The sequence below is a fragment of the Harpia harpyja genome, chromosome Z, assembly GCF_026419915.1.
Source record: "Harpia harpyja isolate bHarHar1 chromosome Z, bHarHar1 primary haplotype, whole genome shotgun sequence".
Lineage (NCBI taxonomy): Eukaryota > Metazoa > Chordata > Aves > Accipitriformes > Accipitridae > Harpia > Harpia harpyja.
Window position 1 is genome coordinate 96408019 of NC_068969.1, and position 144179 is coordinate 96552197.

A 144179-nucleotide genomic window follows, 5' to 3' on the forward strand; every position below is an offset into this window, starting at 1 on the left:
TTGGCATTAAGGATAAAAAGATTTTTACATCAGGAGTAACAGAAGATTACGTAGACAGAACAAAATTTTTAAAATAATTATCATTCATGTTAGTTCATCCTTTGATTCTCTTCTAGATGATCATTCATATAATAACAACCTACTAGATTTATTTGTGAAATATTAGATGCTTACTGTATCTCTTTGTCACACAAAGAGTATTTACCTGCATGTAGATATTTTGGCAAATTTTCTTACACAGATAATTCTCTGAGATTTGACAAATCTGTATATAAATTTGGAATTTAGTATTGTGCTTAGGGACTTATGCATCTTTTTATCTTATAAGTGTCTCTGCATTTTTTAATTCAAGTCTTCTGTGCTATGGAAAAAGGCTGACATAATATGAGAAGTAGGGGTATTATGTTAGCAGATGAAAGCAGATGTGAAAGTGATAAATCTCTTAATTTTATAAAATGTGTGTTCAGCCTTTTTTTGGACAAGGCATCACTTTGTGTACATGCTTTCTTAATAGTAGTTAATGATGGAAAGAGTCCAGAAGTTAATGTTGTAAGACTTAGGGATGTTAATTTTCTCGGAGCAAGGTTAAATAAATTTTTGAAATTTTCAAAATTGTTTTCAGTACTATCAAACTGTTAAGCACTGTTTCTTCTTGTTTTAGCTTTTACCTGTAATGCTATGCCTATTTCAGGAATGTCTTTCATTAAAAAAAAAGATACTTTCCCGTTAAAAGGACAAAAAAAAGTCCTGTCTGAAGACACCTGTCCCTTGCTATTAAGAGGTTAGATCTTTAGCTGTTCCAGGGCTTGATGCACTTTTGCAAAAAAGGAATGGGAGAACAAGAAGTCTGGAAAAAACTCTTGTTTTGTGAAAAACACTGAGGCTTTGCTCTTTTCATCATGATTCCGTCACCCAAATTCGGAAGCGTACCATGGATGAATCATTTCCTGGCAGAAGCTACGATAGCCGGGAGGATGCATTTACTTGAATTGGCTAAAATTTTTCTTCTAGATGAAGTTCCCAGATTGCTCACCTCCCTTCAGTCAGGAAGAGGTGTTCGCCCAAAACACCTCTTCCTGTCCTAGAATGCCCACTGTCTTCCTTGATTTACATGTCTGTGCAATGAGGTCCTCATCAGGTGGCACATGTATATGCTGAAGCACATGGATGGATAGAATAGATCACCCTCTATTGCTAGGAACTTTAGTCTGAGTAAGATTGCCAGACATATGTCTGTATTGAATTGATGAGGTATTTTGCTCTTACAGCTAAGAAATTTTCACTGAAGGTATCCTAAACTTGACTTATTTGAAAGGAAATAGAAAGCAGGAAATGTTTTTCCAAAATAATTAACTTACACATACCCCTTCTGTGTAGTCTAAAAATAAATTGCTGTTGCAGGGGTGCTGTACTGTATAAGCCTACGTGTACTACTGTCATGCAGGTAAATCTAGGAAAGTTCTTGTAATACTCTTGAGCATCATGTGAGCATTACACGTTACTGAGATCCCTCAATATGGGAGGAACATTGTGAGGAACCCGCAGCCCTGGTCCACACACATGCCATGAGGTGTTCAGATCTGGAGTGGGTATCCACAATACTTTGCAAGGCAACATGATTTACTTCCCTGGGGGCCACATTCCAGGGTGGTGGCCAGGGAAACTCTCTTTCCTTCCCTGTTTTTTCAGTTTCTTCCTGTGTAAAATAGGAATATTAATCCTCACTTCCCTTGTGGAATGTATTGACAGTGTGATGAAAAAATGTTATGTATTACTGTGTCTGCTGAGGAGGCTGTGACTGTGCATTAGAAGTGGAAACCTCCTGGCATTTGCAAGTCATGAAGTTTCATTCCATTGCATAATCACGAAGCAGGTAAATCCTAAAGCTACAGAAAAGTATTCTGGAAATCTGTATATTGTCTTGCAAAGGTGTCATGATCATTCATGATTAAAAGAAAATTGTTACAAACATTGCAAATTTTAAGGTGGCAATTCACAAATTATTTTGTTGAACCTATCTAGGGAAGTCAAACTGATCACAAAGTCATAAGACTTGCACCTATTATTAATAGAAATTTGTGAATAGGGAGTATTTTGATCCAGTTACTGTAATCTGTTAGACAACTTAAATTTGGTGAAATAATTTTTTTTTGCTTTTAAACTTTGTCTTGTTACATTTGATTGTTTTGAAGCAGATTTATATAACTCACTTTGGAAATTTTTTTTTATTTCAACTAAATTTATTAACCAAATTTGATCTGAATAATTTTAACAGTTTCAACACCTCTTGAACTATGTGATTCATTAAACTTGCTGCCCATGAGAAAAACAAACTAAATAAAAAAATATCATCAAGCTTTGCTTATAGACAATTGCTGTATATTGCACAATATTGCTTATTGTGCTGTGGTCTGGGAATTGCAGAGTCCCGACTGCAGAATATTTATGGCTTCTGCACCAGAACTGTAATTTTGTGGTAGGGCATATATCAGGAGGAAGAGGATGAAGACTTCTGTGAGAGATGGGGAGAGAGCTGCCTGCAGACATTTACATACTAATAAAATAATGAGGGTTTTTTTCAAACAGCATTTGCCAGTACAAAAATATAGTTGCCCCTGTTCATCACTGCTGTGTGCTCATAAAAATCTTTTTCAGTTCCTGTGCAGTAGCTACATGGTTCAAATACAACTAAAAAGTCAAGGAATACAATAAAATAATGTCTCTAAGAGCACTATTACATGACACAGCCTCTGGCAAGCTCTTCTCATCATGCAGGGGTAGAGACTTATCATCATAATTCTCATTATGCCACATCTTATCCTCACTGCTGACAGAAACTTTTGCATACATGAGAATGAGGACAGCTTGGGCCTTAAATTGGTCCTTTTGAAGAAAGGAACAAGAGTTTGTCAGCACTGTAACATTTAGCCTCCAATATAAAAGGAATGGCAACTAAGGGACTTTAATCTCAGCCCTGCCACGTTTGATTTTATTCATGCAGAAAACTGAGCAGACTCAGCAGACCAAATGCTCAGTAGTGATGCAGCTGCTTTCCGCCAGTGGGACATCTGAGTATCACAGAGCTGTCACAGGGATGCGTGCCATAGATCTTCCTTTGTCAGAGAGGAAAATGTCTGTAATAGGAACTGGCAGATCTGTGCCAGGACTGCCCTTTAGCTTCACACAACCACACAAGGCTGGTGTAAAGATAAGAAGTGCTTGCCACAACACAGAGGCAGTGTTTGTGCACAGGGCAGGAGAATGCACTAAGCATGTTTGTTCTCTGCTTTGGAACTCTTAAGCACCTCCAAGATCCGCAGTTGGACATGCTTGAAACAAGTAATAGAATGACTTATTCTTTTGGCTAGGAAGGTTTTTCTGGATGCTTATTTCCTTTGTGAATAAATCAAAAAAGGTTTTGTCTTACCCTAATTTCCAAAGACAGTTTTAGCAAAGCCAGGAAGAGAAAAAACAGTCTGATTCTGCCTGGGAACAACAAGTAGAATTTTTTCAACTTGCCACTTTCCTATCTCTCTATGTTGTGATGCTTGTAATTGTGTTAGCATCATGTCAGAACATGTCAGAACAGTTCTTTTTGCAAGTCTGCATTTTATGAGCTCAGAGCCAAAACTACCAAGCTATTCCCATTCTATTCCCATGGTATTATGAGGCTTTGTTCAGCTTTAATGAGTACAACTGATATAAAATGTGTTTCAAAGGATCTTAGCTGCACAAGTTGTTCTCCAGTCTAAGTAATAGTACTGTATGCTATGTGATAGACTTTATTGCAGATGTTTATGCCCTATGAGTGAAATAACAGTAAAGAGGGGTATTCTGTTGAAATGGTAGTCACATAGTGTAGGACATTTAAACAACTGCAAACCCATGTAGCATTATCCTGCTGTCACACTGTAAAATACTTATGATTTGCAAAAGTATTAAAGTCATCCTAAGGATGAAAATATTCTGAGTTAAAGCTGACTACCTGTTTTGGGTTTCTGAATTACCAATAGTACAGAGATAATTTATAAGTACCTAGGTATATTTGGGCTAATTAAGAACAGGTTTACAGCTGTAAATGGTCATTAACAGTTTTCTGAAAAGAGTTGTGTGAGCTGTCATCATTGTTAAAAATGTAATTTATTTTTCCCCCAAACAAATGTGAAGTGTTTTTTATTAATAAAGCAAAAGCAAAGCCCATCAAATAATCCATATGAGGAAAAATTAATAATTGGCTTGTATAATTGCTTTAGAATTAGTCCAAAGAATAGTTCTCAGTCTAGGATGTTTTCAAAGGCAAATTTTCCAAACTTATTACATAATTGTCACCAAAGCCGCTCAACAGAGCAGCTGAAATTTGTGCTGCCTTCCTCCCACAACCAGTTGTTGCACAGCTGAGATGTGTTCTGTATATATACCTTCTTGTTTGCACTTGCAAGTGTTAGGCTAGCCACAGAGGTGCTGATTAAATGTTATTTCACGGAAGTCACAATGTGAGATGGTCACTTTACTTCAAATAATAACATTTTGACTTTTTCCACTGTATTGTATGTCAGAAAATGACATCTGTATATACAACACTACAACATTCAGTGTGATTATGAATTATTTGTTTTACCAGTTGCAAGCTGGATTCCATTGGGATTGTGTAAGGCTCTTGGCAGTGTTTACTGCCTTGTCATCTGTAAGCAGACCAACAACATAGCAATTAGGAAAAAAAATGCGGAAGTTCCTTCCAGATAAACCCCATGTCTTATCAAACCTTTAAGGTTTTGCTCATCGTTCTGCTTTTCAGTCCTCCCCCTAGCTCTCAAGTATCTAAGTTCAGGTTTGAAAAGTCATTCATTAGCTCAGTCGATATCTAAGGGCTGGACTTACCAGGACAGAGTAAGCACTGACTATGGGAAATCCTGGTTTTCACGTACCAGACAGCTACATGGGACAGCTGAAGTAGTTACCACCCTACATGGCCATTACCTGTCCCAGAGGCTAATGCCCTCCTACTAAACACGGACATTTAGGTGTGCAAACAAGCACAGTTAAAAACTTGGCAAATTTAGAATTTCAGTTCACATTAAACACCACAGTTACAGTGTTTACGTAAACACAAAGAACTGCGGCATTGCATGCAGAGGTATGCCCTGTTCATTGTCCCTGTCAGGAATGAGGCATGATAGGTGCTGAGGGGAGGGTCATAATCCTTCCAGACATCTAACTTTCATCTGTTGCTGAGTGTCAATCAGTATCTAGTTTTTTACATCACCTTCCTGCCAAGGATTTAATGGAGTTTGCAAAGTCCAAGCGGTTTCTTTGACTTATTGTGAAACATATAGAGCAAGTTAGGACATGTCTACCTGGGGTGCAATGAAATGCAGTGCAGCAATTTCCTAACCTGGTAAGTGGCATGGTCTTGCTGCCTAGGGACTAGAAGCACTATCACAGGATTTGCATGGTGCTGTGCCAGAGGTAACTGATCCTGCATGCACATAGCCCTTGTGATGTCTCTGTAAAATATTCCTCAACAGTACTGTTAACGGAGCTGATGATAACATGGGTGCATCTATCTGAAAGCTACTGATATGGACTTAGGTGCTCAGGAATGGGGTCTGCAAAAGGCAGACCTCCAACAGGGAAGCCACCTTGTTTACCTGTGGGTGAAAGGCTGAGGAGAGGGATGAGTCTCATAGACTGAATGCTGGGACTTTGGCATCGCAGCTGGTGTGCAAGGGACAAGTTTCATCTGCTCAGTATTCACAACTGCAAGCATGTTTCTGAAGTATGACCACCAACTCTTTCAAAAAGATTAAGCAATGGTAAAGGAATCATGTTTCCTTCTGAAACCATCATTGTCGATAATGGTGGGTTCTAGTTCTTGTTCTGCTGCATATTTAGCATAAAACAGGAAGTTCTTCAGTGGAAAAGTTTCTGGGCACCAGTCTTTTCTGTTATTAAGCTCCCAGTGTCATGCTCACACTTACACTTTCTCTGCCTCTGCTGTCATTTTTCCATAAAAAATTGACAACTGCTCCAGGAAGAAATGTGAAGTACTCTGGAAAGAGTATCTTACTGCCTAGCAGCTAAGGCAGTGTCTTTAAGGAGGTTACAAAGGAATTGAATCCTAATTGCCATAGGTGAGGGCTCTAGCCATTCAGATACTAGATAGAAGAGAAACAAGACCATTATTTGCATGGAGCTCTGTCTCTTGCACATGCTAAGAAGACACCTGCTAGCTGAAGCCTGGAGGCAAGACAAGAAGAACAGCTAGCTTGTGAATCCTGATAAAGCTTAGGTTTGGTTTAGTTGCTGAACTGCCCCAAACCATCAAGGCTGAAACATTTCTGAGCAGAGCCAGAAGGACAGCTTTAGGCAGATAAAGAGCTTTACAGTTAAAAAGTACGGTGATGAAGGACTTTGTGTATCTCCAGGACTAGGTGGCAGCTGAGATAAGTGCAGTCTTTCTTGCAAGAAGAGCTATGTCCACAGAGGTGAAGACTGGGGTTAAGGCCAATTGGAGTTATTGGCTGAGAAGAGCAGGGGACTTCTTGGGCCTGGCAAAAGACAACTTTGAGCAATTTAGATCTGGCAAAGAAAAGACAGAGGTTAAAGCCAATTCATTCTTAAACAAGCTTAATTACATTTGTGATCAAAAGGTTTCTAGGTCAGCTGATGCCTGTGTGAGACTCTAGAGAGAAATTAAGGTGTTATGAATAACTGGGCAGAAATGAGGGTTAGGTATGACGTTTTGGGTTATCTTTTAATTTAATAACAAGCATTTATCTTCCTCTTCTGTCCCGTCTTCCTTATTTCCCCAAAGAAGCTAGCCTCTTGACAATGATTGATAGCACAGGAAACCTAATTTTCTATTCTGATAACACAATCCAGTTTAGGTAGGATTCATGATTAAAATTTAGCCATTCAGAGAGGTGCTGAGCATGAATCATTTAAAGATGCCACAACAATGCTGGGGTTTTTTAGATATTTCTATTATATCATTCAGTCTGTTGTTTTCTAGTAAAGGTCTAATTTATGTTCACTTGTGAATTCAAAAAAAAGACTTATGTGCTACAAGGATAAGGCATTTACAGAAGGACCTCATGGTTTCATCTTGTCCCACTTATTTGGAGTTAACACTGTGTTAGGTATCTCACTGCTCACTGCCCCTGCTAAGATGCAGTGAGCACTTTTAGTTGCTCACAGGGAACTGGCTCCTGACTTACCAGTGAAAGGTGGTGGTAGAGTCTGCCTTGCATTCTGCAGCTGCTTGAGGTAGCAACTTGCTCACATTCAATGTGATTTTTGAGCAATGTTGACGTCATACCTTCTGTTTCAGGTCTATACAAAGATATTTCTGCATGTATATTTATGTAAAGTCTTTGGTTTGGGTGGGGTTTTTTTGAATTGTGCCCAGAACTGAAGGCATGTGTGATATCTGTGTGCCTTAACTAGCCAGGCCAGGTAACTTAATCTCTTACAGTCCTGCAGGGAAACTGGGGCTCATCAGAAGGTAAGGGATAGTACATGTGTGGGCTAAAGACCATGGATATTACCCGCTGCAAGGAAAAGAAAACCAAGGAGATGTTCAGGTGAGGGTTCTTCGGCTGACTCTGTGCAATGGACCTGGACACTGCTCAGCAAGAACAGGCACCAGACAGCCATGCTGTTCCTGGGCACCCATGCCTGGTTCATAGAGATATTCCTGGGGATAGAAAAAACCCCTCAGTCAAACCAAGTCCAATTCCATCCCACCACCTGCAGGTATCAATAGCTATTGAAGTATCAAAGCAAAATTAAATTTTAAAATTAACCACTCCTCCCAAGACTTACATTCAATATCTTTTGTCATGTGTCTTTTATACAACCCTGTTGACTTCAGTGAAGCCCTGACAGACAATCACCTTGAGTCAACGAAGCAAGTTCTGCCTTGGAGCAGAACTATTTTGTCAGTGTTTGTATCTTTCTTAAGTTGTGAGGGTGGATTTAGCTCAGTGAGTTCTCAGCAAGACCTGTAGCTAGAATGTCTCACATGTAAAAAAGAATTACACAACATTATTCTAGGAAGGAGTGTTTTCTTTGGTTAGCCTAATGCTCCATAATCTCAGTAACACGGACAAAATACTGGGTTTTTTGTTCTTGTGCAGAGCTGCCAGCAGTTGTTGACAAGTTACAATTTTCTATCAGGCTTCAGTGTATGTACGCTTTCTCATTCTGAAGAGCAGAATGTATACACAAGACATCCCCACATCTAGTTTGTGCATTTTGTCCATTTCTCTTCCCTGCCCCCCGCAGCGTGTGATGTCAGTCCCATTTTGCTGCTGTAATCTGTCATTTTCAGCATTCTTCCTGCTCTTTGCAATTCAATTGATGACTGTTTCTTTCATGTAGTCTTATTGTCACACTTCATTTAACTTATGCAGCAGTTAAAATTCTGATTATTGCATTATCCATGTTGTGCTGTGATATGAAGGTAGTCCAGCTTTGTCTGTCACAGCTTGGGGCTGATGTAGATGTCAGCTGAATGACCATATATTGGCTGGAATAGCTCTTTTCATGTTGCATAAAAGACTAACTTGCAGTGGACAATTCCATTGTCCTAATTTTTCCCATCATTTTTAATATTCTAATTAAAGTTTTTAATTTTGAATACACTATATCCTTCATATATGTACATGAGAGAACATTATATTTTAAAAGACATACTTAAATGTCATATTTATAGAATGTTTGTGCTAAGAAAATGCTGAATAAAGCATTCTTGCACATAAATGCACTCCAATTCTTCCAAATTCTTAAATACAGCCCTGACTTTAAGAATGCGTATAGTCTCATTCACTCTTTGACATCGCTTTTGTTCACTGTGCTTTTGATGAGTCTGTGCTTTAGAAAGTAAACTCTGATTATCTTTAAAAGTGTGTGTGAGAGAGAGAAGGACAGAAAGAAAGAGAAAACAAAAAACAAAAGAGAAGAGCAAAAGAAAATAAAGAGAAAAAGAGAAAGTAAGAAAGAATACCTTTAATTTAAATTTTTGAATGTTTATAGATTGTTGAGAATTCTGGTGACATGTATGGGCCAATTGCAGCAATAAAAAATCCTCTTCTACTCTGCTGCAATTTTCTAATCACCACTGCCCCCTCTGTGCTTTCTGTGGGTGAACCACAAAAGCTTTCTCCATTAAAGCCTGTCGAATTGTACCCTCTTACATTTTTGTTTATGTTAGAGGGATCCAGGCTGAAAAGACACTGAGATAAGAATCTGTATTTTCCTAATATCTGAAGTCATCTGGAAACAGAACAGTCGTTCTTCAATGTGCTGTATACTTTGTGTAAAGTGTTAGACCTGACACACTGTTCCCATTTCTGTGTTAGTGCTATGAAGATTCACTGAGGTATGCTGAAGCACAGGGAACAGTGGCCCAGCTGAAAATGTCATCTGAAAACTGAGGCAAGGGCACTGTACATTGAATGAAAAATTGCTTTGCTTCTTGTTGTTTCTTAAAAATAAAAAATCAATAGAAGGAAGCAAAAGAGAGTTTTGCTGAGAAGACTGTTCCTTTCAGTTCTGTAAGGAAGCCTGAGGCATACTGATTATGTCTTTGTGCTTCTGTGTTGGATTGTAAAAATGAGTATTATTCTAGTAGCAAAACTTGGTGAAAGCATAGAGCACAGTAAGGATGATGCATATGTGCCCATTTCTGGAAATGCCTGTGTCTTTTTAGTCACATGAAATTACTCACAGAAGTAAGGATTGGTACCTATACTGTTGTAGGTCTGGAAAATATTAGGTCAAATATTAGGTCTAGATCAGTAATCAGCTACTAGCTCTTTTCTGTCTGATGTTTTTGCTCTAGCTTTTTTTGGACTCCTGTATTGGATGTACTAATTGAACTCTGCTATTGTAAGAATCATCTATAAAGCAAAGCTGTTTAAACTTCTTTCCTTCCTGTCACAAATGGAGTGGTTTGGACCACTTAAAGAATCACCTTCAAAGGTACTAGCAAAAATGATTTAATAGGAAATTATAAAAGCATGACTTCACAGAATTTGATGGCAAAGTTCACTCTATTACTTAATCCATGCATGAAACATACACAAGACAATTAAGTTAGAAATAAACTAAAATTATGTATACAGAGACTGAAGATGCAATAGGCTAAAAGAGAGACATACAAAGGAAAATCAAGTTAGAATTGATTTCTTGTGATTTGTACATAGATCGGGAATGTGAAAAGGTTGGGGAGACCCTCCTGTTGAGTCACATGGTTCAGAGAAGACCCCCTTGCTTTCTAAACTCCTGTCAGAGCTTAGGTGCAGCTGGATCAAATCCTAGTCCCAGACTTGGTCAACTGTTTATGTCTAAAGGGATTATAATAGCAGCCTGAGATTCATTCACAGTTGAATAAAATTCACAACAATGACTTATGTATAGATCAATGTACTTGCTATAGAATATTCAGGTTAGTACACACACACATGCACAAAGACGCTAAGACACATACATATAAGCAAATAAAAGAGGTATATCTATTAAAAATTCCCCTCAAGTTCAGCGAAACTATTCACATCAAATGCTTCAGCATTTTTCTCAACAGCTGAAGGGTTGAGTCTAAAGGAGTGAAGAGTATCAGCCCAGGTCCCATCAGCTTTTGGCAACAGAAGTCCAATCTTTGCAAACTGAAGAGTTTGCGAGCTCTGAGAAGCATCCCACTCAGAGGGAGATGCTGGTCGCAGACCACTGCGGTGCAGGACAGCTCAGAGGGTCTCACTTAGGTCAGGACATGACTGGCTTTAGTCATCAGCAAATTACTGGGATTCCTGTAGGTACTGTTTCACATGAGTTACGATTCAGATAAGGAAAGGCTCCAAGACTGTCAGAGAATGACTTAAGACTCAGATACGGGATGCTCCAAAGCTGACAGGAGAGGACTGAGATATGTCCCAAGGTTGTCAGGAAATGACTGATTATCCCTACTCCTGTCTCCAGCCTCCGCCAGGTAGCAGGAGTCCTTGGTACAGTTAGTGCAGCTGCCCATCTTGGCCATGCAAGAGTTCCTAGCACGGTCAAGGGACACTTAACTGCCCAAATCATTACACTTAGGCTAAGGCCTAGCAAGACTTTCTGAATTCATAGATCAGCCTAGAGAGGGGGGGAATGCACCCCCACACTTTCCTTCCACTCCAACACTTTCTCATAAAAGCATTTCCCTCAAAGTTGAAGGGAACAACCACCATGATCAAGTAGTTTGGATAAAAACCCACAGCTTAAGCTATGCAGCTGACATGATCATTTACCTTATGTGATCTATTAGCCTGTAATAAAGACACAGTTAAAATTTCAGAAATTAATGTTTGGTGGAAGAAAATTAATCACATCTCCAGTTAATGTTTGTGTTTGTCATTTAGTTTATGAAGCCTAGAAGTGGATTTAGCAGCACCCACTTGAGGAACTGGGGTGTTTCACAAGGAAACTGTGCTTCTTTCTCAGCTCTTTCTGGCATTCCCATAAGACTTTGTAAACCCATTCCTTCATTCTGGGGGGTACTTGCTCCTCTCCTGACTATTACCTCTTGGGGTTATGGTTATCTGCCAGCTTGCACTGTGGGCAGAACCTGCTTGCAACTGTCTGTGCTTAGCTATGCAGAAAACCCCAAAGGTAGACAGGCACTGCTGGTAGCATGCAGGGCACACAGGCCTGAGGATAGCTAGCTCTCCCACTTCAGAGGTAGCTGAACATTTCCCGTGGATTGATTTCTTTGCTGTTCCCCCTTCTTTCCCCACTTCTAAGGTCCTTCAAGGGTCCTTGCACCTTAAGTTTGCCTACTGGAGTTCAGAGATAGATGGGTCTGAGAGTGAAATGTTTAAACACAACTGGCACTTGACTTGTGACAAGTGACACATTGCAAGAAATGCTCATTTTCTCTAGTACTGCCTCTGTTTTCTTCATCTCTGCTTTCACTGTCTCTACCTCTTTATCCCTCCTTTATTCATAACGTGTAATAAGGCAGCAAAGAGCCCTAGGTTGGCTTGATTTGGTGTGATGGGAGGTTTCATATGAAACCAAGCTTTGTCATAACTGCCTGTGGAAGTGAAGCTTACTGCTTACAGTTCATGAACCTTTTCCTTTGGTCTCTAACAGTTAGCCTTGCTGTGACGGTCTGACAAATTATAGCCAATGTCTCAAACATTCGTTAAAGAACTTTGGTGGAGAAAACAGCCTCTGTAAAAATGCTGGAGTTTTGTGAACAGGACAATGTGGCTGGAGGAAAGGGCCCCACGGAGGGTGGGACCACACTTCTCCAAAGCCACAATCCTTATCTTAAGTGACCAGGAAAAGGAGCACAGCATATGCACCTGGAGGAGGAGGCCCCATGGAAGATGGGACTGTGCTTCTATCTTAGGTGGTCATGACAGCAGGAAAAGAGAGGCAACTCCGCAATGAACCCCCCCCCCCAAAGCTCACTGACCGATTCCAGAGAACTCTGGAAATGGGAACGGCACATGTCGAGATCATCAACTAACACACTATAAAAGAAGGGAGAATGAGCTCTCAGTGCATGCCCTCCGGAACTGGATCTCTACACTGGCTGGACCAACGCTGGACCCAGGACTGGTGAAACCCTTTTCTTCTCTCTTTCTTTCTCTTTTTCTTTCTCTCTCTCTCTCTTTTCCTTCTCTTTTCCACAGTCCCTACACCTCATTCTTTTAAACATAAACTGTTGACCAAGTCTGAGACTAGGAGTGGATCTAGCTGCCCCTGGGCTCCTCTTTGAGAAGGAGTCCAGAAAGCAAGGCGGTCTGCTCTGAACCTTGTGACTCAACGGGAGGGCTCTCCTTCTGACACAGTTTCATGCTCCTTTTTCCATTTCTTTTTCTACACCTCCCTTCTCTTTTCAAACAGCGGCTTAATGACGTGTTGCAAGGTTCATATTGATAAGTTCACTTGTACTTGGGCAAGGTTAGCTAGGTTGAATAAATGTTGATTGTTGTTTGAACTCCCTTGGTGTCTTTTCACCTTAATTCTGACAAAGGAAATCCACGAACCTGAGTCACTCCAGCTTTGGGATGCAACACTTGCATCATCAGCCTCATAATTTTTAATGGCTATTCAACTGCTGGAATGTATGTCAAAAACAACTTGACTTTTGTTGTTGCACAAGGGAGCTGAAAATCCATGCCAAATGGTGGGATTCAGAGAAGAGTTTCCATATGTAGAGAAAGGGAAATGAAATTTGACAAAAAGCGCAAACATGATAATGTGATTTTGCTCTTGTTTTGGTTTTGTGTCCATTTGTCCCATTCCCATGTCCCTCCCTTCTCATGAGGCTGAATGCAGCTCCAGCTGCTTCTGGTATGTTTCCTACAGCATCTCCAGCCTCTATCTAACCAGGAAACACTCTCCCCAGGCCTAAAATAGCTTTACATTGTTATTTTGCAGTTGTATTTTTTGTCTCAGTCACTCAGCCACTGTGGGAGATGTAACTTAACCTTCAGAGAGGACCTCTGAGCATTACATGTTAACGAGAACAGCTGATATGCATTCATGCTTCAGTCTGCAGTGTAATGAGTTCAGCAGTTGTACATTTTTAAAGCACTGTGACACAGAGGTCGGGGATGATATCCAGGGAAGAGCAGAGTTATGGAAGAGGATTAGGATCAGCTAGGTTTTAAAACTGCTGATCACATTTGGGGGACTAAATGTAATTTGTCTAGCTCTGATAAAATTAAAACCCAAGCAAAATATGACCCTCTTTCACTTGAGATAAAACATCCAATTTAAAAATATTTAAAATCTGAAAGAGATTGTATTGTAATGTTGCAGTCCTCTTACCAGATATGTGATGCAATGTAGTCGCCCTGCATATGAAATATACTTTGTGTAGTCCCATGGATTTCCTTTATGTCATGTACTAGTCTTACACTTAGGCATTTATTTCTATATTTTGCTAAGTGGCTTTGCCACGTGGAGCAGGTCTGAGAGAAGTGTTTCCTCTGGGTCAGACTTCAGCCTCTCTCACAGCTGATACAGAAGATCTACTGGTCCTCCTGATAGGACTTCATGCACTTGCACATCAGCAGCTGCTCTGCCTCTCGGCACAAAGGTCTGGCAGGGTGGCTGCCATGTGCTAGAGAATTTAGCCTGGCTGATGACAGTCCATAGGGGGATTTGCAGAGTGCCAGAGATGACAGCAAACTGTTTGTTGCTCTTTTTCTTTTAAAGACTAGATGGAATTCTATGAATCATTCTTCACTTATTTTACCGAGGACTGTCATAAGTGTGTTTCCACGTTTTGTGCAAACCTGTAATTCTGTTGAGTTTGAAATGATGTGTTGGACAAGGGAAGAGGATGCAGGTGAATCATACCACTACATCAGGTTCAGACCCCTAACTCCAGGCAGTGTGAGCAGCCTGCTGGGAGCTCTGTGAGAGGAAGTCCAGCTTTCCAAGCTAGGCATATAAGGTAAGCGGTCTCTGCTGCAGGGCAATTCGCCAAGCTTAGGTAAGAGCTGGGTTTCAGGTGTACTTGACCACACTTGTGTCTTACCATGCAGAGCCTATTATTCCACCTGGGTTTCATGGCTTGTAGCCCAGGGCATATCTAGCTGGATGGGTGCTGACTGTTGCCTAAGCCAAAGCCATCTGACCAAGCTGATAAGCCCAGCTGAGAGGCAATTTTTAACTGCTCAGGCTCAGTGCCCTGCCAAGGCAGGTACACAGGACATAGACAGACAGACATGTCTTCAGTAGTGTAAGACTAGCTTAGTCCTGCTGTAACACTTGCTTAGAGCTGGACTGATGAGGTGGCTGAGGAGAAAACTCAATTTGATTTAAAAAATGTACACAGCCATTGAAGACTTCCACCTCACTGATATGAATCATGTGTAGGGAAGAGGGCGTTCTAAGTCATATTCCACATTGTTCTACTATAAAGGGGCTGCCTGCACTTCTCTACCTAATTCACAGAAGTCTATGTGCAACTTGGTGGGGTCAGGAGGTGACCGTTGAAAGGAATACCATGTCCCTCATGGTCTCCATTTTCAAAGGGAAGTGTAAAACCTATTTATGTATTCTTTCAATTCTATCAAACATCTTAGAAAGGTTTAGGATGCCAACAAACTGGTGATAAGCAGTATGAACTAACAGTAGTACAGGCTCAAGTTTTCCTGTGGAGTGAAAATTTTGCCTTGAGTATTTGTTCCCCACCATCCCATGAAATGGACTTCCCCATGATTCTAAAAATGCTCCGCCAGTCCAGGGGTGCTTTAATCCTCTGATTTGGTTTCTTGGTATTCTAAGCCAATAAAATATGAGAGGGCTGTATACAGATACATAAGGTGTATATACAGATCATAGAATCATAGAATCATGTCGGTTGGAAAAGACCTTCAAGATCATCGAGTCCAGCCATTAACCATGCCCCCTAAACCATGTCCTGGAGTACCTTGTCCACTCGCTTTTTGAATACCTCCAGGGATGGTGACTCAACCACTTCCCTGGGCAGCCCATTCCAATGTTTGACAACCCTCTCAGTAAAAAAATTTTTCCTAATATCTAACCTAAATCTCCCTTGCCTCAACTTGAGGCCATTTCCTCTTGTCCTATCTCCAGACACCTGACAGAAGAGACCAGCACCCACCTCACTACAACCCCCTTTCAGGTAGTTGTAGAGAGTGATAAGGTCTCCCCTCAACCTCCTCTTTTCTAGACTGAACAGCCCCAGATCCCTCAGCCGCTCCTCATAAGACTTGTGCTCAAGGCCCCTCACCAACTTGGTTGCTCTCCTCTGGACACGCTCAAGCAGCTCAATGTCTTTCCTGTAGTGAGGGGCCCAAAACTGAACACAGTACTCGAGGTGCAGCCTCACCAGTGCTGAATACAGGGGAATGATCACCTCCCTTCTCCTGCTGGCCACACTGTTCCTGATACAGGCCAGGATGCCGTTGGCCTTCTTGGCCACCTGGGCACACTGCTGGCTCATATTCAGCCGGCTGTCAACCAGCACCCCCAGGTCCTTTTCTGCCGGGCAGCTTTCCAGCCACTCTTCCCCAAGCCTGTAGCGCTGCATGGGGTTGCTGTGACCGAAGTGCAGGACCCGGCACTTGGCCTTGTTAAACTTCATACGATTGGCCTCGGCCCATCGATCCAGCCTGTCCAGATCTCTTTGTAGAGCCTCCCTACCCTCAAGCAGATCGACCCTGCCTCCCAACTTGGTGTCGTCTGCAAACTTGCTGAGGGTGCACTCAATCCCCTCATCCAAAACATCAATAAAGATATTAAACAGAACAGGGCCCAACACCGAGCCCTGGGGAGCACCACTCGTGACCCGCCGCCAACTGGATTTCACCCCATTCACCACAACCCTCTGGGCTCGGCCATCCAGCCAGTTTTTCACCCAGTGAAGAGTGCACTTATCCAGGCCACGAGACGCCAGCTTCTCAAGGAGTATGCCATGAGAGACAGTGTCAAAGGCCTTGCTGAAGTCTGGGAAAATAACATTGACAGCCTTTCCCTCATCCACTAGGCGGGTCACCTGGTCATAGAAGGAGATCAGGTTGGTCAAGCAGGACCTGCCTTTCGTAAACCCATGCTGACTGCGCCTGATTCCCCTCTTATCCTGGACTTGCTTTCAAAACAAACCGTTCCATAATCTTTCCCGGTACCGAGGTCAGGCTGACAGGCCTGTAGTTCCCCGGATCCTCCCTCCGACCCTTCTTGTAAATGGGCGTCACATTGGCAAGCCTCCAGTCCTCTGGGACCTCCCCTGTTGACCAGGAACGCTGATAGATGATAGAGAGTGGCTTGGCAAGGACCTCTGCCAGTTCCAGATAATTTGAGGATAATTAAAACACTTAAATTCATGGTAGGTTTTAAAAAGATGGGCTAAAATCTACTCTGTCAAGAGGATATTCGTACAGCTCTGGAGCTATGTGCCATGTCCACTCACACCTCCTTGGCCAACAGCTGCTCCTGCTACTCAGTGAACTATCTGAATACCTCATCTTTCCACTCAGAGGGTTAAAACTGTATCATTCTGCAAATGAAGTTCAGCATTAAACTAAGAAAACAGACTACATCTTTTGTTTTGGTTTGATTTTTTTGTTTTGTTTTGTATTGTTTTGTTCGAGTAGTCTGCTTTGCCCTTTCTGTGAAAAATACATTTTCTTCATTATAATCTATTAAAATTGTAACAATATATTGTATTTTCCAGCTGGCAAAGGTGATTAAGTTGTCATTTATCTTCAGTGCAAGCTTCTTGGGGTCGTTGGCTGTTTCATTACTTGTGTCTATCTCAGTGAGGTGTCCAAGTACATAAACAGGGCTCCAAGATGTGCTGCAATACAAATAGTACCATAAAATTTATTACAAAGTTTGATATTTATGCTGAAACTTTTCAGAGGAGCTGGACTTTATCTACATCACAACTATTGAAAGAGACAGGAATGGCTGTAGGCCTTGTATTTTCAGAAATTAATCTCAAATTCAACTGACTTAGCTTCCGCTCAGTTCTTGCAGGAGGGCACACTCCATCAGCCATAAGAAACCTACAAGGATCATATGGGTATTCCTTTCCTAGGAAAAAATAGCTTTCCTCAAAATATACTGATAAAGATTTTTCAAAGTTTGCTATGTTTACAAATGCTAAAATCCTTAGGGAAATTTGATTTTAATTCCTCCTGATCTTTGAGATCCTGACTTCAATTAATTGAAAATATAGGAACTTTCACATTTGCTGGCGATTTGAAGAAAAAATGTCTCTCCTGTGAGGTGGATGTCTCAGGATAGCCCCGGCCTGTACTGGGAACACTTGTACAGTTTAGTACCTTCAGCTGAAGTAGGACCAACATTTAGTATTACATAAATCCATAACCCTTTCTGGAAAGTGTGACTGAGGCCAGGTGGAAAGCAGTTGTAAAATTCTTTGGAAACAGGCTTTTGTCTTTCCTGTGTTTAAAGCTGTTTGTAGGACTAGTTACCTAAAGTTAACACTCTGTGCAAACCTGTCTCTTAGAAGTCGTGTTCACATGACTGATTAAAATGTCACTTTAGTCCCCTGTAAGGTCTCAGGAATCTGGGACTGTGGGACTACCATTACCCATTTGGAAACACCAAGCAAGGGGCAGTATCTTGCTGCTGGTGCTCTTTGAAACAGAGGAGAGAGTAACTGAATGCTGTAGCCTCTCCAGGACTGAATGAGCAGATCCCATTCATTATGTGCCATAAGGGGAAAGATAATTTTGAGGTAATACTTAATCTTCCTGACATATCACATGCCACACACAGGCTTTTAGTGTCCTCTGCTCTGAAACACAGAGAAATGAGCCCTGCTTTCCAGAGTAAAACTGAATATCACCCCCCCCCCCCCCAAAACAAACCCCAAACAGCAAAACAGGAAGAAATGAAACAGACAGCAGAACTTACTCAATTATGAAATGCATGCTGTGAACCAGGTTCTTCCTAAGCTGCTGTTGGAAAGAGCTGACTGCCCCTGCCATGCTGGTCCCAGCACCAGCCCAGGCGGCTGCCAGGGCGGCGCTGCCCCACTTGCCCCAGTGCTGCAGGGGCTAAGCAGCCGCCCCAGCCCCGAGCAGCTGCCCTGCCGGGGTTAGGTAAGACGAGACAAGGAGCAGGCAGCGGATCCACACAGAGGACCTGGCCTTAATGGTGCTCTGTGTTTAACAGCAGCTTCTCGGCATAAGAGAGGAATTTGAGGGAGGCACGATCTGCCTCTGTGCTGTTGTGCTGCCAGTGATGCTGGCAGGAGGAAGCTGCCCATTACGGCACTCCGGGCCAGCAATTCAGCAGGAAGAGCCTTGTATCTGCTAAAATTGCCTGGCATGGCATAGTCTGTACAAATGAAACCGCTTCCTTCATCACAGCGAAATTATCACTGAGAATGAATACCTTCTGCTAATGATAAAAGAATTTAAAATTTCCTGACAATGTCATTCTTATCACCCAAGATACCCTTATGAAATGCATATTTCAGGTATATTATCTGCCTTAAATAGACACCCAAACAGTACATAGCTCTAGGAGGAAGACACCATCGCCTTGTAAAATTCAATGTATACTAGCAACAGATATTTCATTGTAGGTAGTGTGAGTGGGGGATGAATTTTGTATTTCAGACTGTGACTATACAACACAAACATGAGAGACAAATGGGATAAAGGCAAATGGCTTGTGACCTAAATATCATATGATATTTTCTATGCAGATTGAGACCCACATTTACAGAATCCTGTATAGCTACATAAATACCACGGGGAATAATTTCTGAGAATTGCTGCAGGCTCATAATATTCTCATTCCTGTTTATGCTTTCTTAAATCTGTTCTCATTCCAGCATTACTTTTCTCCTCCAAAGGGTTACCTTTCCTTGCTGCTTCTTCTTTTGGTTTGTGACTTCTCTGTTAGATCATTTCTTTAGTATTAGTATTTTTCATCCTCAGCCCTTTTGTGGAGCATGTTTTTCCCTCATCTAACCTCATAGTCCTAATTCCCCCCCTGCTATTCTGCTTGCCTTCTGTTGCTTCCCTTCGTTTCCCTAATATTTTGTCTCCTAGAGTGCGAACCGCATTTCCTTATAATCCTCCCTCCTCCACTCTCCACTTCCGACACTCATACTCACCCCCACACAGATGCCTGCTCTACTACTGCCTGACACCTACTCACAGAAACTCCTGTTGCCACGTTTCATCCTTCCCCCCTCAAAAGTGAGCCTCTCAGACATGATGTCATCCTGAGAGACACTTATGTTCCCAGGTCCTCTCACAGACACCTTGTGTTTTATCTGCAGAGACACAGTGCCATATTCTTGCCTTCCCTGGCTGTCAAAAACTCACTGTCAACTTTTCATGTGCCCCATGTTCTCTCAGTCATGCTGTTTTTACTCTGACTGTCCCAAATACTTCCATTCTCTGCCCTCATCTGCCCAGATGTGTCAGCCTGGATGAGCTCTTTGAGCTGCAGTCTGGTCTCTGCCACAAAACTACTAACCAGCTTTAAGCAGGTCACAGAGGCTTCATTTTCTTTTTGCTTTTGTTTTTCCTCTTTTGTTTTCTTGCCTTTTCCCCTTCCCTTCCCTTCCCTTCCCTTCCCTTCCCTTCCCTTCCCTTCCCTTCCCTTCCCTTCCCTTCCCTTCCCTTCCCTTCCCTTCCCTTCCCTTCCCTTCCCTTCCCTTCCCTTCCCTTCCCTTCCCTTCCCTTCCCTTCCCTTCCCTTCCCTTCCCTTCCCTTCCTCTTCCCTTCCTCTTCCCTTCCCTTCTCACTGAGGATTATGAAAATCCTCAGATTGAAAGCACAAAGGAATTGTCTTGTTCTTTTATTCCCCAGCACCTTGTGCTCACCTCGGGTTGGGACAGGCTGCTGGGAAATTCCCTGGTTACACAGCAGAGACTCCTGGAGTCTCCACATCAGTGATCTGCCCCAACATGACTTCTCTATGAGTTTTTTTTTAATTAATGCAATTCTCTCTTTTATGGGCCTGCTTCTCACAACATCTTGCCTCCTTCTTAAATGCACTTCACAAATGAAAAGGGAAATTGATTCAGCAGTAGTTACAATAATGTTCCACTTGTGCAATTTGTTTCATATGTACTATGTGTGGTGGTGTTTTGAATAGTTGTAAAGATACTCAAAACATTTTTAATTCCCCCAGTTGGGAGTGGAAAGTGCAGGGGTGCAATGAACAGAGAGAAAACTTAACATTAGCATTTAAATATTTGCCTGTGCTTCTTTCAGTGCTTTGGGTTGGGAGGAATGGAAATCTGCAAGCATTTGCATTGGAAATTGCATTTGGAAATCCAAAGGTTTACCCAGCTTGTGAAAGTGTCAACTTTTAACATTTGGTAATGTTCTTGAACCCTGCAAGGACTGGAACAATCAGGATTTGCTCTGTGATTGTGAGATGCACCTCTGTATTTTTTCAGCAGCACTGTGGGACTGCTTGGGTGTAGGCAGTAGAAGAGCCTGAAGCTCTGGATTGGGTGTGTGTTGCATCCCTAGCCTGTGCAGTGGCAAGGCCTGGGCACTGTGCAGCCCCTTTCCATCCCTCTTTCTTTCTAATCCCACAGTTCCACAGAAAGGATACACAGTCCCACGGCCTTATGGGAGTGAGGTGTATTCCCACAGGCGCATTGCTTGGGTGGCAGTGGACAAACAACACTTCAGTATTTTAAAGCAGTGTACTCCAGATAGATAATGCAATTTAGGCTGCTACACTGGAGTCATAAAGAAGGCACAAATTCCTTTTCCATAAAATATCTCCATTTTTGCAGAAACATCTCTTAGCTGTGGGTTGCTCCTATACCTGTGCCTGTGAGTGTGGAAAGAAAGTAAGGGACAGTGATAGGGAAGGTTTGTATTCTCATAAACTGTTTGTCCCATTGGGGCCTCTTGAGGAAGAGAGCTGAATTATCACTGGAAACCAATTTTCTTTCCAGGCAGCCCCTGAATGTGGACCAAGCTTTGTCTTCTAAGTGCAAACTTGAGGCCTTTCTTTCTGCATCTTCTACACCATGTTTATTGCACATCTTTATTTAGAAGCTTTACATATGGCATGTTGTCTCATGAATATGATTTCTTTCATTTAAAAGCCATTTTTATTTTTTAGAAAATTGAAATATGGCTCACCAACTGAATCTTATAATTTTCTCCGGACAGGCAATGCTATCTTAGGAGCCACCTTCATAATTTGGGATAGTGTGAAAACTGAAATACCAGTTTCAGATCATACAAGGACTGCCAGATTTTGTTCTCACTGATATCATGACTGTTGTACTAGCAAAAAAATGATGCAATATAACCTGATTGCATAATAATTCTTTTGAAGAAGATTATACTAAAAGGGATTTAATAATATGTGAAATCAAGCACTATGTGAAATAGCCATAGAGAAATCACATGAAACTGTAGCATTGCCTAGAATATTTCTGTAAGGTCAAAGCAAAGGTTGAATTTATGTGCCATGGAAACAGTGTCAAATGAACTTTGAGGTTTTAAAGTTGTTTGAACTGTAAACTCAGTGAAACTAAGAAGAGAGGAGAGAGCAGCATGCTCACACCCTATGCTACTCACATGACAGGGTATGGAATGACCTCCTGGATTTTAGGACTGAGTCTGAGGAAAAAAAAAAATTAAATCTACTTGTAACCACAAATCGCAGGATTAACTCCAAATTAAATACTGTAAACCTATAAAATCAATATGGATGCAAAACAGAAGACTCAAACTGATTACATTACAATAATTTATTTAGGGTAACTTCTCTTTACTGTTCCTTCCACATAAAAGCTGCTGATTTTATATTCCTTATAAGCAGACCTTTCATCTTAATGGATGTATTATTTTATTAAGGAATGTACCTTTTTTTTTATTTTAATATGCAAGCTTGTCCATCAAGCATATTTTTATTGTGCAGGGTGCAGAATATTTGACTTACAGGCATTTCGATATGTGTGGTATTTAATTTTAGTTTCATTATGAAATGTAATAACCACTGTCAGTGTAAGAACTTGACACTTCACGCTGGATATCCTACTGCTCCTAAATGAAGATTTATTATTATGTGTAATTAAGCCGGTAAATAAAAACATGTGGTCTTTCATTTTCTGATGTATGCTATAGAAGGGTGAAAGTCTTAAGTTGCCCAAAGACAAATGTTGGTACAAAAGATCAAAACCACCACTGCTAAATACAGGATTTATGATGCCATTGATAAATAAAGTGTACATCAAAAGAATTAGCAAAAATAATTAAAAAAGAAATCCCCTTCCCTCAACTCATAAGTGGAAGGAAGAGGGAATGGCTTCAAAAGAAAACTATAGCGTACCATTAGGGATTCTAATTGCTACATCAAATTACAAAGGCAAGTACCTCATTAAAAATTCTTTTAAAAATTCATTTATTTCTATACTATAAAAAAATACATGTATAGCAATTATATAGAAAGTTATGATCCTGATAGTGTTTTGGTGAATCACTTAGACTTAAGCTGGATGATAGTGTAACATAAAATGTAATAACAATGACTAACACAGGTCCTTTTTCAAGTGTAAACCCTCAAATTATTGTAAACCCAGTTGTATTATTGTTTGGATTTTTTTTTTCTCACTGACACTCATTCTGCAGTAATTATGAGAACCTTGATATTTTACAGACAATCCAGTACAATTTGCTTTATTGAACTGAATAAGATTGATGGGGGCATGATTCTTCCACCTATACATAAATCAATGAATTTTAAAACTTTGTAAATCTTGTAAGAAGGCCAGGGTTTTTCATGCTAAGCTCCCATTTTGCAGATGAATGACCATGGACAGTATAGCATGACAGAGTAATTCATGTTGGAGACCTCTGGAGGCCACCAGGTGCAATCCCCTGCCAAAAGCAGGGTCAGGTAGCAGGTTACTCAGCATGGTGTGGAGCAGGGTTTTGATTGTCTTCAAGCATGGAAACTCCATGGACTGTCTCTTCTTTCATATACTGTAAGAGTACTTCCCCTTCCCCCCCTTCCCCCCCCCCCTCCCCCCAGCTGGAATTTCCATCATTCCATCTTGTGTTTGTTGCCTCTCATCCTGTCCTGGTGCATGTCTGAGAAAAGTCTGTCCTCTGCACCTTATCTTTCTGTAGCTACAGGCAGCAATGAGGTGTCCACTTACCTTTCTCTTCTTAATGCTGAATAAAAACAGTTCCCTCAGCCTTTTTGCGTGTGTTAAGTTTTCCAGTCTCCTGACTATGCTGGCTGTTAGCTGGATTTGCCTCTGTATGTCATTGTCTGTTTTACACTGAGGAGCCCAAAACCTGATATCCATCAAGACTCCACACGTGCAGGTCTCTGGTGCAGAGACAGTTAAATAACAAACTGAATTCCAATAGCAGTTTAAAAATCTGGTTTAATATGTGATAACAATTTTCATGTTTTTATTTAATCCTGTAAATGTGCCATACAGAATTCTTTTCTATCTAATGCATGATGGATCCCACAGTGCTGTCTGGTCACTGGTGTCCTCAGACGAACATGCCTGTCCTTGTGGAGTCTGTTAGGCCATGGACATTGCAACAGATGGAGGAAGGAAGCAACTCCCTAGCTCACTATGATCTTGCTTCAAAGATGAATATTTGTACAATCGCATTGACACTGACGGAACTATGGCAAAGCAATAACGTAAAAATTGTCATAGTAGTTGGACAAAACCCATCTTGACAAGAATCCTGTTTCTAAAAGTGGCTAATAGTGTCTACACAGGGAAAGAGCACAGAAAAGACCCAGGGTATATCTCCCACCAAAATGTCCACCTAATACACAAAAAGGGGGAAATATTGCATTAACTCCTTGTAAAACTGTTGAAATAATTTCTCTAAGAAAAAAAGGTTTCTTTATAGTCAGAATTGGAACTCTACTGAAGACCTTTCAGTAGATTTGTCTGGCAATTTATCTCCATAACTCTTCATCACGAAATGCCAGTTCATCTGGAATGAAGAATGTTACAGAAACACACCTTTTTCAACTTTTTTTTTTTTAAACTCAGGCTGGATTTTTGGAGAACACTAGAATGAGGTGGGTCATCTTCAATTTACGCACACAAGATATTTTTAGCTAAGGATGCAATTCATCTACCCTAACTTTCGATGTCTAAAAGTTAAATATCAAAGTCTAGGCTACTTACCCTAGAAACTGCCTCTAGAAGGAAGTTCATTTTATACTAGAATTGGTATACAGCATCAGTCAGATGAATTGGCATGTCTCTACTTTTCTCCATTGATTATATAAACAGCCAAGGTCACTAGATCAGACTCACAAGTAAAATTTTAGATGTCTGAAATTAAGAAAAGTGAATATCAGTCTAAGTGTCCCAAATTCCAGTCACTACTGCAGAGTACATGTTTATTTCCACCAAAAAGAGAGATCTTTGGGAGATCTGTCTTTCTAATTAAAAATAAAATATGCTGGAATTGGTTTTGTCTAGCACTAAAAAAAAATATTTTTGGAATCTCAGGGTGTGTGGAATGAAAAAGTTATTTTTATATTAATCTGTCACACACTTAGGCTTTGGGCCAGTAAATTTAACAGAGCATCTTCTAATTTTTAAAAATACAGAAGCATTGAGACACTAAGATCACCTAGATCTCTATATTAGTAATACAATGTTATGAAAATAAAGTTCCTTTCTTTTTATGCATTAGCACATTATCATATGAGCTTACTGACTACAAGGCAGTGCCAGTAAAACACGATTTTATCATTTACAATAACTTTTTTACTATATAAATATGATACAGTGCTAATAAAATGTAATGGAAAATTTTGATGATGATACATTCCTCATTCCTAATATCAGGATAAAATCTCTGCAAATGGAGCTCTTAGAAGATGCATGGAAAGAATATTCTATCTGTGGCTGCAATGTAGACTGCAGAAGTAAAGTGAGGTTGCTAAAGCAAGTGTTCAGCATTGACAGGTGAAGCATCAGTCTGATGGTTGATTGTTTCTTTTGCATGCAGCCACCATAACTTGTTAGGAAAATGTTTTAGCTAACTCTGAGTGCAGCAGCTGTTGTTGCCAAAGATCAGCAGCTATACTAAAGTAATGCCAGTTGCCTACCTTGTGGCCTATAATTCAACTGATTTATTTAAACTACTGTCAAAAATAGGTATGTATTTTTTCCTGATAATTTTAAATCCTCAGTTTCTCATTAACTGTTTACTGTGATTTAAAAACAAAAACCAGTGATGGAAACAGTGAGAATGAACACTCATGCAAAAATTAAAAAATATTTTGCAATTGATAGCTCCCAGGAGAATCTCAGGTTACTTGCACTATCCATTGTATCTTTTAAAAGTAAGTAAGAAGCACAATTTGCAGCAAAGGCAGGTTTGCCCAAGTTACACTCCTGGACACTGCTGTCCAGCAATAGGCTTAGAAATGTGCAACAGGAATAAGAAATTATTCCATGTACCTGTACAGTAATTTGCACAATAAAGGCCTTTGAATTCTAGCCTACGCTAGAATTGAGAGCCACACAGTGAGGTAGATAAGTGTTGTGCTGACTTTATAGATGGTGGAACTTAAGTACAGAAAGTCCAAGTGGCTTTGCAGAAACCCATGCAAGAAGTCAAAACAAACCAGAAACAGAGCCTTTGTTTTTCTGGGGCCCAGTCCCATGCTTTAAATAGAAAATGTTCAATCCTGTGACAACATCTTCAGTCTGAGCACAAAACAGACCCCAAAGATTTTCTAAGCCCAAAATGGGTGTCTTGTTTTGAAAGATGTGTCCCTGAAGGGCGGCAGCAGATTGTGAACGTTTCAATGAGGTCACTTGCCTCTCAGGAACACAAGGGCAAGCTGTCTTTGTGACTGATTTAGGTTTAGGCTAGGAAAGCAGCTTGAGCTAATCACAAGGCTCCCAATGTGCACAACTGCTGCATCTGCAACATTTGCTCTCACTCATTTAACTTCCAGTTCAGAGGAGGCCTATCTGCATCAGGAGTTTGTAAAGGCATCTGCAACCCAAAGCAAACTGCTACTGTTCAGATCAAAGTTTTCCTCCTGTTTCAAGCTGAGTAGCCTTGATTACTGACTGTGGGTGCTGTCAAGTTTAGTGCTCTGTGTATCTGATCACTTGATATGACTATCTAATTCCAGAAATGTTGTCAACCCACAGAAGAAATCTCTTGCTTTGGAGAAAAAGGGGTGATCATTAGTTTCAAGTTTGGGGATCTTTCTCATTATTTACTGACTCGGGGAAGATTTTTATCAGTAGGTCAGAGAAATACTGGTGCAGGGCCTTGCACTGCATATTAATGTGTGTGGACATGTTCTTCCAGAATGCATCCATTTTGCTAATTGTGGCAGCTTGAATAAGATTTTCAGAAATTTTTGCTTTACTAATGAGATCAGGCTTTATTTAGGTAAAAAAGAAATCCATCTTTCACTATTAGTCTTTTTATAACTTTATTTTTTAATTCTTTTTATAACTTTCTCAGCTTCTAAATGTACTGAAAATCCAGAACATACAAATTATATGCAGCAACAATTTTTTTCTGTTTCAATGCTCACAAACATTGTGTAATTACAGGATTCCTACTATTAATATGGCCCATGACGTTTAAATGATTTGTGAACTGTGAGCAAACTTCTTACCAATATTACAATGTGTTTTAGAAGTACTTCTCATGGTGGATACTATTTTATAAATTAACTAAAGGTTTTATTTTCTGTTTTCCCATGCTGCTAGTGGTGTCTTCAACATTGTGCCTTCTCTCCTACATGGTGCAAACCATGTATTATTTAAAAGATATTTCAGCTGTTTATTTTGAGCTCCTTTAGAAATACTAATGTTGGGAAGCAACATAGAAAGAGGTGTAAACCACAATATCTTGAAATGACCCAGACTGCAGCCAGCCTTGCTCACATATATGCTACCTTAACCTTGTGTATATTTCTGTGTAACTTTCCAGTCTTAACTTAGCTTTATCTGAAGATGTATGTTGATACATCCTTCATTTAGCTCATTTGTCTTTCCAGTTGTAATATGTATTTAAGAATAAAAACACTGTCAAACACTCTTTGCCTCTGTGAGAGACTGAAAGAGTTAATGTCTCAAACATTGTGGTGGGGCAAGTTCTGCTTAAAGACGAACCCTGCACAGCAAGGAACGCAGGTGAAAAGCCCATCAGCTCAGACATCAGCAGCAGGAGGGGGAGGGCGTGCTGGAGGGTGCGCAGCTCCCTGCTCTGATAAGCTGTTCTGATACAAAGATCAAACAATGGCCGTGTCTGCAGGGAAGGAGAAGTTACTCCACAAACGGCCCCCAAGCCCAAAGGCTCCAAAACTGCTCATTAACCCGAAGGAGGGGCAAGGAAGATAAAAGGACACAAACTGAAGCCCCAGGCGCGCAAGCCCACCAGGACTGGACCCCTCGGCTGACTGAACCAACGCTGGACCCAGGACCGGTGAAATCTTTCTGTCTTCCTTTTTCTCTCTCTGTCTTCTTCTCTCTTTCCTTTTCCACAGTCCCTACACCTCATCTGTTTCAAGACATAAACCGCTGACCAAGTCTGAGACTGAGAGTAGATCCAGCTGCCCCTAGACCCTTCTCTGAGGAGGAGTCTGGAAAGCAAGGGGGTCTGCTCTGAACCTCGTGACTCAACGGGAGGGATCTCCTTATTCTCTGAATTGATGTATACGGTTACAATGTTTACAGAAGTATGGCCAATTCTTATGCCAATTCCTGTTGTGAGAAACCCTGTCACCTACTACCATGCCTCCCCAGTTTTGTTTGCTTCTGTCATGCATTAAATCTTTAACTGATCGTTTGGTGTCCTTTCACCTTAATTTAGCCCGAGGGAATTTCGAATTAAACAGGACTCGCTGGTCTGTGCAGTCTGGGTCCTGACAGCCTCTACACAGTAGGTTTGTCACAGTCTATTCACAGGTTCCTTTGGGAAGCTGTGACCTCACAGCTAAAATTCATGTTTCCATTAGTATCTCACATAAGATAAGCTAAAGCAGCTGGAAATTCCTATGCCATTCCTAAAGTAAAATTTTCTTTTTGCACTCAGTGAGCAGAAAGCCAATTAATCCTAAATGAACTGTAAGCCACTTCCATCTTTGTAGCACAAAACTGTCTGAATTTTAAAATAAATTAAGAAAGGGAAAACAGCAAAGTGTCCCTTTTTCTCATTTGATGTTACTTAGTAGACATTCAGAAATGTATTTTGATTGACTCATTTTCCTTGTACTTTTCCTCACTTACGGTTTCAGTGTCATTGTTCTGTAGCTAATCCACTACTTCAAATCATTTAAACATGAGCTGTGGTAAGAAAGTCCTTAAAAGGAAAGGTTGTCATAAAATTTTTCATTGAAAGATATCCTGCATTTCCCACAAAATATACAAACTCAGATGTGGAAAGGAGGTGCAATGAGATTTAGTGAAAGGAATACCCCGTACTGCCAAACATCCCTGTATCGAAAACCAGGTGGGATTAGGCTTTCTCAGAAAATCTCTGCTACTAATTTACAAGCCAGAAAAATACCAGGGTGAATGTGTAGGTACCCTGCGTGCCAGTACTGGGTTATAGTGAAGCCTGCAAAAACCAGAGCAAACTACTTGAGACTTTAAAAAATTAAAATCTATTCAAAGCTCAGAGGAACTGTTTGTTGACTGTTGTTTGTTTGAGCAGATTCAATATCCACACCTTCAAACGAAAGACCTTTTTTCCCAAGAGGCAGACAGCTATTGCCAGCCTAGTTGTGGCTACCTTACTCTGCATGTTTGGGGAAAGAAAATGTAATGTTTTCAAAGAGTTTTCTATTGAATATTTTAAAGATTTAGGAAGAACACCACTAATGCAGAAGAGATTTGGCTTTTTTTTTTTTTTTAAGTGTTTGAGAAGATCAGCAAAGGCTATCATTTTATTTTCCATGAGCCCCTACAACTCACTACTCCAAAGATGCATGGTCAGTAGAAAAAGAAGAAAAATCTCCACTAGTTAAACTTTCTATTGAAAAAAAGGTTTTGTTTCCTTTCTGAAAAGGAAATCAGAAAAAAACCCTGTCCAGCTTTGTACAACTTGATGGATAGATTAGATTCAAAGGGAAGATAAAAGATTACTGATAACAGACAGCAAACAGATGCATCTTTACATTGCTGGGATTTTAGCTGTGACCCTAAGGTTTAAGTTCATGTTGCCAAATATATCTCTTTTAATGACAGTAGTAGAAGATATATAATTTATCTACCATTCTTACTCCCTTTCTCATGTAACAATACATCAAGTATTTCGTATTTTCTGAGTTGCATTTCCTAAAACAGTGATTTTGATCCAAATGAATTTACATAGGAATTCAGTACCTAACTTCTGTAGGTTTATTTAGAAACCATGGCATAGAACAACTCCTCTTGGCTTGCTGGTGGTCTGCACTTAATCTCTAGATACATCAATAAAATGCTTATGTGATTTGTATGGGTTCATTGCTGTCTAGGAGAAGGAAGGTAATTGCAGTACTTTGAAAGGAAACATGGACAAGTAGTTTTCCAGAGGGATATTGTCCAGATCCAGGCCTGCAAGAAAGACAAGAGAAATACCCCTTTCTTTCTTCCACTTTTGCGCTAAGGCAATAAACATGGTTGACTATAAAAAAGTCATGAAACATGCCACCTGATTCTCATTTGCCATTTGTTTCAATTTCCATATTATTCCTTTCAGTTCATTATCTTTCAGTCTTTCCCTTTATTCTTGCTTTCTAGTGCAATGCTCTCACCTTCTGTCTTTAGATTCTTCTTCCTCCCATTTGCATGCTTTCTTACACAAGGTCCCTTTTTCATTCCTTCTCTTTCTGTCATACTTCATTTCCATACCTTGCTTCTTGTTGCATGGCCCGAGAGTTTCTCCTTAATTTTCAGCTGTGGCCCATGATCAACATCAATCCATTTCCTCAGAATCCTTTCCTTACGTTTGTCCCAAATTTCAGTGTGTTTTACCCCTTTGCTGTTCCTCTAGACTAATTTCTAGACAAAGCCATCGTATTGTGTCAGAGCTTCCTTTTCTGTTACCCCTTAGGGTACATAAGAAGGCTACAAGAACATCACAGAAAGGATGGGCTTTCACATGAGCTTGTGTGATCTCAAGCCTATAAATCTGGCAGCAGTTCTAAACTAATTTTTTTCTGGGGATCAAGCTGACTTTGGCATTATGGACTTCAAGCCACTTTTAGGGTCAGTTCTGTCTATTACCCAGGGCTTAGTTGCTTCTTTCAGCTGATACAGCCACCAATGTGGGTAGGAGGAGGCAATCAGTCGTACAGATCGACAGCCTAATATGAAGAAAACCACTGCCAAGAGTAAAACTTTATGTGCATTATCTGCAGTAGACGTCAAGATCATAGAAATGCAATAGTAACTCTTTAGGAGAAATTTGGGCAAGTCATGGCAATGTCTACTGTTCCAGCACAGCTGCATTTGAAAGCTCAGAGGCAGAGGATTCATAGTTTCCTGTACAACAAGGAACGCTTTGCATAGATGCAAGTAGACTCAAAGCTGCAAATACCAGAGTTCTGTTTGGATGGAAGTTCCCTGATAGTTCAGACTGCAGAAAAGTGGTCCAGGTGTGCCTCTAGACAGCAGGTTTGGGGACAGTAATGAATAGCTCAAAGTGGTTATACCAAAGCCCTTGGTAATTTTCAGAAGTGACACTTGACCCTGTGCAGACAGCAAATATGTATCTTGTGTATCTCTAACACCCTCTGTAAATCTTGAGGTGGTTAATTGGGTCTTCTGCTTTTTGTAGTGTTCTGAATTTTATTCAGCATGAATATGGTTCAAAAAGACACCAAGAAAATCCTTATAACAAGATCTCCAAACCCTCCATTTATTGCTTTTCAAACACAGCCAGTATTATCCTAGCACTGATACTTCACTGCTCCAGTTAGAAGTCTTTGAAGTGCCACCTAAACTGGGGCCAAAGGTAAACATAATGAGAGAGATTACTCTGCATGTTGAATAGAATTTGCATTTGATAATTTTGCTGTCATTTCCTGTGTTTTGTACTTTGTACTAAAGCTGCTGTGATGTAGTGCCCCATCTACACACTGTGCTTCAGTGTATGGACTCCTGCCTTCAGTACTACGATTTCAGTGCTGCACTCAACCTAAACTCACTGGGTGAGAAGGCAGCCTGATTCAGACTATTGTGACTCTCTTTGGACAGTGAATATATGATTTTGAATTTGGTTTAGAACTTTTCTTTGAATGTAATTGTTACTCCAGTTCTTCTTTCCCTTTTTATTTTTCTCTTATCAGTTACATGGAAAAATATTTCAACCTGCTAAATTTTCCACCATTTTTTAAATGGACTTTGGGTTCTCTGGTTACTATTCTCTCTGACACTTCTTTACTAGCTGCTTTTGTTGCTATGGACTTAGGATAAATTAAATGTTATCTGGTCATATGGGCTACTTCATGCTGTTGATGAAACATTTGATAAGCTTATAGAGACAAATCCAGGGAAAGATGTGGAAGCCTGTAAGGCAATGTGACATACAGCTTTTAGCTATTTGATCCCCAGACTGGATCTGTAAAACCAAAGTTAGAAACTTAGGTTCCTGATAAAATTATGAGAAGAGGTAGGCATTTAAGAATCACCTCAGCAATTCAAGCTGAATGAGGAGATGATAAATAGGACATGCTGAACACAGACATGCCCCTGACCTCCCACCACTCCCATGGAGTTTAAGCACTTGGCTCAGATCTCTTCAGTGCATTTGATTTCCTTCTCTGTGTGGTGAGAAGGCATAGCCGTGGTGTTCCCTCTCGGGCCCTACAACAAAACCAGCATATGTTGACGCCTGGGATAACACCCCTCATCTTGTTAGCATATGAGTCTCCTGTCCACCTCTATTGTCAGACCTAGGCCTTTTGAAGAAAGGAATGCAAAGTTCATGGAGCCAAGGCAGGAGAGCTGAAGGAGCATCTATCAGCAGAACAGTCATTCGTGTACTCATTTAAGAATGGGAGTCCTGGATTTTAGTCTTGACTTCCTTTGCTGCTTATACATTTAATGTTAAAGTGAATCTTGGAAATTAAAAGGTACCATATCCCTTTCTGGCCCTGTTTCAGCGAAGGGTGTGATAGGTAAACCTCTCCTCCACTTCTGTATCCATCTGTCCGTATTGTAAAGAGGTCCTTATCTTGATCAGTGGAAGAGATGGATCCTTGAACCTCAAGTCAAGGAATTTTTTCCTGGATGAGTGCATTAACGCCTATCTGTTCTTTAAAGACTGTAGGCTACTCTACCTCTTCCTGGTATTCTGGTGCATTTTATAGAGAAAGCAGCTAGCACTACCTTTTACAAAGAGTCTGAAAGGCTAGAATTCATCTGGCTTAATATGGACAGTAGATATCAAAGTCTGAACTAATTGTCTAAGATCCCTTTACAGTCAATGGAGAGAATTGGGAATTTACAGGGTTTTGTGGACACTAAGGCAGAAAATAAGGCAGATGAACAACATCCTGCAAATGTTTCATTGGCCACAAGTGGAGCCGAGTGTGAATATCTCAGCCACAGACATCTAAAGTAAAAAGCCTGCGGCTAAGTGAGATAAATCCCATCCAGAGGATCAAGCATGCCTGCTGGATTATGCCCGTGGAGAAGCAAAATTACAGGCCTTTCTGGATTGCTGTAGAGTAAGAGTGAAGTACCTAGAAATCTCTAGGTGGTTGCTGAAGTCAGGAAAGTAAGCAGCAGATGAATCTCATTTTTTGACTGAAACTTCTGAAGTCTGGTTGTTCAAGGTGTCTAAATCCCATTTTGGATCTGGCCTTTGATTACAGTGATAAACCTGGCTATTGCTGAAGTTTAAATGATGGGCTTAGTCTTTTTTTTTTCCCTGTAAAGGACTTGGTCCGTAACCTCCCCATTCATTTATTGTTACTGTATAATGCTGTAACTGAATTGCCCTCATACACCTCTCAGTTCATATATTTTTCTGTGCTTTGTTGTGTCAAAATTAAATGGAGCAAAAGGAAAGAAAACCATCTGAACAAACAAATGCACTGCTATGCTTTGGAAATAGTTTCCCTGCACATTACAGATATTCAGAGTTATGATCCTTAAATAGGCAAAGAACACAGCTAGAGATGTTTCTGTAACTAATAGGTCATTTTATATCTTCAGTATGAGAATAAATAGCTTAATGGAAAAAGGAAGAATTCCATTCAAAGTAAATTGTGGAAAGATATTTTCACAAATATGAACCAAAGTTGATATGAAAGAACAGTATTACACTAAGATTAACACAATTTATTATGCTTGCAGAACAGTACATCATCTGTCGGAAGCTTGTTTCAGTGTACTTTAAATTAAAAGCATAGAAAAAGTACAATGCACACCATCTATCTGTGCAACGTGATCATCAGCATAAGAAAACTGTTTCTCCTTTTGGGATAGTCTGATGCATGTAAATTCTTTTAAAGATTCTTAAAAAAAAAAAAATCTTGACATTATCCTTACTAAATTAATAAAGACTAGCATTTCCAAGAAGCATAAAGGAGTGGGGACTTCAATCTTTCTGAAACTGGACAAGCAGCTCTTGGATTCTTTTGACAATCCAATCCAAACAGCTAAATCAGCAGGCACTTACAAGTGGTTATAGTGTTTTTCACTTGGAGTAGTGAAGGCAGATTAATTTGCTGGAATCATGATTGCTGGCCTAACCATTTAAAAATTTAAAACTAAATATAAAGATTGGATAAAATTCAGTTTAAAAGGAATTAATTAGCCTCTCTGGTCTTCTCCCCAATGTTATTAATTAATCCTTATATTTGATCAGAATTAGTGTCCTGTATATAATTTTTGGAAGAGAAAGACAAACATGAATCCAATAGTTCACTTTGTAACTAAAAGTAATTGGTCATTCTTCTTCTGTTCACTGAAGTGTTCCTCACATCATGATGCTATTTGATGACTGGAGTTTCATGGTGGGAAAGAAAGAAAATGAAGGCCAGGACAGGCAGATGGATTTTTTCTGTCTGTATAAATTCTTAGGGAACCACTATCTGCATGCAGCTGGATGTGAAAACAGAGAAAGCTTCCCCAGTTTTGCTATCAAGTCAAACCCCGAGCTCAGGTTGTTAAATATTAGTAACCCCTGGGAGTGCATTCTGGACCCATGCTAAAGGAAAGCTGCTGACAGGGTTTCATGCAGGATTCGACTGTGTGTTGCTCTGTGTGCTCCCTGATCTGTGTGCCTCCTGAGGTGTGTGCTGATACTGCTGGTAGGGGGATTATAAGGAAATAATTTCCTTCTCTTTCTCTGAACTCCAGCAGATTGTATATACAGGGCTTACTAGTCTGTTTGCATGTGTTCCCCTGTGTGCTTTGAAGTATTATTCCAGGGATAATAATAAAGGAAAACAGATATTGTCTTCCCATTTCAGAATGGTGGCTCTTTACTAGCACTGGTGCAGAAGTGCAGAAGCCTTTTGAATCAAAAGGAAATCAAATGTAAGTGTTCACTTTTTCTTTCTTTTTTAATGGGTTGATTTGTTCTCTTATGAGTAGTTTGGAGAGAATATCATTGGAGAGGGTGTGAAAAATTGACAGTATTAAATATACCAGATACTTACAGAAATTCACCAGAATTTTTTTTCTTTTACTTTGTTATGGGATACCTGTCATCCATCTTTGAAGGTTAGTGAGTAGGGTAGTTCATACACATAATCCACCATTTATAAGGAATGTTTGCTTTAGATGGGAATTTATTATTCAAGTTAGATTACATTTCTTTTAGCCACAAAAGAAAAGTAAAATTATGATATGAGCTTAATAAAAACTGAGGTAGCCAAGACAACTTCCCATAAACAATTATTTTTAAGGTTTACATATCTGGTTCATAAGAGTGTGAGCTGGACTGAAAACAGTAGAAAAATTTGTGTTTGCCTTTTACAGTAGTAAAGATAACAGACATGAGGTGTGATCTCAATTTATCTTTTCCCCTTTTAATGAAAAACATCCTGTTATTGGAGATAAGTGTCATCTCATCAGAAGGAATTTATGGATAGAAGAAGTGAGACTGTTCCCTGTAACTCTGAGTCAGATGTGATAAAGGATTTACTGTAAAGTGTTATATATATGTAATGATAATGCTCTTAGTTTCACTGCTTTATGTGCAAGCTTTATATACTTTGAAGATACCTCTGATTTAAAAACAATTTAATTTAAAATACATTTTCATACTTTTGGTACCAATATTGCTTTAGAACTGTATTTTCTAGACAGGGTAAGAAACTTGCTTACTTTTCACCACGCTTGCATTTTATCTAGTTTGGAGCATGTAGACTGTGCAACTTGGTGAGAAAAGGGTTTCAAAAGCTGAGTCTGAGCCACTTGTATGTTTCTCTAGTCTATTCCCATAGACTATTATACTATTGAGAGCTTCAACACACATCAGTGTTCTTAGAATAATTTAAGCTACCTGCCCAAAGCCCCAAGATATTCTCCCCATCCTTCCACCTCCAGAAGATCTTCTAGATGCTTCATCTTCCCTGGTCAAGGCCACTCTCCATGGGGGCGTCTACAAGATCTGTGGAGGTTCTGCCATGGCTAACAGATCCACATCACTAGATGATTCCCATATGAAAGAAATCCTTGAAAGACGGCTATAGATCAGGTTCTCTGGGTCTTTGGTTAGATAGTAGCTAGACTTCAGATAAGTCACAGAGCAAATCTCAAACACAAAAGTGGCCCCCACACACAGAAAGGACTTGTGGGCTTCTCTTCCATTGCCATGGCCACCTAATGTCCTCCTGCAAACTGCATGCACTGCTTACAGGGCAGAATAACATCAGGCAGATAGTCAGATATTTGTTAACTGCCTCTAATACAGTTCAGCAGCTGCCAACAAGAGGGCCTAGGGCTGTGCCATTCACCACTGAATACAAAGGGGATGAAATGGGTGATGATGTGATTAGATGCAGTAGTGTCATGCTTGTAAATTCATTCGATAGCAGCAAGATTGAAATTATTAGAAGGTAACATTACCATGCTACTTGGGTCTATACTGCCCTGTGTAGTGCAGGCCAATCCTGCTGAGTTGTCCAGAACCGCTTGCCTCTCCCCTTCCCCTTTCCCTGAGGTGTAATAGGAGAAGGTAGGGCACAGCTTGCCAGCCTCAGCAGTGATGGGCAAAGGAGTGAACGCTCACTCTTCTCTCTGCAAGGAAGCTGCAACACACCCCTCTTTTACCAGCACAGATGAGGTGCTGTGCTTATGGTCCTGTGCTCATGGTCCTGTGCTCTGCAGGTACCTAATTAAAAAGCAGCCAGAGTTGGACAGATGAATCCCACTGATGTAACTTAAGATGTGTGTTACAGTTTTCCCTCTGTATATGGACTCACAGAGGATGCGGGCTCTGTACAGCCCCGAGGTGCAGAACCGAGGCTTTTTGGCTCATATTGTAGAAATACTGTTTTGAAGTCCCAGTGTTAGCAAAGAAGTTTTTATAAGTTGTGTACAACATTTGTGTTTATATTCATAAACACCAGAGAGTCTATTCAAATACAACTACTTTAAAAATACATTTCTGAACATATTGCTGTTGAGGTCAGGAGTTAAAACCAAATATAAATTTGAACCCTACACTGCCTGAGTGAGTCATTTCATTAAACTTCATGAACTGTATGAGTATCAGAAACATTTCTATCAGTTGAGCTAAAACCCAGAAAAGGTCACAAGTAATTTAGGTTACAGTTGTATCTAAGTGAGAAACAATTTTTATATGAGACTCTTCTACCCCTCCCCTTTGATAGATGAGTACTGGTAACTCTGACCAGCAATAGCTATCCCCTGCTCCACAAGTGCTGGAGTGCAGCCTAGCCTTTCTTATGACACAGCAGGGAGTTCAGACTTGAAGCAAAATATTCTGTAAATTTTCACGCAGTTTCCTTTTTTATTGTACAGCTACCATAGCCAGAGAAGCTCAGAAGCCAGCAGTATATTAGCTTGGCTTGACTAAATTACAGGGAAAGATAAAAATTTTGCCCAGTGAATTTGCTTACAGTGTAAACCAGCACAAAATTTGTCTCAATATTTGCCTCTATACTAGTAAACAAAATGTAGTCACACCATAAGCCTGACACAGACATGTAATCGTCGATACTGTGGCCATGGTCTCTGGCATGCTTTTGATTTGGGTCAGCTAGTGTATTTGCAGGCGAAGCCTATTCTGGTATTCAGGATGGACCAGGACCCATTCCCGATATGCAGTTTGGATGAGCTACCCTACAAACAGGGGATCAGGGGAGGCTAACTGCATGAAAGTGATATTTTGCTGTTGCAGCTGCAACTTAAGGAATAAAAACACTCTCTGGACTTTTTTTATTTTAGAATTAAGCAATTTGTCTAGCAGTTTTACTCCCCAGCAGGAGAGGTAGAGGAACAGGGGTTCCTCTTGTGTCTTGAATGGCAGTGTCTCCAGAGGGAAATCCTCCAAACTCCACCCAGACTCTCTATAACAGTTCAAGCCAAGCTTTTCCTAGGCAAATGGAGGTTTTCCAACTTTGAATGGCAAATCACTTTCCTTGAGTCATGCTGCATGTTCCGGTGCTCTATGGGGAAATGGGCAAAGGTGCCATCTGTTTGTAGCCAGGCATGACAAGTCCCAGTCCAGGGCCAGGGACCCCTGTGAGCCAGCTAGCTCTGACCCATCTCTCCAGCCTGAGTGATGGAAGAGCTCCCGTTCCCCCTGCCTGCATTCACCTGGAGCTAACCCAGTGTTCGTGCTGTTCCTCTCCCCATCGCACACAGGGGCCCCATGCCAGGGAAGGTGTTTTGGAAGCACTCACCAAGGCTGTGGTGGAACGGGGACCATTGGCCTCAGACCCAACATTGGGCTGTAGGTAATACATGGTGCTTTCTTCTTCTCTCCCTTCTATTTCTCCAGATTGTATTGGTAGCTGACATTTTTTTTTTTAACGCGTAATGGTCTCATTTGTATTTCATGCCTATTGGATTTCCTCCATATGTTGGTCACAAATCAAAATTAACAAACTAACTGGTGCATTCCAAATAGGAGATGAACACATACCTACCCCAAGATAAGTATCTCAGGAACAGCAACATTGCAACACTGGGTACAGCAGCAAACCCACTTTTACCAGTCATGCTACTACACTCAGAATATTGTTTATGGGCAAAGAGGAAGCACACCCTGCATATATGCATATACAGTCAAGAATTTATTACTAGTATAACTGAAATCTTAAGAATCTAATCATTACATAATTAGTCCATGTCTAATTGTTACAGAAAAAGAAACAATAATAATAAAGTTAGAATACTTCTATATAGAAAAGATCTCAATAATATAGTTGAAATAATTTTATACACACTTCTTAGTTTCTACCCCTTCTCCTGGTGGTATGTTCACCCTCCCACTGCTCTTCTGATCCTAAGGTAGGTAGTTTCATGCTGGTTGAGGTGGTGGTGATGGTGATGTTACAGTGAGTTACCAGCATCTGGTGTCTTTTGCCAAATGGATTATTATGTTCATGTTGCTGGTTTTTTCTCATTACTCCAGGATCCACCTAGGGTCACATTTATGTATTTGCTAACACACTTTTACACCTTGTCGTTCATTGGCCTGCAGCTCTGTATTACATCCAAGTACAGTGTGTATTGTGGCTTTTATGTATGTTAGATACTATTTCTTTGTTTTCTTTGTTACTCATAAAACTAGTTTTGTCCAGCTCCAAGTCTGCATTTGTTTAACTGCCCATGGGGGAGTTGTTTGTAGCCGAGGGGTCTCCAGTGTCAAGCTTGTGCCCCATCTCTAATCATCCCATGCCTGTACTGCTTTACGCTGTACCCGGTGTCTCTGCTTCTAAGGCCTCTGCTATCATACTGGACTTGTGTTTCTTTACACTACATCATTTTGTTAGAGCTATAAAAATTGCATTCTCTACAGAATAATTGTTTGTTGCTGCTAGCTATATAAAACTGTGGTTGTACCACACAAAGATAAACAAGAGAAAAACAAATTAGCCATAAACACCTGGTCAATTAGAGAAATTACTGTCACAGCTAAAGCAAGTAAAACAAAGCTGTAGGCAGGTCAAGAAAAATTTGGACTGAGCAAGCCTGACAAGCCTTACTCATGAGGCTTTGCAAATTCAGTACAATGCTTATGGCCTGTTACTCGCCGGGGCAATACCATATTACAGGCGTACATGGGTATCATCCTGTGTTTGCATTGTTTGCAAGAGTGCTGATAGCCTATATATCAAAGCACTTAAGGTGTACTAATCTTTTCTCTGGCATGTTCTGATGCCTGTATACATAAGTACAAATTGGAAATGTTATCTGAAGTATGACATTGGCAACCGAAGCATGATGACCTGCAGGATGGGCAGGAGTGGAAGCATATTTTGCTACCATGCTGGTGGAATGACACAGGTGATATCACATTATAATGTAACTACTTTTGGGACGTGGGAAGAGTAGAAGTGGCATTATTTGAACAGTTAAAACGTTTCTTAATCTTTTCTGCAATAGTTGCTGTTACTGATTTTATGGTCAAATAAGTGCTAGGAAAGTGTAACAAAATATTAATCTGTCAAAAAAAAATCTGTCACCCTTGGAAGTCATGGCAAAAAGTGGTGTCTGGACTGTGCTTTCTCTTTGGTTTCTGTCTATTCATCTCTTTATAACTATGGATATCAACTGGAAGCTAAATAAGGGTCTGACACCCATGACTGCCTGACATATTGTACATGATACAAGACACAGATAGGAGCAGCCAGTATTTCTCAGCCTCAGGGATTCTGGGGCCTTTAGGAAGGGAGAATATAGTAAAATTTTCTTGTACTGCAATAAGAAACATTTTTTGATCACTAAGACTGAGAAGGGATTTCTGTTCTGTGCAGTTCCACCCTTCCTCACCTGGAGGATGTGTAGAAGAGCAAGGTTCTTTCTGTGTGCATCAGACAGAAGGATCAGAAGAACTATTTTCAGTTGCTGGTGATTTTTGCAAGTGACAAAACAATTGGATTCACCTGGGTCAGTCTTGGTTTTAGTGAAAGTTGAATTCTGTAAGTTTACCTGTCCATACTCTAAATATAAAGCAAAATCTCTCCATGAGGATGTCCCCATCCTCCAGGACTCTTCCACTGGTTGTACTCCAGTATGATAGGTCAGGACAAGAAGACCAATGGTGGTACCCAAATCAGTTAAATTTAGAAATCCTGGTCCGAGAGAGAATGGTTGTGAATCCCATCACACAGCTAAAGCAGTCATCCTGACAGAAAGGTCTAGAAAGCCTAAAGAGCCTACTGTCTTTCCTGCTTCATCTCCTGACCAGTGAAACAGCTACGATGAATGGCTGACTAACACAGAAGGTGAGGGCATCCCTGGAGACTGAATACCAAATAACACCTGGGACAAATGTCCAGAGTCTGATCTCATCTTTGTCTGTTGGGCATGCAACCTGATTGCAAAATACAGTGCAATTTGAAGCCTCTGTTCAAGAGACAGTCGGGATTGGAATAACAAAGGCGTGGTAGAATAGGAATTAGCTGCATTGTTTGAGTAATGTTGAGTAATTTTCACAGTACCTTCCTAGGCTGTGCCTTATTCAGCCAACTACTTGGTACAGGGTTTCTCCCACGATCTGCAACTTCATTCACTAAGAAAAAATAATGCATGCAAATAAGAAAGTGGTACCAGCACCATAGCAGTTTGGTTACATTGGTATGACCTCAGAAATCAAAAGTCATCTGAAAAATTTTCTAAACCATTTTGTTTTTTTTAAAATCTGCAGGTTACTAATTGCAGAAATGGTTGCCTGAGAACAATTAGGTGGAAAATACAAAATATATCTCTTAGATAAATTAATTGTTCTACTTGTAAACATCCGCTGGGGTATCACATCTTGCAAAAGTCACTCAGTTTCACTACATATGGAGGTTAAGGTTTGCTAGTTCCCATGCACTGGCAGGCCATAGTTGCTTTGCGGGCACATACAAGAAACACACCTTCCTCTGTATTCAGGTGTGTAAATAATAAACATGCAGCCAGAGTCAGGAAATTATTTTTCTCATGTTATTAATTAGAGTCATTAACCATGAATTTTCTGCAACATAATGAGAAATGAAAACAATTAGTAAGCAGATTACCATATTTGCATTCAGGTAGGTATTCCAAAACTACTGAATTAGGTCTTGCTCCTCTCACAATGAGTTTCCTTTAAAATATTTTCACAAGAACAGCTTTAAGGGGAGAAAAAACATTTATATTATCTAGGTTTGCCCTCTCTTCTCCTGTTGTCTTCTCAGCACATCTCTTTCTCCAAGTCACCAGTAGACTAGTAATCCTTCATTTAGAAAAATGCAGATCTGTAAGTCTCCTATTTCCTGCTTCTTTCTCATTATTCTAAAGAGGCTGACTTTGCTGAGAAGGTAATAACATTCCCTATGCCCACCACAGGTGTTGAGTTATTTAGATTCTTTAAAAGAAATGCTCAGACCTAATACAGTTAAGCCTAAATTCAACCCATCTAGACAATTAGACAGTTTTACAATTTTCAGAGTCAGGAGAACCGTGCCAGCAGGGCCTGGAATATGACAAAGGAAAGAGAGAGAAAAGAAAGCTGCTGTAAAAAAAAAAAAAAAAAAAGTGGTTTTTTTTTAATTCTATACTTATGTGTGTATCTATATTATTTATATATACTTAATATTTTATTTTATATATATGCTGTGAAAAGCTGCTCATAGAAAAGGAAGGTGATTATAACATGCAAATTCACAAACAAAAGTTGGACATTCAGATGGAGAGACTTACCTTGTCTCAGATGTTGTTCTGATGTTTACAGACTGATTCTTAGACTTCGATTTTCCTGTCTTTGGTCAGCTTGTATTGCATCAGAATAGTCATTCCTTTGTTTAAACACTGTCACAGAGAATGCTGTGAAATCTGTCATTGGCATATATACTTCAGTTAAATATTTAGCATTATCTGCATGTGTATTTGACTAACAGATGCAGTGGCTTGTGCTCAGCACAAGGCCAAATTTTACCCAGAGCATTTCCACACATCATGAAATATGCACTTCCAGTGCTTTAATTAATATTACTTTTGAAGATCAGAATACTTTTAATTTCTTAGATAAAGCTGCTTGAAATACAATTTTAAAAATCCTTTCTGTATTTTCTTAACAAGTCATGCAAATTCAGAGAATATCTGCAGAATTAAGATAAAAATCCCTAAAAGCTAAGGAATGATCAGACTGTCTAAAATATCTCTTAAGCGTTCATTTGGTGCTTTAACCTAGAAAAAACTTTATTGTTCTTTCTGTAGGGTCTGTTCTTAAATAATTACTGGTTAGCTAGAAAATTCCGAGCTCTCCTTTTCAGCTACGACAGCCAAGAAACACTTTCTCTCATTTGTTTCTCCTTTACATTCTTCCCATCTCTTACATACTTGTTACAGTATCTTCAGACTACAACTTCAGATGACATTTTAATTGTAATTGCCAACTAATTTAAAGCATTCTTATAAAGAAAATTCAAGGGGAATTTCATGCAAATGAGGTTGACATTTTCATGGATCATCATCAGAGCTGCTTAATAAACTGTGCTGATCGACAGGAAAAAACCTGCATTTTTCATAAGCAGCATCTCCATTGTAGTGAGTGTTATACCCACTCTTGCATATATAGAACCATGTCAAATGATGAAGACCAAAAATTATCATTTGGTTTCTGAATTTGCAGCATACATAAGTCATTCACTGCATCCCAGTGCTCAGGCAATGGAGGTGTCTTTTAAAGGCTCACAGCTTTGCAGCCTCCACTTCCTGACAGATGTCAAGTTTACCTTGATGTCCCATTCAGACACCTTTACAGAATTTGGTGATTCCTGTAAGAAATAATATTTTTAAAATTTGTCCTATAATCCAGCAGTTTGTTTATAGCCCCAGTCTCACTGCAGTGTTTCCTGATGGGCTTGTCCACTGCATGCTTTCAACATCTGCTCATAATTTCTTAGCCCTTTATACTCTGTTATGGAATAGACCATGTATAGCAATTTTAGTAGACTGATTTCAAAGTTACAATTACTTTGGCTGACATTAAAAAAGCCTGTGCCAGTTTAAGATCAATCAGTGACTCAGAAAAAAGACCCTCTCTTTCCTTTTAATTGAAAACTAAGATGTGTTGGAGCCCTTGCACAGAAGCAAACTGAGGGATTTACCTAACAAACTGCTGTCCCAGCACACATTTCAGCATTTTCGAAATGGCTAAAGGTTTTGTTCGTAGACTGCAGACAGAGCACACATTCATGCAGAAACCAAGTGAGAGCTATCTCACCAATATATACTTTAATTTTGGTCCCAGGCTCCTTCAAAATCACACACATACCATTAATAAGAAGTAAAAGAAGTTTGTGAGGCTTGTAATGCAAGTCTTACTATTGAAAAGCCATTTTTGTATTTTAATTATTATTATTATTACACAAGTATAAGTACTCTGGTATTTGATACAGAGGTGTGGCTCCAGAAGTTAACACTGAAGTTTCTCCATAGGTATGGCTAAAGACAGGGACATCCTTAAGGAGATTTTGAAACAGCATCGCTCCACTCCTTTGAAAATACCTTTGGGATTATTTCAGTAGCACCTTGCTGATGTTGCAACAATGAAAATAGGTAGGTCAGAGACATTAACATTCCTTTGGCTATGCTGTTTCTGTTGCATGACTAGGCAACCGAGCCCATTAAACTAATCTGGGGCTGGTGTTTTCCCCAATTTTGCAGATCATATGGCACATCCATAAATAAAGCACAGCACAACAACAAAGCTTCTTTCTTTTTTCTTTTTTTTTTTTTTTTTTTTTAGCAATAACTTCATTACCACATATAACATAAAACCCCAGTTCTGAAAAGTGGCTTAAACTTGCTCAACCTTGAGAACCTGTGTGGTGCCTCTGGATTCAGCAGGTATTACTTGTGTGCTGAAAGTGAAGTTTTAGGAGTTTGCTGAATTGAAATCTTACTTGTCATTTTTATGTGCTGGACTGAAACCTAACATGTGTTTGTTTCACCCACATTAGCACCTAATCTCTAGCAGCAGGTCTGGAGAAAACTGAGGTTGAAATCAAACTGCTTTTATGAGAACGATCCTAATCGTTAGTGTTTTGGAAAAGTAAAGTCATCTGCAGCCTTGACTACCTGTATTAAATCCAGTGTTACTGGATGTCAGTAACTGCTACTTACTTGGGACAATAATTATACGTCGCAGTGATTATTCTTTAAGTGATTCAATGCAATATTATGGCCTAGTCCCTTTCTAGTCTTCCCTCACAGTAATAGAAAATTGTACATAAGCTTATGAAATGCTTGCTATTGATAGATCTGGCTGCACATTGGTGGACAGAGACAGTACCCGTAAGTCATTCATGTATTAGATGGATATTCTGATACCTCCTTCCTGTTCATATTAATGCATTATGTCAGCTCAGTAGATGTACTTTCTTGATACTACCTCCTAGCTGGTCAGCTGAGTTATGTGTTTCTTGATTTTTCAGATCTACTTGAGAACTAACAATATTATGCTTTCAAATGGTCTCTTTTCAAGAGTGTTGTCTAGTGTTTAGAATAGAGGATAGGCAATCAGTAATCCTAAATTTAAATCCAAACATTTATTTTTTTGATTGTTGCATGACGCAGTCTCTCTTTCCTTTGATTTAATTTCTATCAATACAGACTATATAATAACACCACATAAACATGTTTTGAATTTTCATTGACTTATAAAAGCAATTAAATAGTCTGGGTGATTATGCTGTGTGAATACTACCATACATAATAATGAGAGATTATTGCATTGTGTCAGAGTCCTGGCTCATCTGAGCCCTACTGACCTGCTTTGACCACAATTAGAGAGGATGTGATGTGTTTCAGTAAAAGTTCTGTGCTGTGGTAAGAATTAGTTGGTATGCTTTTTCCTTTGTTGCCCCTTCACCAGCAGCTCTGCTGCTACACTTCAGTAATTCACTGTGCAGGGAGCTTCCCCCGAGCCTTTCACAACTTTCTTTGTCACACCAGAAGCTGTTTTCTTCTATCCTAGTCTATCTGAAATCTATCTGTGAATAAGTACAGCATTAGGTACCTGTTTTCTGGGCACAGCAATCTGTTTTCAGAAAATATACTTTGGCCCAGATGAAGAAAGACTCACCCAAGGGCCTTTGTGGAGTTGTTCCTATCCTATTTCCACCTCCTCTGTCTTCTCAGCTGCACTCACGTGATACACTGACAGCAGCAGCATCCTCTAGCAAAGCATTGCATCCCCCAAGGTGCTGCTGGTCCTGGCAGCCGGCAAATTACCAGACCTTAAAGGTGGAATATTTTGCTTATTAATCTCTTGCAGTTTTTTCTAGATTTCAGCTGTGATCTTATTTAAACAGCTGAGGTCTTTCCAGCTGCTGAAGTCAGAGGTTAATATACTATAGCACTAGAGGTGGGAAATGAAGTAATTTTCAGATACAACAACGCTGGTTTCTATTTCAGGCTTTTCTGAAGAAAGCAGCTGCAAGATTCAAGTCTGAGCTGAAATAAAGAGACAAAAAGGCAAAGTGGGTAAATCAGTATCTAGTAGCTGCAGGGATCTGAGACGTAGCATGCAACTAAATGACATTTTTCTGTGTGCCTGTAGGCAATAACTTTCTAACACATCATCCAGCTGACACCAGGTTTCCAAATCCATTTTTAGGCATCAGTATAAAGAATCCTAGTTCAGCCTGGTGAAAACCAGCAAAAATAACAAGGGGGAAGTGAGCATGGAAACCCAGCTGTTCGGTTACAGAGATATCCACTTCAACCTTTGCTACAAATCAAAGAATCTGATAATGGCCTTCAGTAAAGCTTGACTGAATACCAAAACTTTATGTAGAAAAAATTACACACATTTCCCTTTCTCAGTCACATTGTTCTATAGGGAGCATCTAGTTTGTCTGTGCCACATGTCAGTGAGTGGATGTTACGTTAAGCAGGCCATTGTGCTGATCCATGACAGTGACTCCTGTGTCCCTATCACATTTTAATCTCGGATCTGTATTCAGTCTGAATGAGTATGGAAATCTTGCAGAAATTTCTTGTCCTGTTCATACAAGGGGTATTTCTTCCTTTAGCCACTTATTTGTGGTGCTGAATAACAGGCAGAGGCCTCACATGTATGTACAAGAACAGGATGTCAGGACAGTGCATGTAAATTTTGTAAATAATGTAAATAAAATTGCAGTCTGACTCATACCACTCTCCGTCAAGCTGTGTCTTTGAGGTCCAGCTGCAGAGTACAGCATTGGGTAAGAGAGAAGAAACATGAGCCAAATAATACTAGGCGGGTATCTCCTGAGAGAGCAGCGAGGAACAAACCAGTAGTCAGAGTGCTGCTCGCACAGAATCCAAAGAAGAAATGGCTGGTGAGTCTTTTTCCAATGTTTCAGGCTAATGGTTAGGCTGGATCTTGGAGTCACTCAACTCTTGCTTAGCAAGCATGAATAGCAGATGCCTCCTGCTGCCAGGAGCTCTGGTGGATTATTTATAATCCCAGCTCAGTTTCATATTTATCTTTTTCCCTTGGTAAACTCACTTTTGCATGGCTATGCTAGTCTGACAGTGACTGCCCTTAATACCCTCATAGACAGGCAGCTTATGGCTCACATCCTGTAAATGAAGGGACTGAAAATAACAAAATGCATCAAAAAAATATAGGGAAGAGTTTCTCTAATGCAACATTGGCTGTTATGTGACTAACTCTTACTTGAAATAATTGAAAGCTGGGGATGTAACATTGATTTGTGCCCCTGAAAGTCTTTCCTCACCTGCATTAAAATATAGTAAAAATCGTTTTGCACATAACCATCCTACCATAACCAGTAACTGAAAACCATAAGGTTAATACATATACCATTCAACAGGATTGAATTATGGAAATATCAGATTTTCAGACCTAGAGGGACAATACAGCCTTTCATTTACTGGAAAAGCCTTTCAAGAAATTTTAAAATGTTTTCACAAGGCTTTTCCTTTCCTCTTTCATGCCCTTTTGCAAAATTCCTTGTTTTCTTTGACAAACGCTTGTAAGAAATCTGTCTTTAAAAAAAAACCAAAACACACCAGTTTTGTACTATCATAGATCATCAAGTATGTTATGAAAAAACATCATATTGGGCCCAAAATAGCTTGGCTCTCAAAGTTATAAAACTCAAACCTTTGTGTCATCTCATTGTTTCTGATACCTCACACATATGCTCTCCCTTTGTTTTACACTATGTATAGGTTGTAGGTGTTTTGGGGCAACAACTTTTTTTCTGGAATCAGTTTTTACAGAGTTTAGCACAGTGTGCTGTGAGCATGGCTCTTGGGAGAAGAATAATTTTAAAAATCATGATTTCTTTTAAACTACTTAATTTAAAATCATCTCTCAGAATTACAAAATCAAGGGAGAAGACGGGTAGACTGTGCCTAAAATATTAATGCAAATACTTGGAGAGTGGTTGTAAAACAGGCACTTGTACACGTCTCATGATGTAAGCGCCTAACCATCCGTATGTGTGTGGTGATATCTGACTTGCATAGCTGGCTGGGAAGTTGTGGGAGCGTGGTTTTCGTAGGACCCAAATTCAAAGTTTCAGCTTACGCTCTTTGCATTGATACGTTAATGGGTCTGTCCCAGGAAATATTGTCCTACCCCATTTTGTTTTATAACAGTAACTGTAATTTAATAATTAAAAGAAAAATCTCCTCAACAGTGTGTAGAGGTGCCATGCTAGTGTGGCTGAGTGCATTTTTTTTTAATGTATTCTATAAGAACAGAGATAATACTATGCTCAAGCTGCTGGTATAGCACTGAGAATTACTCCAGAAAATTAACACTGTGTCCCTCTATAAAGCAAGGTACAGAAGGCCTCTGTATTTCCTAAAGTTATTGTTATATGCCAATTATTATCAGATATTTAACTATAAATAAAGATATCATATACTTGCTATAGATGGGGATAACTGATGGAAATTTACTAGCACATACAAAAGGGACAAATCAGATATATTCCCTGTTGCTGAAACCCACCCTTGAGGGCACAGCATCTTTACTTTTGCGATACCAGGGGTTTCTTTACAGAAGTGCAAGTCCCACATGTGCTGAAATGCGCAGTCTTCCTGTATGCTTGCAGACAGCAGCTTATCATCTTCAATCACAGTAATAAGCAGCTGCATAGCACAAACCCCAGATACTGGTTTTTACAGCTGAGTTGATTTGGGTGTCCCCCCAAAGGAGTCAGCCAAGCTGGAGCTGCCAGGATTGGTGCTGCTGAGCCTCCCTGCAAGAAGACGGAGGAGCAGGGCTGGCTGCGCAGCTCCATCTATCCTTCTGCAGCTGATGCTGCAGCTGGAGCAAACCCGCTCAATGTTCTGATGTATTTGCAGCCTGGTGCAGTGTATAGGCCTCTTGCCAATCAGATAACAAAAACCCCAAAACATTAACAGCAATAGAAGGTCAGCTGTTCCTTGTTCTAGTGGATGAACTATAAACCCCAGGTTTGGTAACCAGTGTCCTAAGAGCTGAAGAACATGATTCAGAATTTAGTCAGAGTAGTTTGCTTTAGACAGCTTATATCAGTATATCCACCTCTTATCAACATATAGGAACTTCTGTAGGGTTAATTCCTATTCATCTTCAGCATATACCTGTACTATGTAAGACACTCCTGCTCTGTTTTCCACTAGAATCCTTTGTTATATTTGCTGAAAAAGTCACAAATGTAATGTAGACCCCTGAAGTAGACTGAATAACCAAATGACATGGCTAATATCAAATAATAGGTATGAAGAGAATCTCATGAAGTGAGAAGTTAAAGCAGGACAGTACTAGTAACGCAGCTTCAACAGAGACATATGCCAAGGGTAGCTAGTAAAACTACATGGGAACGGTGAATTGTGACTTCTGAAATATAAGAGCAGAGATCTGGTTAATGAAATTAATTGAATAAAATTCCATTCTTATGACATTCTTAGTCATTTGTAGTGGTTGTCAGAGGAGCTGTTATTACTATGCAGAAAACTGTGGTTATATTTGCTTTGTACTTTTTATCAAAGGATATCAAAGTGCTTTTCAAATTAGCCAAAGCCTCCTAAATAAATATCCCAAGTCAAGATCATTATTCAAGTATTGTATTGGGAAAGGGAAACATGATGGTATTGGGTATTTTGTCTAAGGTGACACATGAGGCTTGTACCAAGACAAAATTGGAAACGATATTTTCTGTCTTGCTAACATAATTATTACCCTCAAATAATTCATCTCTCACTATAGCTGAATGTTGAATATTGTGCTTTTAAATGTTCTGTTAGCATCCAGATTAGGTGAGCTGTGAAAAACAGCAAAGTTGTTTTATGCAAAGACTATAAATTATAATAGTAGATATTCAGATAAAAATACATACTATAAACAAAAATATCTTTAAATACATATTTTTATCGTATTATTTCCTTTTTCTGAGGGACAAAAAGCTGTTCAGTGACTGTGCACTGTTGTTGCCTTATACTAAACAAACCAAATTATGGGCATTGTATATTTTGCACTTCGTCGTTGAAAAAGGATGACTCACTTCCATTCCAACTTTGAAAAAAATAATCTTTGCCATGGAATTTTACAGACTACCTCTAATAATGAAAGCCATAAATGTGAGCTTGTTGCTGCTTCAGCCAATAAGGTGTTTCTGCCTTTCAAAGAGATCTAGGACTTTTTATATGCTTAATTAATAAAGATGCAGGCACAGCAGCTGCAAAACATTTAATCCTTGAAGCGTTTTTGCTTCAGAAGGAAACAATAAGAGCAGGTTTTCTTAAAGTATAGGCTTGAATTTATTTATTTGTGTTTAAAGATATTGACTGGAGCTATTCAGATGCTTAACTGTAAATGCAGCACTGTCTGGGTAGGGAAAGAAAATAGCCAAGAGGAGGTAAACCTCAAGAAGATTTCCTGGAAAGTATGTTCTGCTTATGGAATATGGTCGTAGATGAACAGATACTCAGTACACTGGACTATGAGACTATGGTGGGTTGACCTCTGTTGGCTGCCCACCCAGGCAGCTGCTCTCTCAATCCCCATCCTCAACAGGACAGGGGAGAAAATAAGATGAAAAAACTCATGGGTCAAAGTAAAGTCAGGGAGGTCACTTACTAAGCACTGTCATGGGCAAAACAGACTTGACTTGGTGAAAATTAATTTAATTTATTGTCAGATAAAATAGATTTGGATAGTGAGAAACAAAGACAAAATCAAAATCAAAGACCAAACCTCCCACCCCCGCTTTTTCCCAGATTCAACTTCACTCCTTCAATTCCAAATCCTCTACATCCCCACCCTGAGATGTGCAGTGGGATGGGGAATGGGGACTGTGGTCAGTCTGTAACAGCTCCTCTCTGCAGCTCCTTGCTCCTCACACTTTTCCCCCACTCCAAAGTGGGTCCTCTCCAGGGGCTGCAGTTCCTTCAGGACATATCCACCTGCTCTGGCATGGGGTCCTCCACAGGCTGCAGTGCAGTGTGGATATCTGCTCCAGTATGGGTTCTTCTCCATGGGCCTCAAGGAAATATCGCCTCTGGCACCTGGAGCACCTCCTCCTCCACCTCCCGTTCTAAGGCTGGTGTTCATACTGTTGTTTCTCACATTTGGTTTTTTACCTCACTCCTCTCTGCTCCCTGGCTTTTTTGCCCTTTCTGAAATACGCTTTCCCTGAGGCACCACCATCTTGGCTGAAGGGCTCAGCTGTGTCCTGTGGTGAGTCTGTTGGAGATGTCTGGAACCAGATGGTACTGGCTGTGTCTGCAAGGGGGCAGCCCCAGCCTCCCCTCACCCCTGCAACCCTCTGCTTTCAAAACATTGCCACCTGTACCCAGTGTAGGGCTATTAAACAGGCACTGGCAATACTGACTGGATAAATATGGAAGGAGCGCTTGAAAGTCAGTGAAACCCAAGGTAAGAATGGGGTGTGCAAGGGAAACCGTGTAATCAAACAAAATGGTGGCTGTCTGAGGAGAACACAAAAGCAGCAACTGTGGTTTCCAAGCTCAGGCGTGGGCCCACAGCTGCCACTTGGCAAGGTCCTCACCTTGCATTGGGGCTGCCCAGCTGCTTTTTCTGTTTGAAGGCATGGGGAAGGTTTAGCACAGCTGAGGCCAGGTTACTCAGTAAGCTGCCTGATCTGGCTGACAGAGGGTCCTCTTCAGAAAGCGAGAAGGGAGCTATGTCCTGACTAGGCTCCTGTTCGGCTGCCCCAGGTTACAGCACCCACACGGGAGGAGGCAAGCACAGGTTCCTGTCCCTTTGTCTCTGGGATGGTGTGAACTAACATTTCCGCTACATTATCTGGCTGGGAGGTATTCCAGGGCTGGACTTTATCGTGCACTACTGCTGTGGCTGTTCCACATGTGAAACACTCATAAGGACAAAAAGAGAGCTTGAGAAGGACCCTATAGGCTCATCAGGGCACTAATGCAGTCAATGGGAGACAGAACTTCTGATCCCAGGGCATGTACTGAAGCCTAGACTGACCTCCTCCCAGCTAAGAGCCCTAGCTGTGAGGTTGTGGATGCGGGGCAGTGCTGCCTTCTCTCCCTGTGGTTTCTGAGAGGCCCAGTTCAGTGTGTTTGGTCTCGACATACCTGCCTGCCACAGACTTGGCCTTGCAGTGGCGAGGGGGAAGACAGTTCACCCTGGGGGAGAGTAGGGAGGCATGCTGCTGACAGCCGATCCCAGCCTTGCTGGTTACCTGCGTATACGGAGACACCCTATGAGCCCGGTGAAACTTAGCACCTGGAAACATCAGTGCATAGCACTTTGGACCTCCAGGGTTCAGTGTCAGTCTTGCAAAGGCCTTGATTGTTCAAGACCAGAGCTCTGAACTGACAAACATGTGCTTAAATTTCTTTCTGGATCTAGCCTTAGCTGACTTACACAGGAGACATACTGAGGAAGTGCACTGGAAGATAGTGACTGCTCTGCACAGGGACCCAGTGAGAGTTTCTGGAAGGAAGAGCATTTACAGAGTGACTACTTTGGCCAAAGACAGGTTTATTTATAATATAGAATGATAGATAGATCATGTAAGCATATCATTTATATATGATCTCAGTGAAGAATTCTCATTAATGACATATTTATTTTTCTGCCTTAACACAGAAGCCTGCATATGTAATTCTCGAGATCAAAACACTTTTTTTACCCCTCACCTGTTAAAAAGCAGATTTTACATGGGTTTGTGTCCACATTCTGGATATTTTACATGCTTTACATATACTAATATAATTGGAATATAGCATACACAAACAGAAAGGCTGATGTCCCGCTAAAAATTTTATCTTTAAAGTAAAATAGAGAACTATTAAGGTTTCATCTCCTATTAAAATGATAACATAAGACATTATGTTAAAACAATGCTTTATGTTTTGAGAAAAAACATCAATATTACTTTGAAAATATGCACCATTTGTTTGCATTTAAGTGGGCTGCTTTTTTCATTTGTAGAAGGCAGAAGCCCAAAGTCGCAGGTTTGGATATAGCCAGTACAATTAATAGACTGGATAGAGCAGAGGGTACATTGGTGTTCTTTGCTAATACAGCTGAACATAAACATGCAGTATTAAACTGCATGTACATTCATTTATATAATCCAATTAATGTTTTTGTCACCTATGTCTGTATCTTGAAATATGCTGCAGATCACTTAATAGAGGCACAAATAAAGCAGGAACTGAATTTTTGAAGTAGTTTATTGTTGATCAATGCAACAACCTTAGCTAGGCAGATACATATTGTGCCAGTAATATGACTTTCAGCTGCTGCTACACCCATTTCAACTTTTATGACTTCAGGTAGACCTATGCTAGAGCAACTAGCCCTGAACTCTGCATTAGAATCAGAAGATTTTGTTGCAGACTTCTGAGATTAATGTATATAGAAATACCAACTTTTCTTGGTATAGATATATCACAATGGAAATCATTCTGATCCACTTTTATTTCCTGTCTTTGGAAATGGAGAAGCTGGGAATATTTCCAAATTGGTGGAATATGTCCAAAAAAGTGATAGCCAGTCAGTCATGTTTTTAAGTTCATGACTGCAAACTTAGAACAGAATAAATTTCCCTAAAATTTTAAAGGGAGACAAGAGGTATTATGACATACAATGTGCTCCTAAATTCCCCATATGTAATTGGATGCAATTGAAAATGAGATGACTTTATGTTAAAAAGCAGACATAAGACTTCGCTAACTAACTGGAGAGGAAGAAGTTTCAGTGGTCCACAGAGAAATGAAGCTGGGATTAGTAACTGATATATAAAAGGTATCTAGAAAAGTCATTCAATATGGGATAAAATTGCTAGTTACCAGTCAGAATAGTTTTTTGGCAAAAAGTATGAGTGAAGCCACATGAAAGGTTGAAGTGCAAGTTTCTTAAGCAATATTCAATCAGGAAAAATCCAGAGGTCCTGTTATTTTCAAACCATGTCTACTAAACAAACATCAGTTTTCTACAGCTCATTGGAGTTAAAGGGCAGTTATGATTGCCAAGAACAGAAGCTCATCTTCACCTCTTCAGCTCTTCAGTTGTCATCTACTTCACCTTCCAAAAGTAAGGAGATTATTTGGCTTGTGAAACAAAAAAAAAACCCCAATCTTCTGTCTCCTTCAGGCTATTCAGATACTACAAAAAATATTAATTTCCTGGATAGTTGTCAAGTTTTTCAAGAATACCTTTGAAGGTGATTCTTTAAGTGGTCCAAACCACGCCATTTTGTGATAGGTCCAAACTTAGCTCATCAGCGCTCTGCACGTTGCTGCGCTGCTGCCTCACAGCTCTATATTTCACTGGATGCTGGAGCACAGGCATGCAGCACCTTTACACAATGTTACTGGACCAGGGTCTCCAAAGGATTTTACTAAGCCTTCTTGGTCAGGGAAGCTGGCTGAAATGAAGGGCTCTTGCTGCTCTTCCTGCTGCTCCCAAGCCTAGGCTGGATGTAAGGTACAGAAATTAATCTGGCACCAGAGACTAGAACCAGGAACTCCCCCTGCAGTCAAATGCCCTAATCACAGGTTTTCTCTCTTATCCCAAGCCATTTTACTATCTATTTATATATTTGCATGATGAACACAAACTCAAGAAAATGACTAGTAGGAAACTCTCCTTCGACAAGAGAACTACATGTGGATGGAAAATGGAACAGATAGCAAAGATCAGCACCCACAATGCAATCTTTTATGAGAGTGACCCATTCTTGTCCATGCATTTATCAAATAACTGCTAGATATCACCAGCTACAATCTCTCATTAGCAACCAAAACATCGCTGCATAGCAGTGAGGCAGAATCAGTGGGGCTCTTTTTTAGAGTATTTTATTCTTTTCAATGACTTATTTCCACATAATTTTCCTGTTTGCTCCCAAATGTTCTTTCTTCACAGCTCCCAATCCACAGTCTGGATTCCTTATATGGAGATTTTTTTTCTGACATCAAACAGAAAATTATTCCACATTGTAGATAAGTCAGTGTTGCAATGAAAGACTCTGACCTTAACCTAACAAATTAAAATATTTTTCTGAGCAATTAACTGGCTTTTTTAAAAAAGTTTCTTATGGAGCCATCCCTTTTCTTCCTTGAAGCTGAAATTCTCCATCTCACCACGTGTGACCACTTGATGTGTCTTTTGTTCCTATTCTTGCTTTGTATTATTAACCTACCAAGTGTGAGTTTTCTTTCATGTGTATCAAAAAGCATTGTAAATATTGAAACCACAAAAGTACTTCTCAAAAAGCCCTTCGTGTTCCATATCTAGGATTTGTTTTAAATTTTTTGGCAATCTATAAAGCAATCCATTCAGTGTGTAGCATAACTAGATGCCTTTACAGACCTCAGCATGCTGCTGCCTAAACATTTTATCCCCTGCTGCAGATAATTTGAGCCCAGGCACTTTCCCATTTATTTTTCATGCAGTAGCTTTTCTTGGGGGTATGTGACCTTGATGTGTTGCTAACACCCTGAGATTTATTCAGCAGCTTTGTTTGATGAGGCAGACTGCTTCATTAAGTCAATCCCCATGCATTTGCAGCTCAAGCTGTAGCTGTGAGACATATTTCAAGTCAACAGTTTATCTCCCAAAATGGTCCTTTGTGTTACATATCTAAATACTTCCTCTCTCCTAGTGCAACGTCTTTGCTTCACATTCACTGCAGTTTGAAGAACATTACCTTCTTATGTCAGAGTGCATGCACACACCATGTGGCAAACCAGACACCCCATGGGAGTCCTGGGAATGCCAAGAGGTAGCTTTCATCTTCTGTTATCTTTCTCACAACTGCCTCATACACCATGTCTAAGTACAGCTGTCCCAGGTGTTCTTGATAAGAATTTCACATGCCACTTCTCAACATTCTTGGCCTCACTCTGCTTTTAGCGTGCTTCATGTATTTTCACTGTTTTATATGGAGTAGTGGCCCCATGCATGCCTATGCTTCAAAGTGCAGCTGTTTGGTGGTACAAACACCTCAGACCGTTAGGGTGGCTTTGAACCAGAGGGAAAAAAACTCAGAACTTGAGCTCTAGAAAGAGAATATATGCGCTGGATCTGGAAGTTCTAAGCAGCTGTAGGAAGAATGCAGTATCAAGAAAACTATACAATACTGCAGAGAGAAGCAAGGGTGAAGTCAGGGACGGAATTTCCTTTTCTCTCCAGTTTCTGTTTTTCTGATGAATTGGTGCATCTTTAAAAGACCATGAGCTCCCTTAAAGTCAGAATTCATCTGTGGATCAAGTATGAGCCTAAGTTTAAAACTGGGTGCCAGCTACAAATAGTCTTCTCTCGCAGCCAAGTAGCTAAGGGAAAAGCAGAAAGAATCAGGACATGAGTCTTCAGTTGTTGCTGTTGCAAAGAGTATTGCAAAATATTTGCATAGGTCCTTTCCTATGCAGTTATAAGTACTCCACTGATCTCCTAACTTCTTACTCTCCTTTTCACAATGTTCAAATTGTCAGACAAATATAAAGGAACGTACATCAGCTGCAGTAGCATCCAGCAACAGAAACAAATTCTAAGCTATCCTTCAGGGGTAACCTTCCTTTTGCTGCCCCTGTAGCCACCCTGTGTTGTCCATCTGAAAAATCACACAGTGCATGTGATGTTAAGAGGGGATTTCTCTCCCGCTGCTTGGAGCTGCTGATCTTTCCTCTTGCTCTGGAATAAACAGCCCTGCAACATCATTTAAAACTGCAGCAGTCTCACTCATAACACCACTCTTACCTTGACAACAAATAACTGGTCTCCCATCCATCCCTGCTCCTACAAAATCTTTTTACACATTTGGCTGATCACTTATACCTGCAGAATAATTCTGCAGGAAAAATTGTAAAGAGGCATAAGTTTTACTGCCAACCAGGAAGAAAGTCCATGAAAACAAAGATACTTACCAGTTTCCTTTGCCCCAATCCTATTTACATGGAATAGGTGAGACAGCATTTGATTCACCAGCACCTAGATTGGGGAAGAGGGAAGACCTGCCTGATGATGTGGTCATAAACGCAGATATTGAAAAAGGCCCATTACAGCATCAGCATCACCCTAATTCTGAGTAAATATATCAGAAAAAGATAAGCTAGGGATAGTTATGGTTGCTAAGGCTGATAAGCTATCTAATGTTTGAACTTCTCACTTTAACTCAGCATCTGACGTGCTTTTTTAACATCAGCAAACTTTAATAAAACTGAGGGGAAAATACTATTTGATACATGTACAAATATTACATATAAATATAAGTATTAATATAAGGCAACTGCCTTAGTGCTCCAGGAGTTGCCCCTTTATTAACTTCGTTTCTACTGACCTAACAACCTAATTCATATAGCGCCTTTTACGACTTTGTGATAGTGATGACAATCATGAATCTGGCAGTGTCCTGAATTACTAGTCCATGAACTCTCCAAAGCAATTCAGAATCCTTGTATGCCACTTTGCAATGAGAGGGCTAAATGGGAAGGCACCTTATTAATCACACTTACCAGCTTGGAAAGGTCATCTATGCAAATTCCATTATTTTCCATGGAAGAGAGCAGAGCATAGCATAACTCCAAATAGTTATGACCCCACTACCAGCATGAGGCTTGCCAATCTCAAAATAGTTGCCACAAGCTGTAGGGTTGCTCAGTTCCACCAACAGTGGACTGGCATCTTGGTATTGGTTGTCACATCCACGTGTTCTCATCTGCTCTGCTGTCACGACAGTGTGGTAAGATCCTCATGTAGTGCCATTAATAATTCACCAAAATATAATATTCAAAAATATTTATAATAATATTTCACATTAATATTTTGCTTATTCCATCCATTATTAAAGTGTTCTAGGTAAGTTGGTGCTCACTGTGTCGTTCAGTACAGTGGGTTTCAAGAAGTGTATGCTATTGTGTCTCACCTAGCAGCTGTAGTCCATGACAGGCTTCTTCCATCCCCATTCATTCACTGAGGCTGCATTGCTCCTGATTGGGAACTGCTGCCTCCATTTTCCCTGGCCTCAGAGCACCATTTAAAGCAAAACACTGCCAACATGCCCTGGCAGCAGCTTATGCAGAGTCATGAAAAAGAAATTCTGCTTTCATAAAGAGCAGTAGCTCTTGGCCAGTCAGGGCAGGCAAGTAAATGCACATGAGCTGACCTACTGCCAGGAAATTAGTTTTTCAAGGCCAGTAATCCAGAACAGAACTTTCCCCACAAGCCTGGTAGAAGGAAAGCCTGGAGTGACATGGTGAGTTGCAACACTGTGGATGGCAGATATCCGGCCAGCCATAGTGTGCCAGTGAAGTCCCAAAGCAGCTGAGGATTGTCACAGACAGAGTACAGTGGCAGAGCAGAGCACTACACAACTGCTTCCCTAATGGTTAGTATAACCTCTAGGCAAAGCCAAAGACTAAAGAATAAAACAACATGTTTAAGAGAAGCTTGGCTTGGAGTGTTAGCTTGGAGGCTAATCCTAAACTCACTATGTCTGTAACAGGGCTTTTGGAAATGGCATCCTAAGCTCATCTGTGCTACATTTCTGCTTTGCACCTACATAAGGTCCTTGATCTGTCCCTATGGGTAATGCTATTACTAATATCTACAGTCCTCGCTGATCTTGGATGTTTCTGAGAGTGGAAACCCATGTGGAGAAAAAAAGTGTAATCTCCATGAAAAGCACTGGCAAATATCAGCAATCTCTATGCATTGCTGATGTAGTCTAATCTGTTGAGGAAACTCTTCGTTGTGTGGATTACCATTGCTAGGGTTATAGCCTGAGCAAAACTGCTAATTTCAGCTCTATTGGTCTGGGGCTACATATACCAGAATGTGTGGTTTTTCTTAAGTTGAAAAAGAAAAGACTGTTTGCTGCATACACAACCGTTAAAACCAGCCTTTAGTAGAGAATAAACAGGAAGGGATACATCCTGGCCTGAGCTATGGTTTCATGAGCTTGTCTTCCATACAGGAAAACTGAGTGAAATTACATGGCCAGTGATATGCAGAAGGCCTTGGTAGTCTTTAAATCAGTTGACCTGTGGGTAAGGCCTCAGTTTATGTAAGTCTCAGGTTGAGAAAAACAAGGCACAGTGATAAAAAGATGGTGAGTCATTAGTACAGTAGGCTCCAGAACCACCACCAGCACCTTGACCAGCTTTGCTGCTCAAGGTTTGCACCTGATTTATTCAGCATAAGACTGTAGCGCTAACCTCTCTTTGAGATACATGAAAAAAATCAACAGAGAAATATCAGCCTTGGCTTTATAAGATGCCATTTTGACTTCTTTTCAAGGATGGCTAGGTAGAGGAGATTTGAGTTCAAGGAAACAGTGAACTGTTTTGCGTTGCTCAACTGACCTTTAGTGATTCTGACTGCAGAAAATGTGCCTCCAGTTTGACTCATTCTTTTCCCCTCAGATACAGTGTCAGTTTGTCGTTAAGGAATGTTACTAAAGCAGCTCTTGAGAAAGCATGCTGGTTTTTCCCCTAGTTATAGTGGGAAGTATAATTAGGGGATAAGCTGCAATGAATTTATGCCAACATGTTCAGCTCAAGTCACATGTCAGAGAACAAATTAATTAAAAAGAAAAGCTAAACCTTCACCTGTTTTGCATTCTTGAACTATGCATTTCAGTTGGATACTTCTGTTTCTGCAAAGAGAGAAAGACCTTTTATCCTCCAAAATGTACAGATGTTTCTTCCTCTAGGCTTCCAGTCAGTTGAAAATAATTATACTGCTAATCTCTCTTGCTATGAAGAATTTATGAAGAAAGGATATGCTTAATGTAATCAGATTTGTTGTTCAGAAAGATGGGGCTTTCTGTACTATCATGGGCAAAATTCCCTCATTCTTACTGTCACGACCCAGACTGGACAGACCAGGGAGTCCTGTTTAATTCGAAATTCCCTCGGGCTAAATTAAGGTGAAAGGACACCAAACGATCAGTTAAAGATTTTATTCATGACAGAAGCAAACAAAACTGGGGAGGCGTGGTAGTAGGTGACAGGGTTTCTCACAACAGGAATTGGCATAAGACTAATTCTGTAAACTGTGTAACCGTATACATCAATTCAGAGAATAAGGAGATCCCTCCCGTTGAGTCACGAGGTTCAGAGCAGACCCCCTTGCTTTCCAGACTCCTCCTCAGAGAAGGGCCCAGGGGTGGCTGAATCTACTCTCAGTCTCAGACTTGGTCAATGGTTTATATCTTGAAACGGATGAGGTGTAGGGACTGTGGAAAAGGAAAAGGAAAGAGAGAAGAAGACAGAGAGAGAAAAAGGAAGACAGAAAGATTTCACCGGTCCTGGGTCCAGCGTTGGTTCAGTCAGCCAAGGGGTCCAGTCAGCTGAAGGGTCCAGTCCTGGTGGGCTTGCGCACCCGGGGCTTCATTTTGTGTCCTTTTATCTTCCTTGCCCCTCCTTTGGGCGGGCACCCGAACTCATCGGGTTAATGAGCAGTTTGTGAGCCTTTGGGTTTGGGGGCCGTTTGTGGAGTAACTTCTCCTTCCCTGCAGACACAGCCATTGTTTGATCTTTGTATCAGAACAGCTTATCAGAGCAGGGAGCTGCGCACCCTCCAGCACGCCCTCCCCCTCCTGCTGCTGATGTCTGAGCTGATGGGCTTTTCACCTGCGTTCCTTGCTGTGCAGGGTTTGTCTTTAAGCAGAACTTGCCCCACCACAATGTTTGAGACATTAACTCTTTCAGTCTCTCACACTTACCCACTCAAATTGGGCATGGATGAGGGTTTATTAACAAAATATTTGTTGAAAAGATAACACTCAGAGTTTCTTAATCTGAAATAGAAAGTTATGAAAACAGGTCCAGTTTCAAATTTTGAGCACTTTTATTTTCATTGGAAATATATCTTTATTAAAATCTAAAAATGAAAGGCTTCAAAATGGCTACAAAACCCATGTGGGCTGAAGAAATTGTATATTGTGGCTGTGAACAACTCCTTCTCTTGGCATGAGTGTAACCCAGTCAGGAAGTGGCTAGAGATCAGTTATACCTGTCACTACCAAAACCTCATGCAGAGGTTTGCTTGCCTTCTGTGTACACAACACTGAAGTATATTTTTAGTGGAAAATAAACCCAAAGGGATACATCCTGTCTTGTGCTGGGGTTTTATGAGTCTGGCCTACCTTCCCTGGGCCAGAAGTTGTGCGCACTTTCTCTGAGGTGACCTAGATCAACTGTAGTCCTCTTAGATGCTCAGCTGGTATGATTGAGCTGTGGATTATTAAACAGTGAAATGGCAAAGGTGCAGGGAGTGCTGTGCATGGGAAAATACAATGACACAAGGCCTGTGAATTTGCATTGCTACCATGCATTTGATTCAGCTACTGAAACCTCTCAGTTCCTTAGTACCTACAGGCCACCCTCCCCCAAAACCTACCCTGTTTTCTTAGATACTTCGACCAAGCCAAGCTTTAGATATCTAAGGTGGGATATAGGCAGAGTGAAGGTCTTTATATTCAAAACTTCCATTCTGAAACCTGTTCTCTGATTACTACATAACTCTGGAGGTACCTAAACTTCATAATGGCTTTGACTGTCATCTTTAAAGTTTCCCAGAAGCTCTTCCTTTTTGGAAGTGTCTTATTCCCAGCAACACTCAGCAGCTCTGTTCCTCTCAGTCCCTAAGCTCAGACACTCCTTAAATGCTACCTCCGCCTTATGCTAAGGAGCTAGCAGAATATCCCTAGACAATTAGGTCCACTAAAAATACGGTGGTTGCAACTGATTTCCTTAATACTATGGACAAAGACCCAATAGACCACACAATTAATGATCTTGTCCAGAATGTAAAGGGTCCATATTTCCATTTCCATTCCTGATGGAAGACAGCAGCTCAAGATCTGTTCATAGGACTTCTGATATTAGTAACATCCTACATTTTTCCAGTTTGTCTATCACATGGCTTTTCTGAGACGTGAGGATATGGCAGTTTTCCAGTTAAGAATCTGATTTCTGTGTGACCATTGCTGTTACATCTCTTGCTTCTTAAATAGCTGAAGAACAGGGAGGAGAAACAGAAAGAGAAATGGATCAAGATTTCTTCAAATGAAACAGTTAGTATATTAGCTTTTGATCATGAACAAGACTAAGGGGTAAAACCTGGTAAGCTTCTGCCCCAATGTTCCTCTTCATTGCTGTCACAATAATACCAGTAGCAGTTGAACTATCACAGTATGTTCACAGCTCCTGCTGGAGCTAAAATTGACAGTGACTCCACTTTTTTTTTAAGGTTTCTTAAACTGTTAGGAAGTTGAGTAGTCCTTCCAGTCAAGCTGTTTGGAAGGTCTAATGTACAAAAAAGAGCAAGGAAGAATGATCAAGGGTGCATATGCAAAGTGAGAAATTTCAGAAGATCTAAAGGAAACAGGCTAAATCAATGAGTCTCCTTCCACAATCCCTGTTTCAAAAGTCTGGTTTTGACAACTAGCCTGGACTATACTTTTAGACAGCCAAATTTAGGTGAGATGAATATTACTGTTAGGAGTCTTAAAGTCTGTGTAACTTTCTTAATTTTTTTCATGATTTAACACAGCAACACCATTTTTCTTCCCTCTTCTAAAATTATTCTTCACTTCTCAAAGTCAAATCAGCTAGACTGAATTCGTGTTCTGTATTGCAGTCACCCAAAATGGAAAAAAATGTTCTAACTACAATTTTTTAAGCTGCTTCCAGTAGATTATATTTTATGGAAATCCTCCTTCCAAGCTCTTTCTAGTACTACAATTCTCCAGTTTCCTTTGATATGTTTATTGTCATTTATAGCATTCACTGTCTTTCATATTCATAATAGAAATTTGGTTTTAATAATCACATAACCTGATCTGACTACATTTATCAAAGATTTGGAAACTGTTTGCAAATTAGCTTCAGCCTAGCCTTTTTTTAAATGGAAATATCTGTCTGCATTGTGGGGAGATGAAATCAAGACTGAAGTTTAAGAAAACTTCAGTTAGTGAATCTGTAGGAAAAAACAAACCTCTATCTAATATAATAAGAAAAGTCAGGGTTTTCTAAAGATGTTTTTGTGCTGCCTGGCATCTGCCTTTTGTTTAGTCCATCAATTGAATACATTTACTTTTCACATATTTGATCATAAATTTGATGAGGTAGATGATATAAAACGAGAGGTAAAATTAGCTTCCTAGAAGGGAGTAATGGAGAAATGGTGTAAAAAAATAAATTGTATGTTCAAAAAATTAAAATCATTCCCACACAGAGGTTAGGTATTTCAGCTGTTTAGTGCCTTGTTTTTTCTGAGAATGCATCCAGACCGTGCTTCTTGTTCCAAAGTTAAATGAATTTGGAGGTTGTTTCACTAAACCCTGTCCAAAGTCTCCTGAAATGGGAAGAAAAGCTCCCCTTGAGTAACATGGAATTTTTATCATGCCTCAGGGGTTGGTGGGACTTTTCTTAGTGTTACAAAAGGATCACATCATTTGGTATGAGTAGCAAACTCTTCTGTAGAGAAGACAGGTCTACAGTAGCTGCTGGTAAGTTGGAGGTCAAACCTGGGATACAGCAGCAGAGCAGCGGGAACAAAGCTTCTCCCAATCAGTTCTGTTAGGTGCTTAATGCTCTCTGAACATTTCCTCTCACAAACCTGTTGTAAGCAGTTTCTCACAATGGGGGAAAACAGAAGCAAAAACCATGTTCTGTAATATTGCTACAAAATTTGAGAGAGCTGAAATGTTCCAGTACCAGCCCCTCTGTGTCCACCTGCCTAAAACCCTCATTAGTAGTGGCATAGAACAGGAAATTATTCATGAATCACAAGTTATAGCATTTTTGAAGGATGCCACAGTAAAATTAATGAAATGGAAAGGCTCAAATGAGTAGTTTAAATCTTCCCATTTCAATGTCTGCTTCCTGATCTTATATCAGTGTGATGAACTTTACTAATGCAGTGCATATTTGTAATGCATAGATAAGGAACCCAAACTGCTGCCTTGAATGTCTGTTGCACCCAGGGGAGTATAGAATAAATTGGGGTAGGTGCAAATAATGCTCCAAAATGAGCACAGGGAAAAGAGCTGCACAGCCACACAGCTGAAGAAACATCACATGGTACAGCAAAGCAAAGGATAGACTAAATAAAAAAATCTTCTTTCTTCCCCACAGAAAACTTATGCCTACATGTGCAAGGGAAAGTTTGACTAAAAGAGGACTCTAATACAAATTACCCAGATATTTCTGGGAGGGACATGTTGCAAACTAGATGCTCACCTTTTGTTTATTGACATAAGAATGTTTCATACCAGTGATGCTATGTTTGGTAAGAAATACAAGTTGCATCATCCCATGAGCACATTTGTGAAACAGGAACCAAATTCTCAAACCTAGACCCTGGCATAAACATCTTTGCCTCCAGAGGCCTAGGAAGGGTGTCATGGAGACCATCAAATTCCCTGGTCCCTGGTCAGGTCCGTCCCACCCTCCTTGATTTTCTAACTTTTTTCCAACTTTTCCCTAACAAATCTTTTCTTATTTTAATACCATACCTAATCAGAAAATAGAAAAGTTATTTTATAGGTATCAGTGCTGAAAAGAATGAACGAATTGTGTATTTCATCAGAAATGTTCCCTTAAATGGAATGACTTTAAATACAAAAAATTTTAGACACAAAAAGTTCAGTCTGTGAAGTCCTTGTAGCTCAGATACTTTTAGGGCTCTTGCCTCTCATCCTTGCAAAGACAAAACCAGCACCCTAATTAAAGCAGGGTCAAGCTTAACATCCTTGTTAAGGATGAATTGTTTCCCAAATGTGTTTACAGAGAAACTGTTGCTGCAAACAAGCCGTATCATATGAGCCTTAAGAAAGCCAATATGTTCAGCTTGTCAAAGCAAAGGCAAAGAGGTGACTTGGCCATTGTGTGTAACAGGTGCTTATACATGGAAGAGGTTTGTCAGTCAGGACATTCTCAGTCTTGCCAGCAAAGTCATATTCAGTGGCAAAAAGTCAAGTTGGACAAATTGAACTTTGAAATAAAAGGAAAATTCCTGACAGGTCTTTGTGGAGCAATTAGGCATATGGAACAGTTTATAGGGGGAGATAATGAACTCATTGTAAGTTGAAGTCTTTAAACCAAAGATGTCAAATGTCTACTCTGAAAAATGTCCTTAAATGTAGACTGGATTTTTGCAGATTCTGGGAGATATTATTTGTCTGTGTATCTTTTCCATGGGAGCTAAGGGAAGAAAGCAGGGTGGGGAATAGCTAGGTCATGATGTTTTCTTCTGGCCACAGAGTTTGTGAGGGTCTGAATGGCCCAGACGCCCCTGCACAGGCTTTGGGGTAGCAGAATTTCCTACATGGCCCTCAGCATCCTCAGAGTACTTGCAGCAGGACAGTAAGACAATGTCTGTAATCCAGTCCAAACACCAACCCTGTTCTCATTTTTAAATCATGCTGCTTTCTCATTGTCTCACTGTTCCCTTGAATTTTGTATTCTTTGGTGCACAACAGCCCTATTTCAATAGAACACCATGTGCCAATATGCACTAACAGAAATAGAATGACGAAAAAAATATTTTATTTCAGCTCCAGTTATTTATGTCTGGTATAACTACTGATTTCTGAGACTAAACTAATGCCATGTAGTTCTGAATTCTGCAAGGTACTGATTTAAGACACTTAACATTAAGTACCTGAATAGTTTAGCCAATGTCAGTGAGACTAATTATTATTTTATTACTGCAAGCTTAAGTGTTTTTCTGGGTATAGGCCACAGTACTCAGCACCATGAAGAAAGAAATCCTCTGTTTTTCTATTACTAAAAACTTCATCAATTTGCAGAAAATATGGGGGGAGGAATCAAATTTTTACTGTAACCTAGAGCTCCTTAACACACTTGTCAAATCTCTTTTCTTCAAAGCCTCAAGTAATGTTCATGGAATACCTGAGAATTCACAAGAAATGAACTTTTCATTCACTACAGGCTGGAAACAGCTTCCCAAACCAAAGAAAATATATTTCACTTAGGAAATTTGCTTTGGTCCATTCATCGAACACTTTGAAGATAACAAGGCCTGTGTATAAAGTGGAATGTACAACATTACCAGGACCATTGGGGATACTCAGACATTTACTTTCCAACTCAGTAATTCATTTTCTGAGACTATTGTTAGAACTAGGAGTTCTTTTTTCTGGAGAGTGTGAGAATGTGTGGATTGTCTGGCTCATAGTTCACAAACGAGTTTCACCATGTCTAGTGCACACAGGGGACTCATGGGCGTTTACAAAAGTGACCCAGCCTTGGATTGCCTTGAGGCCCTGTCTCTCTGTAGAGACAACTCACGGGGAGCTGTGTAGACAGCTTAGCCCTGGGTTGTCTGATAAACCCTAAAGTAAACAGGGCAGTGGCTGCACCATTCAAAGAACCAAAACCTGAACTGAGCCTTGAAATCCCTTAACAAATAGTATGCCCTGAGTCTCAATCCAACCACTATCCAGTTGCTGAGGAAGCAAGGTAAAAAAACCCAAAACCTGGAGGGTTTCAGCTTCAGTTTCAATGACAACCCTGTGTATTCAAACAATCACAGACCAATGAAGGAAAGATAAGGAAAAGCTCCACTCAGATATACATAATCCATTTAGGCATATATCATAATCCACTCAGACATAGTCATACACACCATTCCACAAGTCAGGGGATAAAAACTCTAAGATTCAGGTTGGAAATGGGGGGGAGTCACTTCTCTAACTATACAGTTGGCTTGCGAAGGAAACCATTCCCCACCTTGATCGGGACTGTCCTGGTTTCAGCTGGGATAGAGTTAACTGTCTTCCTAGTAGCTGGTACAGTTAAACCACGACAGGGACACCGGTCAAGGTAACTTCCCTGGGATTGAGAGCCCTTACCTCGAGGGGTAAGTGAATATTGTTTATGCTTTAAGTTTGTAACTGTGTTTGTGGTTGTCTGTGAATCGCTTGTGGTTATAATAATGTACTACTCTTGCCTTAAAAATTGCAATAGTGCATTCCTCCATTGTATCTGTAAAACCTGCAATAGTGGCGTGTTAAGTCTGTAAGTGAAGTTCAGATAAGTTGTTTGCTTGAACCTTGCAGTTAAGTCTGCAAGTGAAGTTCAAGTCGTTTGCCTGAACCTTGCAGTTAAGTCCTTTTCCATCACAGAGAAGTATGCCACACATCTCAACACTGGTTAATGTTTGCTTTCATAGGTCTCTTAACTGAAATAAAATATTCTTTCAGTAATGTTTATATTGGATCAAGGAGGATATATCTTGCAAATATGAAGGTTGAAAGTAAAGGCTGTTATATGCTGGCCAGGAAACTGAAAATGAGTACTCCTCAGATTTGTTGTTACCTAACATAAACATATTTTGTGGCCTTGAATGGGTCTCCTAGATCCACAATTAATTTGCCAGTTAACATAAGTGTGCTTACTTTGTGGCAATATTAACAGCAGAGTTTATTTAATGCTGAAGGATGGTGATACCATCATTTGCATAATAAATGTATAAAGATATGCTGAATCCTTGCTTGAATCCTCCATGAGAAGCTGGCAGCTCATGGCTTAGACAAGTGTACTCTTCTCTGGGTGAAAAACTGGCTGGATGGACAAGCCCAGAGAGCTGTGGTGAATGGAGTTAAATCCAGCTGGCGACCGGTCACAAGTGGTGTTCCCCAGGGCTCAGTATTGGGGCCGATTCTCTTTAATATCTTTATCAATGACTTGGACAAGGGGATCAAGTGCACCCTCAGTAAGTTCACAGACGACACCAAGTTGGGAGGGAGGGTTGATCTCTTGAGGGTAGGAAGGCTCTACAGAGGGATCTGGACAGGCTGGATCGATGGGCCGAGGCCAACTGTATGAGGTTCAACAAGGCCAAGTGCTGGGTCCTGCACTTGGGTCACAACAACCCCATGCAGCACTACAGGCTTGGGGAAGAGTGGCTGGAAAGCTGCCCGGCAGAGAAAGACCTGGGGGTGCTGGTCGACAGCCGGCTGAATATGAGCCAGTAGTGTGCCCAGGTGGCCAAGAAGGCCAATGGCATCCTGGTCTGTATCAGAAATAGTGTGGCCAGCAGGAACAGGGAGGTGATCGTTCCCCTGTATTCAGCACTGGTGAGGCTGCACCTCGAATACTGTGTTCAGTTTTGGGGCCCCTCACTACAGGAAAGACATTGAGGTGCTGGAACGTGTCCAGAGAAGTGATTGTCCAAGCTGGTGAGGGGCCTGGAGCACAAGTCTTATGAGGAGCGGCTGAGGGAACTGGGGTTGTTTAGCCTGGAGAAAAGGAGGCTGAGGGGAGACCTTATCGCTCTCTACAACTGCCTGAAAGGAGGTTGTAGTGAGGTGGGTACTGGTCTCTTCCATCAAGTAACTAGTGATAGGATGAGAGGAAATGGCCTCAAGTTGTGGCAGGGAAGGTTTAGGTTGGATATTAGGAAAAATTTCTTTACTGAGAGGGTTGTTGAGGATTGGACCAGGCTGCCCAGGCAAGTGGTTGAGTCACCATCCCTGGACGTATTCAAAAAGCGCGTAGACAAGGCACTTCAGAACACGGTTTAGTGGGCATGGTTGACATTTGGACTTGATGATCTTAAAGGTCTTTTCCAACCTAAACGATTCTATGATTCTATGATCTTCCAGTGTTATTTTCATTACTACAAAATGCATTTGTTTGATTGGATCCAGTATAAATTCCCAAGTGACACAAGAATATTTTTCTTCTGAAAGCTCAAAAACACAATATCAGAAACAATATCAAGGGAAAATACTACATCCCACACCTTAAATTTACCAACCATAACATAAAATGCTAATATTCCCTAAAGAAATATCCCTGACTTACCTCTGCCTTCTCTTTTCCATATTTTTGTGTGAGGGAGGATGTATGAACTACCACAGCAGGGTTTATGAAAGCTGAAGTAAGAAATCAGGATGATATTTTTCATTATTTCATGTCAAATCTTCCACCTATCCACTATATCAAGGCTGGATAGATCAAGGAAAAGTATTTAAAGGCTGCTACAGTATTTATTTCCTGTCATGTAAAGCAGATCACCCCTGGTACTTCTCTGTTGAAGAAAACCTCTGTAATCTCAATAGAACTATGCGTGTGTTTTAAAAAATCATCTGGGTTAATCATTACCATATTTCTACTGCTCAATTCTAACAGCAAATGTCTGCAACTTGACTTATGACTTTGGCTCTAGCTATCTCTTGTTCTACAGTACCAAGGGGAGTGTTCTATAAACTGACATCTGTATTTTAACGACTCAGTGAGGAAGCCTTTTGTTTCCTTTTGGTTTTGCACACTGAAATCCAGTTCTCTATCTTGGAGGTGCTAAGTCATGAATTTTCATAATGATACTAGTCAGGCACCTTACTTTTCAGTGTTGGGACAAAACGTGACAAACAGTTGTAAAACACTTCAAGTAAAAGTTGTGAACCAGGTACTAGAGAAACAGGCAGTAAAAATATGTCTTTAATTACCTTTGTAAACTATTATCTTAGCGCCAGTTTCTTGTAATCAGATTGCATTTGTCTTTTTAATAGGTGACATTCCAGCCCTTTGTGCAAAGACACACGCAAGAATACCATACCATCCTTTCCATCTCACATCATCCCAGCAGCACCAGGTGGGAGAGCTGGAAGTTACATCCAGTGTTGGGCACCAGCTCTTCTGCAGGTAAGCCCATGCTGCAAGGTGGGTCATATAACAGGTTATGATAAGTTACACTAAAAGTTTTGCCTGTGAATATAAGCAGGGTCCTCCTGGAGCAGGTCCCACAGGTGCTGTAATAGTCAAATATCACAGACGAGTGGCCCTTTTGACATCATTGTTATCCCCCAATGCTGCTTTACACAGTAAGGTGAATGCAACCTGCTGATGCATTTTTAGGAGAATGGTGAGGAGTCACATTTTGCAGACACACCTTTTTTTTACCTCTATGGTTGCAGCTAGTGTTCTGAAGATTTCAAAGCTGTTGCCAACGTATGCCTGTGTGACACCAGCTGTTCTAAAGAATCCTGCCTCTTCTTTCATGGGTTCAGTGCAGAAGGCAAGCATTGCTACTACAAAGCTTCCAATTTTTCTGCCAGCACAACTCCTTTGTGCTCCTATCCAGTGAGCAGTGCCAGTCTGAGCCACTTGCTCATAGAAAGAGGAAGAGGAAAGAAACTGGTAACTGGAGCTGCTTGTGCTAAGGTATTTGTTGTGAGAAATAAAAGCGGGCCTGGTGCATTAATACACATCTCTGAAATCATCAAAGAATCACAACCTCAGCTTCTGGGAGCTCCTGACAATGTAACTCCGTACTGAACCAAAACTAGCCATGGCAAAGGTTTCAGGTCTGGCTTGTGTTTACCCCCTCTGTTTCTCCAACAGGCAGGGAAGAGGGACTGAAATCTCCTCCTTAAATATAATTATATCTAGAATGTGGATTTATTAAATTAAAATAGAGCTTTCTTAGGGAAAAAAAAAAAAAAGCTATGCCTTAGGAATATGTGTTTGTGTGTGTATACAGCGTGCATCTGCTTCTGATACTTCTGACACACAGCAAGGAGCCAGGAAAAAAACAAGCCAGAGGTTTCCCCTAACCTAAAAGGCCGTGTTGCCTTGTGGTTTCTCAACAGATTTAAGGACTGAAGAGAACTATTCCCAAAACTAATGCCTCCCTGTAGCCTGACCTTCACGCCTTGATGACATAATACATAATAAGGTGTTACTGACTCCAAGCACTCCAGTAAAACCATGTATATCCACTGAAAAAACTACTTGTGTGTGTACACTCATAGTTGTTTTTTTGTTTGTGCTGCTTTTCATTGGTGTTATTAATAACCCGCCTGTATAATCCTGTCCCTTCCTTTTCTTAATGGCCTTCTGAGAAGGCACCTTTCTTAACAGTGCTCTAGCCATTTGCAATGTATCTGTAGGGCATGGAAACCTGGACAACAAAGTAAATTAGCCCATACTGTGTAATATCTTGCATCCTAGGCAGAAATCTGCACAACACTACACCTCTCTGTGGTGCATTCCTATATAGATGTACCTGAGCTTTACAAACATTAACTGAATGTTTGCATCATTGTTGTCATGGTGAAACAACTGCATTTTCCAGGCATCTGGCATGTTAACCAGATAACCCGAGGAAGAAAGTAATTGAAAGTATCTAGAGAACCACAGCTATGGAGAGATATTGGTGGAGTCAGATACAGTCATCTGGAGGATGCACCTCCCTCTCCCTCTCCATCCTCTTCTGCAGCCGTTTCCCAAGAGGGCTGCTCAGGAGAAAAGAGGAATGTCTGTTTGGTAATAAGACAAAATTACCTTCAGCACTGTTTACAGAAAACAGACTGGCTACTATAAGCAGACTGAACCAGCGCAGCACAAAGCCTGCTCAAAACACTTAGCTGCAGCATTCAACTTGGTAATGATTCAGGCCTCCAGGGAAGACAGAGCACAAGGGTCAAACATTAAAACAACATTAGTAAAAAAGCATGTGTGTTAAGGTCATGGCTGGAAGAACATGATATTTCTTCATACATCTTAGGAAAGTATAGAAATACAATATCCCTCTGTAGAACGCTCACTTTTTAGATGCAAAGTAGGCTCTGACCATGAATAGTTATGAATTATACTTAGTTAATGCTGATGCTGTGCTCTCCAAAGGCTTTTTCTTTTCCTGCCATGTGGGGATGCCCTAGAAATTCAACCAAAGAAAAGATGTAGGCAGGAACAAAAGACCTCAGCCAGCTGCCAGATTTGTTCAGAACAGTACAACGAGTGTGGTCCTAGAAAGGAGGAAATTGCTGCTGCGCAGTTGGAGTCAGTTCTTTCATTCAGTGTCAGAACAAGGCTTTCTAGCAGGATTCCTACATGCGGGGCAACTTAACAAATATAAGAATGGCTGTATTCAGCCAGACCACAGTCCATCTAGCTAAGTATCCTGCCAATAGTAAATCCTTTGGAAAGATTATAGGAATGGGAGCAGAAGACAATGATGCTTCCCAAGATTATTCTCTCAAATGGCAACCCTTTACAGCATGATGAGTGCCATTTTGTGTTGGGCTGTGGAAGGAGCTTGAGCATTGGACCGTTAAGTGTCCACGATGCTTAACTGTGAGCATGCCCTGAGGCATGGTTTTGGCTCAGGCTAACTCTGTCTTTGAGATTGTGCTCAGGCACTGTTCAGGGAGTGTTTTATACCAAGGACTGTTCCCACTGGCAGAATGGACAAGATTGCATCAGGTCTGACTCCAGTTTTCTGCAGCTTTTCCTCTACCATTTGTCCGGCACACAGAGCTGCCCTCATACTGCGCTGCAGTATATGCATTAAACCCTCTCAGTTTCACGCAGTAAAAAACACCACTGGGAGGGCTGCAACTGTATTTGCACATTATTCACTTACAGCTACCCCAACCGCTCACCCTACAACACAAAACTTATTACAATGTTTTGGGACCACAGAAAACACGAAAGAAACCTGGGACCAAGTACTATGCTGCTTCAACAAAGGTGACTGGACTTGATAGGCCTCAGTACTCTGGCCCTGTTTTGTTTAGCAGTATGGGAATATCTTTTCATTTAATAGTTCTCAGTATTTAATTTCCGTGAATTTGTCCACTCACTTTTTGAATCCATGTAAGATTTTACCATCTGTAACCATGCCAGAACAAGGAGTTCAGAGCTTTGTTCTGGGAAGAACTTAACCTCCTTTTGTTTAATACATGCACTTTTGGGCTCTTTGGTTAGGTGTCTTTTGCAACCTTGGAAACCAAAAAGTCCAAAAAAATCCCCAGAGGTGGGACACCTCCAGTGATTTCTGACTACTAGGCAGAATGATAAGAAGGGCTGGAGGATCTGGAACACCCAGCTGCACAGCTCTCTGGGCTCTGATTGACTACTGCCTCTTGAGCACTTGCACACTCATACTGGTGAGGACACAGCTGGTCAAGACATTATGGGTGGTGTCCTAATGACTAGCCAGTTCTGTCATGGTTCTAACCATGGCTTTAGGGAGTCAAAGATATATTGGGCATTCAGTTAGTGGGAATCAGCATTTGCTTTATGGCTAAAAAGTTGCTGTGTAAATGAGTTCCATCTTCAGAAGTGTATGCTATTATGTATATATATACACACACAAACTTATGCCTTTGCTGGGAAACCTGAAGGATTGTTCCTCAGAGGACGTAGAAACACTTCTTTACTGTGAGGGTGACCAAGCACTGGAACAGGTTACCCAGAGAGGTTGTGGAGTCTCTGTCCTTGGAGATATTTGAAAGCCAGCTGGACATGGTCCTGGGCAAAATGCTTTAGGTAATCCTGCTTGAGCAGTGGGGGTTGGACGAGAGAACCTCCAGAAGTCCCTTCCAGCCTCCACTGTTCTGTGATTCTGTGATTCTGTTAAAAGGCTAAAGAAACTTCCATGAAGCTGAAAAAAATGAACAAAGGAAACATTGTAAACCTGATTGACCTACTGAATCCCTCAGATCTGGGAGAAAACAAGTGCCAATTATAGTGAACGAATAGAATAGCACCTTTGTCTCTTAAATTGGTCCAGGATAGTCTCATTGAGGGGAAGCTGGTGGGGTTTTGCAGAAGTGATTTAGGTTGTGAAGTAATCTGCCAAGCTCTGAAGTGGAACCTCAGCCTGCCTCTATCAGTTGAAGTTGCACAAAACACAACACGAAGAAACAGTCCTGCTGCACCAACGAGATTAGAAGGGCTTACTGGAGGGTTGACATTGCTATGAAATAGTCTTATTTATACAAAGGCATGGTTAACAAGATAGATCATATGTGCCAAAAAAAAAAAAAAAGAAAGGAAAACAATTTGATCCTTCAGTCTCCTCTCCCCGAGAAAATGAGATTAAGATACTTGTCTTGAGTCAAATGCATGCTCTGTGACAACTCTTTGCTCATGTAAAAAAAGGATCTTATTTAGTGTTCCTTTTGATCACTGTACTTCCTAAAGATCTACATTCTGAAATAAAATAATAACTGAACATAAGTTCCCTCAGGTTTCCCTGTACATTATAATCTATTTACACATAATTGTGTAAATTCATTGAGATGCATAACACCAGCTCTTCCAGCTGACAATGCTTCAGACAGAGCACAAAGGACCATGACTGTCCTGCCAGCAGCACCCACGTCATTCCAGAGTGCACCTCCTGCAGCCTGGGGTGTTACTCTGGATTAATGTCTGTGATGCTGGGGTTAGGATCTTGTTCACGGGTTTGCCTTCTCTACACTTACAAGCTCTCAATCAGCAAATATGTAAAAATATGATGAGATTAATGAAATCACAAGAACTACAATGCCTTGGATACCATTTGTAATTATTTTTGACAACCTGATACACTAATATAAAAATGGTTGCTATAGCAACCTAAAGTCATGTCAAAGAGTTGGATGTGTTCATTGGCATGCAGTCTGAGTAGCTCATTCACTGGTTTCTATTGCTATGGAAACATAACTGTCATTTTACGCTGATGACAAAAGGCCGAGTTATGGTTGTTTTTTTTTTTTTTCTTCTTTGCAGCATCTAGGGTTTATTTAATTACACTTAATAAATGAGTGCAAGTCATAGTCTCAGGGAGATGAAGGATTTCTTACCAAAATTCAGTATTTACATTTCAGCAGTGCTGGAAATTCCATACACTCTTTCTTTCCATGTTTTCTGTACTTTGAAATTTGAACACAGATTTGAACTCTGTATGTTAATGTACCAGTTAAGACATACCCTTACAAATGCACAATAAGCTATATTAGAAGAACAACATGTGTTGCAGTTCAGTCTTCAGAACACTTGTCCTCATAACATTTTTCACATCCAATCTGTCCCAGCCTCCTCTTCAGCAGCATGGAGCAAGTCCATATCACTTGGCTTGGGCAGTCTCAGTTTCATTTGACTTGTCTGCCTCCCTTGTAAACCTTTTAGTTCATTGGCTTATTAGACACGTGTTTCACATATGCTTCAGATCCAGGCCCACTTTCCTTCTCTGTGCACCCTATCCAGCCTCAGTCTCTCCGTAGGTCTTCCATGGATCTCTCTTACAGCTTCACAACACCAGGCACTTGCCTCTCCCTGTGCAATCCGCATCCTTCTCCCACATCTGCCTCTTGTCTTTTCTTCATACAAGTCTGGGGCCTTCCACCTCCTCATTGCCTGCACCCAGCAATGAGGTCAGAGGAAACACTAGCAATATAGTGTCCCCATTTCTGATTCCGATTCCTGGATCAGTATTGTCTATTGCCCCTAGTATCCCACAATTAAAATCTGGGAGATTGCCTCAGACAGTTCTGGGCTGGGCCATATGCAGGAAGAATGTCTAGGACATTTTCACCATAACAGCACAAGACATATTCTTAGTATAAATGCTACAAATTTTCCAGATTTTAAATAGAAAACAGTAGCAATTTCCAAAATTTCCAGAGTTTTGTAACATGGAGAAGACAATACCTTTTCTCTGTCTTTGTTCTCAGAGTGTGTACTGTTTTGGGTGAAATGCTCCTTATGCTGCTGGACTGATTCATATCTTCAGGAGTGAAAATTTCAGATCAAGTGGACAAAATTTAATAAAGCTACAACTTTAAAAATAAAGTATTCTGACAACAAGTGCCAGGTAATCCTAAGCTACAGATCATACCTATAAAAATGGAAATGTCTAACTTGGAAGAAGTTAGGTGTGTAGTGCTTTGTGCTGCCCTAGAAATCTGTCATTAAGGTTTAGTCTCTAATGTTGGTTATGCAGGGATAAGCTATACTAACAACATGAGTCACATCAGTGTTCCAATGCTGGCCTTACATCTTTAACATGGGCTAGGATTACAAAAGACCAATACATTGAGAACCAGCTTCTGGCTGGAGTTTTTTGGAGGGAGCTGTCAGCAGGCAGACCACAGCGTGTTTCCATTAATGACTGCCTGCTTGCATGAATTCTCATGGAATAACATTGTGTTATTAATAGTGGCACCAATGTCTTTTGTTCAGTGTAATTTCTTATTTAAAACAGAAATATATTTTAAAAAGGCATAAAGAGAGAATTCTTCTTTGGTATCAGTGGAGTCACAGATCTTACAAAGTACAATTTTCCTCTTGTCAGTGTTTTTTTGTTTGGTTGGTTGGTTTTTTCCTATCTCAAAGCATTATGGCATGTGAACTGTCAGTAAAGGAAGAGCTGTCAGAGGAAGACAGGACCAGAAAGCAATTGGAACTTGACCGAACAAGACAAATTCCATCCTAGGTGTTCAAAACACAAGTCAATTCTATAAATCCAGTCTATGCTTTTTTACATTTGGGAAAGGAGTGGATTTCCTTTTTAGAATCTATTTTCTTTCTGAGAATTTTAAACAGTGAAGAAACACATGATTCTGACTGCTTGTTATTTGCCTTAGTAATAGCAAATACTAATGAGAAGAAACATTATCTTCTTTGGATCACTTGCAACAGCAGTATCATACAGTTCTTCTGTATCTTGGTATTGTTAATTGGGTACTGCAAAGAGATCTTCAGTAGCTCAGTTAACAACATCATCGATTAGCATTACAGCCATAAAGATTTCTAAAACCAATTCTACCTGGAACATGCGAAAAATGCAACCCTACTGACAATGGATATGTGAAAAACTGACAGCACAGTGGCTGAACTAGTCAGAGGAATGACACACAAAGCTAAAACAAAAGCATTCATTTACTAACTATTTCCCCAGTCTTTCAGTGAAATCAAGGCACAATTATGGAGTTATTAGAAGAAATGCTTCCTAACTGAAGGTGTGGTATTATTCCTGTAGCTTTTAAAAAATTTTTTAACATCTTCTAGTATTAACTCTCCCTGTAAACAGTCCCACTTCTAACATTAATTCTTTCTGCAAATGATCTTACTTCATCACTTACTTATATTTCCCTAGCGTGACAATAAAGAAGCAATAAAGAAAACAAAGTAGTAGTCCAATCATACAGTTTCCCCAAGCAAATCATTCACTTTAAAACTAGTTCAAAACTCACACATTTCCAGTGAGAAGAGCAAATTTTCTGTGTTCTACATTGAGACATGATTCACAAGCAGATCCAGAGGCTGCTTTAATGACCCCGTTCTTCAAACTGTTCCATATGAACGATGCATGAATCTGAGAGATCACTCCATGGACATTTCCTCCAGATATAGCATTATTCCAACCCCTCCCTTTCCCTTGTTTCCACTATCAAGCTGCTATTGACTCCTTTCATCAGAATGACAAGGCTAATCATGGAACCAATTCAATCAATGAATTTACTAATTTTAAAAAATGAAATTCAGAAGAAAAAATGGGGGTTTGGAGGGCTTCATTTAATCCATGTTCTTTCACAGAGGAAGTTGGATGAGGTGAAAGGGGAAGGACAGAAACCTTTTGAAATAGTTTTGCCACAGGAGAAATTGTAAGGTTGAATCACAGACATCGTGAGACTCTGCCAGCCCCCAGGAGATGCTCCTTTCTTGTGTCCACCCTGCACATTACAGTGGTGTGCAGGCATGACCATGCTAGCTCCACAGAATATTCTCAGCAGGATAAATTTGTTTCAAGCTGCTTTGGGTAGGCTGCTTCCACCTTCCCATCTAGCTCAGCTAGAGCCCTCTGGTGTAAGTGTAATCTGTGTGCTGGAGTAGTATGCTGCAACATATAGTCCAGTTAAAGTGCAATCAGGCTAGTTAAGCTATGACCCTCATGACTGTGTCATGTAAGTAACGCTTGCAGTTGAATTAGGATGCAAAAAACTCTCTCAGTGAAATTCTGATCTCAGTGATGTCACTGTCAATGTTTTCTCTATCTTCAGTGTAGCAAATATTTAATCCTTTGCAGCTACTAATTGCTGAAGAACATGTTTTGCTACTATTATTTGTATCATATCTTTTTTAATGCCTTAAGTTTCCAAAGGAAATGATGTATCAGCACTGCACAAACAGAGAGTCCAATTACAATACAAACACTTTCAGTATACATATCACACCCTCACAAAACCTCTTTACCTGGGTAGTTCTTTTGGAAGCAGCATTAATTGGTCTAAGGATACCTCAGCTTTTTTCTGTGTGTCAGATTCACAGCTGGAAATCACTCATTAGAGAAAGTAACTACTGTTTTCACTCAGCTGAAAACAAACATTGCTGAAACATGCATTTGGGTCATTCAGAACTTCACCAAAGGCAGTTTTATCACTGTATGTTCATATCTGATTCATTAGAAAAGTTGCCTAATGACTATTTAAAAAGCTTGAGTGTCACATACACTTTTGAATGCTCCAGCAAGATAGGAGTGAAGTGAAGAGGAAAGTAAATCCAATGTAAGTGAAAAATGGATTTGAGAGCAGTTCAACATGTGGAGTTAGAAAATGAGATTTTATTTCAGAATGACACTTGTAGAATAAAAGGTCCAACATCAGAGACGTCATCTCTTATGAAGAAGCTTGGCAGGTGGGTTTGGTGATATCCACAGGCTGCTCCTCCATATTGCAGAGAAGCCTAGGTACAATTACAACTTTACTATAAATGGAGCCTGTTACAATCAAGTGGGAACTTTCCTGGTTGTTTTGACAAGACTAGGTCTGCACTCTACACACCTGCTTTCAGCTGAGGTCAAGAAGCTCAGGTAGAGTTGGACAGAGCCCTTATGGCACCTGGGATGGGGAAAAGGTCCTCTTTTCCACACGGGTCCTAGGCACACCCAGCATCACTACGCTGTCCCCACCAGAGAGGTATCAGGTAGCTGCATAGGCACACAGCCACAGACAGTGGGGTCCCACAGGCACTGTGCCACAGCCATAGAAACAAGTCTCAGACCTTATTTTCTCCTGTTTCCTGCCCCCCTGCTGGAATCATTTTGTCTGTTATCATACTTGATAGGCATACACAGGCCAGTGTCATGGCTGGCAAAAGGAGACAGGAGCTAATGGGGGAAAGGTTGTTAATAAACTTCCTTCCTTCTCCCTCTTGCTTCCCCATACTTTGATAGATCTTCCCTCTCACTAGGGCAAAGCAGAACAGCAATTGTATTCCTGCCTTCGTTTTCACAGAGCTACGTGCTGTTTTACCAAGTGGCTGTACAAAAAATCCTTCATTAGCTCTTTATATCAAATGCACTAGGAAGGGTATCTAATCCTATGTCACTGATGTGACACTGAGAAACCTTCCTCAAAAAGAAAATGGCAATGTAGTTGCAGGTAAGAAGCTCACTATAAGCAATTATGTGAAACAAGGCAACCCAAAATTTAAACACCCTTTCATTGCTGGAAATTCTTGAGTAGTACAATACTCACTCTGTCCAAATGCTTTTTAAAATGTCATGTTTTAAGAATCCAAGAACTCATTGTCATTTGTCTAAACACTTTCATGAACAGGTTATGAAATTGGCTTCTAGAGATCTAGTTAGTTTGCTGAAAAAGAAAACTGCTGTCCCAGGTGAGAAACTGATTTTAATCTAAATCTTTTGGACTCTAGGGAAAGCAAGTGGAATTCCATATGCAATAGAAGTTAGTCACAGCCCATATTTTACCTGCAGCTATTAGGTCAACATCAAAATTATTTTGTCAATGTATCAGTACATAACATAACCCCTAAAACTAAGGGTTGTCCTAGTGAGCACTGGAACTGAAAATCTAACAACAAACTCAGCTGCCTTGTATTCCCAGATTGTCTAGTAGAAATGTCACGCTTAGCCGAGAGGGATCTCAGAGTCACCAATGTGATGCTGCTGCAAGATGTTATACTAAAAACTTAGCCGAGGTAGTAAACTGCAGAGGATACCTAGGACCACCTAGTATAACCCAAGGGTGGGATTACATCCAAAAAGGATGAACATAATGCAAGTTTCGACTAAATGAGTTTATGCAGTAAACCATTATTCCAGTACCGTTGTCTGGAATAATACAGATATTGCTACTGTGACTCTAAATAGGTGCTGACAATTACTTCGTTCACTTACTAATACTTTAATGGTGAAAGTCAGCTGTTCAAGTACAAGAAAATTGTAGTCTTTAGTCATTTCTCCTGCACTTTGTGCATGATATTTCTCAGGCTGTAAATTTTGCAGGCCAAGAACTGTCTTTCTGTAAGTGAAAATATTTTGATAGCTACCAGAATTCAAGGAATAAAAAATAATAATGTTCAGCTCTTCAGGAAGGGTTGTTTTCACAATGTTTCCTATGGGTTCTGGCTTCTGTTAAACATAGCTGCACTGAAAACTGATGCCTGTGAAAAAAAAACACACCCTCTTCTCAGACAGTCACACTTAGTGTCACAAAAATTTTGTTCTCACTATGCACAAAAATGGATCTAAGCTGTTATAGGGAAATGTACTATGCTATTTTCACATCTTCATAAATGTAACAGCATTCCAAAGTTTGAAAGTTTCACTTTCCACAGAGAACTTCACACTCCTTCAGATAGTAAGAGTTCAGTTTTTCCAGGCTGCGGTTGCCAGCTGTTTTCTTGAACTTCCTTAGGATTAAATGATCTTTGCAAAATTCTACAAAAGTGAGTTTTGATGGCAACTTTACTTGCTGTAGTTGTCACTGTACGGTTGGGTTCCTTTCAGTTTCAGAGATATGTTGGGCCCATTGAAACGTTGCCTCACTCTGATGATTGTTATTTGGGATAGTACTGAAGCACCAGGGAAGTACTGAAGTCACAGAGAGTATCACGTGAGGAGTACCTCACGTTAAAAATAAATACCTCACTCTACTTACACAGCGGCAAACGGATTTATGCACTTCAGTTGGCAAATGCTGCTTTAAAAATCAGAATCACAGCACAATCTAGTTTGGGGGGGGTATCCGGGTGGCACTTACTATAGCTCACCGCTTAGAGCAGGGCTAACTGCCAAAGTCAACTTGAGTTGTCCAGGGCCTTATCCTGTAAAATCTCTAAGGATGCAGATCCATAGTCCCTCTGCACAACTAGTCCTAGTGCTTAACCCTTCTCATTGTGAAGAATATATTTTTCTTTACTTTGCTTTGTAGCAGCATAAAGATAAATGGCAAAACCCTCCGTTGAGTTAGAGCAGTTTTACATCATATAAATGAATTAGCAACAGCAGGATCAGTACAGCTTAAAGCATTGTCATGGATACCAATGCTGCCAGAGAAATACCTTGTCTCTCATTCTACATTTGGGGCGCATGGGAAAAAAAGGCAGTGGGGAGGTGAGGCCATCCATGAGACTTTTGTGATCAGCCATCACACAGTGCTCTTCAGGGAAGATTTCTAAGATAGGGAAATTGAGCCAAAGGGCATCTTAAAGACATTTATAAAATGCATTTACACATATTCATTTCTGCCCTGTGTCCAGAGCTGTAACTGAGAGAAGTCCCTAAAAATATGTGTCTACTGTATCAGCTGAACAAGTTTCTGTGGTTGACGCCATGTGGTGGTGGGTGCAATGACCCCATGCAGAGAGAAACTTTTCACGTACAGGCAAATAATTAGGCCTCCGGTCACCTGGCTGGCAAACAGAGGTGAGAGTTTTGGCAGGCAAAGCAGAGGAGACTGTATCACCACAGGAACACAAACTGCACCTCCCTTTATTTCAATGTAGTTCTTCGTATTCATCAGGAATGTGACAGTGAGTAATGGCTCTTGTAACCCATCTTTGATGTTGGATCAAGCTGCTATGCATATACTCTTCTAGTGAAGAGCTGAAATCAAGGTGCTGACATTACTTGATTTTCTTTCAGTTGTAAGATATATGTTCCCCTGCGGGAATCTTAAAACAGGAAATGAAGGGAGGCTTTCATCCCTATGATTGTATATTGTCCCAAAGCCCTGTGCTCAGTGTTGCCCAGGAGCTATAAGAAAAGTCAGATGATTCAAATTTGCTGTACACATAAAAACGTGCATCTTTTTGAAGGCTTTGTTTATGAAGAGCAATCAAGTTTCTACACATGAGGCAAAAAGGGTTTAGGGGATTAAGTCTCCACAAAATCCCATTGCTTGAAAGCCTTTCAAAGTGATGACATGCGTGCAGTTACAGACTTGGTGTTTACAGAGTGAGGGAAGGTCCCTCCAGCACCCTTAATTAGAGGTTATGCTAGGATATGGTTACAAACATTCAGCTTCATCCAGATACTTCCCAAATCTCAAGCCCCTTTTGCTAAAATGCTCTGGATTTTATAATTGTGATGTTGAGCTTGCATGTGATGAAGTGACAGGATCACTGCTGAGGCTGAGCTTTTTTTGGAGATCACAGAAGCTGCACAGCCATTCCAAAATGGGTCAACATGCTCAGTGTCACTTCTCAGCTTGATATTCAGCTTCATTTGTAAGAGAAGCAGAGCTGTTGTTCTTCCCCAATAAATGTTGCCTTTTGTACTCCTGCATATCTCAGTTTACCACATCCTGGGTGGAGTAGCTCAAAAATAATCTAAGAAATATTTGTAGTCATAGTATATTGAGAAGAAGTAGCAGTAGAGTGAATGGATGTACCAAGTACACCATTGTAAGGCTAAAGTGGAACATGAAGATTGCAGTGGGCTATTAGCAATACTGGAACTGCCTAAATAGTTCAAGAATTATACCCACTGATAATTTATAAGAGTATTCCTCTTGCTTGAATTTCTGTAGACATCTGTTCTTTATTACTGTGTTGTCTGAGAGCTGCTAAATCTTTTTGTTTTATTCCTTCTGTCAAATATATGTTTAGGATTTGGGGTTTAAACAAAACCTATCTCACAGACTCAGTTTGGATGAGCCCTGTAATTTGAAGACAGTTAAACCACTCCAGTGCAAGCTTTTCTTTTAGTTGATCTAATATCAAAATTATTCCGTAATTTACCAAACTTTCCGAGTTATTGTTTATAGGAAAGCCCTGTGGCATGGCTCCAGTGAAACAGCTAGCTTTTATTGTGATCTCTTCCTCTATTTTGTACCTGAGAAAAAACCAGATCTTTTCAGATCCATCTCTTTTTCTCTATTTCATATTTGAAAAAAACTTTAACCTGAAGAATCAAGGTGGGTTTTGGTTTTTTTTTTTAACAAAGGCAATATCATAGAAATATTTTCAGGTGCTTAGTGCACATTTCTGAGTCTAGATTCTTCAGAAAGCTGAGCTTTCATTTTGGTAGATTTAAAAAATAAATCCATCTGGAGCACGTTGAAGTACTTTGAAGGTCCAGTGTTATTCTGGAATTTGTACTCATTTTCTTTAATCTGTTGTGCATTAGGAATGCCTAGGCCATCTGAAATTTCAGCTTTCATTGGGACATTTTATACTACTGTACACTTCAGTATCATTGTGCAGGGTAAAATAGTCATTTTAACTTCTATTTAATCTTTGTCTTCTCAGATAAGGTTTCTCTGACTTTCATTTATGGTGTAATAAGATTTTGTATTAGCATTTTTTCCTCATTGTTTCCGTTGTTTTATAGTGCCATTCTCCTCAGTAATGCCCTCACTTTATTCCACTCCCTCCCAAGTCCATATCTGCATTTTGTCCAAACAGAGAGTCTGGTAAAAAGGGAACTACCTTGTAAGACCTTCAGAGTGGCTTGTTCACTCACAGGCAGCAGCAGAGATGCTCTAGTTCTCCATCCTTGCTCCATGGTTGTGGCTTCGCTACTGCAGTAGCTCAGCACCCCTGGATTTTTAATGTATTTTGCCTCGTTACAGGCCAGTGCAGAATGGAAATGGCCCAGTAGCACTTTGTAAGTGGCAATGAATTTTGTGACTGTTGCATGACTGTTTGCTGGAGGAGATTTTTTTGTTTGTTTCATTTACCAAGTAAGAGATTCTTGCTAGAACATTTAAATGTGGTTTTATTTTCTTATGGTTTTCTTTTCACCTTTTAAAGTGTTTTTGTTTGTTTGTTTGTTTTTCTTTTCAAAACAAGTTATTGTTTTATATATATTAACTACCTATATTTTATAAACAGATGGCGACTGGCTGGAACTCCCCTCTTTCAGTGAAATAGTCTTTCTTATGCTAATGACAAATGTTTAACAGTCCCTTGTTATTTTGTTTTCTAGGCTATTTTTTTTCTTTCTATGTTAATCAAAAACTTAGAGCGATGACCTTTGCAAGCAGTTTTCTGCTCCTCCTCTAGGATAGAGGGAAACTAGTTAGTTCTGACAAACTTAATTTATATACATCCTAATCATATTATTTGTAGTGTTTTACTGTATCACTAGTTTTTTGTATTTATTTGCTCTGTTTTGAGATTATTATTATGGGCAAGAAATAGAAGGGTTGTGAGAAGTAAGTTTGTCGAAAGCAACAGGGTGGCCCTAGAGTAAAGTATGGGACACTTTGGTTGGGTAAGGAATTCAGGTGCAACAAGAAGATGAAAAGGACATTGTTGAAGCATTTTGTTTGGAACCTGTAATTCAGAGACTGATTTTGTGGGATGAAACTGGAGTAGCAGCATATCTGATATTGCAGGATCGGTAAGGGGTCTTAACAAGTAGGACTCCCTTCAGTGAGACATATGTCATGCACCTGAAGGCCAAAGCAGTGGCTGTATGGTAAAAAGACAGTGGAGAGCTATCCCACAAGTGGACTTCTAAATAGGAGTGGTATGAGATTGCCTTTTAAAACACATACCTATGCCTTAACTGAAAAAATAATAAGCCACTGTGGGCATATCTCTCACATGCTATTTCTGTGTGAACATATGGTCACAGAACTTTTCACCAGTCAAGGCTTCTGTGACTCCATTTTCCCAGTTATATGTGCTAAACAAGTGAGGAGTATTAGTGAGAGGTATTAGCTTCTGAGGTATTTGTAAAATTAGAGGTGTTGACAAAATTTTGGTATGACTTAGGCTTTCAATGTCTATGTTTTCTTTGTTTAGAAAATGTACTCCAGGTATTTTACAGAACCTTGTCAGAGCTACTGTCATTTGCCATTACAGGAAAAGACTATGCCAATGTCCTAGTCCTATTAATTCTTCAATATCCACTTAACTTTTAATGTGAATAGTACATGACCCTTCTGAAGTTTTCTTTTACAGGGGAGCTGTGCACATGCAAAAGTGATAGCAGAATTCAGGTCTAAGATTATAAATAATCTGTTAATAAAATGAGCATAGCTCTCATTGTGGTTAGGCCTAGATTACTGATTAATACTTCTAAGCACTATCACAATAAAATACATAGTAACAGATCTCTTTTCATACACCACAATTTCTCTCACTCACCTGAGGTGGTAGCTATATTTTGCAATGTACAATGATGAACAACCTTCTTGGGTTCTGCTGGACTGGTGGTAGAAGGTGCACGTCATGTCCTGTCATACCTAAATGCTGTGAACAAAAGTAATTCTCTCAGTCTCAGTTGTCACAAAAAAAACACAGAGAAGAAGGTGCCAGCTCTCAAGCAGATTAATGCTGCTATTGGCAGTTTATAAGTTTTCACAGCACCCTTATAGGACTGTGTTTCAGCAAACTGTGTCATCTCTGGATCACTGTGTATGCTGTATTCTTGAGAGATGCTCTGGCTTCTCCATTTGCATCTGTCTCATTTCAATGGCTTTCCCTCCCGTAATAGCTAGGCTTACAAACTTTTTTAAGGTGTATTGGGTGTAACTGTTTATGGTCTAGTCTTCATACTGCCATAGATGTTTCACTCCAGTCAAGCAATTTAATCTTCATGGAACCTACTGAAAGAATCTGTACATCACATTGCTCATCAGATCTCTGCTTTTGGTCTTCATTAATTCCTAGACATATTTTGTTTTCACATAGTACATGTATAATTTCACTGTTACATTTATTTTATTAGCCACTTCTCCTCTTTGTTCCCTGTTATCCTTTCTCCTCATGGAAGAATAGCTCTGGAATATGATTGCTTCTTGTCTTCTTATCATCATTATGTAAGCCTATAAGAAGATTATTTTACATTATATGACATCTTATTGAAGGACACTTGACCTGAAATTAAGCTATTTGCTTAAAGAGAATGAACTCTAAGCTAAGAAGTGCAATTCATATCATGCTGTGTTAATTTGATCACGTATATCCCAAGAATGATTCTGCCAACATTTCCTAGGAGCACCCAGTTTCAGCCATAAATCAGGTCTGAGAGATACATAGGTTTGGTCCCTTAGCTGGACAACGCAACCTCCTACAGTCACTGAAAGGAAAAAAAAAGAAAATTTATAGCTGCCTATAGTCTTTACAAATGAATCAGCTCATGGGTTTTATTGTGCTGTGAATCTTCTGCTTTAATTACAGTGGAGCTTAGTGAAAAATATTGGAGGTAAAAAGGTAAGTGGCAGTGCATTCAGACTCTGCCTTCCAGATGGCATTCAGCAGTTATCATCAGGTCAAAGTTTGGCTTTGTCCTCAGTTGTTTGTCGTGGACAATATTGAAATTTAAACATAATACCTCCATACTAATATGTTTTCTATTTGGCAAACACAGATACCTCATTCTTCCACCTTGTCTTTCCCTCACATCACTGCCAGGGCTATGGGAGGCAGGGTAGTTTAGTGAGGAGGGCAATCAGGACCATAAGCTAGGCCACAGGGCTGCTGTCTGACCTTCCTGCCCATTGCCTAGCCCACATCTTTCTGCTGTACGCTCTTGTGGGCACTGAAATGTAAGGCTCTAGTCTGTTTTGGCCCCTGGTTAATATGTAATCCAAACATTAATAAGTTTTAGTACAACAGACTGGTAGAACCCAATTGTTTCATAACTTTTTCTGAAATTTCAGTTGTGGAACAAAAAATGAAATCCTTCAAATATATATTTACTATCAAAATTTCCTCAAAATATCTGTCCTTGGCTAGCACATGTCAAGGTTCTTTCTCACTTCTGGTTGGAAATGCCTAGAGGAACCATGACCTCTTAAGCCTTCCTTTGAAAACATTTCTTGCAACTGATATGTCTCTTCAAAAGAAATTTCACTCTAATGAAATGGTATGTTTACATGAAGATACATTTAGTTGAAAATGTTGTGAGTCTGGCTCCAGTTGCTAGTTCTGTGCGACAGAACACCAGGGCTATTGCTATACTAGAAGAAGTCTTTGTTCTCAAAACTGATGTTTAAATGAGGTAATATCAGTAGGCATCTTTAAACTTAAACTGTATTCCAGACCTTGGCAATGCAGCACTACTGCTGCTGAAGAACTGGGTAAATAACTTTTTCCCAACTCCACTTAATCTCACCATCTGTAATTTTTCCAGATGCTTTTTTTTCCAGAAATTTTGTGTTTGAAACCTGTCAGCCAGGGATAAGACAGACGAATAAACAGGCAATGTCAAACCTTTTTAAACAGTGTTTGAATCCCTCAGTTTGAAGCATTATTACAGCCACTGATCTTTTTATAGTTATACAGCCTGTAATCTGCTTTATTCTCTTAGGTGTTTCAGGGTTTCCTTCTGTCATTTTCTTTGTGTCCTCAGAATAGGCTCCATAATTTAAGAATTTTAGTAAACACACTAGTTTTTACTGAGGACTTCGCACATTAATCAAGACATGAGAATAATTCAGATAACCTAGTAATGATGTAAACAGAAAAAAAGGTCCTCTTTTAAATATTTATAAAGAAAGAAAGGAACTGTAAAGGCTGCTGATGGCCCTTAAACTGATGAAAAAAAAGAGGATTATTAAAATTATTTTTTTCCTCTTAAGAGAATCTTTCATTAATTTTTGCAGGTTTTACCAGACTGACACTGAAAGCACTAACACTAATGGCATGGAGAATGTAAGTAATCACCCTGAACCAGTTTAATGCATCAACCTTTGTCTTATCCTTGTAATCAGAACTTACTTGGATAAATGTATTTAATTAACAGTGTAAATGGCATGATGCTATGTAGTGGGAAGGGAACCATGGCAACAGTAACAACAGCACTTACTGCCAGGTTATGTTCAATACAGATATTTTACCTTGTGGTGGGTGGTGAGCCAGTCTTTAAAACTGTGCAGTTAAATTATGGAGGCATGTACTAATATTACAGTAATACAGTAAGTGCATTTTGCACACATCTTTGTTTTCAGGGTTACTGTCTTGGACCAGAACTTCCTGTTTCCTTCAGTCAATGTCTGGAATACTTTAGGTACTGATGGCCTGATAGGTCCAGGTAGTTTGATCTGGGTTACTTGCTTTACTCTGACAGGCTTCCCACTCATTTCAGTTTCAAGTCTACACATAGGGAGAAGGGGTTCTCTGTGTATTATCATCATCATCATCATCATCATTATTATTATTGTTATACTGCTTTAAAATTACTAGTGGTTAATCCTGACATTTTGCAAGAACATATGCCTTCCCATGCTTTGCCATGTATGTGCTTTCCAGATCCATCCTAAAACTCCTTGTTTTTATCACTTTGACTAAGCACAATGTCTAGTGCCACCTGACACAATCTACACAAAACACAATCAGCATAGGATGAAACCTTCAGAGCAGGTAGGCCAACAGCAGCACTCTTTTAGTTGAAGGGTGTTCAGATGCTTTGAAGCAGGCACCTATACAAAGATAGAAGCATGCCTCAAACCTTTTACACAGCTGCCTATTTTGTAGTGTCTGAATTTCTTCTACCTGAAACAGTCTGTCAGATGCAAAGTCCTATGTGGAGTCAGTGTATAGCTGTCACCTCATTTCAGCTTCTACATAGCATAAAGACGGGCAGTAGGATTGTTATGTATTGTTGGTCCATTTTTTTGTTTGTCTTTTGCTGAAATTTTTGGCACTTGTGAGAGGATAGCAAATGATATGAATGGCATTCTGTTTATGTTGGGAAAACTTTATCAAGTAGGAAGACTTTCTGTCATTTCCTAGCTATGGTCAGACTTTCATTCCAGTCTCTTCTGGCTTTTTTGCTCCACACTTATATCCCCTCAAAACAAGCCCTGAGGGCACTGATCTCCACTGGCCTGAGACATTTTCCAGGCACTCACTGTTCTGTTTCTGTGCAAATTCTTAATGACCCTAATCTGAACAATGTACCAGCTCCTTAAGTAAGACTCAGAGTCCAGAGGAGTTTGTTCTACTCTCTATTTTAAGTACATAAGAATGTTATAATTCAGGGGATCAAAGCTGCGTGGTGAAGTTCCTCTTGTAGTCAATGGAGAGAAATTGGTGCCAGTGAAGGTCAGTTTAAAAAACTTAAATCCAAAGGCCAAAATTAGACAGTATGAATATCTTCATAAGTATTCCTTACCTAATTTTTGAAGTGACCCAGCTGTGCAGGGGTGCTTTGAGAATGTTACACACTAGAAGTACTACTTTTTCAAGTAAAATAATGTTTCCACTGTTTTTAATGGTCAAGGTATGCCTTACTTTTCTTACAGCAGTCCAGTGATTACTGTAGAAAGTTGCCTGGGAAGTGGTAGATCTGGTTTAATTTCCCTTAAGGAGGTCAAATCTCCATTTCTCAGGCCTGGGAGTACCTTAGCTACCAGACTAGAAGCCTTCCTACTTGCTATTGCTGAACCACGGAGCAAAAATACAGGCAAGGTTGGCTGAGTGTGAATGAAAGGGACTCCTTACCACCATGGTGACAACATGGTCAGGAGGGTAGCAGCCCTGTGCCCAGGCTGAGCCTTCTCCCTGCATTCCCACTCTGAAATGGGTTGTGCCTTGATGAAGTCAGAAGCAACAGGCCCTTTTAACCCCAAACTGCACAGGCAGGTCCAGTTTGCAGGGAATTTTGGTGATTTGAAGAGAAAACCAAGAATTTTTAAATTCTCTCAGGAAGATTTTCTGGGGACATTTAAAACCATGGGATAAGAGGAAGAAGTTGCTGGCTGATGCAGCTCTCCCAGCGGGCTGCAGCCCTGTACTCAGGGCCCATCCTGCTCTGGGGCAGTGCCAGAGTCATGCAGGACATCTGGGGCCTCCCTTGATACATGGTGTGCTGCTGGAGATCAGGGAGTGCACTTTTCTGGAAATTTGGTCAATAAGCAAGTGAAAATATAATGGAAATTGCTTTAAGATGCAAGAATTTGAATTTTGAACAGCAATCCATTAATAAAAAAAATTTGCTAATATTTTCCTAAACAGAACTCTAAGCCTTTCATAAATTGTCATTCATAGCAAAGTAGTAGTTGCATCTTGTGAGACAACAGTATCAAATAAAAGACAAAAATAAAACAAAAAAAAACTGTGCAGGAAAAAAGGGAGTTGGAGCCTAGCACTGCTTTTTAAGTCAGTCCTGATGGTAGAGAGAATTCTTTGAATATTTTCACTATTAGGTCAACCAAAATTGGCTCAAAAAGAGCATGGGAGGACTTATTCCTAGATGTATTCCTACTCCAAGGCAAATAGAGAAAACACTATTGAAAAAGCTTTCCAAAAAGCTAACAATAAAGAAACCACTGCCAAAAGGAATGAAGAGCAATTAACTACAGTCAAGGAAGCCACACACACTTTATGTACTCTTTCAGGAGAGTCTGTTTGCTTAGACACAAATCTTCACAGTTTGCATTGATTACAAACATACCTCACGGACAATGTGGAGGTAATGAAATCTGTTTAAGATAGCAAAACTTAATGCAAAGGCATTAATATGATAGGTCCACTTGCAGTTCCATATACTAGCTTAAGTCATAAATTAATCTGTGTAATGGTTAAAAGTTCAAATTGTGCATATAAGGAAAACAAGGAAAAGTTATGCAAAAAAAATCCAACACAGATTAAATTACATTTCTTGGGCTTTCTGAAAGTCACCTTTCTGATGCAAAATCTCTTTTTACTGAAGTAGCTAACACTAGAAACTAAACATAACTTCTTCCCATCCCTTCCCTAAAAACAGCCCAAATTGCCTTCTCATTAGTCATATGTTTATTGTGGCATTTTTTCATAAAATTAATTTTAAAGCAATTAATGCGATTAGTAAGGACAGATATTATTAGACTCCTCCATTTGTCATTAACTTGCTGTACTTCATGGCACAGCAGTTGTGTTTTCTATTTACTTTTTACTTTAATCTAAATCTGTTGTGGTTTTTTTTAAGATTGAATATATTTCTTAAACTTGTTTAAATCATTCTCAAGTTTCTTTAGAGAATAATTCTTATTCTGCAGATCATATGCAACTCTGATTGCATCTATTACTTAAACAACCTGCCATTTTCGTCTGTTCAGGAACTGGATGAGTAGTCAACATAACGCAAAAAGCTATCTATACAACATTCATAATAGAAGTGAGAGCAATAGCAGTCCTTTTGAACTGAACACAAAATTCCAAAGCAATAGTTGCAAAATATTCTGCCTAGCTGTAATATTTACAAAAAGCATCACAGCAGTGTGTATCCATCAGTATTCTGTAGGCACTGTAGGGTTTAAAGAATTTTTTTTAATCAACAACACAGGAACATAGTAATTTTAACCTTTTGATCCTGTCTACATTAAACAGATAGAGATCTTTGGGCATTTGCAGACAGAGCTGAGAATCACACTGTTGCTTTTAGAGATAATGGGAGCTGAAAACATTTGGGTTCTCACATGTCATGTCCCAGTGCCATACCACACCAAATCAAAACCCCATTCACTTTGAAAACATTGCTAATTAGTAAATCTTAGTGAACCTGACATAAAGATGAATCTTTGTTTCAGAACCCCAATGGTGAATTTCAAGAGTCTCCTGAGAGGTCATTTTGGATCTGTGCTTATCTAAAACTATCTAAAACTATCTAAAACTAGCTTGATTTGGCTTTCACCTATTAATGGAATACACTGGACTGATAGCCACTCTGGGCCAGAAGCATGAACCTGGAGGTCACACAGGAATGTTATTTTTCACATTTTCCTTTTATTTTCTCCTTTCATTCCATTGTGCTAACAATACAGAAAGTAAGCTATCTGACTACGTTCTACCAGCTCATCTCCTGGTCCTGACAAGAAAAAGCAGAGTTCAGAAAAATGGAAGTTAATAATTCCATATAAATATACTGCACTATTTCAGAACCCCTAAAAGGTATCGTTCTTTTTCACCTTGGACAATGGTTCATATTGGTTCTTCTTTTTTCCTGATCCAGGAGTCTCTAAGACACCTCTAAACATGTCTAAGATATTTAATTCACCTGCTGGCTTGCAATGGATACAAACAAGCAATGCAAGCAGAAAAGACATGGATTGATTTATGCTTTTTATGTATTTCTTTGAATTTATGGTAATGTGTCAGAGTATTGTCCCCAAAGGAGAATCATTATGATATTCTGAGAGATAACTGGATACTGAACTCAGATTTGGATGTTGTCATGAGTAATCTTCACTTTAATGAGTGTATTTATAGGTATATTACAAACAGTTTATCATCTCAGAAATCAGTGAAGGAACTTACTAAAGAAGCTAAAGCAATTTGTTGCTGCCCATTGCCCTAATATATTTTTAAGTAATTAAAAGAAATAAAATTTCTCCATTAAGGGCAGCAGGACCTTGTAACATATAAAGGAATAAATCTCATTTTGTGAAACTGAATTGAAGATGTTAGTAAATGGCTTACAATCAAGACTTAGAAAAAAAGTGTAGTTTTCAAAATGATTAAAGGCTGTTTACTTTCCTAGAACTCTCCCTGGAATGACAAGAGGACACTTAAGGGGATAGCTCATTTTATTCCCATCTCTTTGCAGGTCTATGAGGTGGGTAACATTAGCATCCCTGCTCCTTAGTTCCTTCATTCCCAAAATCTCAGAGGAAAGAACCAATCCCTTCAGGTTTTCTTGAACTGACTTTCCTGCAGGAGATTGGAAGGATTAGGGAGGTCAAGAAAGAAAATGGAGTTATGGTTTAGGGGCTGCACATAAGGGTGGCAGAGGCTGCTCTAGTATAGCAGTACTGAGAGCTCTGTGTCAGCCTGCTGCATTGTACTTCCTGGTGATCCAGCTGGGCCAGCATGCTGCTGCCTGCGAGCTGGGGCTCAGAGCGCAGGGGGAATCACCGGGGTCAAACATGCCTCTGAGAGCTGAAGTAGCTTGTTTAAAATGTGCATTTTCATAACTTCCTACATGCATGTGTCTTTGCATTCATGATTTTTGTGGCTATTTCAAAATTCTTAAAACCATATTCTCGGCAAGGTTGATAATCCTCATTTCTCAGTGCGGATGCCAAATGGACACTGCATTTCCTGCAGCATAATGGAGACATCTGGAGAGAATGCCAACCCTGTGATTAGTCTCACCTAATAAATTCAATTTTTAATAGAGGTACTGGATCCAGCTGGTCAGCATAATCAATTCATGTAAGCAAAGTTTGAATCAAATGCAATTAGAAAACATAGTATTCAGAAAAGTCAAGCAAGGGTTCATAGGATCTAAGCCACGAAGCTGTAATACATGTTCATAGCCAGAAACATTTTAGCTCATTATGAGCTCTTAGTTCTGAATACATGGTTATCAGCTTCAGGCTCACAGCTGTCTGTAGACCACCCTCCTGTATGCCTTTCATAGGCCCTTTAAAACACTTCAGCACAAAGAGAGAAAAGTTTTTCTTGATTCCTGGAAAACATGGGATTTTGAACAACCTCTACCTAAGAAACTGTTCTTAGCATTGCTTTCAAATATGCGTTGCATAAGGCTGGAACTGAGCTGTTGTGCACAGTGAACAGGTTATGCAAGAGCACCCCCTGGATAAAGCAAAAAGTGAAATCATTTCCTCATTCTTACAGGTTATTTTGGCGGATTCATTGTATTACTTTGAATTGGCTTGTTTCACAGAATTGTTTTGTTTTTCCTGAGAACTGAGTTACAGTGTGTGTACGTGTGTTGAGGCGCAGGAGGGAGGAGGGAAAAGGTGCTTTGCTATTCATGTTCATTGTATGCAGAGACATGATTGCCATTGTACAGAGTTTAACAGAAAATAGTCTGGGTGTGGTGCTATACAAAGAGACCAAAGCCGGTAAATTTACCCCCACGTGGTCAAGTTCCCAGTCTTACTTCTCTTCTCAAATACTGATGTCTTAGAAGGCTTGTAACTGCTGTAATTGGCTATATCTACACAAGCATATTAAATACAGCCAGGGCATAGGCCCAAGTAGTGTCCTGTAATGATTGGTTAGCTGTTAGCATGCGCCATAACACAGTTTTTTCCCACACCAGCTAGCATCCTCACAGACACCCAGGCACAGTTCAAAGGTTAGCAGGGACCAGAGGTGGTTCCCACTGAGCAGTGTGGACACAGCTGCTCTTTTAAGGAAAGAGAACTTAATTGTGTTATCATAAGCTGGGCCATGCCTCTTGCTCTCAGGCTGGATAAAGACTTCTGAGCTATTTTACTTAATTGTTGGTATTTTATGGAATAAAACAGCATAGCCCCCTTGGCAGGGTACTAGCTTGCCACCTAAGTGATCTGGGTTCATATCTGTGCTGTACCATGAATTGCTAAGTTCTCAAAGGTGTTTAAGATTACTCATTTCCAACAAAATTGAGGTACTTAGTTACATTTGCAGATCTTTATGTATCCACCCACAGATAGTAAAATGGGGAAAATAGTGATTTCCTATGCCAATGAGTAGAAACATTAAAAAGTGCAATGTACTGAAATCCTATGGTTGTGGAGACCATATTACTTCAAAACGTAGAAGTGGTGTGCAAGGAGATTGTTATTTGTTCTTTAGCCTTCTTTCCCACCTCCTCATGTCCTAACCTGATTATCTGCCTATTTCTTTGTTAATTCATAAAACACAGACTTCTGAGGGTGCAAAACAGAGGCAGTTTTGCGGTGAAGTGTGAAAATGTATAGAACACTAACCTTGTTCAAAAAAATAACTTCTCGGGTATTTAAAAATTTTACCAGTTGTATAGACTAAAATATCATAAATGGAAAATGGTGGTTTATATTTTTTCACAGTTTCAATTATAATGTTATAAAGCCTTATTTCCAAATGAGGAGGTGAGGACTTGCTCTCTAATTTCTGTATTAAACTCTGGAAAGTAAACAGCTTCAGCTAAGCTCATCTAAAGTACAAGTTACTTCAGTATCTTCATGTGTCTGTGTCTTTGGCAGCTCAGCAGTAGACAGACATTGAACTAGTAAATGCTTAGGAGTAGCACTTGATTGTATTATTTCACATAACTGCATTTTGTTTGTTTCATCAAATGACACAGATAAGTAAAGATAAAGGTGCCAGTAGCATTTGTTTTACCCGTTCGTCTTGTATCCATGATACTCAGTATTACCTTAGAGGTAATTTCTCATTTCTCAGATATGAGGGATATGACTTCACATTCCCAGTTTTTAAATCTTTGTACAGCGTGTGTCCTTGATACCTCAGTAAAGTCACAATTAAAAGAGAAAATGTGTCTGTCTTGTAAGGGTCAGGTGGAGTCACCGTATACTGACAGAAACTCCTTATTTTGGGATAGTGTATGATTAAAACAGAATCCAGAAATAGACTGAAAATAAGATACAACTTTAAAAGAGTGTCATCTGTTGAGAACTGAAATCTGTATTTGAAAGCTGTTATCTAGTATCATATCCAGTTACCAGGTCACTGTAGTGTCATAATAAAGATGCACATAGCAGGACTGTAAGACTTTATGGCCATAGCTCCTAAATGAAGTTAAGACTGACTCTTAACTAGGCATTACTGGAAATGTAGCAATTATGATTACCAGATGCTATTCTAGAGTCTCTAGTGGAGTTTGTTGTCATTCTGTGCTGTGTTTTCCTTTTCTAGGTCCTGAAATATCCCTTCTCTTTCTTAACTTAGCTATGGTGCTTCAGAAAGGATTCCATGTGCAATAGCAGTAACAACAGATCATTACTGCATGCTTGTCAGTGACTTAGGAATTATGCAAAAATCACAGTTCTTTATCTGAAACCTAAAATAATATTTTAAACCTATTTAAAACCTTTTATTCAAAAAGTAAGGAAAGCAGCAGGGAAGTTCATTTCGTATTCTTTGAAGCAAAAAATCAACAACACCCCATCCAAAAGCTTGAAATGTATTCTAAAGTACTTCTAAAATGATTTTTAAGTTATTATGTATTATAAGCAAGTTTCAAGGGCTTTTGCACTCTCTTATGTCTCCTTGACTTCATAAATCACAATGGCCCTGGTTTATATAATCAACAAAATCCTACATGGAGATGTAACTTCAGAATTTAGTATTTGCCTAGTTTTAATTATACACAATTCTTACATACAGGATCTACCTTACTTTCCCGGTATACTCTCCTTGAAAACTCCTTGTTAATGTAGAGAAAAGGGACACATCCATATTGTTCCTCTCTGGACTGACATTCCCAAGCATCTATTATTTCAATTCCTAATCTCTCCAACATTTGCTCCTGGGTACAACATTCCCATAATATTTTCTGGCCTTCAGTGCATCTATCTCTTTCCAGTGCAAAACTTCCTGGTGATTCCTGTTTCCTGATAGTCTGAATAAAATAATGCTTTTTGTGATTTAAAACTCTTAGAGGTGAAGTCATTTTCAGAGTGGAGGGTATGTGAGAAGTTGCTTTTTATAGCATATAACAGCGATGATAACACATTTGACTGCAGATGCTGTAAATCACAGAAGTATAGTTACAACTCCAAGTCGTGCTTTTCTTTGCCTTTTTTTTTTTTTTTTTGCTTACTTTTTCTTTTATTTGACAACAGTTGAGTGGCAAATGTGTGTAGCACAGACAGGTCTTTTGGTCTAGCCCACAAATTCTCCTTTAATATTGTCAGTCTGTAGAAAAGATTGCTATCCAGACATGCATGCATTCGTACAATCACAGACATATTAACACCTATTATCTGGGGAATGGGCTCATCACGGCTCATTTGCCATGGATAATTTGGTATGCAATCTCTTGCTTGACAGCAAGCCACATACATAGGCAGGTTACTTACTAACAAGAAATAGTATGCTGTTATTTTTCCTTGGATAAACAGAGCTGCCAGTTCACAAATCAAAGTAATCTGGTTTTATTAGAGTAATGTTAGGAGAAATGTCTTTATTAGTTTAGATCTCCACTGATACAGGTGTACAAGGACTCCTCATAGTAACACACATGAATTTGCTCAAGGACATATACACTTGCATGTCACGTCTGCTCTCGCTAATCTCTGAAGAGGTATGATGCTCTCTCAGAGCTAATGCAAAAATTAGTGTGCCTGTCATTGACTTGACTATCACAGTACTTGTACTTTTTGTTTTCTGCTAAAGCTTTCTCATACAAAAATAATTCACAACTAAAATGAGCTCTTTCTGCTCGAGGTTTCCTCATCCTGAATGCATGCTTAGTCTCTCCACTCCACATTCATAAATAGCTTTAGAGTTTTCAAGCATCTGAGGTCATTGTGCTTCACACAATTGTTCTTTGTTGTACTCTGTGAAGGAGATTACATGAAGGCAAGCTGGAATTCCTGGATATCATATTTCTCACTATTTAAGGGCTATCTCCTTGAATAAAAAAAGCAATAAGGCTATCTGAAGTGACCTTGGCAATTGTTCATGTACTTTATGGCATTATACAATCAGATGTGAGTTCAAATCAAGAAATCCTAGAAAATCATAGGGATCACTTTTAGGCCCAGTAATGTCTCTGAACTGGTCAAATTTTGCTGGATGAAGGATACATTTTCTGAAATATAGCACTATGTATCAAAAGAAGTATTTGTTTAGTATTTTCCTGCATGATTTAACCCTGTCTGTTACAACACTCCTTTGTCATCAATTGCTAAGCTGTTAATCCTTGTAAACATATTAAAATTAAACACATGTAATGGAATCAAGTTGCTGCTCACTAGGGGTAATTCTTAGAAAGTAGAGCCAAAAAGCAAATTACAAGGAATCTCATTGTTGCTAAATGAATATTACTAATGCAACTACTTGCTGGTAGATAATAGATAAAGTATTCAACACCATATAATAGAAAAATATGCTAAATTGCTTTTCTTTCCTTTTAGCTTGATGAAAATGAGACATGCAACTGAGTGCAAGGGAAAGAGTCTGTTTCCCTCCTTTAAAAACCTTTTGATGCCATTCCTTAGTGAGAGAGGTAGGAGATCTCCAAGATTCCAGACTGCTAGTTTTCAGAAAATAAGATACTGGATAGTGGAGGGAAACTGTAGTACCAGTGGAGAGGGAAAGGCATCACAGAGACTGTACTTCATCCTGCACTCCACACAATTCAATGGGAAGAGGCAGATGTTGTGGCTGCTACTAGAAAAGTTTCAGTTGAGTCTTTGCTTTATTAGATGTCCAAAAGCCTAAAGACTCAAAGCCAGAGCACACCACACTTCTAAACAGTGTGCAGAGTGGCCTGTGCTCTTGGGCCTAAGCTAATTTTAAACAAGGTTTTGTTCTCTCTTTGAAATTATAGTGAAGAGTGTGTCCACTTGGAACCCAAAATTTGTGAATCTGGACCAATGAATGCACAGCAAGTGAAATGCTTCCTTCCCCCAGATTTAACTCTGCTTAAGTAACAGAGACTTCCCATTGCCATGGAACCACAGGTGTAGATCTGGTAGGCACCACTTAGCTGCTCTCAGCAGGCAAGATCCTCATTCAGGCCCAAAACATTAAATCCTCACTGAATGTAGAAGCTGTAGTTTGCATTATCTTATTTATGTTTCTTCCCACATTACTAAGATCCCAATTTCACAAGGTGTGGTAGGGGGTTGTCAAGAAACTGTTGGGTTCCAGTGCATGGTATTTCATTGACAGCAGATGACAGCAGTTTGGATGGAGCCTCTGAGAAATCCACACCTCTATCTACACTTGAAAAAAGAATGAGAAAGAAAACTTGGTAATAGTTAGATGATGTGTTTTGGGGGGGCGGAGTTTGTATGTATGGAGTGTACCTGTGAAGAGCTAAACTTAATAATGACTTTTGTCAAATATAGCCCCAGGGAATTGGCCATGGTGTATTCATAAAGGGAACAGGAGTTTTCTGTGCATATTATGTCCTTGAACATCCATTATAAACATTCGTTATCTTGTATAGCCATTATATCCTTAGCACACAGCTTAGGCTGTATGCTGTTTCAAGAAACAGGAGGCACTTTATGCTTGTCCTCATCCCACCAAGTCCCCCATGACAGTGGAGTCAGGGAAACCCTGTAACTGTTACCTCAGCTACCACACCTTTTCTATGGCCCTAAATTACAACTGAGAAATATTGTAATATTTCTGATTCAACAGAATTCAACAGCTTTCTGATTAAAAAATAAAACCCTACTGATTTAATGTAAACCTTTTTCAAAGTGTGACAGTTTTGTTTCACAGACTACAGTGTCAACAAACATCATTTCAAATTTCAGGAAAGTTTCTATTTTGATTGTGTTTTGAAGCTACTACTTTGCTTTTTATAAAATAAAATGTAAAACATTTAAAAAGGTAGGTTTGTCAAAACGCATTATTTCAACTTACTAGAAAGCATCAGATTTTTTTTGTTTGTTTTGGGAGCTCAGGAAGGGGTTCAAACATCTGGGAACTTTTCTAACAGACAAATAAAATGCTTTAGTTAATGAATTTGCCACAACAAGCACTTTATTTGGCAAGTGCTTGAATTTTGCTAATTTCAGGTTGCAGTTAAGAGGAAGCAGAGGTACAAAAATAGCTTTTTTTATGAAGATCTATTTCTTTATGGTTACTAATGTATAAAAGTATTAGATGGATTTGCAGTGTTTCATGAGATTACAGCTAGCTGTAGTGCTTTAGTAATGCAGCTGCAAAGACCATGTCACACAAGCAGGTGTTAGGTTAATGAGATTTCACATGAATACCTGGTCTGCAGTCCAGCATACACAGCCAGCGTTCAGCTCACAGGAAGTGTAATGAAACCTGAATGCATTGTATTTTATTGTATTTGGCCATCTTTTTCTACTCTTCAAACAAAACATTTCCATAGTCACAATAATTTTGCATGCTCCTAAGCCTAACAAAAAGGCAGAAGGAAGCAGCACCTCAATTCCTCCTCTGTGAACTCAAGCACAGTCAGCATGTTTTAAATGAAGGAGAGAATGTTAATTCAGACCTGTGAAAGAGCAGAAAATACAATAAACAATGAAGTCTCAAGCATTAAGCTTGCAGAACTTTCAGTAGACAGTGTAAACATAGACATTTCAAATATCTTACAGCATTCACTGGAGTCAACACGAACAGGGATTTGGTACAAATTAACTGCAAACTGATCAAAGGCTAAGCATCAACTGCTGGTGATGCTTGTAACTCCAAACTCCAGTTTACAAGCTAAAGAAGTACTCACAGAGTTCAGAAACATCACAGATTTCAGTCTACTTTGATAGTTACTTACAACCAATGTACCTCCCTGTTGATTTTGGACTTCTGCCCAGGGAAGTGGGGGAGGAATTTAACATGGCCAGAAGTCTCTAAAACCTTCCCATTTACTAAGAAGGTCCATTGTGTAAAACCTTCGTCTTCGCTAAGAAGTTCTATTGTCAAACATTTTTCTAGGTTTTCCCAGTTTTCAACGACTATTCTCTTTTCCCTCTTCTTTGAAGAAAGATAACATCCTGCCCAACCTCAAGTAGGGAAACCCCCCCACTATGTGTGCGTGCATTTAAGCATGAATGCAGTCCTATTCACAACTCTTGGCAAATACTAATGTGGATTTTTAAGCAACAGTAGTTGGACTTGAACTCTTTCACTCAAGTGTCAGTGTACCCAGGAGTTTCCTGTGCATCTTTGTAGCAGAGGAGAAAACAGAATAAAATCCAGTACACCCTAGTTAGGGAGAGAATACAGTGAAGCTGTATGTACATGTATAAAACATAGCTACAATCACAGAACTGGTCTGATTTTTGGTTGAAGTAAGCTTGAGAATCAAGAAGAGGAAAAGTCCTCAGAATAATAAAGCTACCTCCTTTCCACACATAAGACACTGACCTCCTGTCTGTTTCTTTCCTACTTTTTTTTCTGACTTTTTTTTCCCTTCTGTCATAGGTGTTACGTCTTCCAAGGAAAAGACTAAAAGCTGGTCTTGCCACAGATCAGTGTCTTGACATTAGATATCTCATTGATATTTTATCATCTGTGTTTCAAATGCCCAGGAGCTGAAAAAATTCTGTCAGTGTCATTTTATTATCCCAAGTTTAATGAAACTCAGTTGAGAATTTTCACGGGATGACTAGAGGATTCAAAATTGGTGTGTTATCATCATGTTTTCCAGCTCTCTGCTGCATGCGAAGTAGTCATAGTGGTGATTAGACAAGCCACATAAGCTCATCTAGAATACTTCTGAGTAATGAGGAATCATGTAGAGTTTTAGTGCCTTCTTCCTGAATGCTTCTATAAAAAATTAGGGCTTACATCCTCTTAGTTATTCCATAATAAACACACCGATCATAAATAGTTAATCATAGCAGCAAGGGCAAATTCACCATTATATTTACTTGACCACCACAGAACTGTTGAAGATATAGACTCAGATTCAGCCTACTTAACATTAGGTACCTAGCAGAAATATATGTCTTAGGATTGTGTCAGCCCTATGCTGTTTACAGACAGAAAAATAAGTAAAAGGTAGATTTGATGGGCTACAGAAAGGGCTTTGGTTAGATAGGCTCTTCACCCATATAGTCTCTAATTGGCCAATGTCCTTGTTCCTTGAAGATTAAAGTTCTACTGTGTGATGAGGTGAAATTAGTTATAAACTCATGAGGTTACTTTCACCACTTCAGAATTAACTACAGCAATCTTCACCTGTATGTGGTGTAGGCAATAAGTGAATACAGATGGAAATACTGTGCAAAAGAAGCTGTAAGCAGCCCTGAGAAGATTAGCTGGCTTTCTCCAGCAATAGTGAGGTTCTTGTCTCTCTGTATCATGTAAGTCAGCTTTCCCCAGGTAGTAGTGCTTATTTGTCACATATACCATGCTATCATGGTCACAGGACTATTATCCATTATATTATAATAGATATTATACCTATTATATCTATCTATAGTTTATATATCTATTATATTATAATAGATACTATATATATCTATTAGAGAATTAATCTTGGAAGATGCTGAGGAGATGATTTTTAGAGAAGGCAAAACATGTGAGGACACTTGGCTATCTGGATTATTAAATCATTGAGGGGAACTCAAGGGAGAAACATGAAAGAATGAGCCATATAAAAGCACAATGCACAAGCTATGAATTATCTGTAGTATAATTAGCAGGTATAGTCAGCAAATGCAAAACAGCTTTTCCTGACAGACTTGCTCAGCTCTTTAACCTCACACCACATATAAAGCAAACCATATTTTTCCTTCCTAATATTATTTTAAGAACACAATAAAGCAAATTAAACACAAGTAAAAATGTATGTTTGCAATCATATACAACTTACAGGGCTTTCAACTAATGAAAGATGCTTCTAGACTGTGAGAAATATTTATTTAATTCCCTTTTCATTGTTTTGAATAGCAGTTCCTAGTGATTGAAGGCCACTCAACTCCATAACCAAATGAGTAAAGCAAGACAGAATACAGCCATAAAATCTGAGATGGCAAAAACAAAGGTGAGGTTTGTAAGCACTCTGGAGGGTAGGATCAGGATTCAAAATGGTCTTGGCAAAAAGGGAAAGCTGTTCCAAAACCTTACAGCATGAAATTTTGTGAGACAATAACAAAATACTATCAACAGAAAGAAGAAGCCAATAAATGGCTGCAGAAGACAAATACTCAGGTAGGCAGAGTACCACACAAAAGTATCTGGGACTGCAGTGATCACAAACGCAGCAGAAGTCAATAATTTTATGCTACAGGTGGGGGTAGTGGAAAGGCAGAGTTTATTCTGGGATGTGTGTAAGGCAAGAAGGTCAACTATTCCATAGCACAGATGGGGTCTCTGCTTCAGGGGAGATCTTTGTGAGCAGTTCAGGTTTCACATGTGAAAACTACTTTATGAGCAAATACAAGTGCAACAGCTATTGATGCAAGCTTACTCCGCTCTGCTCATACTAGGGAGGGGGAGAAGCTGTGTGTCTGCCTTAGTACAGCCCTGAGCATAAGTTTATAAATATTACTGAGTCTAAGTTTAGAAACTCAGGTTTTCTGACATGCTCATATGAACTTGCAGAGTGGGTTGGTTTCTTTCTATTTTTTACTTTTTTGGTCAAACCACAAGCAGAGCTAAAAATATCTGCTTACAATGTGCATATGCAATGAAAGGCAGAAAAAAATGAGGGTATGAAATATGACAGGCCATAGGTGGATCACTGAACATAAAGTCAAATTGGGAATGGCAGGACCCAACCAGCTGAAAAAGAGGTAAATAACTTGCCAGTAAAGGGAGGGTAAGGCTGGGTAAAAATCAGCAGGAGAGCAGAGTACTAAGCGGAAGAAGGTGGTAGAGAGAGTGGGTGCTTTAAAGTCTTTAGTCATGGCTGTCTTACTTGTCATAAACAGCAATAAGCAGTGAGCTGTAACAAATCAACCACATGGCTATTACCTCTGCTGGAGATGGAAAGGAGGAAAAAATACCAGCTTCTTCCAGATGAAGCTGTATATGTTTCTGTACACATGATGTATATTTCCAAAATAGAGTTTGACAAGGATGCTGGCTGAATATGTTCCTCTCAGAAAGTCTCTTGGGCTTTTTTAAATACCACTTACTCATCAGTATATTCTCTTTGTGTCTTATCCCAAGGGCAGCATCATTTTCAGTAGCAGAAGTACTCACAACACCTTCATTTAGCACTTATTTAGGATTATCTCTGAGGGAGAACCTTGCCTTTCTTATTTAGCTTTTCCCTCCCCACACCTGTGGGCAATCCAGGGCAGCCCATCTATATTATAGTTTGGGTCACACACACATCTCCTGGACTCTCCTCCTGCTGCTAGCTATTTAATGTTAATGAAGGTAGAGTGCATGCCTCCAGAGACTGACACAGTTAAGCAGATAGTAAATTAATCTGACTGGTGACTGACTGGTCCTTTCTGTAGTTTGTCAGCTCAGGCACAGAGGGAACTGCTACTGACAGCAAATGGGAGCATGTTGGCGGGGGGGGCCTCATGTGCCCCTACTGGGACCTGTCCCCAGTCCCACTGCCAGCAGTGCATCTGAGTGACTGTAGTGGGGGATATCTACAGGTGAGAGGTGTATTCCTCACTTTAAGGTGTAACAGAGGTGCTGAAACCAAGAAGCATGGATGAGTTTTTCGTTACTTATTGTGTGGTTTTGCCCTTCAGAGTTTCTGCTTGTCATCATAAAAAAAATGTGTTTTTTCCTTTCCTGTCTTTCTCAGCAGTTATGCTGTATGTTCTCTTCCTCTTTGGGGGGAAGTAGATACTGGGCATGTTATTTTGTGCGGGTTATAAGAAAAAAAGCTTTGGTTATACCTTTTTCAATGGGGGAAACGCTGTGATTAATGCTATACTACTTCTAACAAATTACTTTATGCTTCATAACCCTAGCAACTTGGATTTTGCTTATGTGGTTTTTAAGTGGAAGGCATATATTCAAGGAACATAGAAAAAATTGCACCACAAGTCTGGTTTTGCATATGCAGTGGGAAAGCCAGTGGTGAAAACTGCAGGTTCTAGCCAGCTTCCTTTGTGTTTTCCTGAAGAATAAGGAAGCTAAGTAAGTGGTTTTACAGGAGCACTTTATGTGTAAAACCTGCTGAAAGTCAAACACTTTAAAATAGAGTCTGTTGTAAGGTTGAGGTTTTAAGATGTCGCTTTCCTGTGTCACTGTATCTTGTGTCAAATAAACTAATCATGAACACAGCTCTGGCTCCAGTGGGAAGGCTTTTATACTGCAAGATCTAGCCTTACAGCACAGGTACTGACTGTACTTGCATTCTTGATGTGTCAGCAAGCATGAAAAATTGAACTAGAGAGAACACTTTGACTAAACTATTCATTAAAATATGCTGTTTTGTTGACGCTAAAACATATTAAGGAGACCTACTAGTTAGGTGTGAGATTTCAGCTTTATTTTTTTCAGTAAGAGAATCTTTATCCTGTGAGAACACAACCACCCTTGAATGTAAGATTTCCTCTCCTTGCTGTGCTAGATAAGCAATCTGCTCTGAGACCAAGAGCCCTCATACCAAACAAATGCCGTAACAACTCCAGGTTCTTTGTGTGCACTTGACCGCTGTATGGCACTGACATAGTGGCTCTGGGTCAAAGAGCCTGGTGGCTCTTTTCCCCTTACTTGCACCACTTGACTCCAGTGAAAAATGCCACCTTTCCCACTGAATCTTGCCTCTCACACATGAACTGAAAAACTGATCAAAATCTGTACCTCTCCATTTTCATATAACCAAAGGGGACAGCACTTGTTTTACTGTGGAACAAAAAAGAACCTGGAAAGTGAGAGAGCTGCTGTGGAAGGGGGTGCTCCTCCTCTGGCTTGCTATCATGTGAAGTCAACAAACTACACCCCTCTAAGCTCACTGAAGCAACTAGGCAAAGCAGTCACTTTTGTTATATATCCTGCTTTTTTTCCTGCATAAAAACAGGACTTCAGTGACTAAGGCAGTGAGCTTGAAACCTCTTACAAATACTCAAAAAGAAAAGCATAAGAAGGAACTGACTGCATTGGGTTGACCTTGGCTGGACACCAGGTGCCCACCAAGCCACTCTATCACTCCCCGACCTCAACTGGACAGAAGGAGAAAATATAATGAAAGGCTTGCGAGTCAAGATAACAGCAGATAACACTCACCAATTACCATCATGGGCAAAACAGACTCTGCTTGGGGCAATCAATTTAGTTTATTACCAATCAAATCAGAGTAGGGTAATGAGAAATAAAACCAAATCTTAAAACACCTTCTGCCCAGCCCTCCCTTCTTCCCAGGCTCAACTTCACTCCTGATTTTCTCTACCTCCTCTCTGTCAGCAGTTCAGGGAGATGGGGGGATGGGGGTTGCAATCAGTTCATAACACATTGTCTCTGCCACTCCTTCCTCCTCAGGGGGAGGACTCCTCACACTCTTCCCCTGCTCCAGCGTGGGGTCCCTCCCACGAGAGACAGTTCTCCACAAACTTCTCCAATGCAAGTCCTTCCCATGGGCTGCAGTTCTCTATGAACTGCTCCAGCGTGGGTCCCTTCCACAGGCTGCAGTCCTTCAGGCACAGACTGCTCCAGCGTGGGTCCCCCACAGGGTCACAAGTCCTGCCAGCAAACCTGCTCCAGCGTGGGCTCCTCTCTCCACGGGTCCACAGGTCCTGCCAGGAGCCTGCTCCAGCATGGGCTTCCCGTGGGGTGACAGCCTCCTTCGGGAACCCACCTGCTCCAGCATGGAGTCTTCCCCGGGCTGCAGGTGGATATCTGCTCCACGGTGGACCTCCATGAGCTGCAGGGGGTCAGCCTGCCTCACCATGGTCTCCCCCACGGGCTGCAGGGGAATCTCAGCTCCAGCGCCTGGAGCACCTCCTCCCCCTCCTTCTTCACCGACCTGGGTGTCTGCAGGGTTGTTTCTCTTACATGTTCTCACTCCTCTCTTCTGGCTGCTGTTCCACAGTGGTTTTTTCCCCTTCTTGAATATGTTATCACAGAGGCGCTACCACCATCGCTGATGGGCTCAGTCTTGGCCAGCAGTGGGTCTGTCTTGGAGCCAGCTGGCACTGGCTGTATCAGACATAGGGGAAGCTTCTAGCAGCTTCTCACCTGTACCCCCCCTTGCTACCAAAATCTTGCCATGCAAACCCAATACAGTGACTTACTGGCCTTTAAAATAATTTTTAGCTGGGTCTTTTCTGGAATATGGACTGTGGCTCAACAAAATAAAAGTATATGGTGTGAGTTAGTCCAATTTATTTGTACAGGTACTGCCAATTCTGTTTCCTGTGACAGAGACAAGATCAATAGTGCTAAGCAGCAGAAGTGATGCAAAAGTTTTGATGTCACATTGTTGTAGTAATAATTTAAAGCTGGTCAGAAAAAAATTTGATCCTATCCACACTTGCTGAGTCTATGAAATTGGAAATGTCAGCTGAGATGGTGTTTCTCTGAAGTCTGCAGGAATCCTTTCTGGGTTTCTTCCAGGGTATCCATCCCTGAGCCCATCAAGCAGGTTATGGGGGATCCAGACTGCCAGGAGCCAGTGGATCTGGAGCATCCCCAGTGTATTACCAACCCTGCAGTCAGCAGCTCCAGCAATAATGTTTGCAGCTCTTAGTTGGATCTGCTGAATGTCCTGGATGAGAACCACTGGAGTTTCAACATGCCAGATAGTGAAGCAGACAGTTTTGTGTTCCCTCATTGGGCTGGCTGCCTGTCAGTGTTTCTGAGGAATTTGGGCTGCCATCCAGATTTAGTGGGAGTGGGCTTTTCAGTATTTGTGCAGCAGGTCGTCTCTGCTAATGCTCTGGAACAGTACTCCCAGTCCAAGGTTTGACCTTCAAAAAGAATGGGGAGGGGGAACAATTTTCAATGAAGCTGGTTTGAAATTGAACTGCTGAAGTGCTCATGTAATGGAACTTGCTTGCTCAGACTAGCTCTTACAGTTATTCACAGCTGCATTTCTAGGTGTAGAGAAGCTCATACTTCAAACACTCGCTGACATAAATATCTTGCTGTTCCCAGGAAAGGCTCATTTGTATAAAGAGGAATTGGCAGATGCAGATCCAGTGTGACTTAGAACAACACTTTCTGTATATGAGCCAATAAACCTAACCAAAAGCTAATGGGTGCAAGGAGTTAACAGTTGGTTATCTGTGAAATAATATTATCAGCTATTAATTAATTTAAGGGCTGGTGCTACTTTATTACTTGATTGATAAACTTTGGAACACTGTTATATACGGGATAAAGCACTCAACAGTTAGAAGTCAGGAAGTTGATTAGACAAGTTATCTTGTAGCCATCTTGCTGTTTGGTTATTAAAACCAAACACTTGCAGCTATGCATACTAACAGCAGGAGAATTTCCCATCTGTGGTGCAATTTCTTTTGTCAGTTTGTTTCAAGGTAATAAGGTGCTTCTGTTTCACAGCAAATTTGTTCAGGAAGGTTCCTGCATGGCTACTGCTAACCACTGATGTCCTGCCAAAGTTGTAACAGAAAATATTGCCTCTCTACTTTGCAATAAACTTGACCGGATTGAGTGCCTGTAAGGGAAAGGAAGAGGGGAATTAGGGCTGAGAACCTGCATCAAATCACTTGCTACCAAAATTGTTTTGCTTTAAGGTAAAATAGTACATTTTTTTTTCCCTGGGTTTTCAATAAATGAAAAAAGCTTCCTCCAACTTAAATTTGCGTCAGTTAATTCATCCTCTTTGTCTTTGTTAGCTCTATTTAGGTTTGTTTAATAAAATAATCCTATTTTTAAATGGAACAATTTGAATATTCTGTACTTCTCTTTCAAGCTCTGGTCATGAGCTAGATCTTGAAACTAGTCATGAAATTTAGTGGTAATTTTGTTTCTCTGAAGTGATTTCTAGTCATTTATAAACTTGCTTTAATACTTGTCAGAGCCTGGAGATGGACAAATGGGGCTGGTGTGTTTCACTTCTCTGGATTTTGGAAATGATACAGTTTGCAGACTTAGGTCCTGCCTGTTCTTGTAAATATCCACCCTGAATTCTCAAAGAGCAATATTCACTTTATACACTGTTGAACACAGGTTTATGACTTCAGTTAGGGGTATTGGTGATGTTGGTGCTTTCAATCCTGCTGCCTTCTCAAGTCTGTCATCTCCAACAGCAGCTCTTCCATGAGAAATGGAGGAGAAAGTACTAAGATTAGAGTGTGGGGTGGTCCATGTTCTGTAGGGGAAGAGGAGGTCTCAACACAACTATTAAAACTGTAGTTAGATTATGTTTATTTAAAAATAAGAAAATTAATTTAAAGGGATCTATAATTCTTGGTAGTTTGTGTAGTGACACATTGGTGCTTTATGCTCAGCTCCTGCTGTCCCTTTCCACAACTGACTGTGATAGTTCCTTACGACTGGTGAGGTTGCGATATTACTCAAGAAGTGAGACCTGTTGCAGAAATAAACATGAGAGATCTAACTAGCTGGAAATGTTTGCTTGTGGAGTGACATTAATAGCATAGTGTTCTGGCTGTGGAATTTGAAGGAGGTGGGAAATTGCAAACATTGGGTGAAATTTTGAGGCCGTTGTGATGCTTCCATGTTCAGTTCTACCCTCTGCTGGAGGGAGCTCAAACCCACATCCGTCATGCTGCCCTAGGTACCAGGATATGGGCTGCTCTGCATGTTCCTGTAGCTTGTCCAAAGGTCAGTAGATAAAATGCCTAAAACATTCTTAGGAGTAAGGACTCTTCCTCTCTGGTAAGTGTGATGATTACGTGGCTGTCAAATCAGGCTGCCACTTGTTTTCTCTTTCTGGTCAAATGAATCTTGAATCCTTTTTCTGTGCAGCAGAACAGCTTAAACAGGATGAAGCAGGGAGACTTCCAATGCAGAATAGCCAACAATAGTTGGGGTGTTTCCTTATAGACATGCAAGTTTGAAACTGCTCAAGCAATGAAAAGTAGTTGAACCTGGCTTTCCTGCTTACTTATGAATGCTCTTTGAATACACTGTAAAAGAGGATACAAGTACTGAGGTCTCTTCAGTGACAAGAATGGACCTCACTCACTGCTTTGAGGGAAAGGAGGAAGGTTCTGGGCTGCAGATCCTGACTTGGCAGAGGCACTACCTTACAGACTCCCTGAAATAAGCTGACCTGAGATTTGCTTGTGTAATTGGATTTTCCTGCTGGCTATCCCTAGGCAGCCCAGTAATAAGCACTTTGTTCATGAAAAGATTTTTATAAGGGCTTTGACACCTACTATTCAAGCAGTGTGACACTTAACTTGCAGACTTTAAAGACTTGTATTGAGGCTGACCCAGAGTCCATAGTATCACATGCAAAATGCTAGACTGTATCCCCTCCTTCCCTGCCCCCTGCCACCCTCAAATCATAAGGCTCTCAGTACTGAGGAAAAAACTTTTCACCGAGTGCTGCAGTAGGACTTCATAAATATATTTTTGTTTGCAGAAATGCTACAGTATCAAGGTACTTTGAATTTTAAAGCAGGGTTTCCTTTGGCAAAATTCTCGCTGAATTCAGGAGTTTTGCGTTGAGAGATTTAGTCTCTAGAATACTGAGGGATAGGGTTGCATTTGCTTGTTCCGATATATTCCAACAAATATGACTAAACATTATTCTTGCAATTTTTTTTTTCTTCCTCCGGTGATTCATAGCTTAGAGTCTATTGTTAACATTGGATACATGCCACTTTCACAGCTGAACATATTGCAGAAATCTAAAAACATTTTTGAAAGAACTAGATGACAAAGTTATTAAAAGCTCTTGATGGTATGCAGTGTATTTGTAGCTCATGAGGGGGAGAATCCATTGCATACTAACCATTGTTCAGAAATGATAGCTTATAAGCTCCTTTGCTTACTGAGGAAAGGCTTTTGCTATGTGTATTGTTGAATATTTGAAGTTAAGGAGGTAAGTCACGTGCCTCACGTGGGAAACAGATGTGTGATGAAAATGGCTGTTCTCTTAATAAGGAAAGTCTGTCAATAAAGCTTTGTTGTCATAGTAAATGTATATGGCACTTCACAAATGCCCATTGTCCCCAACCAGGTGAATATTTCCCCCTCTGGTTTCTCTCTCTGCCCCAGATTTAATTCTTATCCTGATAACTGAGGTCAGTTAAGTTTCCCAGAGAGTGCCCATGATGAATAGAGGTCTGCTTCCTCCAAATCAGTTGGACAGGAGTGTTTCCCTTTGCTTTTCAACCCTCTGCACAGTAAGGAGACTGTACTTCATGTAGCAAAACAATTGCAGTCTCCCCTTCTCTGTGAATAAATCCTCCTACCAACATATTTCTGCCTGAAGAATCTTAAATGTTAACTCACATCAATCAGTTCTCCCACACAAGAGAGCCCATGACTAATTATTGTATTTATCTAACTCAGTGTTTTTGTACTCCTGTCACTGACTGTAGTATCTGAGTACCTTCTGCATGCTTCACTGTTAAAAAGCCAAAGTCACACTGGATTTCATGGTACATACATGGTGCCTTTAGTTGGGATTGCAAGAGAATGCTACTTTCATGATGATGTTGGCATGGTTAGAGATAAAACCAAGCATCAGTCTTGCAGTGACTGAAATGCCTGAGGGAGTCTTATGGCTTCCATAAAGATGGTTCACACTTCTGTTTTAGGCAGCTGAGTCACTCTGGTGAAAAATGATTGGTCTTGGAAGTTAGGACCAGAGCCTTATGTTCTTGGAGGCCTCTGAGCAGAAGTGTGGTGTGTTTTTAGCAACCTCTGGATGGAAGAGAGGAGCAGCAGTGCTGGCTGTGTGACCCTCACCCCACTGGGTGCTGGCCTTCGCAAGCCCCTGTGGGTGAGAACAGTCTTTCAGATTCACTTTAATCAAGGGGTACAGTTACAGTCACAGACATGTCCCTGATGTGTGTAATCTAGAGAAGTCCCAGTAGCTCTATAAGCGTGTCTGGTGTATATTTGATTGCTGAAACCTAAGCTGCTGTATCTTTATTGCTATCAGTTCCTTGGCTAGGCAAATAAAGTTACTGTTGTTATAAGCAAGAGTTGCTTGTGCAGATGTATCTTGTAAAAGGCCTCGATTTCCCTGTCTTGATTTAATCTTTGATATCTAGTTACTAAGGGTCTGATTATTTTCTTAAAAGTATCCCTGGGACATGATGTCATTCTTTGTTACTGAGGAAAGGCTCATGTGAAAAGATGGGTCTTGCATTATGCTCTAAAAATAGTGAGGTCACTCCCATCAACAAAAGATAAGATTTTTCAAGTTAAGGAAAACCCCAAGTAATCTCACACAGACAGAGCACACAAAACCAAGGCAAAGTGCAGGAAACATGCCAACAAAGTCTAATTGTGGGAAAAGACATCCAAAATACTTAACACTAGCTTAATGAGAATATCTTTTCCATAAAACATTTACCAAAATTGAAAGTTTTCTGAGAAAAGCTGTAAAATAATTCTGTAGAAAACCAGAGGGGTGTCCTGAGCTCTTGACTCTGGGAAAGGTTGAACTGAGTAGAGCCAAAGAAGCATTTTTTTTGCAAAGTAGTATCAGAGTAGTGTTTCAACGTACACCAAACAGACATATTGGAGTTCCTCTCCTATGAGACGTACCAGTGTTTCAGTTTTATTTCCAAGGAAACAAAACATCTGTCAAGTTCTTGTATCAACAATTCCCCAGAAAGAAGTAGTGCAGGAAAACTCGTGCGTGTAACAAAAAAAGAAAAGATCCTTATCTTGTTACTGAAGGACTCACTGACCAGCTCTTCAGTTTTTGGAGCCCTAAAAAAATGAATTTTAGGTGAGGCAGGAGAGAAAGGTCAGGTAAATATGTCAATAAAACCTATAACAGGTAGAAAAATCATCAAAATAAATTTTGGTATTAAATTTGGGCTTAATAAACACAGGAGGATGCAGTTTAACTACCCTTTATAGCAAGAAAGACGTGGAGACTAGCAAGGGCAAGACCACACTCACTGAAACAGTATAATAGCCTTGCACAGGGGAAATAAAAGTATCTGAAATATCCAGTATATGGGGTGTTCTGTGAAAAACAATGGCAGTGGAAAAAAAGAGGAGAGACTGCAATGGGAGCAGTTGAAACTGCCACCAGAGTCCAAACCTGTGTAGACCACAATCAGCAGACGTGGCATTCTGCATGGAGGCAGAGGTCAGTAAAAATATCTTAAAAGTAGGTCATATGCCAGCACTAATATGGGCCCATGTTAGTACCTGAAGATCTGAAGAGTCTAGATATTTGGGGGGATGGGAGGGAGGGAAGGTTGTCTGCTTATGTAAGCGCAATGAACCATGTGCTGTTTGGCTTATGCAAATCCTCCTATTTTTAGGCTTGTTTGACCTTCACAGTATGCAAACTTATTTTGAGTACAATAAGCTTCCAATAAGTATTTACTGGCCTTATCTATCAAGTAAATTATTGTAAGGGATAAAAAAGAAAAGTGTTACAGGCATTTTACTATCTTTTGAAGTAAACAGCATAGTGAAAACAAAACAAAACAAAACAAATTGACCTTATACACCCTTTTCCAGAATGTTAGTATTTTCTATGGCCGGGAAATCAGTAGAAGTAGAGAACATTTTTCTGAATTTGGAAATGTCATAGCAACTTTTAATAGAAGTATCTGGGTCTTAAGGAATTGATGGCAATTTTCGGTCCTAGGTTCTCTCCAATGGTACTTGAAGGTACTGACTGCTGCTACTGACTTCTGTGGGTACTGCTTTTCTAGAATTCACATGATATTTGTGTAAGAGGGATGGTGAATTTTTGCTTTTCCTCCTAGAAGACTGGTTGTAGCTGTCTATGTCTGCCAGGTATTATGGGTAATTTCAGCAAAAGAAGCTCACTAGGTTTGTTTGGGTTTTTTGGGGGGGGGGGGTTCTTCAGAATTTCAGGTTGTTCCTAAGCCTCCTGGGTATATTGCCACTGTTCTAATGTTCTGGGATTTATATATACATATCTGTGCTAACACATTGTCCCTCTAGTCCCAAAGTCCAGATGAGTTTGCCCCATAAAAGGTTTGTCTTGACTTAAATGTTCAAAAAGCAAACTCCTAGCAAAACAGTTCAGGACATTGAATCCTGGATTTGTATTTGTTATGAACATAAGACATACACTATTACTAGTTTCTTGGGATTCCAAAGGCAAGTTGGAAATTCACAATTTCTGAGAAGTTTGCCAAAAAAATGTCTCAAAAGCTTTTCTGTCAATGTCTCAGCCAAAAACTGAGCAGATTCATAATCTGACCTACCACTGATTGATAGCAATTAGGAATGCTTAGTGTTCCCTAAAATCAACTTTCAAAGCAGTTCAGATCAGCTACCAAAATGCTTTGGTAGTTTTGGAAAATGCATACAAATATGCAAATTTCTGACAGTCACCGTGCTAGGACTAGTTTTCCTAACTTTAAGCATTACTTCTGAACTAGTTTCTTTAAGTTTACTTTTTAGTGAAATGAGTAATGCTAACATTTCTGACTTGTGGCTCATCCCATTCTTAGAAAGAGGCATCTGAAGTAGGTTGGGCAACCTTAAAGTGTGGATCATCCACCTCTCCCTGTTCACTGCAAAGGTAGCTCGGGTGTAGATAGCTGTGTGCAAATGAACACCTCCAAGACAGTCTGGGCAAAGACAAAACATAGTCCTTGTTCTTTGGTAACTTTGACTGTCATAAAGGTCATGTTGTATATTGTAATTATTGCTAGGATGCTGAGAACATTTGGCCAGGGGCTTTATACTACCAATTTCTACACAGAGGAAAAGATATGCATGAGATGTCTGAAATTGAAAGTCTGCTGCTTTTCATTGAGGGAAAACAAAAAAACTAGGAATAGAGCGATAATGAAAGATGGAGGCAAAATTTAAGCCAGGCAAGTTGGTTGTATTACCTGGGAAAACAGAATGGCATGATTAATTTACAAAAATAATCTGAAAACCCAGAACAGTTTCCTTAGAAATATTACTTTCTTCTTGCTTTTATTCCTTTTCAGTTTTCAGTATCTCTTCACAAGCTAAACATACTATGCTGTTCTATGAATCAAAGGGATATGCTCACAAAAAAGAAGAAAAGTTATTGAAAAATGTATAGGATATTTTCAGGATAGCAGATGTTCTGAACTAACTGGTACAATCTTAAGCAGGTATGTCAGCCATCACTTTAAAAAAAATCTCTGGCTAATGCATATCTATATAACGGGTTAAAAAAAGGCATTAACAGCTGAAAAGTGAAATAGCTTTCTTGGGATTTTGAATAGGCAAAAACATAAGGGGAAATGAAAGAATGTCTTTCCATGGGTCACAGGAAGTTTACCTATAAATAGAGCACCAACTTACTTCATAGCTGGCAGACAGCAGAAAACAGCTCTTGGTGCAGAATTTCTGTAGAGAAAAGGCAGATTGAATTGCGCTGGTGCAAGTTGTATGCATCTACACCAAAATGCTGCTGCTGGGGCTGGAAAACTCAAACTAGGCTTTGTCTCTTAAGATTTTTCTTCTCAGCTGCAAATACTAAGAATTTTACGAAGTCTCAATTCTGCAGGCAGCCTGAAACGATTACTCAAATGCCTGAAGTGTTCCAGTTTATGTCAATAAGCTGCTAGCTGGGCAGCAATACTGTGAGCTTGTATGACTAAATGCCTTTACATTACTTCCAGGATACTGAAAGTGGCAGTTCAACGCAAATGCTAAAATCCCTGTTTTAATCCCATTCTATGTAAGAAAAATATTGGAAAACAAATAGCTCTTCTATTGAACATTAAAAGAAAATAGTAAATAAGTACCATAACAAATATGGAATGTTACTCACCTGCATATTTCATTTAAGAAAAAGAAGCTGTTACCACAGAAATTCAGAATCCATGGCACTGTCACTTTCTAGTAAGCTAAACTCAACTTTGTATATGGGAACTTGCTTATAAATGTGCTGAATTTTTGCCAGCTACTGTACAGCTTGTATGCAGAAGAACAAAGTGGTGCTGCTAAAGAGACCAATATTAATGTAACTGGCCCTCACACCAGTTATGTATGATTCTTCCAGTTGAACTACTTACATCATTGTAGGAGCAGAATATGCACCTGATGATCTGCTTACTTTACTGAGGTACTAATATGTTGACCCTTAACTTTTTGCAAATGTCTTATTTGTCAAACACAGCTTTGGGGTAAAAAAATAAACAAACCTGCCTGTGCATGTTCACATCTCTCAGATTGTTCCCATTGAAAGAGCTGAGGAAATAATTCAGTTAAAATCTCCGTGTTTCTGAACCCTAGCCTTGATTGAACCCAGCACACTGCTCCCAGATTGCCATGCTGTGCGATCCCCCCAGAACTGTGGAAAAGGATGCAATCACTGTCGTGCTAGACTACATGGCACATAGACAGTGTACTGTACCAGAGAGTAGTCTCAGCTGTTTTTCTGTTCATCATAGAACTTTCTCTATACCTACTCTACCTTGAAGTCATCACTTGCTTCCAAGAAAAATGAAAAACCTGTGGGTATAGAGCTGTGGAAGGGTTTTTTCGTGGTTTACATAGCATCACTTAACACATGTAATTAGGTCTTTCAGCTTACCTTGTTTGACCTTTGGGAGGAAGAGTTTGTTTCAGAAAGACACTCTCTATATTAGATTAATCTGAAAATAAAAATAACTTCCAGGCTCCCTTTTAGCCTCTGAGCAAAGAACTTAATGACTTACAATGTCCTACTCACACTGCTACATTCACATGCAGCTCAAGAATATGTTTTTCTTGCATGGCAGGTTACTGCAAATAGCAATCACGTGTTGTAGCTGCTTTATAATTAGTGCTGACTGAACAACCATAACCCTTTGGCTCTGATTCCAGTTCATTCTATGGCCTTCATTCACCAAGAAACACATGGATAGTTGTATCTTAAATCTTGGCTCCTAACAAAATCCATGGAGGAAAGTGAAAGTTAGTGTGAATTTTTTCTCTGCCCAACACACTGCTCTGCTCTTCAAAGCATGCATCTGAGAAGATCCAGCAGAAATACATAAGCAGGAATGTTGGCAGCTGTACTGGCAATCTGGTAGTCACCAAATTATTTATTGTAATTGATCAGAACCCATATGTGGGAGATGTACACAGAAGAAGAAAGGCCTAGGAGTTGGTAGCATACAGGTGTATCATGGTTGCATGCATCCCTGGTAGTTTGTTTGTCTTTGGTAGAAGCTACCTAACCAGCCAAGTAAGTGGGCTCTCAGCATGCACCAAATTAGAAACATTTTTGGTGGCCTGTCTTGTAAATGATGGATGACTCTGGTCTGGTCTCCAAGGAAAAAACTTGGTGCAAAGAGAGATAATAATGTTGGCTTAGAGCAATCATGTCCAGATGTAGCCCAAAACTCTTAATTCCTTTGGCAAAATAAATAATTACATAAATTGTACAGGGGTTTCAACTGCTTGGAGTCTTTCGTTACCTTGACATATCTTACTGTCTTGGCTTTCTTCTGGCTGAGCTGAAGTGACTAAAATCCATTCTTATTCTTTTCCTAGTACAGCCAAGGGTCAGGCAAGTGAGGCAATGTACAATCCATGTCTGATAGGTGGCTTAAGTGTCATTAGCACATAAATCAATCCAAATCACAAAAAAAATTACTCCCTTAGAGGGGTAGAAACAACATCTTCAGGTGGATGTCTAAAGGCAAATAGGGAAATAGAACAGGTATCCAGAATGCTGATATTGTCCAGATTTTATGTGAAGGAAACGTGAAATGCAAGGTGGTGCTATTCTGACTTCTCTTTGTTTTTCCAGTGCTATTCATAGCTTTTTTGGTGGAAAGTCTTTCATCACTTCAGATAGGTTCTCAAACCATCTAGCATGCGCTTCATTTAACTGGGGCAGAAGTGTGTAAAGTGTCCCTTGGTTTCAGTCTTTGTTATGCCGCATCTCTCGTGGAAAGTCTTTTGAGCAGTACCTTCCCCTCCCAGGTCCAAAGACTATCTTGTCTTATTTTAGTCTTTTGTATCAAAATGTTCGTTATGTCATCGATCTTTATCCTAGAATTAACTTATTTCATTAATGTGTGTAAGACCTGCAGACAGGAGGTGATTAATGCCTATTAACTCTCTTTAATTTATATTAGATACATAAATACTATATTAGAAAACTAATTCTTTAATTTTGATCTCTCTAGAAAATTCTAACACAACCTTAATTACATCTCAGCTATCAGTTATTGAGCAGATCATGTCTATACTGGAACCAATGCAATTGATTAGACTGCTTGTTGCTTGCTTAAGATCAACAGTGTGGCAAGCAGAGGAGCATTTTATGAACGTCTTAAGTGCCATGTAAATAGATCACAGTTAAAATGGGTAAGTGCAATCATTTTTTAATGACAGATCAATAGATTCTTAAGTGCATACATTTCTCAGCATGAAATATCATTTTGCTGAGCATTTTGTTGTCTTGGCAGTGTCTAACGGACAAGGGGTTACATTCTTTGTATTATCATAGTCTACTGCAGTTTTCTGTTTATTTTTTCCTCTAAATTCTTCTTTTTTAGTATTTAATTGGTGTCCCACAAAGTTTCCCAAAACAGTGTTAGTCAGGTATTAGGAAATGTACCCAAACCCATCCCAGCAGCTGAGTGACACTGGCGTTAGATATTTGCAAGCTCCCTTATTCATTGTCACCTTAAATCTGGTAAGGTACTGACCAAGGATTTTATTCAAGTTCTCAAGAGATCTCATAAGAGGATCATAACTTAACCTTTTTTATTAACTCTTTTAAGCAATATATTAGATGTACTTAAATTGTGAATGAAAGGTCCAATTACTTGAAACCTAAAATTTAATTTTACAGTAATACCAGAGATGGCTTTACTCTCTTTAACCTGTCTCCTCAGAATTGAGTTTAGCTGCATTCATGTCTCTTTCTCAATGTTGTTGGTGTGTGTCTTTTGGCAGAATTGAAAGTGATTATGCACAAAGCATTCTGCACAATAATATTGGAGCTACCAATAAACACAATAGAGGTATGGGCTCCTTGGGGCCAGATTGCTGAGGCTCTGTATGGCATTAACAAAGCCATGCCATGCTGTGTGTCTGAATTAGCTGTGCAGAGTTAGACTCTCCCTGGTACTTGGTCAGGCTCTTGTGAACTTCTGAGTCTTGGTGAAGCAGCCTTTGGTCATGCCTCTGCTGTTGGGAACCCACATTTGTGGGCTGATGGAGGATACCATTTGGCTGACCTGAGTCAACTTAGTTTAATTTTTCAGAGAAGCCTAATTTTAAATACTGAGACCCTAAAGCTCTAGGATTATGTAAACCTGATCTGGGAATGTGTGCCAGCTGCTACGAAGGGGGCATTAATTCACCACTTAGTTCCTTGAGCTTTCTGCTCTCTGCCTGGAAACCCACAGGTGCACAGATTGCTTGAGGACAGAGTTTTCCGGATGGATTACATCCCATGTGATGTGCTAGGCTGCTTTACCTCTTTGATCTGCTCTGGTGCAACGCAGGAGTAAGTAGCCATAGCTAATCATGGGAGACAGGCTAATCAGGGGCCTGGAAAAGAAAATCAAAACTTAGTTCACTTTTATTCAGTGAGTTAATAATAACCAAAATATTTTTATAGAAAAAGGTCTCAAAATTTCATTTTTTTCTTTTCTTTGGAGCTTACTCCAAAGAGTAAGAAGCTCTGTGTACTGTAGTTCCTTTTACCACCCAGGAAGGGAGACAGAGTCAGTATCAGAGGTTCCTTGTTTATTTTGTTCTGTTCGATTTCTTCCATCATCTTTTGGAAGAATTTCTAGCTCAGTGTGTCTCCTGGTACTTATTTCTTACCGTATTTTTAATTTATGTCTTCTTCTAATGAAGTTCTTGAGAATCTTCAGCTGCCTGTTACAAAGTTTCCTGAATGCTAACCTGGGGCTGTGTCCTTCTGTGGATCATGGTAATTGTGAGATGACTTACAAGAATGTTAAGTAGCTGCATTTTGCTTTAGGAAGCATACCAGGCTGTCATTTCAAATCTGTGAGGAGGCATATGTATGCTACGGTTCATCTCCTGTGCTTTATTTCAGTACTTCCTACTGAGAGTCTGTGAATGAAACTGGATTCTGTATTAAACAAAGCTACCCCTCCACTATGGGAAAGAGAACAAATGTAGCAACAACACTTGTGGTATTTCCCTGTTTTTAGAAGAAAATGCATGGCCACAAAACCGACTGATCAAGAGGGGTCACACCATCCTGCCAGCAATGTCCAATCTCATGCTTTGATGCTCTTTCCAGTGATTAGTTTGTGGCAATAGACATGATCACATCTGAGCTTAAGTTATGTTGTTAGGTTAGTTTACTAGACAAAATGGGGGGAAAAGAGAGAAGAATCAGGATTTGCATCACAGTGCAAGTGCAAAATATTCCATACCAAACCACTTTTCCAAGCAGACATCTCTAACCGCTTGTGTCTACTGTTGTGATATTAAACTGTATGTGCCTCATAATCTGGCTCTTCTGATTTATGCTTTCAGTTTCTGAATGCAAAAAACCCTGAACCTATAAAATGGGGTTCGTTGTCTCAACTCTTTAAATATATTCCAAAAAGTACTACAGGATCCATTCGATGTTTATTTGGAGAAGTCATAAAAGCAGAGGAAAGACACACTTTCAGCAGTACAAAGGAGTCCTCCCCTCCTGAGAGCTATTGAAATGTAAAGGAAAGGTGGCTGACAATAATGTTCTGGAGATAATAAACAGAAATTGGCCCACTGGGCTGGAGTCCTTGCTCTTAATTGCTCTAGGAGTTATGGCACACCTGCTTCCACAAAATGCCCATAAAAGAACTTCGTGATACATTTGACTGATAGAAAATACAGTCTAGGTTGCATTGTCTCACTTGGGGCCCTATTAAGATCTGTTAATTTGGTAAGGAGTCCAGATCTTTGTCAGTATCAGGCTATACTGATTTTTGAATCATGTCTTCTAAGCTGTCTTGGGAAGTTGTGACATTGCTTTATAGGCTCATGTTGCCCTGAGTCTGTGCTTTAATTTAACTTATCAGGTCAACGGAACAGCACAGATGCAAGGCACGCTTTGGCCATCAGACTCTTCTAGTGTAGTTCATCCTGTAGTAACTTTTCCAAGGAAAGTTGTACCAGTTGTTTGAATCCAAATAGTTGTCTCCTTTTAAATCAATACTAAGTTGTATTCATACAGATGAAACATCTATTTAAATTATATTATCCAATTTAAGTCCCAACACCTAAACAGGTGAGCTTGTTAAAGAAGCTCTATTCCCATATGGAGAATACAGGGAAACATATGAATCACAGCATCATAGAACAGTTGAGATTGGAAGGGACCTCTGGTGATTGTGTAGTCCCACCCCACTGCTCAAAGCAGGATCAACTAAATCATGTGGCTCAGGGCCACATCCAGTCAGATTTTGAGTATTTCCAAGGATGGAGACTAAACCCCCATGGGCAATGTGTTCCAGTGTTTGGCCACCTTCCCTTGTCTACATGTATGTTCATCTGGTTGACTTTGTGCCCATTGCCTCCTGTCCTGACATTGGTACTCCTGCAAAGAGTCTCACTCCCTCTTTACTCCCTCCCTCCCATCCTACCATGCATTTATACACACTTATAAGATCCTCCCTGAACCTTCTCTTCTCCAAGCTAAATGGTCCCAGATCTTTCTGTCCCTGTATGTCCCTGTGTGTCAGTGTCCCTGTATGGCAGATGCACCAAGCTCCAAGGCCTTAATCTTTTTCATGGTCCTCCACTGGACTCACTCCAGTGTGTCCATGTCTCTTTTGTACTGGTGAGCTCAGAACTGGGCACAGCACTCCAGGTGTGTCTCACCAATGCTGAGTACAGGGGAATGATCACCTCCCACAACTTGCAATGCCCTTCCTAACGCAGCCCAGGATGCTGTTGGCTGTCTTTGCCCAAAGGGTACACTGTGGGCTCATGTTCACCTTCATGTCAACCAGGACCACCAGGTCCTTTTCTGTGGAGCTGATTTTCTTGATCATTGCTGTGTATGTAAGCAGTACAAAATTACCATTTATTTAACTCTAAAATGAAGGGTTTATGTTCTACCATGCTTAGTATTAACTTTCGTGTGTTAATAGCTGCCAAAATGACTGCCATTTCCAAATATGTAAGAGGAAAATACATAGCCCTAGTAGTTAAATCTACTAGGGTACTGGGATGCAGAATAACTTAAATTATCGAATATGCTCTGCCACAAGCTGAGTTTGTAATTTGTCTTATTAGTTTACCTGCATCTATGGCCAATCATTTCTTCAGCTGAATCTTACTTTATCCCCTTTATATCGAAATCTAAGAATGACCTACATGTCTATTAAGGGTACTTTCCAGACTGACTTCTACTCAGCCACCATCTGGGTATTTCATACAAAAGTTGTGACAGTGAATGGGGGAAAAAAAATCTTCAAAAAATATCAACATTATGTGTTATGCTATTTAAAGCACATAAAAAGAGTGGGAACAAAAAGCCATGCACAGCACACCCCGCCCACTTTAAGAAAGGATAGAAAAAGTGCTAAAATACATTCAACTTTTAGAAAGAAAAACTAATTGAGTCTACTGCTTGGATGCAGTAGAGCAGACACAGGAGGTGCTGAGGTTTCCTCCCCAAAAGGGATGGTCCCTGCGACCAGGTGAGCAGCATGTCTCCCAGCAGAATTTCACCACTTGCTCCCCACCACGGGTCTGCCCCTAGCACATACTCACGCTGCTGCTGAGAGCAGCAGGTGCCAAGAGACTTCCACCTACTTCTTGCCTCCAGCTGTCTTGATATCTTCCAAACAGAGAAATAGAAAGGGCAAAACCACATGATCTGTGTAGGGAACATAGGCACATGGATAGGGGTTGAACTGCAGACTCATAAGCTTGGTAGCTGGAGCTCATGATGCAATCTGTTCTGTGAAACATCCTTTTTCATGTCATTTCTGCCTGTTTCTGCAATGTGTCATCAAATGCTATTCATACTATGAAGCACGATTGCATTGCTTTTTTTTTCCTCAAGCTTGCCGTGACTGTTGATTAAACAGTATGTGGGCTACAATTACCTTCAATGTAAAATGCAAAATTGACTCCTACCTGCACAAGAGAACCACCATAGCAGACAATTCTTTGGTTTTTTCTCTCTTGAACCATGCTATCCGTTCTAGGGTCCATTAGGGTAATGGTCATGCAAATATAAACATGAACAATTGACAATATACAGTTTGTCTTCTCTTTGGTCAGAACCATGAAAAATGAAAATATTTTAGTCTTTACCTCAATTTCAAATTTCAAAATTATTCAGGCTTGATAGCTACAGCTATTAGAGTGATCGTTATCTCCTCCATTCCCTGAACCCCACATTGAGCACTTTTCCATTCTTCTCCTTCCTCCCCAGAGAAGAGAAGTACCAGACAGGTTCAGCTAAATAAGTTTTGTTGTGACTTTCTGGCTTCCAATAGCTTTGGCCTGTGAATATCTTTGATATCTAGTGGCAGATGAGCTCATGCTGGATACATTCCTAGTAGTGTATCTCTCAATTTTTATTTAGTTCTCATGATATCTGTAGGTTCTTTCACTGAGACTCCTACAAAGTCTCAGTAAATTTTAAGTTTGGTTAAAATTGGCTACAGGGTTCTGAAATGATTAAAGAAAGAGGTAAGATAGGTAGCTTGTTCTTATTACCTTAGTTTTCCAAGGAAACAAGACTCTGAAGAGTTCAAATGCTTTTTCTGCTGTACTGAGAGAAGGAAAGCAAAAGAGCAGAAAGTTACTAATAAAGTTAGTAGTGAGAAAGTTACCTTAGTGAATACATAAGTCATCAGGACTGAACTCAGTCTACTGGGTTTTCTCAAGGAAGTGTAGATTCTGCTAAGGAACTCCATGAATAATGCTACTCCATTGCTTTTCTCCCATAAATCTGGATGAAAAGCAGCACAGCTTGCCTAGAAACTGAGTTTGATGTAACTTCTGAAATGCAAACATGGGATTTCTAAAGGTTGCAGTTTTCTAAAGATTTTAGTTTGAGTCTTTAGGAATGAAAAATTCCTTCTGCTTCAGAATGACACCACTGGCCCAAATGAGTCTTCAGAGCAATTCCTTCCCCTGAGTCTCACCTTCTTGTTCTGTTTCTCAGTATCTTGCTCAGTTTCCCAACCAGTTTTAAAACTGGGAACACTTTTCCAAATAGAATATCAGATATTCAGATATTTTAAATGTAAATTGAAGAGGTCTACATTGTGTAGCAGAATTAGAGTGCTGCATCTGAAGCAGTGATAATACTCCCATCCTTTTTGGTGGAGCTAGGACTTGAGTTGAAATGTTTCCAAGCTCCCTTTCACCCCAAGGCCTGGGGGGACCACTGGTGATGCCCCATGGCAGGGTCCTCCTTTTGGCCACCTGGGCTTTGGTCTGACTGTGTGTGCTGCTCCAAGGAGGTCGCAAGGGCAGTTTCACCTGCACGTCATCTTCTTTCCCCTTCCCAGAGTCCCCCAAGCTCTTGTTGAAAAAGCTTTCATTCTGTCATTTGCTCTTTAGTCAAACAATTATTTTCAAGTGATTGCAATGCTTCTCACAGACATGCCTAGAAATCTCAACAGCTGCATATTTCTTTGTTGTGTACAGAATAAAAATATTTGTTGACTAGTTCTGAAATGTCCTACATACAATGAGTTTATTACGTATAATGGTCACTTGAGAAATATTTCTTTTCTTCTTGATTTCTTTGTCAGGAACTGATGAAAAAGACTTTTCCCAATCTGAAAGTCAAAGTTGCTCCCTCCAGAACAAAAATGCCTTGAACACTTGTCAATCAGGACTATATCCATGTCATAAATTCAGCCTTTTCATTCTTCAGCCTTTTGTTATTATGCGTCTAGCAGTACCAGAATTGCTAACCACACATAACCCTTTGTGTCTTATAGCACCAGTGACCAGCAAGATAGGTGCTACCTACAGAAGCTTATAAACTAAACACAAGAGGGCATATAGCTCAGATAAAGAGAAATGTTTGAAGAAAAAGACAAAACTGGGAAAGAGGACAAAGGAAGAGTTGGCATGACCAATGTGACAGGCTAATGTATTTTTGCAGTCATATCTCCTAATGAATATTTGCAAGGGGATAATATACTGTTTGAAGCAGGGAAATGTAATTTTTTGCATGAGAAAGATTAATACAAAAGGTGTTAAGTAAAGGTGCCCCATAAAAAGTATCTAGCAGTGTTAGGAAATGTGTCAATGAGTACTATAGTTTTGGGGTGGGGGAGGGAAAAAGCTCTGTGTTTTGAATTTAAGTAGATAGATTGGTCCACAGTGTCTGAGAAATACCTTGCTATGTCTCAGTTTGAGCTCCTGGGAAGATCTTTATGAAGAGGTATCAAAGTAAGACTGAGAATTTTACTTAGAGGAGAAAGAGACTGAAATTTATTTGTTGTGTATTTGTTCTTGTAATGACCTACTGGATACCAAATACTTCTTAATCACAAACATGTTGGTTGGAAGGGACCTCTGGAGATCATCTAGTCCTACCTCCAGTTCAAAGCAAGGTTGTCTTCAACACCAGGTCAGATAGCCGTGGCTCTTTCTAGATGTGATGGCAATTCCACAAAATCTCTAAGCAAACCCATTCCAGCACTGCACCAACCACCAACACAGCCAGCAGAATGCCATAAGAGAAACCAGTGGCTGGGAGGTAAACCCATGTAAACTGTAGTTAGACAGATTTTTAACATTGAGCTCATCTTTTAAACAGTGAGAATGTTTAATCACTGGAGCAACATTTCAAGTGAAGTGAAAAATGCTCCATTCCTTGTTATCTTCAAGCACAGACTGCTTTTGTGGCATGTATTTTAACATGTACAAGGTATATATCATTGAAGTGCAAGTTATCAGGCTCTGAGCAGGGATAACAGAGACAAATTTAATGTTATGTGATATAGGGTAGAGCAGGGAAAATTATCCTCATTCTTCTTTCACCCCATCTATGAATTAATACAAAATGTGTACAGTGATTGTGTGCACAAAAATGAGCACTGTTATGTCTGACTTGGTGATTTTTATGCTGAATGTCTCATTTGTGGGTGCATATTCTGAACATCTGGATTCTTTCATTGCTCCACAAGGGTCACAAAGTAGCTTTACAGCAGTCACCCTTACACTCAAGGGGGGAACTTCAGAGCACAGCACAGCATCTGCAAGAGATCTGTAAGAATTTCTGTCTTTAAAAAAATCTCCTGAACCATAAGCTCATCCTAGTTCTGGAAATTCATTAGTGATTGCTTATTTAGCATAATGACTCAGTGCCTTTCTCATCACTAAAAAAGGTCCTTCCAAAATAATATAGTCTTGTTGGCTGGGCACTATGGTGTAGCTCGTATTTCTGTCCAGTTTGCTGTGCCAATTTTTAAACATGACTTCTGAGATCCTGAAGTGTGCCAGAAGAGAAGTATCTGCCCAGTGATGATTTTCTGGCAACTTGCACCATCACTGAGGTATTGTAGAATACAGGATTGATTCTAATTATCAACTGTAGCATTTTCCACACTAGAATCTTAAATTTTCCAGACAGGATAATAACACTTGGTAGCATGGAAATAACACTTTAGTATTCTAGTTTCCATTAAAGGCCAATCTTGCTATTTTTTTTTTTTATTTTCATCTTTCCTGTTAGATTGGAACAAAACAAAACCTATGAAATAACAATTTTAATTTTTAGGACAGGGACTTGTTTTCTGAAAAATGAAGTCAAATATCTAAATAGCATATTAAAAAAGACACCTGATCTTTTCACTGAAAGCAATGCTGATGCTGCATTACAACACTACTTTCATGAAATTAGAAAGCAAAGCTCTGAAAAATCTTAAACATAACCTCTATGAGAAATGGACTTTTCAAAGTGCTTTTATAAAGACATTAAACAGGTTTGCATTGTTCTTTTATGGTAATTTTGCGAAAAATCAACTAGTTTCCTTCAGCTAATATTACTTTTGTTCAGACAAAAGAGAAAATAATAATAAGCCAGAATTTAAGCCACTGCAAATGGGTTTAGTTATTTTCAAGTCAATGGATTTATCCCAATTTCTACTATCTAAGGATGAAGTGCAGCTGTCCATTACTAAACAATGCCCACTTTATGGCTTACCACTCTTAAGTAGCGGAAGCTGCTTGGCAGCCATCATATTGTACTACTTTACAGGACAGTTTTTATTTCTGGGGTTTTTTGCCTCAGTGGGACATTCTACCAATCATGTGGGCTGTGTGTCCAGCATCTGTCTGAGTGTTCTGCCTGCTTTTGGTTATTTCTAACAGTAGCTCTTCACCATCCCTCCTCTTAGCCTTAAAAGGAGATGTTTGAGCAGTCAAAGCACTTGTGGGCTTCAAAAACTTGCTGTGAGAGATGAAAGCAGACCTTAAATCTTGATAACTGGGGGAAGCTACAAAGTAGGTATAGTATTTCTCTGAATTCTGGACTATGTCCTATCTCATGATGTGTGTACACAAGGGGACAACATGAGGGCTGAGCAAACCACTTCTGTATGTGGCATCTCATGACTTAAAGTTTTAATATTTTTTTAACTTTCCCTTTTCTCTTTTAATGTGCTTCTACATATTCCATGAAGCTCCCATTTCTGAAGCTTTTCATCTCCTACAGCCACCTTAACCCTTCAGTAACAACTGCTTGGAGAGCAGCAAAGGGAATAACTTTTCAGCAGGAGTAGATCTGGACTCCCCATTGATGGGTGCTAGTAGCAGGGACCAGTTGAGTTGAAAGAAGTCAAGTCTCCACTTGTTCTAATTATCAAAAAGGTGCAGTGGTTTCTTTGGTGGAGTCTCTTCAAAAAGATGCCAGTTCCCAATGCAGAAGAAAGTGGATGAAGCAAAAAAGGAAATCGGGAATTCCTCTGTGATGAGTTCCGTGCAGTTCTGTCCCTTCTGCTAATCACAAAGCAAGCAATAGCTTCACCACCTCAGGAGACTGGATCACCATACTCCTTTCCCATGCCATAAACAGGTAAAAGAGGTATTTAGATAGCAGAAGCCTGCTTTCAGATGGATGACATATCTCAGCCTGTCAGTTATCTCACTGTCAGCAGGTATCCATGTGTAAGATACACAGCAAACAAGGGTTCTCGGAAATAAATGAGACTAGGACATTTGCGTTCTTCTGAGTTGTGCCAGTCCTACTCATCCAGGCATTGACTTCCATTAATACATGCCCTGTAACCAACCTGCATAAAAAATGAAACTGCTCCTTCTGCAAAGAGCAGTTTAAACAAAATACCTGAAGGAAGAGAAGCAGAGGGAGGTTGCAGTGCAGTATCCAGACCACATTTGGCTGCTACCAGGTTTCAAAGCACATCTCCTTACTTGTGTCTTTCAGGAGAGGATAGATACAATAGTAGACTTAGGGCACAACAAGTGCCTGCGAATGGTGTGGCACACATTTTTTTGAGGAAATTTGTCCCTACATTTGCACTGTTGCAGCGTGGGCTCTCAGCCTCCCCACCTGCCAAATAAATCCTGCAGAAATGTCATATGTAGAGTGTCTGTTTCCTGCTAAGCAATGACCTGTGACCCTTGGCAGCAAGACCCTCTTTCCCCTTGGTCTTACTGTGTTGTTCCCTTGGAAGGTCTTGGACTGAAACCTCAGGTAGGAAGGAAGCGGCGTGCAGCATCTTTTGTCAGAGATAAAATGTAATTAGCCTGGAGGATGTGTGAGTAAAGAAAGCTTACAGGAAAGCAAAATCACATGACTCTGATGAAGCATTTAAAGGCACTTGTTGCAAAAATAGGATAAAGTAAGTTAGAATGCAGGAAAGCTGGAGTCCTTAGACATAGCCTGTTGGTGTAGCTGAGGTCTCACAACCTATCAAAATGTACCTTTAGCCCCTGTGAATTTTCACATAGAAGGTGGTTGTGATGTTTTTGTTGTGTTTGCACATGAAGTCATAGCAGCCGCACATCTAAACTGTGCGCCTATGTTATTTTGAAGATGTAGACCAAAAAATTATGTTTATAATAATACTTCTTTATATAGTGTGCCATGCCTGCATATAATTTTCAGTAAGAGCAAATAAAGGAAGGTTTGAATCTGTCTGGAATTTGTATTTGTTGTTGGTATCAATAATTTTCAGTATCAAATCTGGATTATTCAGTTTCAAACCTAGTCTAATTAGTTTATTGGTGTAATGCAGTCAAACTCCTCTTACTTATAGGGTCCTTCTGCAAATAAAGCATGTATTATCTTTCTATGTTGGTAAAAATATCAAGGTAGCAGTTACTTAATTCAAACATTTTGTCTTATCAGATTTACATGTAGTTCTGGCAGTTTTAAGTATTTGATTCAACCAATTTTATGACTGAAATTGACACCGTAGGTAAACAAGATATTTCACATTTGAATAAGAACATAACAAAAAGTCAGGGGAGGAGCCAAATGGAGTAAAATCAAAATGACTTAGAGCAGAGTTACTTTCCCAGAAGGTCAGCTTACTAAGTTCATTTCACAAGGGATATTTTTAGCAATTTGGAAATTTCATTTAGAACAGCCAGCTTAGATGTAATGTGAAAATTGGAAGTAATGGCCACAGCTTTGTAAACAGGAAAAGTCTGGTCTAATAACACGTAATTTGGATTAATTATGCCACAAACAGAACAGAATTTTGGCCACATAAGTTGATAAATACATAGCAATTAAAGATATCAAAGTGACTTCAAAATGTGTTATTTTTATCCAGTAAGATCTGTATTTGTTTACATCAGTGCAGAATGACTAGCTCTGCTCAACCTTTGTTGTAAAATTTAAAAGCATTTGATAAAAATAACTCCCAGCAATGGGTGAAAGGTTCAATAGACATTTCAGGGATTTTCTGATATCAATACTGTCCAGATAGATAGATATCTGCCACATTTTCTTGTACATATGAGAAAAGGTATATGAAATTTCTGCAGGATTATTTATAAGATCTAAGTAGACTGGAGTTGTTCCCTGTGGACTCCCATTTCCTCTGCGTGTTCAAGCTATGCTTAGTGCAAGCTTGGAGAGCAGCCATCATCACAGCTTCAGGAAACTGAGGTGACCAGCCACTGACCGTGGGCTGCTCTCTACCTCACAGCAGATCAAGAGTCATTCTGGTTTGCTCCCAGCTTCCTCATCAGGATGTAATGATATATCCAAGCCATGAGCCATTTCCTTCGATTGCACCTCCTCTGCTAGTGGTTGGTTAGATAAGGCATGTTATATAGCCTCCCAATCTCTTTGATGGACATAATTTATCAAAGGGACGTCCTAGCCTTCCTTGTGAAACCAGGACTATGTGGTGCTGTGTACGTGCTCCTGGTCATGGGACATTGAACTGTCCAGGCAGTTCTGTTTCTGCTGAGGAAATTCCTGGTGGTGGTCCCAGGTCCCAGGTGCACAGGTCCCAGACTTGGCACAAACATGAATCCACAGTGATTTTTAGAATTCATGTGATACATGACCCCAAAAAGTTTTGTCATTTCTAGCCTCGATGCCTTAGGCTTATGCCTGCTTCTTCACAGCAGCTATAAAATTATTGTCATTAGTGATCACAATCACTCATTTAAAAAATGGCTCTGAAGTTAAATGAAGGTGGAAAATAGCCACAGATACTACTCTGTATGATAATGTACATAGAAGATAACCTGTCCACAAAGTTTACAATTTAAAACCAGTGGCTCCCAAATTTCTTTTTGCAGTCAGCTCCCATTTCCATCAATAGTTGAGGGTTCACAGCCTCCATTCATTTCATGTAATGGGGGTTCATGACACCCACTTGAGAAGGACCAATACAAGACACAACAGCTAGGTCCAGGCAAGGGAGGACATGGTGAGCTGATGCTGGTCAACAAAAGAGGCAGTCTTCAGGGCATCAGGGCTTTTTCAAGATTCTTATTGTGCATTTTGGCAAAGGAGTATTTAAGGAGGAAGTAAAAAATAAATATGCTTCCCCCCCGCCCCAAGGAGATTCTTCTGTGTATTAGGGATAGTATGAAAAAAAACAAGGAAAGGCTTACTGAGAAATGTGAAATTTGGGAGTTGTTTGTACCATGGGTGCACTAGAAGTTGAAGGCCACAGTCACAGGGAATGAGAAGGGGAAAGCTCATGTCAGGCTTTACCATTTTTTTAAAAAATACTTTTAGAGTAATATTACAGAATTACCATTTCCACATCTCTCTTCCTCTTCACACAGGACAGGGCTGATATGTTGAAAAGGCAGCCAGTATGGCAGGTGGGGATGAAGTGATATCAAGGTAGAAGACAACCTATCTGTTGTGGCTAAATGATACAGAGAAGCCACAACTGCCAAGAAAGAAAAAGGGGAGAAACTGAAGAGCAAATAAGGATTCTTAGTTAATCAACTGAGAAGTTGATTAACTTCCAATAAACTGAATGCCAGGGGAAGAGCAAGTGGAAGGATTCAACACTGGGACTCAAACAAGAAGGTTTTCTGTTTAGATAAATATTCTGGCCAGGTTGCTCTTGTTATGGAGCAAGAGAATGAAGCAGAAGTTCCCAAGGTTTTGTTGGTACCACCTAGAAAATGAAAAACTGTCAAACTTTGTTTGTACTGTTACTGAAGAAAGTATGAAATTTACTTTTCATTTAACCCTTCCATATATGCTGGAAAACATACCAACCAAACAAAAGAATTAAAGCATAGAATAAAAATCAGTGCATTTCAACACTTCAAAAACTGTTGATGATAAACATTTAAAACTTGAACTAAAAGTTGGCAGATGGTCAGCCATGAAACTGATAAAACAACTTTTTTTTTTGTACTGTAAAACTAATAATACTTTCATAAATGATGCAAACTGTCTACCATGAAGCAGAAATAGAAATGCTTTTTTTTATATTGAATGCAAATTTGATCAAATAGTAAGTCATACAGTGTTTACTAGCATATTACGAGATTTGCCAATCATATATTCATCTCTATTACTTAAGGGAAAAATACTTGTATTACTGGATCTCAAGATTTATTATCCTTCCTCTCAGTACTCATAATACTACTTTCTGATATTTTGTGCTCAGGATTCTTTGGGTTTTTTTCCTTCCTGGGAGTTACACTTTGTAATATTTTCTGAAGTTGATAGTATTCTCAAAACCAACACATCTTATTACATTACGGTAATTTAAAAATGGAACAGGCCACAATTAGATGATAATTATTTTAGATTTTATGAGAGCTCAGCTTACTTTGATTTCCCTTACCTAAATTTTTCTATACTGGAAAATCTTCTAATTATTGTTATAAAGGTTTTAATCATAAAATTCTTGAGAAGATTTGGCACACAGCCAGCATATATAAGGAAACTCACATAAGTAATATAGTTGAGATTTGTTTCCTCTTTCTTTTCAAAAAGGAAGTGTTCAGAAGGGGCTTCACCTAGCATGGTAAGATAAAAACAGTAGGATGCTGAAAATTTGGGTCCCAACCCCATGAAACCCTGGAACATATACTTAACATTAAGTTCTGGGATCACATCAGAGCCAGTGGCACCACTGACTTAGCAAAAATAAGTGTGCTCAAGTGACCTGCTGGATTAGACCCAATATTTTCTGCCTCTTACAGGATGGATTTCCTTAGATGAGGATTTAACAGTAAATTTAAATAAAAAAGCTGAAATTTCCATCCTAACACAACTACTCCTTCCACAACAAACTATCTCTACTTTTCGGTACCAGTGAGAGATTAAAAAAGGCAGGGTATCCAGCATTTTTAAAAGCCTATGACTGCAGTGGAGGATTCGTGATTCACAGGTTTCCTACTTCCCCCTGCAAAAAAACCAAATAACCCTTTCCTTTCCAAACAAAGAAGTTACCACAACCTTTTCCATGTTGTTGTTGTTCTTTTTTTTTTTTTTTTTTCTAAATATACTGCCAGAGACCCTCCACAGCCCTATATGCTGGGTTCCACAGCAGCTGACTGGAACTGAGTAAGTGTCAGCAGTTTCCCAGAGCCACATGGGGATGGTGAGGGTTGGCAGCTCTCAGGAGTCCCCCCTGCTGTGGATGTGATCTGGCACCCAGAGGCTCAGTGACAGCCCCAAGGGTGATTAGGTTGCCATTTGGCCTTCTAGATGCTAAGTTAGGGCTCTTCAGAGATATGGAGGAACTGAAACAGTGGTATATGAGATACCCTTTCAGTGCTCTGGTCCTCATTTCTGGATGCACTCTGCAGAGATGTCCTGTAGGCTGGGTAGATGTAAATATTAATTGGTTGTAATAACCAGGCAGCAAAGATCTAATTATTTTATCCTCCACTGAAAAGTTTGAGCAGGCTGAAGTTGAACTGCTGGGAATTAAAGATTGTTGTGATTGTTACTCAGTACATGCATTTCCTCATATCCCAATTTGTTATGGCAGTAATGGAAAGGCACATGAGGGGATACTTCCTGTACCCTAAATTTAACTCCCATATGTTTCCTCTTTTCTCTATTTCATATTCCTCTTTTGCTTATACTGTTCCTGAGGTGAAGTTTGAAAGAAATCCAGTTTGAATTTTTTTGCCAATTCCAAACCTGATTTTTATTTTGAGCAACATACTGGATGAATTTCAGCTTATATAGAATTTTCATTCAGTTCCAGGACCAATATTACATGTACTTTGAGCGTGCCAACTCATCTTCCTACTGTCTTGGTTATTTTACGTAAAGATCCAGATAATGTGGGTCTGTTCTCTGGTTATGTAAAGATGAGAAAAAAATTGAGAATGTTGAAGGATTTTGGGGGTTATCAATTATCTGTTTCTTCAGAGGTGTCCCTTGGAGACCTGCCAAAGAAAAGGTTTATGAATGGTATGACCAATGTACCTCTCTGTAGTCCAGTTGGACACATACAAGTCCTCAGTGCTTCTAATGCCCTTCACTGACAGAGCAATTGGATATTGCATGTACAATATGTATTTATGTGCCTGTTCATGGGGTTTGATTGCTATCTAGAAATCTGACGGATACTAACACACTGCTAACAGTAGTCTGCCACGGTAAATCAAGTGTCACACCGCATGAGCTGTTGGTTAATATCCCACCTGATTAAATTCTTAGGCATATAAAGATGTCCCACTCTGACCAGTATGAAGGGCAATAAATTTGTTTAGGAGTGAAAAACTCAGGTTCACATCCCTGCGACACCTGAGTCTGTTCATCTGTTGGCTCTTCAGCAGTGAGCCACTCGGACTCTCCTTGGACACACACCATTATGCACAAACATTCATCATGGCAGCATCTTCAACCTCCACCTCACAAATCCAAAGCCACTTTCTCTCTAGCGAAATGATGTTTACATATTTCCACATAACAAAACAGTTTCAGCAGAAGAGACACATCAATAAACTTGTTAATCTATTCAGGATATAGGTTTGATTTTTCCACAGGCTGCATGGGTGCACTAACCCTGGGCTATTGATTATTTGTGGAGGGAGGGAGGGAGTTGTTCTTCCATTTTCCACCCAGGAAACGGAGTGCCTCTGTTGGGAAAAAAATATAACATTGACAACATGGACACGGCTTTTCGTTGGAGGCTTTATCTGTTTCCCTGCTCAGCTGTAAAGCAGCAGGGCACACCATGGTCACAGCATTCAGGGTCAGAGGAAGGGCATGTCTCTGATCCCAGCTTGAGAACACCAATAGGCCTATGGACATGCACTTTTAATGTTCATTGAAATCCCCTTGTGAGCTGATTAATTTTATGTGTTAGGTGGAGTTTTCTGAAAAGTTTGAGGAAGAAGTTGGGGGCATCACAAAGGAAACCAATGGCAAATACAGGGATAAAAATGCCTCACATCCCCATATCCAAGTTTGAAGTTCAGTCTCTGACTTATTGCCATGTGGCATGCAACAGAGCTGCATTTTGGCAATGCAAATTTTAGCTTTACTGGTGCATGTGGAGAACATGTAAGCAATTAATAGTTCAGCACGGGTACCTGATAGAAAGAACTCAAAACTTACTGGTTTGATTTGCAACAACAGTTAGGCCATGCCTGTCCTGTTTTGAACCATCACTAACACTGTTGATTTTTTTGCCCATCTGATACCAGATGAATACTGAAAACAAAGAATAAGCCAGGAACATACTCTTTACAGCCTCCTTAGTTTTCCACTACAGCTGACAGACCTAACCAGTGGAGATTTCCTGACTTCTGGCTCCGAGTGGGTGTGAAGACAACGAAAGTGTCTGTGCAGTGGGTGTTTTGCACAAAACTTGTGTAACTGTACTAAAATGTGTCACAACTAACACCTGTTTTCTTCCTTGGGATCAACACCAGATGGACTGTAGGTTTCACTGAGCAAAGGCAACTCATCTCCTTGTTGATCCCTTGTGTAGCAAATCAACTCTTGAACTTTTACTCCCTGAGAAAAAAAACTGAGAGAAGGAAATGCCTGGTTAGGCCTCATTAAACTTTTGCTGCCAGGCACAGTAAGATCATGGATAATGAGGACCTCTTCACTTTTCAAGTAATTGAGTATTTTATTCTTTCTGCATTGCCTTTCTGAGGACTGGTGCAAATGCTACCCATCTGGAGTTTTTCTAATGTCTACAACAAACGCATGTGTCTGATTTTACTTTCAGACTAGCTTATGACTCTTTTTCTTACCCATATTCTTGTAAATAGAATAATTTTTTGTGGCCAGTGTTTGTCCAAACTGCTGTGCTTGGGCTTTTTTCTTTCTAGCATATAGCTCACATGGAGGTGACAAGATCTGGCAGCTGCTGTAATACATTGTTTTTGCTTATTTGAGGTTGGAGTTATCTCTTGATTTATTATTTTTAACCTCTAGCTATCAATTCTTCATTCTGAACTACTTGAAAGACACAGATTCCTTCTCTGCCTTTTCGCTCCTTTATCTAGCAAAGCTTTTCACAGTCCTTCAAAAATACAGGTGTTTGTCTCTTTTACTTTTTGAATAACAGGGAGCTACAAACAAGTACCGACACAGGCATTCGAGGAAAAGATTAAATAAACCTTTTTTAAAGCAAATGGAAGAAAAAGTTGAGGTGATCTCATCACAATCTTTATGTATTTACCAGCAGGAGAAGAAACTCTTTAAAAGGAAAAGACCTACTGGCATCTAGCAGTGGAAAATGTAGTTAGACATATTAAGGTTTAATGCCTATTTTTAAATGTGGGTGTAATCAATAAATAAAAAAACCCTGTCAATCCACTGTCTGTGAAATTAGCAGTAGCTGACTTTTCAAATGTTATGGCTTGGCACAGGATTTAGTTGATGAAAGGACCAGAAGTGTTTTCTCTCTGCAGCATCAATTACTAATGAATTGCTCAATAGTTATTATTCTCACATTGGTGTCTGTAGTTTAAAACACACTGGTTTTCTTCAGATAAATCAAAATTTGAACAGTGTGTTTCTCAGTTTTCAGCCTGTCTAGGTAATGTAACTTTGCCAACATCTGTCCTGTTGTTCACAGGCTTGTTTAAGACTTTTTACCAGGACTCCTGCATTTCAGAGTATTTCAGAGGTGCTGAAGTTCTCCAATAGCTTATTCATTTGCCTTTGATCTAAACAGTTATTTATCATCTACTGCTGTAAAATAGGAAGGAAGAGCACTTGCCCATTTTTGGAAGGTACACCCTTTCTGTTCTCACTATCTACACTTTGGATTTATGAATCTTGGCATGTAATCCTTAAAATAAGCATCTTCTATTGAGAAGTCTGGATACATAATTATTTGAGAGACAAATGGAAAGAATTTGAAGGAAAAATAGCTAGAAGGAGTGATTTACTAGGAAAGACTAAAGTAGTAAATGACAGTTAATGGAGAAGAGGATGAGCCCTCTTTCCAGTTGGAGGGAGACCTGTGAGCAGGAAGCTATCCAAATAGGTACAGTTTTAAACAAAAATGAAAAGGTCTCTCAGGTCACCACATCCATTTCCTTGTTTTAATAACTGAGACCAGTAACTCGAACAGTTCTGGAAGGGTCATGCTGGAGATCAGAGAAATAGTGCCTATACCAAATGCTAGCATGCGTCTCTGTGGATATAACACATCTATTCATGTTAGGCTCTGTTGCTCCATATTTTGCACATTTTCCTATTTAAGACTACAGTTAAATACACTGTGCTTTGAAGCAATCCACAGTAATGTTAATGACAGACTCCAGTACTGCAATGTTTATTTCTAAAAACAACAAAGATGTTGGCATGGTAATTTTCTATTATTTCAACTGCAAGTCTAATCAGAATTAGTCTGATTACTTTCAACTTCTCTCCCTTCTCCTCCTCCTCCTCCTCCCTACTCACAGTGATTCACTTCAATCTTCATGCAACAGAAAGAAAACTACAGAATTCACTTGGAGACAACTTTGATTTGCTTGATGAGAATGGGTTTTATTAAAATACAGTGTGCTCAGCATTCAGTACTAATAGGTGGTTACAATTAAGCAACAGCAAAATTGCATCCACAGAACGTTTAGAAGATTATACAATCTCGATAGAGCTTTTTAAAAAAACTCTTGAAAACATTAGGTTAGGAATATCATAGCCATGTAGAGTATACTGACCATGATGCAAGAAGCATCCAGCAAAAACTGGCTCTTCAAAAAAACAGTTTCAGGGCAAAAAAGCTAGAAAATCGAAGTGAACAAGATACAAAGATAGAAAGAACAGCAAATATAAATTTTTGAAAACTATTATTAAAATCTGGAAACAAAGAATAAAACAAGAATGGGACCAGTGTAAAGAAGACAGAGCCAGTCTCTTTCCAGTGGTGTCCAGTGACAGGACCAGAGGCGATGGGCACAAACTGAAACACAGGAGATTCCCTATGAACATCAGGAAACACTTTTTCACTGTGAGGGTGAGGGAGTAGTGGCACAGGTTATCCAGGGAGGTTGTGGAGTCTCCATGCTCGAAGATCTTCAAAAGCCATCTGGACATGGTCCTGGGCAACCTGCTCTAGGTGGCCCTGCTTGTGCAGGGGGATTGGACCAGATGACCTCCAGAGGTCCCTTCCAGCCTCAACCACTCTGTGATTCTGAGATAAAGATGCTACAGTAGAATTAACAGCCTGAAAATAATGCAAGATTTCTGTTGTTCATTTTTTGTTTATGTTCAGTCTCCCAGGTTTGTGAGCAAAATTTTCCCTTAGAAAATGTTATTTAGTTTGGTATAAGTTTTATACTGTGTATTGACATGAAGAACATTGCTTAACTGTATAGAATGAACAGTAGTAGTTTTAGTTTACTATACAGAATAGGCTGTATATTAAGATAATGCTAATATGTGATATTGCAGTGTTTGTTTTGTTCCACTATAACATTATAATTCTGTTCATTTGGTCTATTTGCCAACAATTTTTATGTTGCATGAGGTCCTATATACTCAGCTCTTCACAGGTCATTTTGGGTACATGAACCATGTTGATGTTACATTTGTTTACAAGTGTATATCCAGTATGGTCCTGCAAAGATCTGAATTTTCAATGTGCCTTTTTATTAATTTTAGCCCAATTCTTCTTTCTTCTCCCATTTTTTCTTCCGAAAGCTTTCTATTCAATACACAGAGTAGTTAGTCTATTAATGCAAAATACCTTCTGTGCACAGGAAGGGTTTCTTTCAGCTCCCCCACAATGCATCCAGAGATGCAGAACACTCCTGGAATGTCAACAAGCAGTTGGGCATACAAGCAAACAATTTTGCCACTAGAAAAGTCATTTCTTGCATGTTGTCCTCTTTCTTTCACTTCTTCACCCTTTTTTATTCCCAGAGATCTCTGACTCAGCCTATCAATCTCCACAGTTTTACCCGTTTATTTTTAAAATAAATCACTTGTTCATTTTCCTCTTGCCATTTCAGCAGTAAAAAAAGGAAATGCATGAAACAAAATTGCCGTTCTTCTTGATCTCATCTTCTAACCCATCTCTCTTAGTGATGACTGTGCTTCTTCCTAAAATTCATTATGACTTTCCTCTACCTTGATGGTCTTCTCTTTTCTCAGTTTCTTTGTGTTTTCTCTTCAGTTAAGGACTCCTCCAATCTGAACCCCACTGAATACTGATGTGCCAAAGGATAAAGAGAATAAGACTGCTGGACTGCCCTTTTCACTTACCATTGTGGGCCCTGCTGTCCTCTGAGCCTACAGGGACCCATCAACACAATAGTCAGATGTTCAGCAAGTTTTGCACAGAGAGTCTTCAGGAGCCATAGCCATGCTTTTGATAATGCAAATATTAGGGTAATTTTTTTGCTGTTTGTTTTACTTTTTACACTAATGATTGGGTTTTCTTTTAACAGGGCCATTTCAGCAAAACAAGTATTTAAAACTCGTTTTGCTAGAAATGGAATCTGTGATTAGCTTCAAAGAAATGAAGGGAAGGAGCGAAAGGTACCAAAGCCCACGTACAACAACCCAGCAGTTATTCCCCCCTCTAGCTTCCTCATTTGTTCTTTTTCAGTTTCTTTAATTTAGGCTTTACCATTGCCAAAGCAGCATTTTTCTTTTCTGAAAATTTTCCCTTTTCCAACTGTAATTTTAGGCTTTCTAGTACTTTTACCAAGTATGAATTAATGCACCTCAAACATTACTATGAATTGATTAATCAGGTTAACAACACAGACCTTCATTTGATTTGTGTCTGGCTTAATCTATAATGTCTGCACTATGTCATTTTTTATTTCCTTGTCTACTTCTTGTGCTGCTGGTGTATCTGCCCAGTAAAGCATTATAACTGCATAGTTATGTTTTGTCTGCCTTTTGTTAATGTGCTGGCAGCCCAAGCAGAACTCTACACCTTTGGCTTCATCAGCAAACAACACAGGCTGCTACACATGACTGTCATCTGAGCTCCAGAGTCAGGCTTTATTTTAATAGAATCCTGCAGACACTCAGCCTCAGCTTTCCTAATTCTCTATATGTGATCCGTCTGTATCTGGCAAATCTCCTCTGTAATTATTGAATACAATTTCAACAGTGAAGTATTGCTGAATTTCTAAGTATGATTTTAAACATATAGAAAAATCGTATTTTTTCATTTAAGAAAAAATATGTTAATTTCTCTGTCTTTACTAAGTCTGCTCTTTTTAGGAGATTTCTGATTTATTTTAGGCAGTGTGACATTTCATGTCTTGTTTCTTCTTTGTTTGTCAAGTACCAAGATGGTTTTTTCTCCTTAAACTAGGAGTTCTGCAGGATTCTGAATATCTCAGGGTATAGGCTGCCCTGAACGCCACCAAATGCTCAAAACATATTGCCAATTATAATTCAATTTAACTAGGAGCAAAAAAGTTTGGGTTGGTTTTTTTTTCAAGAAGGGAAAGGAGAATGTACTCCATGATGTCTTGGCAGGGGGAGGTGAAGTGCACACCTTCATATTAAGGATGTGATTGCAGAATGAAAGCTGATCTGAGCTGAGTAAAACTAGCATAAAAAGACCATGGTGGTGTAACCTGTGATTGTCTCATGCATGACTTCTTCAAATTACTACATTTTAAAGAAGTGTAAGCTCTGAACTAAATTTTACCACCTGGCAGCTAGGCAAGGATCAAATCTCCTTTTTCACTGTATCATACCAAGACGGTATACAAATCCTGCAAAAGCTCTGTAAAGGAGTGTTTCTTCAGATGCTTTTTGGAGGGCGTCTTTGATGTAGACTTCCAAGAGTAAGTCAAAGTTCCTCAGAAATGCATGATGCTTTGAGAATTGGAGGAGTTGTGGTGAGGAGATTGTCTTTAGAATATTGTGCGTATATTTCAGTTTTGTGCTTCTCTTCCAAATTGCAGAGCATCAAATTTCCTTTTTGGTGAAAAAATCGTAGCTTTCATTTTTTATGTAACTTTGACTCTGGGTTATGGGACTTAGGGAACATCAGCTCTCAAAATATACATTGCTGTTTGTACTGCAAGCTGTAGCTTTTAAAGAACAAGCAAGCAACAGAAAGACACAGCATGGATCACATTGCCTAAAATGTGTAAGTATGCCTGTTTAATATCATTAACAGTAATATAAATAATCCCTACAACAGTCAGAGGGAGCTTCTTCATTATCCAATGACTCAGAAAATATTTCCCAGTAGTGTCAGATTTCACTATGCTCGCAGGTTTCACATACTATGTTTATTAATTCCATTAAATGGATTTCTAGTAGCAGTGCACTATTTTTACAGATGTACTATGAAGAGCTACTCAGAATATTTTCAGCAGAATGCTTCTGTTGAAATATGCTATTTCATTCAAGCCAATTTTTTTTTTTGCTTATATATATATATTGAATTATAAGGTTTTGACAGAATTATTTCTTCAAGTGACCTTCCTGATGTTTCAGAAAAGGGACTCTATTTTCATATTTTAAAATCTAAGAAAAAGTATTCTATTTTTAACAGTCTTTGATCTGTAGCATGAGGTTTAAGGACTGTCCTGCATAAAGAACAATAAAGTATTGTTCTTAATATCTGGAGACTCTGTGTGTAAGATTTTGAATTTGCTGTTTTCTCTAACCACTATAGCCATTACAAGAATTTAGCATGACTGTAGGAAAGTGTATCCTCTCTGCTGTGAGAGGAGAATCAGTAAATGAGAACAGGGATTTGTTACATACCCTGGATTTGATTAAAAATTCTTCCAATCCTGTTAAGGTTACTGAAAGTAGAAATTGTGTTAAAATGTTTGGAGAAGTAGAGGAACCAGTTTGATTTCTACTGCCTACCTTGAGTTTTACATAAAAATATTAAATATTGAGATTAGATTAATAGCAAATAAAATTTATTTCTTCACACTGTTTCCCTTCCTCCTGAACTTCAGTTATGTTTGTCTTAAATGACCTGTTAAATAGTACACAAAAGCAGCTTCAGAAAGCAGCAGTGATTAATCTGATTGTATACATTTGTCACTTACTGCAGCATATTTTTCTAAAACATGCTTTAGTGGGCAAAGAGCAATAATTTCCTCAAGAAAATCCTGGGCAGGAAATCAAACCACACGATGGTGTCTCCTGGCTATAAAATCTGAGCTATATTTTAAAAGAATCTCTCAAACAGGCAGTGCTAATAAGACATACCAAATAAGGCTTTGCAGGATTGCTTTCTGAGCATCAGGCTTTGGAAAGCTTCCAAACACTTGAAAACGTAGAAATAAATATACTCTTCTTTCATTATTTTCAGGCACTTCTCAGATTCTTAAGTAATAAAAAATATGTGCCATGGTATGTGCTCAAACTGTGCCAAGCATCATATCAGGCAATGGCAGAGCATGTTCCCGCAGAATAATTGGGCCAGTCATATGCAATTATTTCAAATGAGTTGGCAGAATGTAAATTCATTAGAAAAAACTCTCATCCACACTATTAATTCCTTGAATTGCTGCAATGTGAGAAATTCACCACATAACTTTCACACCTGTTCATACTCCCTTGGGGTTTTTTTCTGTAAGAAAAGTTGTGGTGCAATTGGCACTAGGTGCCTGTTTCAAAATGCCTGTGGATATTCACCCCAATTAAAAAAATTAATTCAATCATATCTGCTTTCTATAAACATACTACTGAGTCAGTTTAATGGCAGGAACATTTGCAAAAGCTAGTGGTTTAAGTGAACACTGGAGACCATTTGCAAGAAAATGTTGATTTTAGAAGCATTTAGAATTGTTTTTTTTAGTGTATATTCTGTCCTGATCCATCCAGTGAACAGAAAAAAAGTAGTGATTTCCAAGCAAAGTTCAGGTTTGCAGTATTAATTACTTGCTACAAATTTCTTATGACTACAGCAATTATTCAATAAACAATTTTAAATCTTGGAATAATTACAAGATTCTGTAAGACAGCTGATATATTCAATGGCTGGGAGTATGTGCTATCATAAGTTCCCAAAGCTATGTCCTATCATAAGTTATTACCTATCATAAGTTCTCAAAGAATCTTTTCTGGTTATTGAATCAAGTTACATTTACTGGAATTAAAATTAAAATCTATTTTATTAACTGGCAAATCTACCTGTCATTTTATCTTGATTTGTCATTGAGGGGATGAAAGGGCAGCTGCTGTTGTGTGTGAACAGAGGACATGGCCTGGAACAGAAGATAGAAGTGGAGCAAAATAGATGTTTATCATCTTCTCTGCCACAGAAACAGCAGCATAACAATGATTTAATTCAATATTTTTCTGCCACAGTAAGGACAATTTTTCAATTTGGGACAAAATTTGGCTCTACTTTGGTGAGTGGAAGTTTGTTTTGTTTTGGCTTTTTACTGACTTAGAAATGACAAAAATTTAAGCTGGATTCCCTGTCCCTGCAGGTTTCCTATTTTTTTCACCAACACTTCTCACCTTTTTATCAGCCATCTCTTCTCTCTGGTAATTCTTATTTTTGCCCCTCTTTTCATACTTTCACGTTCTTTGTACAAGCTTTACTCAAGCCCTGAGATAAGCCTGGGTTGTGGCACTGAACCACTATGAGACTTCCACACATGGGAAGAGCCTTCCCAGAGGCTTGCAGCATGAGCTAGTAGCCATTGCCCTGCAGAACTCCATCTCACCCTATGATGCACACATGCCAGGAGCGGTGGTGGTGGCGGTGTTTCCATGCTGGGACAGGCAACATTTTAAACACCTTTTCCACCCTCAGAGTCATGGAAATGCATTTTAAACAGGTTAATCTTTAATCTAGTGTCCTGTGCCTAGCAAGCACACAACCTCTCCAAAGAGTGGTGGTATCTTCTGCACAGACATGCAATATTATTCAGGCACAGTTGAGTCAAGTTCAGAAGGGGCCCCTTACCTTCTCCTGTACTCTAAAAATCAGATTCTACCTATGCTTTTCTTTAATAAATTTTTTTTGTACCACTTAAGTACAGTGAAGGTGAAATAGGATTTTAGTTATTTATCAAATACAGAGTTCGTAGTTTGCCTTTGTCCCTGGACTGTCACAGTATTGAGAGATGTCATACAAATAAATTCCAAATCAGATATTTAATTTTATAAAAGCTGAAAATTAATCTAGAAAGGCAGCTGTCCTCTGCATAGTAAAGGACAGATTGATCAAAAATCTCTAAATCACCATAGGATGCTGATAAAAAGGTCACTGATGATTATACTATGAAATCAAGAACACCGTTGTGTAGTTGTTACCTAATTGATGCAGTTAAATATCATATGATGTTGCTGATACTCCCAAACAAATCAAACAAATTCTATTACTGGTAATCACCCAGTTCATTAATAACAGGCCTGTTACTTTATTTTCCTTTCAAATATTAACATTAGTTTCAACAGCCTTCATGAAAGGTTGTGCTGTGTTTGAAGTTTTGTGACATTTGTCATGTTTTATTTAGTATAGGTGAAATTCTGGATGCCACTATTTACACTTCACAGTGAACTTCTAATTCAGAGTTTTTGTTTGAACTTATCTTTATTCTTTGAGCACCTGTTCAAATGCTGGAGGCTCAGTCCAAGCTATTTTACTTTTCTGTGTTTGTTTCTGGCCCCTTCAGAGAGCATCTCATCTACTTGCTGAACTCATCTGCAGGCAAACTACCCTAGTGTCCCTTCTCTTCCTCCTTTGCTTGCTACCCATTATACTTTGTGAATTTAGCTGCTTCAGCTCCCATTGCAACTTCCTTTCTGCTCCTTGCTGTGACAAATAAAACTGAAACCTGATCTGAACTATCAAATCAAATGATAACTGCACATGCACTTTTTTCTTATCATTTAAAAACTTTCCATTAAATATACTGGTGGAAAAAAATTCTAGTACTCTGAGACCTTACATCTCTT

At 39.7% G+C, this 144179-nt stretch overlaps 1 long non-coding RNA gene across 1 annotated transcript; it reads left to right on the forward strand.

Moving 5' to 3' along the window:
- Positions 1-34856: 34856 nt before the first annotated feature.
- LOC128137391 (uncharacterized) lies at positions 34857-107004 on the forward strand. Its single transcript, XR_008233680.1, has 4 exons — positions 34857-34996; positions 46802-46956; positions 69625-69757; positions 106937-107004. It is a non-coding gene; the product is annotated as an uncharacterized LOC128137391 (long non-coding RNA).
- Positions 107005-144179: the final 37175 nt, after the last annotated feature.